The sequence below is a fragment of the Tachypleus tridentatus genome, chromosome 4 (assembly GCF_004210375.1).
Source record: "Tachypleus tridentatus isolate NWPU-2018 chromosome 4, ASM421037v1, whole genome shotgun sequence".
Classification (NCBI taxonomy): Eukaryota; Metazoa; Arthropoda; class Merostomata; order Xiphosura; family Limulidae; genus Tachypleus; species Tachypleus tridentatus.
Window position 1 is genome coordinate 92,611,792 of NC_134828.1, and position 144,179 is coordinate 92,755,970.

Genomic DNA, 144,179 nt, shown 5'->3' on the forward strand with positions numbered 1-144,179 from the left:
ACCAACCGCCTACAAGACTACTCTGAATTAAACAGCGGGACTCAGTGTCAATTTCTTAACATGCCCATACCTGAGACTTTAGAGCGTACTTAGCAGCATATTACAGTCATTATATTTTGGATCGTACTTGCCACTTGGCCACTCTCAGCATATTAGGTCACCTTGTAAATATATAAATGCTTTATCTTAAAAAAAAGAAACACAACAGTTGAATTTCAAAAGAAGTGTTATACATTTAATATATTGCAATGATAAACATATAACTTGGTGCACACGAAGGTTAAAATAGCGATATATTGTTTATAATTGTATCCTTCAGAAGTTTCTCGTAAAGATACTATCCTTACATAAAAGCTCCAAATTCTGAGCTAACAGGTTAGAGGGAAGGCAGCTACCAGACGGCACCCATAACCACCTTTTAATTAAATTATTCTTGTCTGATACAATAGTGGATTTAAAAGACACTTGTTTACTGTTCCTAAAACATTAAAGTCGGAGTGCGTTTATTCTGAAACAGTTCGAGAGCACTGAACACTATGATTCCCATATCACTTTTCCACGCCCGATTTAGTATATTGAATATGTGTTTTTCTAAGGACACTAGATGGCGCTCTTTTGCTGCTGGTGTTAAAAAAGTTTTAGCTAAAATTTAAATGTCAGCATCTTTTTACTAAAACTAGAATCATTTGTTTGATTGGAAGTAGCCACAAAGCTACACAATGGGTTATATGTACTATGCCTCCTGCAGCGAATGAAACCCGGTTTCTCGCGGTGGGAAACCGCAGATATTTCGTTACGCCACTGGAGGCAGAAACGTTTGAATAAAAACAATTCTTCCATCTTATTTAGTTCAGAAAACGTTCCTCATATTCCCGTATTACTGGCCCGGCATGACCAGGTGGTTAAGGCACTCGACTCGTTATCAGAGGGTCGCGACTTGGAATCCCCTTTACACAAAAAATGCTCGGCAGGCACAGATAGCTCTCGTGTAGCATTGCGCGAAATTCAAAACAAACCAAACGAAAACCCGTATTACTATTTTCTTAAACATTGCGACCTATACAAGTACAACAAGGTCAATATTATAAGTTGTTACAAGGTTTGAAAACTTCTTCGGAGATTTAGCAGTAAACGTAACGCTAAATTCGAAGTTTGAAACCTTCTGTGGGCATATTGTAGACAATCCATTGTTTAAGTTTTTGCTTCAAAACAAACAGACAAATATGCTTTGAGAATTGGTGTAAATGAAATGGATTTTTATCACGTTAAATAACTTGTGTCAAGCGTTATTTGTGTAAGGCTCGGCATGGTCAGGTGGTTAAGGCGATCGATTCATAATCTGAGGGGTGAGGACGTTATAATGGGGCGGTCAATCCCACTATTCATTGGTAAAAAAAGTAACACAAGAGTTGGCTTCCTTCTAGTTTTACACTGCTATATTAGGGACGGCTGGCGCAGATAGCTCTCATGTAGTTTTGCGTGAAACTCAAAAAAACAAACAAACAGTTATTTGTGTGAGGTCTTAAGCTTTAATGAAACATCACGATGCACATTGAACTTTGTATGGGTTAGGCATTCGCGATCATACCAGTGTGAACGATTACAAAGTAATTTTTTTTGTACACAAGGTTGCGCGAATCATTTTTAAATATCAGCAGATTCAAGTACATGTACATGTACATAGACTCAAGTACATTGAGTTTTACAGAACTGATATTTTGAATTTTTGTTTCCCAAACTCAGTGCGATACTTATAACCACGTGCCATTCTCAAACACTATAAACTCCACTGCATTCTGAAGACGACTGGTATTGGTATTAAAATGTGATTAAAATAAAATACAAAACAACGATTTTACCTTCTTAGTTCATATTCAGGTTAACACACCTATACCAGCCATCCTGAGGTACATTTTTACTTAAAGTGGGTTTCTCATCAACATGAATAGTGGGATTGACCATCACATATAATGCCCTCACTGCTGAAAGGGAGAGCATGCTCGGTGACAAGGATTCAAAACAGCGACCTTCAAGACACGAGTAGAGCACCTAACCACCAGACCATGCCAGACCTAGTTTTTATATAGAATAATGAAGACGTCTTTTGGAAGTATATTTGGTTTGTCTCGCTTAAAAATATGCTTACACTTATGTGCTTGCCTGAAGAGGTTTAAAACATATAAGTTGCTTTGGGATCTATATTTTACGTCTGCGACAATATCTAACAAATAAACATACGCAAATTGTTCTGACGAGTACTTATGCAATTCATACTCAAGTATCTTTCGTATAAGAAACCTAAGTCTACTGAAATGTCTACAGTTTTTTATTGGTACAATGTCATTCGATTGTTTCACAGTTACTATCCGAATACAATAAATAATGTAAAAAAACAAACAAACTATAATACATCTTAATATGACTCAAAATATAAACTAAAGAAAGAAATAACTTTAGGTCATTAAACTCCGAGAAACAAACCTTCACACGCAATGCTAGTATTAAAAGTTATGAATAATTTATAAATGCGTAAGTACATAAAGATATATGCAGCAAACACGTTTACATGATGCGAGTGTACTACGTTTATTTCCTTCAGCGGTTCTCAGCTGCTTTGGAGGCCCGGCATGGCCAAGCGTGTTAAGGCGTGCGACTCGTAATCTGAAGGTTGCGACTTCGCATTCCCGTCGCGCCAAACATGCTCGCCCTTTCAGCCGTGGGGGCGTTATAATGTGACGGTCAATCCACTATTCGATGGTAAAAGAGAAGCCCAAGAGTTGGCGGTGGGTGGTGATGACTAGCTGCCTTCCCTCTAGTCTTACACTGCTAAATTAGGGACGGCTAGCACAGATAGCCCTCGAGTAGCTTTGTGCGAAATTCAAAAGAACAAACAAACAAACTGCTGCTTTGGTGTTTGGTTTCACAATTTTTTTTTCAGTAAGGAATATACTCATTATCAATGACGGTCAGATCATAGCGACCCCACGGATGAAAGGGGGAGCTTGTTTGGTGTTACGTGGATTCGAACCCGAGATCCCTCGGTTACGAATCGAGCGCCTTAAGCCACCTGGCCACGCCGAGCCCTACTTAAGGTTAGGATTAGATATATACATATTTGAGTGTTTCTTTCACCAGTGAGTAGTTATTAAGAATCAATACAAAGTGGTTATACAAAAAATATAAACCTACAGCAAGGATTTAAACGACAGAATGTCTTGTTTTATGAATTTTGATAGTATGTAAAAATATATATATAGTCGAACTTGGGATCTAAGTCTTATGGTGCTATTTATTATCAGTTACAATAAGTGACTCAGATATCTTTTTTTTTCAAACGTTCTTTATTAGGGTTTTATTAAAAGCTTGATATTAGGAAAAATGACAAGTTTCCAGAAATTCTGTACAACAGCCTTGCACGTAATGAAATACAATAGGTTCCTATAATGCTGGTTTAATCAAACAAGATTAAAGTAAACAGTTGTATCCAGTCAAAAAAAATTACAAAAACATTTTTGCATCGAGGAAAAAATAATGAACATATACATATATATAAAAGTGATTCCGTTTTAAGGAGTGATGTCAGAAACTTTTGATTTAAGCTATTATTCCAAACAGAAAACTGCCTTCACACAGTTCAACCCCTTCATCTGTGAAGGATTTATAACAAATGTTAATACTTAGCATATTTCTTGAGAGGAAAACCAAAGGCGAATACATTTGTCATCTTGTCACTTAGAGCAATAGGATTTAAAAATACTGATGTGAAGAGAATAAGATAGAACTGTCACGTGCAGCTAGGATATTCAATCAGGTTTTTTAGGATCTTTTCACGTGTAAAAATCAAAGAAACATTCAGAGAAATACATGTAAGGAAATCCTGTGTATATTAGTCGCAAGTTTCGAGTATGAAATTCAATAAATGCTCTATTTTTCAAATATTAAGCATTTGTCATTTTCCCTGTTTTATTGAGGGAAACCCCACTAATATTATTGCTTTTACATAATTTAATTTTCTAATTTTATCTCTCTAGCACTTATATAAGGTAAGTTATCCATAGGTGTGACGAAAATATGAATTTGGTTTTGTAATATTATTTTCACACTAAGAACTAGATTTTCTATTTCATATCACAACACAAAACTCGAAGTGTGCGTTGTCAAACTCACCACTTTAACTGGATTTTAGCTACAGTGAAGTGACTTTGTTGTGTAGAAACATGTCACTTACGAGTATTTTCAAAACGTTTCCTAATGTTTCACTTGTACAAATAGTTTAAAATATTTTTCTTATAATTATTGCTACAATCGCAACCACATATCAAATCCCCTTTAATATTAGATTAATATTTAAGTAAGAGTAAATATTCTAAGTTTCTTTCAAAAACTCCGTTAAAATGTAGTCTCGTGCTCAGTAGAATCCAAATGTCATGGGCCTGCCACATTTTATCTCTTAATATCAGATAATTTCTTACGGCACAACATGTCAAATGATCTAAGTTTGGGTCTTGAGCTCTTGCACTAACATATGAAGAAATTTAACCAAGTTGCGTTAGTTCTGATTTACAAGTAATATATTTTTGAGTGTAGAAGAAATAAATAATGGGATTAAAATGAGAACAATAGTACAATCAACTTTGATTTTTTTTTGTTCAGATCAAATCTATGCTATCATATTAACTTACATGAAACCAAGAACGAATCCGCTAATGCGTATAACTGTTTAAATATATTTTCTTACTTACAAACAATATAACAGCACTGTTCATTATTCCTATACCTTTCTCGTTAACAACACTTTCGGCCGTAAATCCAATAAATCTCATGAGGTCCGACCAGTTCAGGGGACTTAGATTATTTACAAATCCATATTTTCAGTATAATGCAACATAATTTCTATCATAAAATACGTTAGAGGTGTTCAAATTACTCGAAATATTGAATAATTACAAGTAGATAGTGTTAAGATTGTTGACCTACACATTTCAATAAAAGTAAGGTGCGTATCTTGAAGCGTAGAGATTGAAACGATCAATTAAACAAGTATTTTGATTGGATGAAACTTGTCAAAAGTAGTTTAGAACAAAATGTTTGAATACCATGATTGGATGAAACTTGTCAAAATTAGTTTAGAACAAAATGTTTGAATACCATGATTGGATGAAACTTGTCAAAATTAGTTTAGAACAAAATGTTTGAATACCATGATTGGTTGAAACAAAATGTTTGTCAAAATTAGTTTAGAACAAAATGTTTGAATACCATGATTGGATGAAACTTGTCAAAATTAGTTTAGAACAAAATGTTTGAATACCATGATTGGATGAAACTTGTCAAAATTAGTTTAGAACAAAATGTTTGAATACCATGATTGGTTGAAACTTGTCGAAATTAGTTTAGAACAAAATGTTTGAATACCATGATTGGTTGAAACTTGTCAAAATTAGTTTAGAACAAAATGTTTGAATACCATGATTGGATGAAACTTGTCGAAATTAGTTTAGAACAAAATGTTTGAATACCATGATTGGATGAAACTTGTCAAAATTAGTTTAGAACAAAATGTTTGAATACTATGATTGGATGAAACTTGTCGAAATTAGTTTAGAACAAAATGTTTGAATACCATGATTGGATGAAACTTGTCGAAATTAGTTTAGAACAAAATGTTTGAATACCATAAATATTTCTGTGTGGTTCAGGTTTGTGCTTTAAAACTGTGTAGCGGCATTAATGAATTATTCAATTCAAATAATCTTAATGCGTATTTAGCGCATTTGATAGGAAACTTTCTAACATACTATAAGCTTATCCAGCAACTACAAGACAAGAACCGGGTTACTTTGTACATTAACAAATACTTGACTATGTCTTTAAACAACTAGGAGTTTTACCCCTCGTTACGTCAAAGTATATTCCTAACATAATCAAGATAAAAAGTCAAGAAATTTATTGTCTTCTCTCGCTAGTTATTAGTATTATGACATATTCAAGAACACTAAACAGGTGAAAACTAGCGAAATTTAAACTACAATGTAAAAATTAGACATATTCAGTTGTATATGTAAATTAGTTGGAAAGGAATAATGACTTCTTTTATGTAAAGCACAACGTGTTCTTCAATTTATGAATGAGATAAAAGAGTCAATCTTTAAGAAAAACTGGTCCTTAAGAGTCAAAGATATTTTTTGATAAACAATGACTCACAACTGCAATTGCAATTCTCGACTCGCTATACTTAAATACAGGCAGGCATTATATAATTAAAAAACTGTGATAATTAAAATACACCATTGGATGTGTACATGTAACAGTTTAGATACATCCAGTTTAATCATATACAGGAAATAAATTAGAGGAAACTTTCAGCTTATAAGTAATTCTTCGCTGTTTCTGTTAACAGTAGAGCCACAGTTAACTATAACAAAAAACGAAATGTGTTGGTTCTCTTTTGTTTTGTTGGAGGCACAAGAGAGTGTTTATAACTGTCTGGAGGCACGCCACGTAAGTAGATGTATACCTTCTTTAAGATTCCTATTCCAATGAAGTCAACTCGTGCTTGAAATTCTTTCAGGACGAGTGCTAGGGTTAGCTCAGATTTGATTTACACAAACAGCAGAGATCTCCTATGTTTCGGTATAATGCTCTTTTTCGGCGTGTAGGAAAAGTTACCGGGCTTTCCTCAATAAGTGATTTATCTGAAAATAAGAGAATCTCTACTGAACTTTCGAGACACTGCTTTCCATGAAATTATTATGACATAAATGTTATTAGTTTTTTTTCAATTTTTTAAAGGACAGAAGTTTGATTAGAAATCATCTTAAGACATAAATGGTAGGGTTAAAAGCTATACCTTACGAGAAAGTACGAAATAGGGTTGGAAACTAAACTTTAAGATTGGTTAGAAATAGCTAGAAGTGAGATATGTCAAAAGTTAGTACTTAGTAGTACTATAAAATATATATAACTTTAAGAAAATAACATGGCTAGAAACTACATGCTAAAAACCAGTATCTAATAACCTCAGGAACAATATGTTAAGTTGGAATAAAAAGTAGGGTTAAGATTATATGTATAATATAGTGAGAAAAAAAGTCATAAGAATAAATAAACTAAACACTTTGTGTTAAAATAGCATAAATGACATGAAAAGAAACACTATTGAGATTAAGTTGATTTTAAATCATATATTAAAACTGAATAAACAATATAGCTTTGAAACATACGCTGGCCTTTAGTACATGCATGGTGCGATTATAAAACAACTTATTTAGTGTGACTAAACAACACGGTTAGAAATATATAAATTAGAGTTAGAAACTGAGTTAATTTCAGAAATGATTTTTTGAGACTGAATCGATAGTAAGAGTATGTTAAAACTCATTAAATAGGAGATGAAAAATTGTAAGCTGTGTCAGTGAAAATAGGAGTGTTATAAAATATATTTTAAGGCTACATAAATGGTATGGTTAGGAAAAGATATAAATTACGACTTAATAGCAGGGCTATAAATTATTATTGTTGTATAAGCAATATACGTAGAAATTGTTTGATAATACTGAGTAAGAAATAGTGTTAGAAGCTAAATAATATGTAATAGTAAAGATGGTGGTCGGATAATGACTTGGAAAGCATACGTTAAAACTGAATAAATATGACAATTGTAAATTATAAGATAACATTTAGTAAATGGTGTTGTTCAAAACTATGTAAATAATAATATTAAAACGTAGAGGGTCAATACGTTATATAAACAGATTTGGAATGTAAAAACTTGCCACAGAAAAGTTGTCGCCTTTAATAATAAAATATAACAATTTTTTTTATCCGATTTAAAATATTCACAAACTCAGATCGTAAAGATGTAATTAGAGATTTGATTTAGAATTTCCAAGAAGGGGATATTATTTGTAAATAATGGCATTAGAAAGACTGCTTAAAGTCGTAACCCAATGTGATAAACAGCGTGTAGTATCTTACAGCAGTAAAGAATCCATGAATGCAAAAGTCAGTGCCAAAAACAATCCATGTGTCCCAGTGAATATAGTATACAACATAATAAAAAAATGATCAGTGCATGTGAACGAGGTCAACAGAGTATAGGCTCACCAAGATAAGTCTTTCAAATCAAATAATACCTCGCATCCTACTGTGGCATACCTCAGGCAACTGGATAATGGAACAGGCGTTTACGTTATCCCATACCTATGGATTTATCTGTAACAAGACTGTTGAAACAGGCGCTGGAAAACTGAAACTTTATTAAACTAAATGGACTCTGCAAAGCAGGACAAGTGTCAAGAAGCATGGTCGTCAGACAAGACGTAAGTTGATGTGGCGACACATACTGTAACGACGTGGTAACGCTCCAAAATCGTTTTAATATAACGTACTTAACTCTCTGTATAAGTGAAGACTAAGTAAGTAGTACGGCTAAAAATTGTCTGTAAATTCTTACTAAACAGAAGAGCTAGAAATAATACTTTAAGACAGAACAAACAGAATGGTTGTGGATAAACATTAGCAACACAAACAGTATGGTTTGTTAACTCTTTATCCATTTTTTGTAGTATTATAATGATATGTTATTATCATGTTCTATGGATTTGCACAAAGTACTTTGTTAAATAGAAATCATGTGTTGAAACTAAGTAAAAAGTGGAGAGATAAATTACGTTAAGACAGAATAAACATTGTGTTGAGATGAACTAAAGAGTGGTAGATGAAACTGCCTGTCAGTTATTGGCGAGTAATGAAATTAGAAGCTCTATCTTGAGTCGAAGTAAATAAAATGTAAAAAAAACAACTAAATATTAAGAGTGAGTTAAAACTATGTAGCTAGAAGTTCTATATTAAGAGTGAGTTAATACTAGGAGGGGTTTAAACTATATTTTAATATTGAATAAATAACTGAGTTAGAAATTATATCTTAAACTAAGTAAATAACACGTTGTAAGTTAAGTCTGAAGATTTAGTAAATTAGAAATTCTAGACATCAAGGTTGAACAAATAGTAGATCTGGAAATTATATGTTAAATATGAATAAATAATAAAGTTAGAAACTATATCTTAAGTCGGAGTAAATAGAATGATTGGGTTATACACGTTAAGACTTCAGGTTAACCTGAAGGTGACCTAGAAAGGTCAAAACGTTGTTCTCTGCTTTGTTAGTAAAAGTGTTAATACCCATACCAGCCGTTCTGAGATACATTTTTATTTCAAGTGTGTTTCTCGTCATCAAGAATGAGTAATTAAACGTATTTACTAAGAACAAGTAGATAGTAGTGTTGCAAACTGTATAGTATGACTGAACAAATAGCTGTTCGTTGAGAAGGAATACATTTAATGTTTATACTTGACGTGTTCTATTTATTAGACTGGCCAGGCGGTTAAGGCACTCGACTCGTAACTCGAAGGTCGAACCCGTCACACCAAACGTGCTCGCCCTTTCATCAGTGGGGGCATTATAAAATTACGGTCAATCCCACTATTCGTTAGTAGAAAAGTAGCCCAAGAGTTGGCGGCGGGTGTTGACGATTAGCTGCCTTCCCTCTAGTCTTACATTGCTAAATTAAGGACGGCTAGTGCAGCTAGCCCTCGTGTAGCTTTGCGCAAAATTCAAAACAAACCAAACCAAAATTTTTAGACACTTCTCAACTGAAGAGAGTAGCCTACCTTATATAATGTTTACATTTTCCGATGCTAAGTATTACTCCTCAGTTTTGGTGATTCTATCATCTATCCATATTTTCTTCTGTTATCGCTTCTTCCACTCCCTTGTTCTTGCTTGCAACTCTGTGTATTCTCCTTGTCAATCTGTTGTCATCTATTGTTTTTATTATTGTCCACCACATTTTTATTTTCGCTACGTTAATGTTTTTAATGTATCTAAACATTTATCATTCTTTCTTTTATCGTGAAACGCCTGGTAATAATATTCCCAGCGCTCATTGTGTCGTTTTATATTTAATCAGTACAAGCTCCTGAACTGACCTATATAACACTGTCTCTACTAATCACATTTTAAAGACATGAAAAATTTAGCTTACCTTCCAGAGTATTTGTAACTCCTGTTATTAAAGCTAAATCGTCTGTTGTTCTTTGTTTTTTAGCATTAAACATAAAGCTACACAATGGGCTATCTGTGCTCTGCCCACCATATGTATCGAAACCCGGTTTTTCGTTGTGTGAGTATGTAGACATAGCGCTGTGCCGCTGAGGGCGCTTGATCATCTGGAAGTATGAAGTATGTCTAAACTTCTTCATTAACTTAAGATATTTTATTCCATTGAAGTAAATTACGTAGCACACATTGTATGGTTCCCATACCCAGTCCGGAAGAGATAGAATGTCTTTGTGTACCTTCACACTCTAATCTTGAGCCACATCATTATCTGTATCTTGCACATGTGTGTACGTATATTGTGGAATATTAATACATCCTTCTGTAATAATAATTACTCTCAGAGCGATTAAATAGGATTTTATCTTCAACAGAGCTCAACAGCTACTTGTCTACAAAACTATTGTACAGGTTTATTTGATGTTAGTTTGATTGACATTCAAAATGTTTATTAATCTAGTCTGCTATCAAGGGCTTGTAACTGTGTAATAGTAGACTTATGGGTTTCATAATGTTTACATCATTCTCTTTTCTTTTATATAAAAATCGAATGCTTTCGTTTCTATGAGTATAATATCTTTTTTTCCGGACAATATTTTTTAAATAAAGCATTAAGAGGGATAATAATTTGTTGTCCACCTATTTTCTAAATATGTCGCTTATAAGTTTACCGCCTCTACACTTGGTGTGAAACCTTCATTTTTGTTCTCAGCTCTTTCCGAGTTATTTTTTATCTTGTCAGATTTTGTTTGCAATTCTTTTCTTTTCCACAAAGTTCTATTTTTTTTGCTTATTCTATCACAGTTTCTTTCAGTTTTTTGTTCCATTTTTCAACATTATGTTCATCCAAATCCTGAGTTTGAAACTCACCTTTAACCCTACTTCAAAGTTTTCGCCATTACTTTCAATTTCTGGATGATCGTGTTTATTTTTTGTTTCTTTGAAATCATCTTTAATCTGTTGTGGTTGTTTCATTTTACTTTGTTTTATTTGCAGCGCCGTTTGGATCATCATTTCTTGACCTTTGGTGATGTCCACTCTTGTGATGACCTCACAGTTTTTAATATTTATCCCTTTGATTGTACAGGTAAAATTCATTTAGTTTTTAATTTTTAGTAAGTATTTTCCTTCGTCGTCTATTTGTTTTTATGTTTCTGAATGGGCTAAAATAAGTCCATTGTGTAAGATGTTCAACCGACTGCTTTTCTCTGTTGTTTCTTGTTCAAATAATAAAATTCCTAGAATTATGTATTCTTCTTCATTCTGTTTTGTGTTTCACCTTTTATATCAACATCTACCAACACAAAACATGATTTCAATCGTTTCCCACTACGCCATGGTATCTTCAAATACATGAAATATTTTCCCCTGTTTTACGTTATTGTTATTTTGTACATTTCCAGAAAAAAAAATTCAGCCGCTTCATCATCGTAACTTTTAGTTCGAACATGCACTTGGGTCACCGTTTGGAACATGCATTTGGACCACCATTTGGAACATGTACTTAGGTCACCGTTTGGAACATGCACTTAGGTCACCGTTTGGAACATGCACTTAGACCACCATTTGGAACATGCACTTAGACCACCATTTGGAACATGCACTTAGACCACCATTTGGAACATGCACTTAAACCACCATTTGGAACATGCACTTAGACCACCATTTGGAACATGCACTTAAACCACCATTTGGAACATGCACTTAGACCACAGTTTTTGTTTACTTTTTCCATTCTATTTTTACTTCAATAATTCCATATGATTAATTTTTTTCAATTATTTTACGTAATATTTAGATTCTATCAACCAACGTATTTCTTACACGTCATCCATCTCGGTCATTGTATAACCACATTCGATGATACTTTCTTCCATCACGTTAGCTTCTGCTAAGTGTGTACCAACTCAGTTGAAGTATTGCAATTCTTTTAACAACAATTCCAGCTGTCCTTTAGTTTTCAATGTTATCAATTATTCTGTAAGTTTCTCTGCAATTGTGGAGCATGTCACGTTGATGTAAAGCAGTACTGAAATCCAGAGAAATGCCGGATAAATATTAACTTGTGAAACTGGTTTGTGCTATTTTGAATTTCTGTTTTAATTTCGATTATAACAGTGAAACTTGTTTGGTCATTGCGTAGGCTAATTGGATTGAGAAGAACAAAGATACTACAGCACTAAGACACCACAGAACGAAAACACTACAGCCCTAAGACACTACAGAACTAAAACACTACAGCACTAAGACACTACAGAACTAAGACACTACAGCATTAAGACACTACAGAACTAAAACACTACAGTATTAAGACACTACAGCACTAAGACACTACAGAACTAAAACACTACAGCTCTAAGACACTACAGCATTAAGACACTACAGAACTAAGACACTACAGCACTAAGACACTACAGAACTAAGACACTACAGCACTAAGACACTACAGAACTAAGACACTACAGCACTAAGACACTACAGCATTAAGACACTACAGAACTAAAACATTACAGCACTAAGCCACTACAGCATTAAGACACTACAGCACTAAGACACAACAGAACTAAGACACTACAACAGACCAAAACACTTTTCACAAGAATATGCAACTAAAATAAAAAACTTCAGGTATTTACACAAGCCAGTGTTAAAATTAGGATTTGAGATCACATTAAAACAGATCTCGTTGAGTGCGCTCTTAAAACATAATTTTTACATATTTTTTGTTATATAATAAAAGATATAACAAATCAAGGACATTTTAATTCAGGCCACTTTTCTACGTCCAACCTCCCTATATATTTATTAGTAGGATTAGTGCATGTGTGTGTTTCCTTATAGCAAAGCTATAATAGATTATCTTCTGTGTCTATTGAGGAAAATCAAACCCTTGATTTTAGCGTTGTAAGTCCAATACCTTAACGTTTCTCCACCGTTGGACGGTAGAATTAAAAGCAATTTATTAAAAGTGAGTAGTTGACAAAGCTGCACGAGCTATCGTTACTGACCGTCCTTACTTTTGAAGCTACAGACTATGAGATATAAAGGGTAGGCAACTACACAATACCATCCATCTCTAACTCCTAGACAAATTTTGTTAGTTTGAACAGTACCATTTGTTTATCGCAATTAAAGTACTCAAGATCGCAAAATTCAAGGCGCGATTTTTTTTATTTTATGGCTTTGAAGAAACGCGAACCACGGAACCCCGACTTCACAGTTTAGCACACTGACCATTGAGTCACATTCGGCCCAACTGGGTACAAAGCAGAAATTAGAAACTATGGTTCAACTGAGAACAAACCAGGAGCTAGAATCTATACACCAAGACTGACAAAATCGCATATTTTACAAATTCAAGCTGTGTGTAAAGTTATGTGCGATTTTTTTTAGTATTATATTAATTGAAGCTTTATGTGAAATTATACAAGATTTTTTAGTCTGTTCGCAGACTTCTTCTTTGGAACTTTGTATGCTCACTCGAAATGACCTGGAGTGGAGAAGGTTCTTGTATATATATGTCCGCGTCTCCTACAGATGGAACTCCAGGTTTCCAAGGCGAGAGGCAAGGAAACACTCAGAACATGTCACAGTTGGGTCCGCGTCTCCTACAGAGGGAACTCCAGGTTTCCAAGGCGAGAGGCAAGGAAACACTCAGAACATGACACAGTTGGGTCCGCGTCTCCTACAGAGGGAACTCCAGGTTTCCAAGGCGAGAGGCAAGGAAACACTCAGAACATGACACAGTTGGGTCCGCGTCTCCTACAGAGGGAACTCTAGGTTTCCAAGGCGAGAGTCAAGGAAACACTCAGAACATGACACAGTTGGGTCCGCGTCTCCTACAGAGGGAACTCCATGTTTCCAAGGCGAGAGGCAAGGAAACACTCAGAACATGACACAGTTGGGATGGAGCTTCCAGGAGTTAATATTATTGTTACAGAACCCGCTCTGGCATCTGATTTTGTGTTCCTCTTCTCCACGAGATTCCAAGCGCGAAATGTTCGAGTCTGTGTTAATTCCCTTCACTCGTGTGCGTGGAACACCCTCTTGTGGTGCCTAACTAACTTATTGACAATAATAGAGGAACATTGTCGGTACATTGAAGTCTCTGCAAACCTTGGAGAGAAGCGCTGGTATTTTATTCTAGTAAAAAGTGTTAAGATATTTAAATAGTAGAATTAAAAAGATTGAGTAAGTAGGAATATTTTAAACTAAATATTAAAGAAATATTAGGGTTAGAAACTGTGTTAAGACATAAGTAAATAGCATGCTAAGAAAATATGAGTTAAGAATGAATGCACTGTAGGGCTAAAATATACGTTAAGATAGAATTACTAATAGGATAAAGAACTATATTTAAAAACTAATTAACTAGTATTTATGATAGTTTCAAATCATGTATTTGTTTTAGTTTCTTACACGGGAAGCATTTTAAATTATAACCTTAATGTTTCAAGTTTAACTACAGATATCGTGTAAAGATATTTCCTGAGGTTAAAATAATAAAGTTAAAAACTTACAGTTAGTTTCCTTTGGCATGTATTCTTGCATTTCTCCTAACAAGTGCAGAATAGTTTCTGTATCCCTAGTTAAAAAAAAATACAATTGATCCATTTTCCTGGCGTCCAGAAACATGCTTATTTTCTGAACAAATCCGTGTTTATTGTCGTACCAATATTACAGTACAGGTTAGCTTCTCCAATCTAGAATATATATACATATATATCTATACATGCATACGTATCGGTCTTCTCAGTGGGTGAAAGATTTCTTTGTAACATATAGTACACAAGTCACCATTATAAATTGTTTCTCCTGTAGGCATGGAATGTCTTGAAATAAGATGGGTTGTTATATTACAAGTTTTTTACTGTAGTTTAAACCATTACTCTCCAAAACTAACATGGTTTACATTATTTTTTCATTCTAGGGTATATAGAATATAAATGCTGCACTAGATAACCAAACTTATCTCATAACATTTAAATATACTTGTTTCAAATTAAAAGTTCAGAAAGTATTTCACATATTTTGATTAAAACTGTTTATTAAGCGTTCTTTTATTCGTGTTGAATTTTATATTATCAATTAATAAAGATCTCTTAGCAACACCCATTACATTAAATCACACACACATAAAATTTGTTGTTCCTATGGGTTTGTTGGACAACAAACATAGAAAATGTTCGTCAATCGAATCACACCTGAATTAAATATAAATAGTATAATTATTGAACAATTCGAAGTTATAAAACAAAAGGGCTCAAAAATGGTTAAATTAATGTTGTTATTGTTCTTAACCGTCCAATATTTCTTCGCACAAATACTCACAGCTCAATATCCTCTGCTAATGATAGGGTTATCCAACGCAACTGAGACATTCCATAGCCTTGGTAATTTAATGGCGTAACATTAAACTCCGTGTACTTTGAGAATATAACCGTTAGATATTAAACATATTATTTAATTCAGAGCTAATTATTTAAATTGCGTGATTTGGTATATTTAGCTATTTTATTCTACGGATTGATTGAAGTGGTTATGTCAGTTTCATATTAAATATACGATGCTTCAGTAACAAAAAGTTTAAATACGATTGTCTAAGCATGTGAATTTGATCAGTGTATACGTTGCTGGATCTGCCTCATAATTGTTTGTGAAATAATGATCCAACTGAAATTAAGTTATATCAAGGTTTCCAATAACAATATTAAACTCTACATAAATATATAATTTGCACGCCAGCTCAGAACTTAATATTAAGTAAACCCAAACGAATATTATTTATCCACACAACTATTTATATACAAGACTTGTCTGACAATAAGTTTATCTATGTAGCCATGACTTGTACTGTTTTCATTAATCAACGACACAAAGTTTTATTCACATGGGCCTGGCAAGGCCAGATGGTTAAGGTACCTCGACTCGTAATCCGAGGGTCGCGGGTTCGAATCCCCGTCACACCAATATGCTCTCCCTTTCAGCCGTGGGAGCGTTATAATGTGACGGTCAATCCCATTATTCGTTGATAAAAGAGTAGCCCAAGAGTTGGCGGTGGGTGGTGATGACTAGCTGCCTTCCCTCTAGCCTTACACTGCTAAATTAGGGACGGCTAGCGCAGATAGCTCTCGAGTAGCTTCACACAAAATTCAAACCAAACCCAAGCTGTATAGATATCCTAACTATTCACAAAAACTAAACACAATAATATTAAATACATGATACCAATGTACCATTTCATCTCAAAAAAAGAATTAACTCGATAAAATAAATATACCTATTTTACCATTGGTATTTTGTTTAAGGCCCAAGGCAATATTTTATGCATTTGACAACAGTGTTTGGTTTGCGTAGAATAACTTATTATTTTAGTAAAAGAAACACATTCTTATCTGAAGATGACATCCATTCCGCCAAAATGTATATTTGCATTCCCTAGTCCTACTAAGTAAAATGTAGCAGAAGATGATTCCTAATCTACCATAATTTGTATTCATTCCCTAGTTCTACTAAATAAAACGTAGCAGAAGATGATTCCTAATCTACCAAAATTTGTATTCATTCCCTAGTCCTACTAAATAAAACGCAGCAAAAGATGATTTCTAATCTACCAAAATTTATATTTGCATTCCCTAGTCCTACTAAATAAAACGTAGCAGAAGATGATTCCTAATCTACCAAAATTTGTATTCATTCCCTTGTTCTACTAAATAAAACGTAGCAGAAGATGATTTCTAATCTACCAAAATTTGTATTCATTCCCTAGTCCTACTAAATAAAACGTAGCAGAAGATGATTCCTAATCTACCAAAATTTGTATTCATTCCCTTATACTACTAAATAAAACGTAGCAGAAGATGATTTCTAATCTACCAAAATTTGTATTCATTCCTTAGTCCTACTAAATAAAACGTAGCAGAAGATGATTCCTAATCTACCAAAATTTGTATTCATTCCCTTATACTACTAAATAAAACGTAGCAGAAGATGATTTCTAATCTACCAAAATTTGTATTCATTCCCTAGTCCTACTAAATAAAACGTAGCAGAAGATGATTCCTAATCTACCAAAATTTGTATTCATTCCTCTTAGTTCTTTTATTGTTACGATAAAGTGCAAAAAAGAAGTGATGATTCATTGATGCTATAAATTCTCTTAACAGCTTGTTTTTAAAACCCAGGCATATACTCTCTAATTTTTCCTTTCTCAAGATAAAACAGATTCAGAGATTTTTATCTGCCCTCTTATGACGACTGTTACATACTAGGTGTCATCTTAGTAGCCCTATTTTGATCCGCCTCCAACAATTTGATATCCTTCCTACAGCAAGAAGCCTAAGACTGAACACAATATTCGAAATGTGATTTAAATAGTGACCTACACAATGGCATTATACCTCTTTAGACTTGTATTCAATACTTCTGTAAATACAACCTAAAATCCTATTTGTTCGCATAGTTACCACAGCAGATGGCTTAAGAGATTGATCAACTATAATATTAAGATCCTTTCCTTTTTAACTGAGTTAAGGTTATTCCCAAAAAATTATACTCATAATTCAAAAAATGATAATCAGCATGTATTACCTTGTATTTATTTAATTAAAGCCATCTGCCATTTATTCATCTAACGTAGAAACTATCTAAATCACTTTATTAAGTAGCAGCATATTCCTCAAAGCTGTTGGTAAATTTGACGTCATCAACAGATTTAAGTAATTTATTGAACATTCCTGCATCTGTGTTATTAGTGCAAAGTAAACAAGAGAAAAGGTTTTACCACTGTGTCCAAAGTGGTATCTTTCTTGAGACATTAATCAGGTTTGACAACAGTCCTTATTTTCTCCCATCCAACCAGTCTTTCTGTCCAATAAGTCAATTGTTACTCCACTCGTACAGAAACCATTTTTAAAACAAGCCTTTCTTGCGGAGTCTTGACGAATGCCTTTTTAAAAATGAAAAGTCTACAATCCTGCCCTCATTTATATAAGCAATAACCACTTCAAATAATGTCAAAGATTATTAAGGAACATTTTCCCCTATTTTGACTGTCAAACAAAATTTTAAACTTTATTAAATGACTAGGCGAAGGATCCTTTATCATACTTTCACAAATACTTTTTCGCTATTGATGTAAAAATAATAGACCTATAATTTCCTAGACAATTTTATTACTTCTCCTGAAAAGACGAGTAATATTATACAACTTCCAACACACTGACAAGGTACCCACTGTTTATAGACTTACAAAAACTATTGGCAAATGTTCACATTATTTAGTTGTTAACCATCTTCAAAACCCTTGAGGTATTAGCTGTTCCACTCTATATGCTTACAAAATATATCATCTATCCACAAACTGAGTGTATAGTGAAATTCACAGCAGACACAAATCGATCTCTTTATATAAATTTAATATTTTTCCTCTTCATTAGTAAAAGAGTATCCCAAGTGTTGACGGTTGGCGGCGTTGACTAGTGGCCTTCATTCTAGACTATCACTGCTAAATAATGGATGACTAACTGCAAATAGCTCACGAGTCGGTTCGCGTGGAAATCAACAATCAAGTAAAGACGAGAAGTACAATAAACTATTGTATTTTTTTAGGAAGATGAGTAGCTAAAGAAGCCAGTTTGAAGGCTTAAAACGCTAAAAACCGGGTTTTGATACCCGTGATACAGCGCAGTTAATATATATATTGTGTAGCTTTGCACTTAAAAACAAATAAACAAAATGCAAAGAGTTCTAACTTTCAACAAACTATCACCTTTCTCTCAAGTATTTCACTGCAAAATTAGGGACGGTTTGCGCATACGGTCCTCGTGTAGCTTTGCGCGAAATTTAAAAACAATCAAGGGAAGCTGCCATATTAATATAATTTAGATGCTAAAGTATGCAGTGTCAGACTGTATATAAAAAATAAATGTTTTATTGAGTAATTGATCTTCAAAACAATTATATGGGGAATGATTACCATATTGTTTGTTTGTTTTTGAATTTCGCAGAAAGCTACTCGAGGGCTATCTGTGCTAGCCGTCCCTAATTTAGTAGTGTAAGACTAGAGGAAAGGCAGCTAGTCATAACCACCCACCGCCAACTCTTGGGCTACTTTTTTACCAACGAATAGTGGGATTGACCGTAACATTATAACGCTCCCACGGCTGAAAGGGCGAGCATGTTTGGAGCGAAGGGGATGCAAACCCGCGACTCTCAGATTACGAGTCGCACGCCTTAGCACGCTCGTCCATGCCGGGCCTAATTACCATCTAATCTGGTTTAATAAAAATGTAAAATTTATATGAAATGCATTAGAAATAAGTATTTATTATATATAAGATAAAACGACTTGTAATTGTGATTATGCGTATAATACGCGCTACACGTTTACTGTGGTCTTCAGGAGAAAATGTGTCGGCATATGAGACGCATACACACAGATATATATGTATTAAAACATTATTTCACAAAACTGTGTGTATACGTCCACTTATAGTTAACAAACAATTCGACCGATTATTCGCATCCCACTCAACAGAGTGGCATATGTGGTCAACATCTGGATTTGACCCCTTATGTTATCCCTATAAACTTCTATATCTTCCACATGCATTGTGTCCGGTTGCAACTGACGAGCTGGTAAATCGATTGTTACCAAATCTGGTATACATTTTTAGAGATCTCAGGCAGTGTTTGGCGTCTTGTATAATGACCATGTTTAATGTAATATTTGATATTTAAATACGAACATCAAAGCCCTGGACAAACTGTCCTTCCCTTCATTAAACAATATACGTTTTGCTTTCTTTCCGCAACGATCGGATAACGTATTTGTCAGAACGCAAATGGTAAAAGTAGCATTACGTGTTTACTTAGCTAATTATCAAAGTTAATTTCTTCTTGACGTACTAGGCATTATTGGTTCTGAATTATATGGATATATTAAATTTAACGCAATTATGAAAACTTCTTCTGGGTTACAGAGATGGACAAGTCATCAGATAATAGAATTGTGAAGGAGGTATACTGAGACTGATATATTTATTTATCATACTAGTCACGAAATGCTATATTAATCATACACTCGATATAATGACTGACGAAATCTCTTTTACCAATTGAAATAAATGATCAATATTCAAGGTACACGGAATCCTGAGATTCAAACAAGAAACACTGAGTGAAAACAATACATAAAGTGTCAATGATGTCAGATGTCTCAGGTAAAAACTGTCACGGTATGGCTTGGTGGTTCGGGTCTACTTAAGTAGACATATGATTCATCCAATGTGATAACGTCCATTTTACTGATGGCCCGGCATGGCCAAGCATGTTAAGACGTGCGAATCGTAATTTGAGGGTCGTTGGTTCGAATCTCCGTCACACCAAACATGCTCGTACTTTCAGCCGCGGGGGCGTTATAATATGACGGTCGATACCGCTATTCGTTGATAAAAGAGTAGCCCAAGAGTTGGCGGTGGGTGGTGATGACTAACTGCCTTTTCTCTGATCATACACTGCTAGATTAGAGAAAATAGCTCTCGTGTAGATTTGCGTGAAAATTCAAAACAAATGGATAAAAGGTATATGTATATCACAATTGCTTAAAGAAAAGAGATACGTTCACCAGATGGCATTCATTGATTTCACTCACATCAGAAACGCTGGATGAATGACATCACTCGAAGACTACTCTTTAGTATTATTCAAAGTATGTACAAGAGATAATATTAATGCCATCTAAATATGCACAAAGATAAAATATACTTCACAGTTTTGTTTTACTTATAGCTTCCGAACACTTACAAATGATGTTGCTAAGTTAATGTTTTACACGTTCACCTTTACTACGTATAGATTTATATATATATATATTTAAATAAATTTAATACTGATGCAGTTAAGTAAATTAAAATAAAACAAAATCAAAAGCAAAGCAAAATCTTTGGCTAATTATGTGAGCTTTTTTATAACTAAAAGCAAGCCGAAATAAAAATAAATAAAAATAAAAATGCTACAGTAATTTAAAGATTTCCAGGTGCCCTACGTTTTGGAGGTGACTTTTGAAGACCCACATCGCGGTGGGGATACACCGCTTATCAGTCTTAACCTCCATTCGCCAGTTTCACATAAAAAACTAAAATAAAGTAAAGGAATAGCAATAGAAATAAAATTATAGGGTGTAACTTGAAGGCCCGGCATGGCCAAGCGTGTTAAGGCGTACGACTCGTAATCGGAGGGTCGCTGGTCGCATCCCCATCGCGCCAAACATGCTCGCCCTCCCAGCCGTGGGGGCGTTATAATGTTACGGTCAATCCCATTATTCGTTGGTAAATGAGTAGCCTAAGAGTAGGCGGTGGGTGGTGATGAGTACCTACCTTCTCTCTAGTCTTACACTGCTAAATTAGGGACGGCTAGCACAGATAGCCCTCGAGTAGCTTTGTGCGAAATTCAAAAACAAACAAACAAACGTGTAATTTGGAATCCTTTCAATTGGTGCAGCGTTTTTATTTTTATTTATTTTTGTTTCGTCTTGTTTTTGGTTATAACAAACTAATATATATATACATATATATCTATATAAATGAGAACATACCTGCTCTAACTATAAATAAATATACGTAGGAAAATTACTTCCTGCAAATTATTTACACCAAGCTGAGGCACCCGTCCTTTGTCTGTATTATTAATTGAAAAGCAAAATGAAAATTGGCTGCTATTATAAATCACACAAAAATCCTGATTTTCACACAATTTACTTCTAACATAACATTATCACAGGATTTATTATTATCTCACCAAATATTTTATATATGCTTTAAGAACTCAACAGGTACATAATTAAAACATGGTATATACTGTGCGATAGCCAGGGTGGCTCTATAGGTACCGGTACTGTGGTGGCGCTAGGGGTGCTTTCTTTTACCATTTTTAACATCATGGTGTCTCAGGTGATTAACTAATTGACGCTCATTAGTTACAGAAGTGCCTTATGGACGAAGGTGAATGGTCATTGGTCAAAATAGGAAGCTGGAATAACTGAAAAAACGGCTATTTATATTAGCTTTACGTTGGAAGTTAAGAGTGTGTGCTATGTATTGGAATATTGGCATTTATTTTGTTTTTATTAAATTTGTTGTTTTATAGAATAATTAATATGTTTTAGATAAGGTGCGCCATCTATTAATGCAATTAAGGATAGTGAAAGATGATTCAATGATAACAATAATGCGGATGGATGGGCTATGAAACAAAATAACATGTCTCTTGTTCTAAACTATTATTCTACAAATTTTAATTTACCTACGAATAGTGTGATTGATCGGGACTTTATGGCAGCCCCATGGCTGAAAGAGTGAGTATGTTTGGTGTGACGGGGATTAGAATCCGTGACACTCGGATTAATAGTCTATTGCCCTAATCACTTGGCAATGCTAGGCTTAATTCACCAAGAAAGGATGAAATAAAGTATTATAAGGTATTATTTGTGCTTTTCTTGCTGAATGAAACAAAGAGAAAAAAATCCTAAACTGTCTATATTTCTGTTTGACATGTAACAAAGTATATTTGTACCAAATCCCAGGAGAATTGATCTAAATACAGCAGAATAAATGTTAAAAAAAAACAATAACATAACACTATGTTTTCCTTAAGCAACTTTATTCCCTATTGTTACTAACAAAGGGCATGCTTGTCATTTTTGTTAATGAGTGAAAACTGTATAAGTGTATCATTGTATTAAATACTATGTAAATTGGCAAAAAAAACAGCTTAAATAACGTTTTTTGTGAGTGCTAACCCCCAGAAAAACAAATTCAACTTTTTTGTATGTCAGTTACTTTGACGCATGCAAAATTATATTTGTGACAATTATCATCTTAACTGATGTAAATATAACAGGAGCCCAAAATAAAGATTTTTTGGGTGTTTTGCTTTACACCCAATAATATATTTAAAAAAGGCAGTAAATAAAAAATAATAATAGTTTTACGTGTTAAGTCAAACTATAAGTCTATCAACATTCAAATCAATGGAATTGGTGGTCGATTAAACATGTTTGGACAAAAAAAGGAGCAACAGAAAAACTGTTTTCTTTGTTAGGGCATAATAACTGTAAATAGGAACGCCATTACGGATTATGTTTTTCAAATACATTCCGAGGCACTTATAACGTTATGATTTCTTTTCATTCACAAGGATACTATAAAGTATAAATTAGTCAGGCCTTGTATTGTATACATGTCATACAGTAATCCCTCTATGTTGAGTTTGAAAATTGTATCCATTTTTATCCATCACGTACAGATTTTTTTTACACAACGTCATATGTACTTTTACATAAGTGAATCATATTTATTTAAATCGAGTCACATTTTGTCCTGCTTTAAATGTTCACAACCAGTTGTTATATATTTCTCTAAACGAATCGCAACGTAAGAGTCTTATCGATTGTTGTAGATTCCGCGAGAAACACACCACTAGTATATAAACGGTTAACATACCATATGACTTGTCATTTCTGGACAGTATTTGTTTTGCGTGTACTTTGACATTTTTTTTTGTTATCAGTATTATTTATTCTTCGCTATGGTAACAAGAGTTTGTGTAAATGACTCAGACATATTATGTTATATTTGCGGTAAATTTGTTGTAAATTTGATCTAAGTAATAGAAGGAAAAATATTATTTTTGAAAACTGCGAATATGAATTTTGGAAAATTCGTTATAAAACCAAACCCTACTTTTACGAAGTTTAAATTAGCAGTCTTATGTTATCCCAGTAGAAAATATTACCGACAATACTGTGATTTCTTATTAATAACCTTTTATTTATTTGTTGTAAAGCGCAAAGATACCCAATACACTGTCTGTGGCCTGCCTACCACAGCCAATCAGGTTTTGTATAAGAGTCCTTCACACTCCCTTCTAAACCAATCCTGAATAACCTTTCATCTTGCCCGATTTTAGATTAAAGATCATAGCCGTGTATACAAAGAGTTTTACACATTCTACGTTAACAATTTGATTATCCAATCATTTTGCTATTAGTCGTCATAGTAACAAATAACTACGTATCTTAATAAACCGAGTTTTCACGTTGCAGTTCCATTGACGTATGGCAATTTGCAAGCGAAGATGGCACTTGAAACTGACCACTTTTGGGAGGGCTACATCATTAAATATTCATATACAAAGCTATTCTATTCCTGCACTGGTGAAGCAAGTGGTGTTGTGATTCCAACAGACAAACAAGCAAAGCTGGATACCGGTCGCTAACAAAGACAATACATGAAATTAACCCGTTTGTCACGTGAGCTAATCCAAATATATAATGGATCGCCTTGTCACCAGAATTAATCCACGAAAAAACAGTGTACCATTGCAGCTAAAGATGAAACTCCCTTTGGTACTGTAATCAAAATAATTCACACTATTTAGGACTAAAAACTAAACAAGGAACTTATTTACAAGCTTTTCTCTTGGAAAATATACAAATGGATTGTTTGTTTGTTTTTTTAGTTTCGCACAAAGCTACTCGAGGGCTATCTGTACTAGCCGTCCCTAATTTAGTAGTGTTAGACTAGAGGGAAGGCAGCTAGTCATCACCACCCACCGCCAACTCTTGGGCTATTCCTTTACCAACGAATAGTGGGATTGACCGGCACATTATAACGCCCCCACGGCTGAAAGGGCAAGCATGTTTGGCGCGACGGGAATGCAAACGCATGACCCTCAGATTACGATTCGCACGTCTTAACATGCTTGGCCATGCCGGGCCATCAGTAAAATGGACGTTATCACATTGGATGAATCATATGTCTACTTAAGTGTCTGCAGAAACCTAGGCAATATCGGAGTCTGATGCGTAAGAATTTTCAGACAATATTAGAAGGTTGCGAGTTATAGCTATACCGGTAAAGTATACAAATTGTAATATACTATCAAGCTAACTGTCTGAATTTCTAAATGATTTCACTCTGAACATTGCAGCATCTCTTTAAGGAGAAAGGACAAACACTAAGCTATTTACACTAAACCATTCACACACAACTCCCACGGGTTTGTGCGCCTTTGAATTACTCAGAAAGACTCTTGAAAGTTGTCAGTTGCGAACGAACAATTCATGTTTTTTAAAAGCTTACAAAAGAAGAAGGTATAATGTTGCATGCAACATATTTCATAAAATCCATCTATTCTAAAATGAGAAGGCCAGTGAAATTAGGAGAGAAATCGTCTTATCTAAGCCTTTCGTAATTTTTGAGGCCAAAATCCAAGATGTATCTTCCCACTTAAGAGCTATTTTAATATTCCAAAGAATACAAAACCAATTAGAAAAGCATTAGCCAAAGAACAGTAAATTCAATCAAACTATCTTCTGTGTTGGATTAAGTTTGATACCGACTTACAAACTGTTATGAATTTTCAAAAATAGAAGAAAAAAACAACAGTAAAAGTGGAAGTTTAAATATGGCAGAGCAAAGTCTCAACTTTTCAAGAAGTGAAGTGGGTGAAGCTTGGTGCATTTAGATAAAACCATAAGCAAATGCTAAGTAGGCGGTTAGATGATAAAACGATAGCTTGCATGATCCTTCCTTTATGATGAAATTATCTTACATTTATATCTGTGATGCGCTCTGAACTTAAAACAAATATGGACTCCAGAATAGGAAAGAAAGAAATGGTTAGGAATTTTATTAAAATAGTTATTTATCATAAATAAATGTCCTTACGGCAGTTTAGTTTATTCGCATAAATATTTCAACACCTTTTGTTATAAAAGGCCCTTTATTTTACACATAAACACTAAAAATAAAACCATTGCGAAGAGATATATGTAATAATAACTAAGTTTAAACTTCTAGGCATCTGCTTTGGAAATGGAATTGTTGTTTTTGTATCTCTTTTTCTATGAAAATATAATTTATTTCGCTAACGATATATAGTTGTATTTAGGAGCACAAATAGTTTGCCTTCTGAATGAAACTATTTTACAAAGTAATGTTTCTCGATAAGAAGGAAAGAAATTATATAGTGAGATATTTGTCCATCCTCAAATCCAGGAATAGATATCAAGAGAGAGCGAGACGTAACGAACATACATGCTTTTAAGCTGAAAGCTTCTAAACTATCATATTAAATACTTAATAAATAATTTTTAAGAGCTTGTACTTCGTACAAAAAAATGTGATTTGCTGCATCTTAGAGAAGATTTCTCTTCTCACAAAAAATGGCTTCTTCTTCAAAATTATTCTACTTTACATAATCAACAAGATATTCAGCCGTCAGTCAGTCGTCTAGATGAACATAACTTTTTTAATGTGGTATCTGTGACATCAGCAGTCATGTTTTTTTAACATGAATTTTAGTGGAATTCAGATACTTTTATAAAATATGGAAAGCAAATTATATGTTCAAAAGATACGTTGTTGTTTTGAATTAAAAACAAAGCTACACAATCGGCTATCTGTGCTCTGCCCACCACGGGTATCGAAACCCAATTTATAGCGTTGTAAGTCCGCAAAAATACCGCTGAGACACTGGGGGGCCAATGGAAATTTAAGAATTTTTGCCCTCAAAAATACTTCCACAGTATTATAATAAAATGTTGTTTTTTTTTTAATTTTGCGCAAAGTTACACGAGGACTATCTGCGCTAGCCGTCTTATATTGAGCAGTGTTAGACTAGAGGGAAGGCAGCTAGTCATCACCACCCAATGTCAAATCTTGGGCTATTCTTTTACCAACGAATAGTGGGATTGACCGTCACATTATAGCGCCCCTACGACTGAAAGGGCCAGCATGTCTGGTGTGACGGAGATTCGAACCCGCGATCTACAGATTGCGCGTCGAGCGCCCTAACAAATGAAAAAGCAAAACACGAATGTGATAATACGAAGAATTTATTAAGCACAGATGAAATCTGATTTGGATTAAAGTTATTTTAAGTAGTTCAGCTGCAACACATATTTCACTTTCTCGTGATATAATTGTATATTCAAATAGTTTACTTCTTATGTATGCATTTCTGTTGCAGTTACAAATATTGCTCGTTTATTTTGTATCTCTAAATTACTAATGATGGAAGTATGATGACTCTGAAACGTTTAATAAGTGTTCCCGATAATAACTTTCGTGTTTTGCTTTAGGGTTAATGTACGTTTTCTGAAAAATAAGTAGATTACTCTTGGCCCGGCATGGCCAAGCGCGTAAGGCGTGCGACTCGTAATCCTAGGGTCGAGGTTCGCGCCAGCGTCGCGCTAAAACATGCTCGCTCTCGCAGCCGTGGGGGCGTTATAATGTTACGGTTAATCCCACTTTTCGTTGGTAAAAGAGTAGCCCAAGAGTTGGCGGTGGGTGGTGATGACTAGCTGCCTTCCCTCTAGCCCTCGAGTAGCTTTGTGCGAAATTCCAAAAAAACAAACAAAACAGATTACTCTTACCATTAATTCTTAGATCACATGAACAGGATTATTTTATCTACCATATTCAATGAGATCTCCTTCGCCGTATTCTGAGAAGAAAAAATAATGTTGAAATAGTAAAGAGTGGGGGATAATAAAAAAAAAAAAGATGGACGTAGTCCTTTACAAGAAACTGGGGACAGACAAAACTTGGCTTGTTCTTTCAAATTTATCGCGAAAAGCTACGCACAGAACTATCTGTGTACAGTCGCTCTTAATTTCGATCTAATAAGCCAAAAAAAGAATCTTATTCAGAAGTATCTACTAGCAGTTCTGGTGTTTGTTGTTTTTGAATTTCGCGCAAAGCTACACTGCGCTAACCGTCTCTAATTTAGCAGTGTAAGACTAGAAGAAAGTCATCACCACCCCCGCCAACTCTTGGACTTCTCTTGTACCAACAAAGAGTGGAATTGACGTCACATTTAACGCCCCATGGCTGAAAGGGTGAGCATGTTTGTTGTGATGGGGATTCGAATGCGGGACACTCAGATTACGAGTCGAACGCCTTAACCCCAATCTGGCCATGCCGGGCCTCAGTTCTGGTGATATTCTAGTGTGTTCAGACAGTGGAATTTAAACAGATCAACAACGGCTACCATTTGGAGCAACGGATCTCAAACAATGAATCTTTAGCATTCTGCACACTAACCACTTCACCATTATTGACCTATTTTATGGTTAGAAGGAGTTTAAACGTATTGAGAAACTCAGACAAAATAGAATGACAGTATTTGAAATATTTATTTAACCCAAAGATATTCAACGCTAACAAATATGAAAATGTAACTGAAAGTTCAAGATACTCCAACACAATACGTTTTTTAGAAAACAAGATGGCGGCGGAAGAAGCCATGATGATTTTTGAAATGCTAAGAACCAGAGAACAAAAGCACCTGAATATTAAAACAACACATTTAAGACTCTACTTACTTTGAAATATAGAATGTGATGCGATAAAACTTTGGGAAGGCTTACCAAACCAATAAGTAAAAATTAAAATCAGTAGGCTCAGGAACATTTCCAATATATCAGGCCATCCCAGAGATAATGTTCAAAAATTTAATACAGAAAGTGTATCATCATGTCTGTCTTTGTAGAAGGCTTTAATAACTAAAATATGTAGTAGTACGTGTATAAATATGTTCAGACAAATAAAGAAACTAATCCAACTACACTTTTTCAGATCATTAATCAAATAAACCCTTATGAAGATGGATGTATCTGAGAAGCAAATTAGGAATATAATGCTTTATGAGTTTAAAAAAGACAATAATACAGAAGAAACTACACGAAACATTCAAGGTGTTTATGGTGCGGAGTCTTTCAATGAAAGATAAAATGTTGAAGGTGGTTTCAAAAGTTCAGATCAGGTGACTTAAGTGATGCTCCACGTTCTGGTCATCCTGTTGAGCTTAATGATGACTTGCTGCTGGGTGCAATTGATGAAGATTGTGTTGTACCAGTTGAAGAACTAACACAGAAGCTTACTTCAACCCATTCAACAGTTCACCGTCATCTGCGACAGCTTGAAGAGATGCCAAATTTGGAAAATGGGTCCCGCATGATTTGACAGAAGCCAACCTTAGAGCGAAAGTGGAAATTTGCACTCCTCTGCACTCTCATGAACGTAGCTCACCGTTTTTGGAGATGAAAAATGGAGATATAAAAATGTTAAGCGCCGCCGACAATGGCTAAGTGCAGGTAAACTGGTTAAAGCCCATCCAAAATGGACCTCCACCCTAGGAAAGTCTTGTTAAGCGTTTGATGGGATATTGTTGGTGTGATTCACTTTGAGTTGCTGCCACTAAATGTAACGATTGTATCATACTTCTATTGCAACAGTCAGAGCCCATGAATGTTGCACTGAAAGAAAAGAGGCATGCTTTGATCAATCATAAAGGTGTTGTGTTACACCAGGATAATGCACGGCCCCATACAGCAAGAATCACATCTGTGATTGAAGAATTAGACTGGGAAAACTTCCACATCTTCCTTATTCTTCAGGCCTTGTCTCATCTGATTATCATTAATTTCGAAGTTTGCAGAAATATCTTGAGGGAAAAGAGTTTAGAACACATGAAGATGTCAAAATTACCCTCTCTACATTTTTTTTCCTCCAAACTCCAAGAATTTTATAGAAGTGACATTCAGAAGCTTGTAAATTGTTGGCAGGAAGTCATTAATAATAACGGATCGTACGTTATTGATTAAATAACATTAAAAGCGTTTTGAATTCCTTTCTCTTTTTCTGAATCTAAAATCGGACATTACTTAAGGGATGACCTGATATATGTTTTAATATTTTTATAGTCTAACTGAAGCTAATGCGAAAGAAATACCAAGATCTTAAAGATATATTTATGGTAAACACATATGAATAGGTTATTAACTTTATGCTGTTAATTTCTATTTTGCAATCCTCAACAAATAAATTTTCAAATCAACTTACTTTCCAGGCCAATTCTACGCGTTTCAAGAATAACATTAGAAATGTTGCACATGTACACAAGTTATCGGGAATTTCACGTTTCGTTACATTTTGGGATTCATGCACTAACCCTAAATGCTAATGGTTTTCAAATGCGTTCCAAGGAGTAAACTCAAAATAAGATTACGACGTATCTAATTATCTTTTTGTTTCAAAACGAAACGTTAATCGTAATTAACCTAAAAAGATAATAAAAGGAATATATAAAACAATTATTTCCTAATATCTTTACATACACAGGTTATGTTCTATGCCAGACGAATTTTGATTCATGTGTGTTAACCTACACTATTAATTACATGTTCATGCGTATTGAGAGAGATCTCACCCTCTTACAGGGTAATATGCGCTTGGTGAAAAGTAATAACTTTATTGAAAAAACATATCAGGATGTTCACTGGTTTAGCATTTTAGCACTATAAATTTACTTGCCCGTTTTAGTTTTGTACAGTCTTTAAATAACAACAATTCCGGATTTTATATGAAATAATATAAATGTATTAATGAAGAGTGTTGAACCAAATACCGTTGTGTTCAGTGTGTGTTAAGAGCGAACATTAAGGGTATTAAAATAATGTGAAACGCCAAAGGATATTCTAAAGTGACATTTTAATGCGAGATTATTATTTCACATTAAAATGTCTAATACTAACCTAGCAATGGACACTATTTCCTCCTGGTGGTAGTCGTGGGGAGGTCGCCAAAGAACCAGTTTATCGAGTACTGCCATGCCTGAGGTACTTGGACGGTTTTCTGAAAGAGAGAATACAAACTGACGTAAATTTAGTTTGAACTTCCTATCTTTGCACAACAAACGTACAACATAATTAATCGTATCGCATATACGGCCCGACATAGCCAAGCGTGTTAAGGCGTGCGACTCGTAAGCTAAGGGTGGCGGGTTCGAATCCCTGTCACACCAAGCATGTTCGCCCTTTCAGTCGTGGGGGCGTTATTAGTGGAGGTCAATCCCACTATTCGTTGATAAAAGAGTAGCCCAAGAGCTGGCGGTGTGTAATGATGGCAAGCTGCCTTCCCTCTAGTCTTACACTGCTAAATTAGGAACGGCTAGCGCAGATAACCCTCGTGTAGCTTTGCGCGAAATTCAAACAAATAACTCTTCACGTTTAGTTATCCAACTGAGTTATTAAAGCCACACTAGATTTTGATGATCTCAATAACACCTTTGTTAAATTAGATCTCAGAAAAATAGCAAAATTTTGGGACAGAGGAAAGAAGGTAGACATATACATGTGTTTGTTTTGTTTTTCTAAATTTCGCACAAAGCTACACGATGGTTATCTGTCCCCAATTTAGCAGTATATAACTAGGGAGAAGGCAGCTAGGCATCACCACTAACCGCCGATTCTTGAGCTACTCTTTTACCAACGAATAGTGGGATTGACCGTACAATTATAACGCTCACCACGGCTGAAAGAGCGCGCATCTTTGGTGCGACGGGACAAGAACCGGCGACCGTCGAATGACGAGTTGAACGCTTTACCCCACCAGGCCATGCCGGGTTTTATACACGTGTAACAAAGCACTAATATTTATTTACTTATTTATATTTAGTTAATACAATATCATACATCATGAGGAATACTTTCAAGCCGAAATAAACGTCCATCATTTAGATGTTATCACTTGTGATACATAATTGTCCTTAAATATTTTCAAAAACCAAATAAAACAAGTTCTAAAAGGAAAACAATGGTCTTTATGAAAACATTCGTTTTACGGTATTATGTACCTTTAAAAATATTACAATCTAGTGAATATAGCTGAAAACTATCTATGTAAAGACGTTGCTTTTCAAACTCATTTAGAACGCGCTTCTGTCAATACATTTAATTTACTGTAACGCCTTTTATCACTTTTCATACATTTAACCTTATTTAAAACGCCCTTCTGTCAATACATTTAATTTACTTTAACGCCTTTTATCACTTTTCATACATTTAACCTCATTTAGAACGCCCTTCTGTCAACACATTTAATTTACTTTAACGCCTTTTATCACTTTTCATACATTTAACCTCATTTATAACGCCCTTCTGTCTTTACTTTAACGCCTTTTATCACTTTTCATATATTTAACGTTATTTAAAATCAAGATGAGACACTCAACTCAAAGTGTCAGTTGAGTTTCCTTTTTCTTCACAGACAATATTGTGAAGCCTGAAACATAGGAATGGATGTCTTTATAAACACTGAAGACATTCTCTATATGTTTGAAAAAAAGTGGAAAGCTTTTTGTTTTGCACTTTTCGGAATTTAATAAAAAGTTTAATATATTTCTTCAGAGAAAATTAACCATTTACTTTTACGTTGAGGACATGTTCTTTCACCGTAGGACTCCAGTGGCTCAGCGGTATGTCTGCAGACTTACAGCGCTAGAAACCGGGTAATATCTGATAAAACAATCGATAAAGAACCACTGGATTGAAATCCCGAAATATATGATATTATTCAGCGCGTCCCCCGCTAGTACAGCGGTAGGTCTGCGGATTTACAACGTTAAAATCAGGGTTTCGATTCCTCTCGGTGGACTCAGAAGATAGCCCTATGTGGTTTTGCTATAAAAACACACACACAAACAAACATTAATTAGTACTTATGTGGAGAAAATTAATGCAAAAACTTTTGTTAAATTATGTTATGGCTTTTACACTTCATAAAACCAGTACTAGAATTTCGGCCCGGCATGGCCAAGCGTGTTAAGGCGTGCGACTCGTAATCTGAGGGTCGCGGGTTTGCATCCCCGTCGCGTCAAACATGCTTGCTCTTTCAACCGTGGGGGCGTTATAATGTTACAGTCAATCCCACTATGCGTTGGTAAAAGAGTAGCCCAAGAGTTGGTGGCGGGTGGTGATGACCACCTTTTCTCTCGTCTGACACTCCTAAATTAGGCACGGCTAGCACAGATAGCCCTCGAGTAGCTTTGTGCGAAATTAAAAACAAACACACAAACAAACAGTACTAGAATTAGCTGTCGACGAAATAGTTAGGCTGATGAAAAACTTCACTCTAGCCCATGTCAATTCTGAGGCAGAAAAAATAAGAAATAAAAGTTGATTACATTTCTTGAAATTTGTTTTTAAATAAATGAAGACTAGAAGTACTCAGCTCAATGGTTATTTTGTTATCACCTCTGTGATACCTTCAAATTATTTGTCACATTTTAGTTTTAGTACCTTGTACAAGGATTAAATATTGTAGATATTGTTTGGTCTTTTGTCGGCAAGCAGGACAACACTTGATAGTAATGTAGTAAACTAACAGATATCAGAAAATAATCCTTGGAATTCATACGTTTTGTACGCAGTTATGGGACCTTTTACAATCCAAAAGACCTACAAGCTGTATTGGTCATTCTAGAATATTCAGTTCCTGAAGGTAAGATAAAATCTATTGGAGCTATAAGCAGAATCAGATTAAGTAGAATTCAAATGATCTATAGGCAGCGCACGATCTTTTAAAACCACATAACACATACTTTTAAATCTATCACTGAGAAGGAGTGTGACATATTGTAGTTGTAAACAACTGAAAACCTTGTTCTCGTATTGATGTGATTGGCAGGAAATAAACTTTTACGGTTATCAAATGACCTGTAAAAAGTGTAAAAAGAATCCACAAGACAATTTAATACTGATTTGTTTTTGTAATCTGTGAGTCGCCGTGGGGCGGGTTCGCTATTTGTTGGTAAAAGAGTATCCCAAGCGTCGCGTGGTGATGACTATGCTCGCCCTAGGGACGGCCAGCCGTGCGGGGCGTTATAATGTGATGGTCAATCCCACTATTCGTTGGTAAAAGAGTATCCTAAGAGTTGGCGGTGGGTGGTGATGACTAGCTGCCTTCCCTCTAGTCTTACACTGCGAAATTAGGGACGGCTAGCACAGATAGCCCTTGAGTAGCTTTGTGCGAAATTCCAAAACAAACAAACAAACAAACAAGAAAGTGATTTATATTTTAACATTTTTCAATGAGTTTGTTTATTATTCTGTTGACACTATTATCACACAGTTCAGTTTCTAAGAGGTTTCGCACGTCTAAGTAGATTTTTAGTAGCTTCATCAATCACTGATTGAATGTTGCGTAATTGAAAAAGGCCATCCTTGAAGTAGACTCATGAATAAAACAGAGAACAAAAACTAAAATCATAGCCGTCATTTGGCACGTTTGACAGCAGACATAGGATACTACACCACTTCCTTTTTGTACTGTTATTAAACAGGAACAAGGGGGTAAGGCAGATAAAATCCGAACTTATGGTTAATAACGACCGAAAGGAAACTTGAATATGGCTTTAAGGCACTGGCATGAGTCCAGAGAACAGTACAGCAGAAGGTTTGTAATAAAACAGTCTCAGCCAGAGGTATTACAGTACATTACGTTCACTTGGATTACACTAACATCAGATACACGTGCTTGCCGTTAGCGACTGAAGCTTCAAAGGTCTTTTCTCGTGACTTGTACATGCAAATTGCTCTATTTATCACATATGTAGACTATTTCTACCTCTGGAAATCCAAGGTCAGTCCAAAGTTACTAAATTATATATTTTTTTTCTTCAACGAGAAAATCTTTCGAAATGTATGCGAAATGAAATCGAAATGATCAGTAAATGTAACTGTATTATATGCAATATATACGGTTGGTTGTACGTGATCACGCAGGTAGTAATAAAGTATCCTTGCTGTAGTGGATCACCAAATCAGTCTTAAATGAAATGTAATTTTCTTCAATAAATAGAGGATTACATGCACTATAAGAAAACTGTAGTGCTTTTAAAAGCTAATACATGTCAAAACCTTCGTTCAGATCACTCATGGTTCAGATCTTCATAATGCGTGGGTGAATACAGTCAAAAGTCGATTACAGATTTCTTCTGTTCCAAAAACACTACATCTTTAAAGAGTGACCTAATAAAATTACGTTATGAGGTTTGATGTCCTTGCTGGATCCCAGTAACCTTGGTAACCACATCTATAACGTTCAAAATGTGAAAATTAATCAAATGTGGTAGTGTAATATGGTTTCACATGTAGTGGTATAATATGATTTCATTCATACTCTACTTGTAATTAGTGGAGTAATAAACGTAAACGTAATTTTGGTAGCATTTATAAGGAAAAAATACATTTACGACAAGAGTTGTTTTGTTGCATGAAGTTCAAAGCAAATCAAACCAAAATATTCTAAACAGAAAGGATACCTTTTTTTTATTCCGATAAAAACAAATTCAAAATTTCTAACGCCGACCTAACTAATTAGTTAAGTAAACATTTAATAATCACCCTCAGTGTATAGCGGTCAGTTTATGGACTTACAACGATAAAATCCGGAGTTTAATTCCAAGAGAAGTTTTTTTTTCTGAAACAATCAATTAATCAAAAATAGACTTGGTATGGCCAGATGGTTAGAGTGCTCGACTAGTAATTTGAAAGTCGCGAGTTCGAATCCCACTCATATCAAACATGCTCGCCCTTTCAGATTTGGAGTTGGCGGTAAGTAGTGATGACTAGCTGCCATCCCTCTAGTCTTGTACTGATAAATTAGAAATGGCTATCACATATAGTCCTCGTGTAGCTTTGGGCGAAATTCAAAAACAAACAAAATTATCTACAATAATAAGTTATTAACAATATGCTTGCGGCTGACTCTCATTTCTACACTTACAAATTATTTCTTAAATCTTTAATAAAATTCGAGACATTAATCACGCACGCATCACAACACATCAACACTCCGTTAAAAAAACAAAGCAAAATAGGATTACTTGTCGCTAGCATACAGGATATAAATTTCTTGGATAATGATCTAAACAATTCCATTAATAAAAAAATGAGGGTTTCGTTAACCCAAACTTTTCTAATTAATAATAAAGCAATTTATACAACAACCAGAATTTTTTAAGACATTACGTTACATAATTCATGAATTATGTGGAACAAAGAACCTCGAAATTCTGATTAACAAATAAAATATTCTTAACTGCTGGTATGGATATTCACACTTTTATCAAAATAAAGCAGAGAAAAACGTTTCGACTTTCTTAGGTCATCGTTAGGTCGAAACTTAGTTCTCTGTTTTATTAGTTAGTTGTCACCGTTAGATTCCATCAAGGAACATAGGGCCGCAATCGCTTGCGGATTCTTCAACAGGTATTTAAGTGAGTAGGTTATTAGCTACCACTATTTAAGACCACTTCCAGTGTGTCAACGCTAGTAAGTTCCTTCACTAACCTTCCTTCTGTAAATAACAAAGTATAACGTGAGAAACAATTACATCTTCCATATCCTTTAAGTCGCAGAATAAATGAGGCGAATAAATTTGACGATTGTTCAGTTTTAGGAACAGTAAATGAGTAGTTAAGAATTCGTGATGACGAGAAACTCACTTGAAGTAAAAATGTATCTCAGGACGCCTGGTATGGGTATTAACACTTAGTAATAAAACAGAGAGGCCCAACATGGCCAAACGTGTTAAGGCGTGCAACTCGTAATTTGAGGGTCGCGGTTTCGCATCCCCGTCGCGCCAAATATGCTCGCTCTTTCAACCGTGGAGGCGTTATAATGTGACGGTCAATCTCACTATTCGTTGGTAAAAAAGTAACACAAGAGTTGGTGGTGGGTGGTGATGACTAGCTGCCTTTCCTCTAGTCTTACACTGCTAAATTAGGGACGGCTAGCACAGATAGCCCTCGAGTAGCTTTGTGCGAAATTCAAAACAACAACAACAAGTATCTGGTTTTATTTACTGGATCTCTTTAGACTCTGAAACTCACCTTCAAGTCATCATCCTTTTAACTTGTTAATATCACCCCATTCTCTTCACCTTCTAATGTTATTGTCTTTCATTTTTCATGTCATCCTCAGAGCAATGTTCATCTATGCCAAGCTTCTGTGTTCAGTTTATTTCAATATCTAACTTTATGTTATCGTTTAAACTCTTTTTTTTCCTTCTTGTTTTCTTCTTAAATTTTAAGTAAATAGTTGTCTAATTAGTCATTGAGTTTTTCTAAACCTCTCCCAGAGGACGCTGGTGTGTCCACATTATTTGATCCTACAATTCCACAGTTCTTGGGTGATGCTTTAAGTTGTTTATCTACAACTTTAACTGATTTAAGTTTCAATAACAAATGAAAAGCTTCCTTTAGAGGTGTATACTAACTTTCTTTTAGCCTAATTCGGATATTTTCAACTACTACGGCATCTATGCATTGGTCGTGGCTAATGAATCTGTCATTTCACGTGAATCATCGAATATACAATAACTGGACTAATCTTTTCACATCTTCAGCAAATCCGGCTACATTATCGTCTTTCCTCTTGCCTACACTCTTAAACATTGATTTAAAAACTTAATTTTGTTAACGCTGCTATTAATGTGCAAAACATTAAGGTTGCCTAATGTGTTTATGTTTCGCCACGAAACTTATCCATGCTGGCTTCTGGATTGGTCGATGTTGTTGCACTGGTCTTCTAAGTTCAATAACATGATAAAGTGCTGGCCGAAGGAGTTGAAGTAATATAGAAGGAACTGCAATCATAAGTGGCAAAACAGCGATGTAGCAAATAGTTCATAAGAAAACATGTGAAACCATATAATGCTTTTCTTCTGTTAGGATAAACAAGTAGATATATATCAAACCCTCTTTTGTAAACATACTTGTTTACTCGCATGCAAACTATTATTATGTTCCAGATTAAACGATAAATGATGTTTTCGGTTTGAACTCTTAAGTAGATGGACAGAAAGGTATGGCTGGTTCGATCCTCAAATCTAACAGTTCGGTTTCTAAATTCGTGTCTTGGCATTGATGTCCCCATGCACACTGCCTTTGATCTATAAATCATGTTATCATTCTTGTAATCATTGTTGGTACAGTCCTTCTGACCTTTGATCTATAAATCATGTTATCATTCTTGTAATCATTTTTGGTACATTCCTTCTGACCTTTGATCTATAAATCATGTTATCATTCTTGTAATCATTGTTGGTACAGTCCTTCTGACCTTTGATCTATAAATCATGTTATCATTTTTGTAATCATTTTCGGTACAGTCTTTCTAACCTTTGATCTATAAATCATGTTATCATTTTTGTAATCATTGTTGGTACAGTCCTTCTGAACTTTAACCCTTATTCTCATAATCCTTCTTCACAATTCCTACATTGTTTATGTCTTTTACAGTTTAAATATGCATATTTTCTGTTCTATGTTTTTTACGTTGAGTTGGATTCAGAAATATTCTTTAAATATTATTTAAATCTAATACCGAGTGTTTTTTTTTGTGAGCTGTTTTGTAATTCCTCTTTTAACTTTATATTTATCTATTTTTGATCTAGTTTCGATGCTCTTTAATTTTTTCTGGTCCACTTTCTTTTTGATATAATTTTAATTTTCATAACTTCTATTCTTAGTATTCGTTCAATATTTTTCTCTTCCTTAGTGTTCTCTTTCCATCGTATTCTCACTTTCAGCTAATTTTCGGTCGATCACACTTTATATTAAGTTCAATTCTGCTTTAGTATTTACTAAATATACCCTAGAAAAACAAAACCACCAATAATACCAATAAGTTTTTCCGACGAATTACGGTAGAAAGGACTTTTAAAGTATCGTTAATGCGAGGTTTCTTGACATAGGGATAAAAAGCGATTGTTTCTTATGCATTGAGCTCTCACTTGTTAATAACTACAGAGTGAAATACAGTTCATGTTCATCATGTTAATATCTGATTTGATATTATAACACAGCTCGAAACTATGATTATTATAAACTAACACGGTTGTATTAAACATGATTTTTTTCTTATTCGGTGGATTATATCACAATTTAAAAATCATGTAAGCAAAAGACGAGTTAAAATTTGACTTAAACTTGACTTATAAAACATTTAAGTGAAATGGTTTTTTGATACATTATTTAAAAATACCAGTTTACATTATTGGACACGTTCTTTTTTAAATTATTTGGTAAAAGGAATAATGCAAAATCCAGTCCACATAGTGACAACGACAGTCTTTTCGTTTTACGATTACAAGATCTATAGCTTCAAAAGTTCATCTTGTTCAAGTCCTTCGTAGCTAATGATAAGTCCAACTTCACAGATGGGGAACGCCCGAGTATAGATGCTTTTTTGTTGTTGTTTTTTTTAATTTCGCGCAAAGCTATACAAGGGCTATCAGCACCAGCCGTTCCTAATTTAGCAGTGTAAGATTAGAGCGAAGGCAGCTAGTCATCATCACTCACCGCCAACTCTTGGGCTACTCTTTAACAAACGAATAGCGGGATTGACCGTAACTTATAACGCCCCTACCGATGAAAGGGCGAGCATGTTCGGTGCAACCTGGATTCGAACTCGCGACCCTCGGATTACGAGTCGAACGCCTTAACACGCTTGGCCATGCCAGGCCATGGTGCTCTTTCTAACTTTGTTGTACGGACTCTGGTTATCGTATCTCTTGAATTACGTTGAAAAACAAAACTCATAATTTACGATATTAAATGAAATAAATGGCTGAATCAATCATCATTCAAAAATTTCAACAACTATTCTCACCTAACTATATTCTTATGCTTTTAAATTATTTGCTGAATTTTTGGAGAAAATTCTAAACAATAAACCACATGTTCATCACGTGACAACAATAACACTATGTAACACAAGTTTTGTTCCTGGACAGTACGTGTTATTTCTTAATTGCTTATGTTGTAAAAGTACAGAAACTGGCCGTTATTCCCTTCAAACTTTGCTTTTGTGACCTGGATAATGAAATTTAGAAATTAACCTATTTTCTATGTAAAAACGGGCGAATTTGCACATTTTCATTTACATAAGGTCTGAATAAAACAACATATGAATCAAGATTTACATGTATTTATACTAAAGTTGTACAAAAATAAACAAAAATGTTTATAAGTGAGTGGTTTTCGAGATTTGAGTCTGTAATGTAAATCACTTTCACGTATCAGACCACAAATATAGTCTCCCATCATGTTTTCATTATACGCTCCCAGGTCACAAAAGCAAAGTTTGAAGAGAAAAATAGGTCTTTTCCACTTACTTTAGGCATAAGCAGTTGGGAAATAACACTTTCTGTCCAGGAACAAGAAAAAGTAAACATTTTGTTACATGGTGTGATCCTTCACACTAATAATTACATCTACACTAAAACACCTTGCCCTCACAGCAAATTGATTCGTTTGTTTGGTTTTTTATTTTCGCACATAGTTACTCGAGAGCTATCTGTAGTCGTCGTTCCTAATTTAGCAATGTAAGAGTAGATGGAAGGCAGTTAGTCATAACCATCCACCGCCAACTCTTAGGCTACTCTTTTAACAATGAATAATGGGATTGACTGAACATAATAACGCCGCCACGGCTGAAAGGCCGAGAATGCTTGGTGTGACAGGAACACAGCTTTGTTTAGACAAATATTGAGTGTTTAATTCACAGAACCTCAGAATATCAGGAAAATAAGTAAGTTTTTATACTAAATGTATTTAACAGTTTAAATAAATTGATAAAGTACATTTTACGATACAAATCTTAAATACATTTATAGTTATGAATTATATTTATTATGTTAAAATTATTTACCATAAAATTCACGCATATCCATTGCGTTAACAGAAATCATCTGGTTACACTTGCGAAGTTCCCGCAGCAATAGTTGTGTACAACAAACTAGGTTTACCAGGTGCTGGCTGTCCACTGGTATTCCTTCTGCTACATCACTGCATATAATAGGATAAAAACTGTTAATAATAAAATAATTCATACTTATATACTATCTGTCAATGTCAAACATTCTTATAAATCAGTTCATTTTTAATTTCTATCTAACTTCACAGGTAAAATAATGTTTACATGTACAGTAACATTTTTCAAACATTACTATTAAATTTTGCTTTGCGTTTAATCGATAATGTAACAAGATTGCACAGCACAAGAAACATTAATTTACAGAAAACGAAAATTTGAACTAATTATAAACTTTCCCTATGAACGTCGAGTTACTTCTAAAGCCACGGTTGTATTGTACCCAGACATTTACAACAGATATAAAAACAAAGTGCTGAATGTCTGGTGAAAGATTATAATTATAATTAGCCGACGATGAATTTAGCCATTCTTTCTGTACAGAATTATCCACACATCTGAGTTTTTAAACAGCGTAGTTTCGAAGGAGGCGGAACAGCTCACATTACACAGAGTTTAGCACAACAACAATCTCCAAACCCACACCTTTATCTTACCATGAAGAATGTCGTTAACCTAAAGCCAGAAATATCTCTTGATACGGTTAAAAAGACTTAAAGAAATAAAAACCAAGAACTAAAAAAGAAGGATTTAAAGATGACTAAAATCAAAAGCAAAAAAAAAGTCGCTAGTCTCTATTTAAAACTTCTAAATTAAATTCTGCTTTCATGAGAAAGATGGCTGAACAAACAGTAATTCAGTTAAGCGGCTTGTTAAATTTGCCAGTGAGTTTCAAGACAAAAATCTGTGCCTGGTGTCTGTCTAAGTGTTTACTTGAAAGTCGTAGACATAAGATGTATTTATAAAAACTTGAAACATCGCTGCAAAACCATTGTTAAGATAAAAGATAATCAAATACATAAAACGTGTTTGTAACACACAATATTTGGTGCTATTACGTTAAATTTAAACATCGGTTCTGAAAGTCTCTAAGGATATTCTGTTCAAATGGTTGTAACTTATTATCTCGAAAAATATGCATTTTTGAATATCGAAGATTCTATTGATGTTACATTCAACTGCATAATTTTGGTCAAGCAGTTAGATACTTACAACGACAGAGAAACCAGAGTAAAATATCGTTCTATATAATTATTCCCAAATCCGATTTACATTTTGAAAATAATTAATCTTCATGACTCCGATTAAATAAGAAATTACTAGTTAAATATTTTATCTTCTCACAGGGTTACAAATATAAAACCTGTGACTTAACAATAATGCGTTTGATGCACAAGAGAACTTCTAGAAAATTCCTTTGAAAATAAGATGGACCAAAATAACTGAGAAATGAATACGGAGATAAGATGGACCAAAATAACTGAGAAATGAATACAGAGATAAGATGGACCAAAATAACTAAGAAATTAATACACAGATAAGATGAACCAAAATAACTAAGAAATTAATACACAGATAAGATGAACCAAAATAACTAAGAAATGAATACAGAGATAAGATGGACCAAAATATCTGAGAAATGAATACGCAGATAAGATGGACCAAAATAACTGAGAAATGAATACACAGATAAGATGGACCAAAATAACTAAGAAATGAATACACAGATAAGATGGAACACAATAACTAAGAAATGAATAGGGAGATAAGATGGACCAAATATCTGAGAAATGAATACGGAGATAAGATGGAGCAAAATATCTGAGAAGTGAATGCACAAATAAGATGGACAAAAATAACTGAGAAATGAATACACAGGTAAGATGGACCAAAATAACTGAGAAATGAATACATAGATAAGATGGACCAAAATAACTAAGAAATGAATACACAGATAGGATGGACCAAAATAAGTAACAAATAAATACATAGATAAGATGGACCAAAACAACTAAGAAATGAATACCTAGATAAGATGGACCAAAATAACTAAGAAATGAATACAGAGATAAGATGGACCAAAATAACTGAGAAATGAATATGGAGATACGATGGATAATCTGAAAACGATTACATTTCAAACAAAATAATCCTTCCCAATAAACTCATGAAAAAGTAAAGAAATATATTTTGAAAATGAAGGATCAATAAACTTTTCGATTTTTGACTCATGCACTTTGTGTATAAAAATTCCTGCCAGTTTCCTATCATACGTTTGTGAATAATTGAAACCTGACGTTAATAAAATTGCATTAAATTTTCTTAGTACATTATTGTAGTGGTCTTTACAGAAATATCAACATGGCATAATTTTTAATAGACACTTAAAGTTCATCTTATCATATCAGTGCTGAGAATATTGTACTTTAGTGTTGGCAATATATACAGAATATTTTTTAGTGCTCATAGAGGAGAAAGTGTTCCCAAAATGGCCAGAGAACTAAGGAACTTTAGTTTTAAGATATTGGTCTGATGCCAAATATACTAGAAGTGTGACCCCTTAAAACGAAACTGGCTTAGTAATAAATTAAGGCATTTCTCACTGCACTGATCTCAGATAGCTGACGTCACTCTGAATAATGACAACGAAGAAACCGTCATGACTTCTTAAATTACTTGAAAATATTCTGGTAAATGACAATGGTTAATTATGGGAAAATCTGTCCACAAATGAAGCTAGTGTATTCTCTTCATAAAACAAAAATATATTGTGTTGACAGTCTTATGTAACAATTATACGTTGTTTGTTGTTATTTCTTATTAAGTACAAATGACTATTTGAGCTCTACACACCATGGGTATCGAAACCCGGTTTTTAATGGTATAAGACTGCACACGTATCGCTGTGCCACTAGGGAACCAGTGTAATATTATTTTAACGACTTGCACTATTATTATTATTATTATTATTATTATTATTATTCATTTACACAAGTGGCTCATCTTCTGACGAAATATATGTTTCAGAAATTTAAAATAACTCTCTATGAGTTTATGTTAACATTTTTCAGTATTCATCACAATGAAAAGTCGCTCTTTCTTAAAGATCTTTTATTGCTGTGCTTCAAGTTGAAATGAACTCTAAAGACTAATATGAGATCTTTATTGGTGTGCTTCAAGTTGAAACGAACTCTAAAGGCTAATGTGAGATCTTTTATTGCTGTGCTTAAAGTTGAAATGAACTCTAAAGACTAATATGAGATCCTTTATTGCTGTGCTTCAAGTTGAAATGAACTCTAAAGACTAATATGAGATCTTTACCGGTGTGCTTCAAGCTGAAATGAACTCTAAAGACTAATATGAGATCTTTATTGCTGTGCTTCAAGTTGAAATGAACTCTAAAGACTAATGTGAGATCTTTTATTGCTGTGCTTAAAGTTGAAATGAACTCTAAAGACTAATATGAGATCCTTTATTGCTGTGCTTCAAGTTGAAATGAACTCTAAAGACTAATATGAGATCTTTATTGGTGTGCTTCAAGTTGAAATGAACTCTAAAGACTAATATGAGATCTTTATTGCTGTGCTTCAAGTTGAAATGAACTCTAAAGACTAATGTGAGATCTTTTATTGCTGTGCTTCAAGTTGAAATGAACTCTAAAGACTAAGATGAGATCTTTTATTGGTGTGCTTCAAGTTAAAATGAACTCTAAAGACTAATATGAGATCTTTACCGGTGTGCTTCAAGTTGAAATGAACTCTAAAGACTAATATGAGATCCTTTATTGCTGTGCTTAAAGTTGAAATGAACTCTGAAAACTAATATGAGATCCTTTATTGCTGTGCTTCAAGTTGAAATGAACTCTAAAGACTAATATGAGATCTTTATTGGTGTGCTTCAAGTTGAAATAAACTCTAAAGACTAATATGAGATCTTTATTGCTGTGCTTCAAGTTGAAATGAACTCTAAAGACTAATGTGAGATCTTTTATTGCTGTGCTTCAAGTTGAAATGAACTCTTAAGACTAATATGAGATCCTTTGTTGCTGTGCTTCAAGTTGAAATGAACTCTAATGACTAATGTGAGATCTTTTATTGGTGTGCTTCAAGTTGAAATGAACTCTAAAGACTAATGTGAGATCCTTTATTACTGTGCTTAAAGTTGAAATGAACTCTAAAGACTAATGTGGGATCTTTTATTGCTGTGCTTCAAGTTGAAATGAACTCTAAAGACTAATATGAGATCTTTATTGCTGTGCTTCAAGTTGAAATGAACTCTAAAGACTAATATGAGATCTTTTATTGCTGTGCTTCAAGTTGAAATGAACTCTAAAGACGAATGTGAGATCCTTTATTACTGTGCTTAAAGTTGAAATGTACTCTAAAAACTAATGTGAGATCCTTTATTACTGTGCTTAAAGTTGAAATGAACTCTAAAGACTAATGTGAGATCTTTTATTGGTGTGCTTCAAGTTAAAATGAACTCTAAAGACTAATGTGAGATCATTTATTGGTGTGCTTCAAGTTGAAATGAACTCTAAAGACTAATGTGGGATCTTTTATTGCTGTGCTTCAATTTGAAATGATCTCTAAAGACTCATGTGATATCCTTTATTGCTGTGCTTCACGTTAAAATGAATTCTAAAGACCAATGTGATATCCTTTATTGCTGTGCTTCAAGTTGAAATGAACTCTAAAGACTAATGTGAGATTCTTTATTGGTGTGCTTCAAGTTGAAATGAACTCTAAAGACTAATGTGAGATCTTTATTGCTGTGCCTCAAGTTGAAATGAACTCTAAAGACTAATATGAGATCCTTTATTGCTGTGCTTCAAGTTAGAATGAACTCTAAAGACTAATGTAAGATCTTTTATTACTGTGCTTCAAGTTGAAATGAACTCTAAAGACTAATGTAAGATCTTTTATTACTGTGCTTCAAGTTGAAATGAACTCTAAAGACTAATGTAATCTTTCGTCCGTAATTATTATTCTTTATATCAAATAACACTCGTCACGGGAATAAAAAGTATTTTGAAATGGAGGCCGATGTGGCTTGTATGAATCGCAAGTGATTTTAATAAAGATAACTGTGTTTTGCATTACAGAAACTCGCTCTCTCATGTTCCTATTAGAATGTAAAGCACAAATAAACACGTGTAACTGCCTCGAAGTCTTGAATAAACGAGTTATTTTCTTTATACATCTAGCATATTGATTTAGTCTGTACTATGACTATACACCAGTTACATGTCACGTTTTCAAAGATATAGCTGAATAAGACAACAGAGTGACATAAATATAATTGTTTATTCATTTAAAAGTATCGAACCGAACACTTAAAAATACGTTAATTCCATGTGGTATGAAATTTATATTGTACAGAATACGAGTACGGTATTCATGTCAGTACGTTAGCTCTGATACAAGATTTTACTATTTGTTATGAACGTTTCAGAAATATATTTCGCTTTCTTTGTCTTTCATACAGAAAGATTTAACTATATTATGACTGATTATTTTCCAGGGACTGTTTTCATAAAATGACAGAGGTTTTAACAAGTCTTTATATGTTTTAAAAAGGGAATGTGACAATATATCATTGAAAGACAAGAAACTGAACTCATGTAATAGAAAGAATGAAACAAGACTTGGTATTGAAATTATAAGTGAATATCCCGATAGGACTATCATGAAGTTCAATTCAGTTTATCTTGGCAGTAGTTCCAGTTTCATGTATCACAAGGTGCTTTGAGCCTTGCGAGGCAACAGAAGGCGCTCAGAAACGGTCGTTTCTCTTCAGCTTCGTTAGCGGATGTAAGGTTAGGTGTTAAAGGCTCATAGGTAGATACGGTATGGTGACAATGCGTAGGTGTTGTGAGGGGTTTCTTTGGAATGGAAAATTATATTAGAATCGTCAAGAAAAACTGTATTGTAGAAGATAGGCAGGCAAGGCTGAGCAAAGAGACGGAGACAGCAGTGTGTCTGTTCATAATATTAAAAATAATGTAAAGACGAAAAATCTATTGCTGATGTAACAAGACGGGGGGGTGCAAGGGGTCTATAAATACAATGGCGAAGAATTTGACAACCCCACAAGGGAGCTTGGGTCCGGCATGGCCAAGCGCGTAAGGCGTGCGACTCGTAATCCGAGGGTCGCGGGTTTACGCCCGCGTCGCGCCAAACATGCTCGCCCTCCCAGCCATGGGGGCATTATTGGTGACGGTCAATCCCACTATTCGTTGGTAAAAAAGTAGCCCAAGAGTTGGCGGTGGGTGGTGATGACTAGCTACCTTCCCTCTAGTCTTACACTGCTAAATTAGGGACGGCTCGGTGCAGTGGGCTAACAACCTACTCACTTAAATACTTGTTGAAGAATCCGCAAGCAATTGCGGCCTTATGTTCCTAGATGGAATCTAATGGTGATAACTAACTAACTAACAAGGGAGTTTGGCTACGCGTGTATAATAACTTGATGCAAAGTTTACGAACTGTAAAGGAGGTTACTGGTTCAGAGTAAGTTGGTAGAGTGTAATTTGGTAGTCGGAGTGCAAATTAGGTAGTTTTGTTTTGGAGGTTCTGTGGTTTTGAATATTGGTTTGTCGTTATGTTGCATGTTGTCATATGAGAACAGAAGTCTAATGTAGATCTAGCTGCGCACACTTTGTTGAGTACACTGATGAGTTTCAGAAAATTCACTCTTTCACTGATTTTGTTGATAATATTATTAAAGTTTTATACATGGCAGATTTAGCATTTGTATCGTTTAATTTTAGTTTCAGGCTACTGCATTTTTTCCCTGAACTTATCAACGTTTTTTTCACGGAGCGCAATCGCTTGAGTTCTTGTAGGTTAATGGAAACAAGTCATTTGCTGCACCACTGTGATACAGAGTCAAGTGCTGTCTGAACTCTAAAGATAGCGGTAATTGGGTTGCATGAAGTATTTCATATAACCATGTCTTCCAGATATTGGAATGTTAGTAGGGAGAGGAGGGTATATCATTAACAAAAGTACTATACAGCGCAGGGTTAAGTAAGGATCTTTAGGGTACTCTAGATATAGATGCTATGTGGAAAAATAGAAGGGAGGAAAAGCAGAGGGTGTGAAAGAACTAAATATATCGACAGCCTCAATAACTATGTCACCAAGAACTCAATGAGCAACATCGAGTTGATAAGGAGGATTGACAACAGAGAAGTCTGGCATGCCATGGTCGTCGATGTCTGCCGCAGGTTTGACACATGAAGAAGAAGAAGATACAGAGAATTGTTTGGAAACTGCTTCCTAATTTTTAACCTTAGCTTTAAGGTTGGTGATAAAACAATATCGTGTAAATCAAATGGGTCGGTAGACCCATGTCATGAAAGGTAACTATAGTTTATTATTGAAGCTTCGGTAAGCCTGACTTAAGTAATCTATTGTCTGCTTGTTTCTCTTTTCCTTAACCATGCTCAAAGGTCTGCAGTTACTAGTGTTACTACCTAATTATTTTTATTAGTTATTACTTTTATGAGAGCTGATTTCCATGTTTAATGGTAATATCTAGATAAGAACAAAGTATATGAATATTGGACGAAGTGACTGACGATTGAAAGTTTGTAAAATATATTATTGATTATAATAATTCTCCATCTTCTCCAACTGGTGCTGTTCATTTGATATTTTGTAAAATTGACTTTAATTTATGTCAGTGATATTCAGCGTATGTATAGGTTAGAGGGTTGGTTGATTTCCACAGGGAACCGTGATGTAAAGATGACAAAGTTGCTATTTACAGAAAGTGATTGACATGGTGAACGTGAGCTGCTTCTAAAAATGAAAGATTCGCTGTTGCAAACGTGTTTTCAAAGTACTGAGTAAATAATTCAGTTTTGGGTACTGACTGTGGTGTTGGTGCACGTTGGTGTGGGGTATGCTGTTGTTGGGTCAAGTATTACTGAGAGATTTGACCTTTCACCAGAACGAAGCAGGGTCAGGGTGAGAATCGTCGTTATGTTTTCAGAGATTATTACAGTTTTAAACCTGTTGTAGTTTAATGAGTTTTTGATACAGTTATTAAAATTATACCTTTAGTGAGCAAATGGCCTCACGTTTAAGACGTATGCAGTGGGTAATTAGTTGGCGGATTTTGAGAGTGACCCTCCATGCATTTAGGTCAAGATTTCATGTTTTACTAGATATTTTTTTTAACTTTCTCAACTATAACGTTGGTAATTGCTTGGATGTAGTTACCTCTGTCGTTTTTACGAGCAGATCTAGGTCTAATTGAGGGTAAGCGTTTGGAAATGTTTTTATTGAGAAGTAACCTGTCAGTGCGAGAATATTTGTATATTGGTGAGTTGTGCTGTGTTATGTTTCCACGATAAGAAAAATGGACAAGGATATCGAATAGTGATCGCTACCGATATTGTGGTGGAGTCAGAACCTGTTAGTGTGTCTGTCTGACTAGAGAGGTTAGAACTGTTGCTAGATCTACGATGCCTCCAGAACCATTATGGTACGTATGTGTCATATTGTTGGTGTTTAGTGTTACAAGTTTGTTGTCATCTAAACAGTGTTACAGTAGTGTACTAGGTGTCGGTTACGCAGCAATTAAGAACTGTGTGCATATTGTTGAAGCCGACAGTGATACTTTTATTGAAGTAATGATTGTTTAAACGTCTGGATGTGTTAATGTTAGATTTGTCATTCGGCGAAACATGCATATTGGAAAAAAGTCATGGGTGGCGCATTGATGGGGTGAATTTAACAATGTATTATTTCGTTATTATCAGGTATTGACAACTGGCGGGATGAAACTAAAGATTTTACGGTACAACATTGCGATATCTCGCCAATCATGTCTATCAGTTCTATGAACTATTTTATATCTCGTAGTACTAAAATTACTTTGCTCTTCAAGCAGAGTTTCGTTAATACTACTGTCATCAGTGTTAGTTGATTGGTTTAACTGAAATAAGTGATTTGTAAAAATATTATCTACAGATTTTTAGGAAACAAAAACAACCTCTTTTTTGGTGACACTTCTTCCGACACTCTACGAAACTTGAAATGTTTATCCAGTGTAGTCATACGCGAAGACAGGTTGCTGTGTTTTAAATACTATTTTCTTACGTACTATAATTGATGACATATATCAATGTTCTAACCCGTAAGTGTGTGGTACAGTTGAAACTTTACCGGTAGTTAACAACGTATAACGTATTATTCTATTTTTCGGTGCGTAGCTATTTCTCTGTTTTTTTTTTTTTAGAATTTCGCCCCAAACCACTCGAGGGCTATCTGTGCTAGTCGTCCCTAATTTAGCAGTGTAAGACTAGAGGGAAGACAGCTAGTCATCACCACCCACCGCCAACTCTTGTGGCTTCTCTTTTACCAACGATTAGTGGGATGTAACGTCACATTATAACGCCCCCACGGCTGAAAGGGCGATCATGTTTGGTGCGACCGGGATTCGAACCCGCGACCCTCAGATTACGAGTCGAACGCCTTAACCCACCTGGCAATGCCGGGCCTACCTCTGCGTAGCTAACCATGAAACACCAGCTCATGTGATTTCTTGAAGTATGTATACATATTTTACACAGTTTGTAAAATGTTGAAGGCTCAGCCAAATTATTTCGACACATAAAATTTAAGCCATCAATGTTTTATCAATTTTAATTGAAAGTTTTCAATTCACAACTTTCAGTCCCAATTATTTGTTCTTCTTCGCGCACCTTGTTTAACAACTATGTTGTCTTTGATTGGATAAGTGTTAAGGCCAAATTTATCTAATGATATCCCAAGTTCCAATTCCAGATAAGAACTAGAATAAAACTGCATCATGTTCACAGCGTTAGTCTAAACATGCTAGATCCTGTTGTGAAATGTATCTTTAACCTACGCATTCAGTTCTCTAAAGAAACTTTTATACATCAACGAAGTCTATTAGGTAAAAGTAAACCTATCAGCCTTACCTCCTTATTTGAGGCATTAACAAATGACTAACTGATGAACAAGAGTCCACACACTTTCGACGCACTTGTTTGATCCTGTCTCTTACTTCGGGACTGTCGTTTGGCTTTCCTACCGAAATGAGAAAGTCTCGAAATAGCGCCGTCTGGTAGTTCAACTCTTCTATAAGCTGTCATGAAAAATTAATGAAAGCAATAATCGAGCATTTTATTACACACAGAATGAAAATAGATCACTGCACAAAAGAAACCTTGGCAAAATCGTGTTTTAAAAATATGCATATTTACGTATCTTCTAAACGAGTTATAATCTCAAACGCTCAGTGAAATTGATTTTATGAAACAGCTTTACTGATTGTTTGAAACTTAAATGTCTGTAATTCGATGAATTTTTTTTGTATGTTGTTTTCTTTGTGCAAAAATTAACAATAGATTTTACCTGTACTCTGTCCGCAGCGAGGATTTGTTTGTTTTGAATTTCGCGCAAAGCTACATGAGGGCTGTCTACGCTAGCTGTCCCTAACTTAGCAGTCGCTGACTGAATAAGCTGGCTGAATTATGAATAGTAATTTCGAACAATATTTCAGTATTGTATACACCCTTGTGCAAATTAATTGAAACAAATGGTCATTTTACAATATTTTCAGCATGGCGGCCGGTGTAGGCTCGCTGGACCCGCTGATTTCCTTTAAGAGTCATTTTTTCACACACACGGCGTCATTAGCTGTGTTTTGCAGTACGGTCGATCTGTTTTTGGAATATATGACGAAATTTTGAGGAATATTACGTCATCCGAAATTGCGTTAGAAGGGCAAGGAGACCAGCCAAAAAACAACTTCTTATCAACTCAATGAAGAAAAAACGGTATCAATGGGGTCCGAAATACAAGATCTGGGCGCAAGAACAATGAAGAAAGGTGTTATTCAGTGATGAGACTCATTTCTTCGTACAGGGTCAAAGAAGTCTGCATGTTCGCAGATCTCCAGGTGAGAAACTTTGAAAATCTCACATCAATCAGCTTGTAAAACATCCCTTGAAGAAGATGTTTTAGGTTTTTTCAGCTACTATTACGTCGGAGGCTTACATATCGTAAAAGGTATGATGCGAGGACGACAGTACATCGAAGTTTTGCAGAGAAGAGTCGTTCCAGAATTGAAAAAGAGATTTCCAGATTGATCTGGCATTTTTCAGCAAGATCTGGCTCTGTGCCACACTTCGAAACCTGATAAGAATTTTATGACTACAACGAGAATAAAGGTGCTGGACTGGCCTGGAAACTCTTCGGACTTAAATCCTATTGAAAAAATCCTTGGGCGATTTGTAAAGAAAGACTTCGAGGAAAAGACTGTACTACAAAAGATAAGCTAATTGAGGCCATAATTAAGGTGTGGTACCGTGATCCAAAAATTAGTAAAGATTGCAGTCAACTTGTGGACTCGATGACAAAGCGGATTAATGATCTTCTGAAAAATAAAGGCAGTCATATCATGAATTAATTTGTGAGTAATTTTTGGATTCTCAGAAATAAAATGCAAAAACATGAAAAAATCGTAATTTTCCGTCTTGTTTCAATTAATTTGCACAAGGGTGTATTGATTGGTTTTAGTTAGGATAACAGCAAGATTTACTTCTTTGTATTGAAGTAAATATCAAATACCATTTCTCTGTATAACTTTTACAATTTTCTCCGGATTTTTTTGTATTAATGTATTACACAAGTAATAAACTGACCACTTAATCATATTCGTGATATCCGCATGTTTTCATCCTTACTTCTGTTACTTTGTATTTTCTAGGGGTTAGTGATTATAAATGTTGTACTTTATCTTTGTATTAGTAATACTCTAATGTATCATGTGACGTTGAGTAGCTTGATCGTTGCAAAGCACATATATACACAAAGGGCTATTTGTAATGCGCCCACCATTGATATCAAAACCCGAGGTTTAGAGTTATATAATTTCTCAGACTTACTGTTGAGTCGCCGGGGGGGGATACCCTTTGGGCTGTTTGCGATTATCTATCGAAGGAAGTCAAACCTCGGACTTTGGTGTTGTAAATTGGTAAAATCACCATTGACCCATAATGAGTGATGGACAGTTTCTGATACTATCTATGGCGTTGAGTACCTTGTACCCAGTTGCATTTTATAACGCTAAATAATTAGACCTTATCTGTTTTTTTGTTTCGTATTACAATTCATTTCATGATGTATTTGTCTATTGAGAGCTAAATGGCTTTTTTTACATGTTTGTCACGTAAGAGATGTTTCGGTATCAAAATATGATTGCACAAATTTTCAGCTCATTAAACAATTGTGTATAGCATTAAAACAAATAAATTCACGAAAAATGTCAAGGATTTCAAATAGATTCTTAGTCCTTCTCTACTGGGCTGTCATATCAACAGTTGAGTAACATATATTATCTAATTATGAGAACTAAATATTTTTACCTCTTTCATTTATTGTACTTTGTGTCTTTTGTTAGAAATTTACTTAACGCTAATGTTTAGCTCTACGCTAACACATAACATTCTTAAAATAAGATTTATAGCCTCACTCCGTTTTTAATCCGAGTTATCGTGGCTTTACATTGACAATGCTAGATGGAATTATTATTTTTTCTTTTCTCTTTTTCCATTTTCCAATGGAATAAGCCCTTCAGCTCGGACAGACTGACTGCACACAACACGTCATATCACCATGCCAACCAAACCGAGTTTAACGCAATTGCATAGCTATTAGCGTGGTGTTAGTTTCTCGTTACTAAATCAGTTACCAACAAAATTATTGACTTCTTAAATTATTTAAATTAAAAAAGAACAACCTTTAAAGACTCGTGCATAAATGTATTAATATCTCGTAGATTTAACAATTTCCCAAGCAAAATTCATCACAGACTACAAACAATATCATTCATCGAACGATTTTTATTGTTAAATAAAACAGCTTCTGCATATACATATATCGTAATATTACTTTGAATATAATTCAATAGGTGGAGGTATGCATGTGTCGACATGTAAGTGTGTTTGAATCCATCACCCACAGTTGGTGGGCTGGATTACTGTAATTTTGGGGTTTGATAATTAGAAACTGGCTACCAATATGTATTACACAGTTGTTTCAAGGGTTGTGCCTGAGAAAGGGACTCGGAACTAAAACAATTTTCCTTCTTTTTTATATACTTTTAATCTTGAATTTGAGAAAACAAGTACGAATCATTTAAATAGATAAATTACGACCTTCCACAAAGCAAGTGACGCAATTATCATCTAATGACGTCATTAAGTATTTAACGAAGTAATGAAGGAAGGGAAACGTTGCCTAGCATTGTCCTTTATATAATTAGTATATATAAAACTACATATAGTTGTGAATGTAAGTGTATATTTTTATGTGTTATATAAAACGTTGTTGCATCAAAACAAAAACACTACACACCAATACCCAGGATTCTAGGATTCTATCAAAGCAAATAAGGCCCGGCATGGCCAAGCGTGTTAAGGCGTGCGACTCGTAATCTGAGGGTCGCGGGTTCGCATCTCCGTCGCGTCAAACATGTTCGCCCTTTCAGCCGTGGGGGCGTTATAATGTGACAGTCAATCCCACTATTCGTAAGTAAAAGAGTAGCCCAAGAGTTGACGGTGGGTGGTGATGACTAGCTGCCTTCCCTCTAGTCTTACACTGCTAAATTAGGTACAGCTTGCGCAGATAGCCCTCGTGTATCTTTGCGCAAAATTCAAAAACAAACTATCTAACAAATGGACAAATAAACATGCTATAAAAATATCGTTTTAATAAAATTAGTATATGTCACAAATATAATATTACCAATTATATATATTATAACAGTGTTATAACGCTGTAAGTGTTATATAACACTTGGACATAGAAGAATATCCTCGAACTTTCTGTTGTTATTTCATGTACTAGGAATTGCCGACATAAATATGAAATTTTTATTGTTGTGTCTTCAACAGACTCTGCAAAGACATTTGAGTCCATAATGACGTAATAGCATGTTTAGAATGTGAATTTGAGGGCTGATGACAGCGCAGACAGCCCTCGAGTAGCTTTGCGCGAAATTGAAAAAAACAAAGCAAATAATTGCTTTTGTTTTAATAAGGTACGAGAAAATATAACGAATATAAAAATAAGATATGTAATGTATGATTATAAAGGTCATATACGTTGAATGTCATTATCAAGTTCTGATATAAGGGTAGCTAATCTACAGCTGTCGGATATAAATACTGAGGTCAACCTTTCATTCGACTCACGGCATGCCAATGAGTTATACCAGTTTTCAGGACTTACCCTGTTTCTCAGTATACCTTATACCAAATATATAATACATTCATTGATTATAAAAAAAAACAAACTGTTCTTCTTCTTTAAATGTTTATAGCTCATATTTATTTGTTGTGTTTTAAGTAGCTTTGCAATATTTTAAAATAGCTAATAGTGCTAATTATAAGTATTCTCTATATCCTGAATAAATATAGGTTCGCTCTGGCTAGTAAAACAGAGCTAAAACACAAGGCATGGAAAGTGCAGTTAACAGATATTAACCGAGGATGGGTAACTGCGAACCATAAGACCCGTTAAACACGATAATGACGTGTGTTCCCTGCAGAAAATAAACGATTTAAAGTTAAATCCATATCGCGTGTTTTGTTTCAATCTGGTATGCGATTATACTGTTTTGTCAAAGTGTGGTATGTGATATTGGCTATTGTGATCGGATAGACGCCTTGTACGACGCATGGTATAACAAGTAGGTGAAGTACCTTTTAAGGTTCATATACGTACGGCCATCCATTCCAATTACAACAACTGATGAGAAAGAGGGTAGCCAGTCAGCAGTACCCACCGAATACGCGGTGACGTTTAACGGAATAATGAGACTGATTTTAATGGTTATAAAGTCCCCTCTGCGGAGGGTGCTCACACTATATCAAAGTTTCGAATATTAGACAATGCAATGTACCGCCTCACAAGGAAGTAAGTTTGTCTGTTTGTTTTTAAATTTTGCGCAAAGCTACACGAGGGATATCTGCGCTAGCCGTCCCTAATTTAGAAGTGTAAGACTAGAGGGAAGGCAACTAGTCATCACTACCCACCGCCAACTCTTGGTTACTCTTTTAGTAACGAATACTGGGATTGAACGTTACATTATAACTCCCCCACGGCTGAAAGAGCGAGCATGTTTGGTGTGACGGGATTCGAACCTATGACCCTTGGATTACGAGTCAATTGCCCTAACCATCTGGCCAAAGAAAGAATAACCGAATTGTTTGAAATGTATGAAGTGAAATCTTTCTTTTGCCGCTAGGTGGTGTACTTTTGTTTTCAAAATTAATTGAAAAAGAAATTATTAGTCGTAATTAAAACTACAATTTGTTGAGCAATAAGTGATGTTACAATATTACATGAAGGCAGTTTTACTACAATCAGTTATTTAACCAGTTAGTACCCCGCTGGTACAGCGGTAAGTCTACGAATTTACAACGCTAAAATCAGGGACTCGATTCTCCTCGAAGGACTCACAAGATAGCTCAATGTGGCTCTGCTATAAGAAAACACAAAGGCTTAAGCAATTAGTAACCATAAATTAGCTTGGGGGGTCTAACATTACCATTTATACCCTCAAAATCATACCTCTCATATTAATTAGGGTACGTCTACTGAGTCAAAAGACTCATTAAGCTCATGGTTTTTTTTTTTGAGGTTATCTAACTATCAATGTAAAATATGTAGTTTTAGGCTCACCTAATCCAATACTAATGGACATCCGAAGCCTAACTAATCCACTACTAACTGATATCTTAAGCCTACCTAATCCAGTACTAACTGATTGCTTAAGTCTACCTAATCCAGTACTGACTGATATCGACTGATATCGAAACGCTCCCAATATTCCAAGTAATATAGGTATCTTACCTTTGGTAACGAATATTACCGATATTAAAAATAAGTAATTAATGTCTTGTCAATATCTTAATAAGCTTCCAAGTATTTTAATTAATGTTATTATCTTATATTTACAAGCTACAGTTTTAACATTTTAATGGAGGCTCGCTAGGTGGAGTTTTAACGTCGTGTGACGACTATGATATATTTAAAAGTGTGAGCACCATTATATACACCCCAACTAGTAGTAAGTTGTTAATAAATCATTAGGCTTATTTTAGTTGATTCGGTCCAGTAGATTCTGTAATTCTGTGTCAATAAAGTACTGTAGAAGTGGATTTATTTTGCATACAAGTATTTAGTGTTATTTATTTGTGAATTTTGGTCTATCATATGGTTATTGTTAGCTATGTAAAAGAGCAGTAAATCTGTAGAAATTTCAAAGAAATAAATAAACTGATTTCCTTTCATTTTGACAGAATGATAAAAAATAACCCATCCAATGAAAAAAAGACAGTTACAACAGTTCTATGCGTGTTAACCAATCGCCACTGTTCCGTCCATGTATGGTATCTCCAACTTACTGCTGTTAACGAATCATCATCCATTACTCCAAAACTTACCTTGATGTAGTACTGATTGTCAACCTTCTACTCTAGCTAATCTAACAAGCTTCTGTTTGTTCATGATTGCACGTTTTGATTCAATAAGCATTTTAATGTTTGTTGTCTGATGATTACGTATTGCAACACTCTGAAGTATGATCAGTTTGTTTGTTTGTTTTTTGGAATTTCGCACAAAGCTACTCGAGGGCTATCTGTGCTAGCCGTCCCTAATTTAGCAGTGTAAGACTAGAGGGAAGGCAGCTAGTCATTACCACCCACCGCCAACTCTTGGGCTACTCTTATACCAACGAAAAGTGGGATTGACCGTCACATTATAACGCCCCACGGCTGGGAGGGCGAGCATGTTTAGCGCGACGCAGGCGCGAACCTGCGACCCTCGGAATACGAGTCGCGCGCCCTACGCGCTTGGCCATGCAGTATGATCAGAAGCAGGGCTTTTGTTGTTTGTAAAATGTTCGGCAAAGATACACAAGATCCTATGATCAGGAGCAGGGTTTTTGTTCTGTGTAAAATGTTCGGCAAAGATACACAAGATCCTATGATCAGGAGCAGGGCTTTTGTTCTTTGTAAAATGTTCGGCAAAGATACACAAGATCCTATGATCAGGAGCAGGGCTTTTGTTCTTTGTAAAATGTTCGGCAAATTTACACGAGATCCTTCTGTATATATATACATTTGTTCATAATTATAATAATATAACAGGCCCGGCATAGCCAGGTGGGTCAAGGCATTCGACTCGTAATCCGAGGGTCGCGGGTTCGAATCCCGGTCGCACCAAACATGTTAGCCCTTTCAGCCGTGGGGAGTTGTTATGTGAGGGTCAATCCAACTATTCGTTGGTAAAAGAGTAGCCCAATAGTTGGCGGTGGAAGGTCATGGCTAGCTGCCTTCCCTCTGGTCTTACACTGCTAAATTAGGGACGGCTATCGCTGATAGCCCTCGTATCAGCGATGCGCGAAATTAAAAAACAAACAAACAATAATAATATTACACAATATTATTATCTAATGCTTTAATATATTTAAAGCCTAGCGTGACCTGGTTGTTAGGGCAACGGATTTGTAGCGGGATCGAAACCTTTGCAAAATATCATCGTCCTTTAAACCTTGTGGACTTAATAATGTGACGGTTAATTCTTCTATTCACTGGTAAATGAGCGTCCCCTAGAGTTTGGCAGAGGGTGTTTTTGACTAGCTGCCTTCCCTCTGATATATCATTTCAGAATTAGAGCAACTTTAACAGAAAAAAATGACAATTTTTTAGGCTATCATTATATATATGCTCATTGTAGGGCTTTATTTTTATTAAGTAATAGCTATACCTCAAAGTAACTTTATAGTGTTAAAGATTTCAGTGTTATGTTTGTGTATCATGTTTTGTAGATCATGTCTTATTTTACAGTCTTCGTGTTAGATTTAAATATGTAAATGTATGAATATGGGATAGGAAAATCGAAACGTGTAATCAAAAAATGTGTTAATATTATAATCACTGCTGTATTATAAAAAGGATGGGCTTTACTTAGAACATGTAAAGATAAGATGGTTAACAACATCAAACTGTGTTTGTTTGTGTCGTTGTTGTTGTTTTTGACACATGTGTCGCAGCGAATGATTCTTTCTCTTTTCGTGTAAGATAAAATGAATTAGTTATTTAATTGCCCCTCCCCCGCTAGTACAGCGGTATGTCTCCGGATTTACAACGCTAAAATCAGGGGTTCGATTCCCCTCGGTGGGCTGAGCAGATAGCCCTATGTGGCTTTGCTATAAGAAAAACACAAACAGTTATTTAATTGTAGAAAAGTATTTCTTCTATAGACGTTATGATTACAAATAAAACCACTATTAACTGTATATATATATATACCAAGATTGCAGTGGAAATAAATATACAGTTGTTTAGTTTGTTCTCTAAACTCAAATTATTAAGCTAAAACAAACAATAATATAGACGAGTTCAGTTTTTTTCGTAATAATATAAAACGTATCAACTATATAGCTACTTCTGACACACCTGTGTAAGTGTATTTATATATATATACACTCTTCAAAAAAAGAAACGCAAAAGGGATATTTTTTTTAGTTTAAAGAGAAATATATGTAATAACGTAACAAGCTCAGAGTATGTGATGTTACACGTGTTAAGGCACTGATTGTCAGACCAAAATGACAATAAAAGTTGTGCACTTTGAAAACGGAGGAAAACATCGGATTTTTCACCAAAACGCATTCGTGTCCAATAAATTTGTTTGAGAGATCTGCATGTTCTGCAAGTGCAACATGTGCAAAATCCCTATAAAAGTGAAGGGTTCTCGGTTTTCATAGCTCAGTGTTAAGCCACCGACACGCAATACAGTTACGCCAAGACTGACTGAAGCACGACGCAACAACGCCATTGGTTGCTTGGAAGCAGGCGAATCTCAATCAGATGTTGCCAGAGCTGTGAATGTCCACCCAAGCACCATCACAAGGCTATGGAATGGTCACCAACAACATGGATCAACTTGTGACCGTCCACGATCTGGCAGACTTCGTGTGACCACGCCCGCACAAGATCGCTACATCCGGTTACGTCACCTTCGGGATAGAACCACCACTACGACGTCTACTGCCTCAACCATACCAGGGCTGCGTAGGATTTCGATCAGACCGTACGCAACCGTCTACGAGATTCTTAGGCCCCATGTGAAATCCATCATGGTGAACGTCAACGACGTTTCTCAACATGACAACGCCCGTCCTCACACAGCCCGATTCACCACTGTCTTCTTGAGACACCACAACATCAACGTTCTTCCCTGGCCCTCCAGATCACCAGATTAAAACCCCATCGAACATCTTTAGGACGAGTTGGACCGACGTCTGCGACGGCAACAACCTCAACCGCAGACTCTACCTCAGCTTGCAGCAGCTTTGTAGGCTGAGTGGACAGCCATTCCACAGGATGTGATTCGTCATCTCATCGCTTCCATGGGCAGGAGATGCCAAGCAATTATTGATGCTCACGGGGTGCATACTCGTTATTGACGTTGAGTGACGTTAAACTTTATCTAGTGAGCGTGGACTTCGCCTTTGCAGACTTTGGATGTTCAGCAGTGAATGTGCAAAGTTTCACACATTGCGCTAGCAATCCCTAACTTTGTAGTATAATACTAGAGGGACGGCAACTAGTTACCACCACCCACCGCCAACTCTTCGGTTACTCTTTTTCCAACGAATAGTGGGATTAACTGTCACATTATAACGCTCCCACAGCTGAAAGGTCGAGCATGTTTGGTGTGAAGGGGATTCAAAACCGCGACCCTCTGATTACGAGTTGAGTGCCTTATCCATCTGGCCGTAAAATTTATTATTTAAAATGTTTTAAGCACGATACAGCTTCTTACAAATAGGCACTGGTACTTACTCTCACGTTAATGTATGTTTAAATGTTTGTTATCTTACCGTCGTCGAGTTAAAAACCAGCAGGTAGCTCATAAACAGCGAATAAAAAATTCGACTACATGACTAAAAAAATATCAAAACATGTCAAAAATCTTCCTATTCACCAGCATTCATTCAGCTTTAAGAGTAGTTTAGTAAAGCTAGTCGTGGTCTTTGGAACAGCGAGTGCAGTTGCGAATCGGAAGGTTCAAGGTTTAAGCCGCGATACTTTGCTGAACACGATTCGCACGTCCAGTATTGGGACGTAATAGCATCGATTGTCGTTATTTCTACTCGGCTAAAGCAAATAACCACGTTGATGACAAGTGCATTAGCTGGAATTTATTTGTGTAATGTTTACGGAACGATATGATGTGTTTCTCGTATGCTTAACCCGAATTGAGACTGCTAACCTGAAAAAACCGTCAGTCAACTGCCAAAAGTAAAAAAGAAACAGTAACGTTGAATTATTCAAAATTTTTTATCCTTGTTTGCTGTCTGCTAATAACTTTGGTTTTAGTTTTGGTTTCACCTACAAAAGGTTCAAGCAGGGAAACTTGTGTATATTTTCCAGCGCCTGACCAATGGAAGTGTGAGTTTCTTGTGTTTCTCCTGTTCTTTCTCCTCTTCTCTATCAAATTCTAAAGGACAATAATTGATGGTTCCCGCCGCTTTGTTCTGTTTGCCGAATGTGTTTTTAGCTGTTTTATTTACCCTGATTTTCTGAGTTCTTTTCTTGGGTCAGCCGGAGTATATAATTTTTTTTCTTCTTCTATGCATACATATCTATACAATTTGTAAACTACTAGGACTCTCATCATCCAAGTTACTGTCAGGTTTTGTTGTATCGTCTGTCTATTGTATCCCTGCTGGTCCGAAGAGTTCTGGAATTTAGCGTAAAGCCTCGTCGACACTAAACGTAATATGCATAGTGTAGTTGAATTATTGTTATAAACGTCTTAGTTTCACTGGGAATTTTTTTATTCATAATCACATTACAGAACAAAGACAAGAAAATAATTCTTTTGAATGCAGCTCTATTTTTTTGGCACTCGACTCGTAATCTGAGGGTCCCAGGTTCGAGTCAATTCCTGTCACATCAAACATGCTTGCCCTTTCAGCCGTAGGGGGCGTTATAATGTGGCGGTCAGTTCCACCATTCGTTGGTAAAAAGAGTAGCCCAAGAGTTGGCGGCGGGTAATGATGATTAGCTGCCTTTCCTCTAGTCTTATACTGCTAAATTAGGGACGGCTAGCGCAGATAGCCCTCGTGTAGCTTTGCGCGAAATTCAAAAAACAAAAACAAACTAATTTTGTTAATTGAAAGAGGGTCTTAAGCATACATGTCATTCAATACTGTGCGCAGTCACCCAAGTGACTGAAAGTTAATTCATATATGTACCAGGTCAACTTCAATGGAGAAGTATAATTAAGGCTGGGCTCTAAATTAATTAATTAATATTCTTGTTTATCCACAATATTCTTTCTTTCTCTTCTGAACAAAGAATGCACAACCCTTTATTAAAAGGTGTTCCGTTACACATGTTCTTTAAGTGTAGTTACGTTCTGGAATGATTTACCTCATCTGATTTGAGATGTTATTTGATTCAAACACTGGTTGGCATGCAGTGGAACCAGCAGAATGATATTTAGGTTATCACAGATACTTGATAAACTGCAAGCAACATGTGACAGCTGTAGTGTTGGAATTGTAGTTTTTCGCTTAAAGAACAACTTTTATTAATCAGTTGAAGTTTAAAAAGAACTTTCAGCAAAACATGTGGATATTTATATTTTAAAACCACAATTTAACGATTGAGCACTTCGGATGAAATAAACGTCAGTCATGACACATTTCGACATCTCTCCATCTTTTCCGATATGTTTAAAATCGTAATTATATTTTTGAGATCTGAAATTAATTGTAAATACCTTTCTGGCTTAAAAAAAAACTTTTATACAGTCGTTCATGGACAAAGTTACTGTAGAGGAAAGTGATTGTAATTGATAATACCATGCACTACATTTGCCACGATCCAATAGATAACACTCAAAATACCACCTCCGTTTTGGCTAAACAGGGTAAAATGCAACAGTTTCTGTTATAAGTAGAATTGTGCTGATTGTGAAATAAGAGTTAGGAGCGAGTGTAATGAGGAATAGTGCTGATTGTGAAATAATATTTAGAAGCGAGTGTAGTGAGGAATATTGCTGATTGTGAAATAATATTTAGAAGCGAGTGTAGTGAGGAATATTGCTGATTGTGAAATAATATTTAGAAGCGAGTGTAGTGAGGAATATTGCTGATTGTGAAATAAGATTTAGAAGCGAGTGTAGCGAGGAATAGTGCTGATTGTGAAATAATATTTAGAAGCGAGTGTAGTGAGGAATATTGCTGATTGTGAAATAATATTTAGAAGCGAGTGTAGTGAGGAATAGTGCTGATTGTGAAATAAGAGTTAGAAGCGAGTGTAGTGAGGAATAGTGCTGATTGTGAAATAATATTTAGAAGCGAGTGTAGTGAGGAATAATGCTGATTGTGAAATAATATTTAGAAGCGAGTGTAGTGAGGAATAGTGCTGATTGTGAAATAAGATTTAGAAGCGAGTGTAGTGAGGAATATTGCTGATTGTGAAATAATATTTAGAAGCGAGTGTAGTGAGGAATATTGCTGATTGTGAAATAAGATTTAGAAGCGAGTGTAGTGAGGAATATTGCTGATTGTGAAATAAGATTTAGAAGCGAGTGTAGTAAGGAATAGTGCTGATTGTGAAATAATATTTAGAAGCGAGTGTGGTGAGGAATATTGCTGATTGTGAAATAATATTTAGAAGCGAGTGTAGTGAGGAATATTGCTGATTGTGAAATAAGATTTAGAAGCAAGTGAAGTGAAGAATATTAAGGGTTTTGAAAATCAAAGTAAATTGATGAAGATTTACAGAAACAAATTAATTAATTGACACAAAATAGTTCATGTCTCCACAAACTCTCTGTAATTTTGAATATGATACTTATTTATAAAATTTATTTTGCCAATAAACTTATAATATTTTTTATTTAGTTGTATAATACTTCACTTTTAACAACTGAGCCATTTTACTGGTAAACTTATTGCAAGTTCCTACTTTACTAAATCCCCTCCTAAGTTGTTCAGTTTTACCAATGGATGATGACGTTTAAAATCTCTGTTTCAAAACCCCTAGTGAGCAGAGCAAAAATAATCCATTGTGTACGTTTGTGTTTAACAACAGCTAATATAAGTTATTAAGTATAAGGGATACGACTTATACGATATATTATGCCACAGAAAACTTACAGGGAATTTCAATTTAACCACAGCGTTATTAATAGTTTTTGAATTAGATGCTTATAGATGTGAGTGGTAGAGATTTTAATTAATTGATTTTAGGGAATATATGTACTTCACAGCCTAGTTTTGCAGAACAACTAACAATATTCTTTAGCTGTTAAAAAAAAAGAAAACAAATTTGTTGATAGAGGATATGGCTAAGATCGAATAAACAGCGACTGTTCGAAGAAAGTACTCGATGCTTGAGAGATAACAAAAACACAAAACAAGAAAACTACCTTACAGAATTCTCTCAACAACACTGTTCGTATAAGCTGTACTTTGCGTGCCTAACAGAACAGAGCCCAACCAATGAAGTTTCAGATCGATTTTACTTTTGATGTCAGTTAAACACCAACAAGTTTCTTCCATAGCGACAAGTGAATAAAAAATTCACAAACTGCGTCACAACAAACATAACGGAATTTTTTTAAAAAAAACATCATGGATAGGATATATAAAAAAAGATTTTGTGATGCCAATGAAAATATATGTAAGTTGAGCCTCCTGAGGAATGTGCTTTTTATAGAGTTGTATACAATATTTATGTTTATGCTAAATTGTTTAGTTTGGCATAAATCTACATGATGACTATCTGCTCTAACCGTCATTAATTTTAAAGTGGAAAACTGGATGAATTATAGTTAGTAAACAACACTCACCACCAACTTTTCGGTTGTTCCTTACCAACGAATAGATGGATTAACCGTCATATTATAATGCCCTCATGGCTAAAACAATGAGTATATTCGGGGAAAGGTTTCGAACTCACGGTCCAGAGACAGTGAGTGAAGTGTGTCATTCATTATACCAATACGTATGTATACCCATCAATAACAACAAAATAACAAAATCAAAATATGGTGAATATATTAACTTCAACTATAAGTCCGATTGTAAGGCCCAGTGCTCAGCGAGCCTGGTTATACCATTGAAGTTTCATGGGTTCAGTCCCACTGCTGCCAACGAAAACTAAAACCGTTTGTGTTCTGCGCGTTAAGAACGTGTTACAACAGTGAATGTCAAATTCGGTGTTAGAAGAGTAGCCCAAGATCTGATGATGGGTGAAGTTGACTGGAATTGATAGTGTTGATAGCCATTGTTTAGCTTCGTGCAAAATCCAACAAACCAAACAAAGAAACGATTTTTTTATACTAAACACTTATTAAATGTAGTGTTGTTGAAGGATGTGCTTGGACTTGTTACGTGTAACTTAATGGCGTACCTTACAAGTATCATAAAGCTTTCATTTGATATAAATAATAGAGAAAAGTTGTTCGAAAACAGCACTGATATATATATATATATATTGATTATAATCAGCTTTAGAAAACGCTGTCTAATCGATGGCAATAATTTGTAGTTAGTAGTAAATTGTAAGAGGATTTTTTATCAATTAATTAGTTTGCATTTTATGCATTAGTAAAACACCTTTTTTTCAAAGGTCACGGCATGGTCAAGTGGTTAGGGCACTCGACTCGTAATTCGAAGGTCGTAGGTTTAAATCCCCGTTATACCAAACATATAGCAATGTTAAAATGTGTTGATCAATCCCATTAGTGTGCTAAAAAAGTAGCCCAAAAGTTGGCGGTGGGTGGTGATGACTAGCTGCCTTCCTTCTAGTCTTACACTGCTAAATTAGGGACAGATAGCCATCATGTAGTTTTGCGCAAAAATTCAAAACAAACAAATCTTTGTTTACTTTTTTTATTAATTAACTTCTATTTGTCAAAGGAGGTTTTAAAATAATGCGTCTCCTACTTTCTTGCTCACATTACGTCCAACGCTCCTACATTAAATATAATTTTTAACCTAAATAAGAATAGTATAATAAACAGTAAATAATGTTCTAACCCAGATTGTAAGATTATTGTGTCTTATCAAAATACGGGTCTACGAGACTCTCAGTATAACTCTTAACGAGTGTTAGAGTATTGAAGATTTTTCCAAAATCACATGAAAGTTCTTATAGCGTAACAGAACAAAGGAGTATTCGTTAGATTTTGAATAATTTTATTAATGAAATAACACTACTTTTTATAATAGCTGATGAAACGACTGCTTGTTTACAATGATTAACGAAACGACATCACTCCTTTATAAAGGTTACGCAGGTCTGGCAGCGCATCGGTGTACCCAAACTTAATGATTGTGTACACAAATAAGTCGTCGTATGTACCTTTATCGACGTTTCTAAACACATGACGCATAATTCATCGTCATTTAATAAGCTAGGTCTTTTAAGAAGAACTTTATCTCTCTAATCAAATATGCTTTTATGTCAGCTGTTAATCAGACATTGCTAAAGGCGTTTTATGACTATATCAGATGGAGTCACTCATTAAACCGTTTGATAAGTGACATTTGTTAGAGTTAGTTACTACACTAGACGTACAGAGCAAGTTTTATTTCCTTCCTAATACACTAAGCTCCAACACACACCTTGCCCCGTGGTATTCCAGAAGTCATTAAAATAACCTTTCAGCTAATGATGTTATATACAGTTCGAAATTTGTTTTATAAAGTGTATATACTGTTTAACGACAATTTTAAGCTTCTAGAAGTGAAACAACAGAAACAGGAAATTAAGACAACCATCATTAGCTTATTCTTTTGACATCCATGAACACTGTTAATCCTTAAAACTAAACTCTAGAGTTTGTGACGAGAAAGATATGCAATCGAAACTGAAAACTACGTCGTTATAACCAGAATTTCATGTGATAGAAGTAAACAGAATATTTGGTGAACAGTAGGCTTTCCGTTATTTCTGTGGAGCAAAATACACTCCATGTTGAAACACATAGCGGATTTGAAAAGCAGTTTAATAAATAATAGGTACAGACGAAACTGTGCTTCCTTATGTTGGATACTTTGAGGGTTAACACAGCCTTGCAATATTACATCAAACAGCGAATACAGAAGTAACTTACTGTAGAAGATACAGTTCAAAAGGACCTTGAACAAGCGATATTTACGACAATTTCCGTGAAGTTCCCTTTTCCATAACGAACGTGATAGCTAGGCTTTTCAATCTGTCGTTTCTCTAGGGAAACAACGACTGCTGTGTGAGTTCCATACAACTCTAACGGTAAACAGCTTTGGGATATACATTAATAGTAGGTGCTTCCCAAAGCAAGTAAAACACTACAGTAAAACAACCCATGATTTATTTCGTTCAAGTGTGTGTATGATCATGAACATTGGCTCAACGTTGCGTTTAATTAGTTCTATTTGTGATTAGTAAGGCTAAATATAAAGCATACATTTATAACAGATATACATAAGCGTTTCTTGATCTCTTCTAACACTAAAAAAATCATGAAACTTATTCAAGCACAATTCTAATACATAGATATACACACTAGTTATCCTGTTTCTTTTTCGCCGGTTTTAAAAAATACAATCTGGGCCCGACATGGCCAAGCGTGTTAAGGCGTGCGACTGGTAATCTGAGGGTCACGGGTTCGCATCCCGGCCGCACCAAACATGCTCGCCCTTTCACCCGTGGGGGCGTTATAATGTGACGGTAAGTCCCACTATTCGTTTGTAAAAGAGTAGCCCAAGAGTTGGCGGTGGGTGGTGATGACTAGCTGCCTTCCTTCTAGTCTTACATTGCTAAATTAGGGACGGCTAGCACAGATAGTCCTCGAGTAGCTTTGTGCGAAATTCCAAAACAAAAAATACAATCTATCAACTAAGTGTAACGGGAATTTTTTTTGTACTTTATTTTACAATAATCATTCAGTTTCGTATATGTAATAACTGATTAATTAATATATTTAAGTTTATTCACGTGATTCGATGAAAGTGGCTGTTAACTATTTAGTTTCCTTTGTTTGAATTTTTAAATTATTGGGTATATGTTTAATATTCAAAGTCCTTAAAATGCTCCCCATAGTTTTATTAGTATATTCTCAGAATCGCTATTTTTTTATCTGAAAGCCACATATTGTGCTGTAATGAATTCACGTAAAAGCGACTTCTCAATGTTAAAAAAAACAATAGCTTCTTCACTACAAATTTCCAGTACACACTGAAAGTCGATGTAGCCCTCGTGAGGCTTTGTGCGAAATTAAAAAACAAATAAGTCGATGCTTTATATATATATGTATCATGTTTTGATTTCGTAACTCAATGATATTACAATAAACAAATGTAGTCTTAATTTTACAATCGAAACTAATTTGCATTCTCGAATGAGCTTCAATCATTTTAATATGTAGAACAACCAGTTTCGACTGTCATGTATATTATGGAAACTGTTTTCTTTTAGCGTGAAGTTATTTGCATTATGTTCACCGCGGGTTTAAATCCTTCGGAAATTGTATCACATACGTGTTTTTCTGCTTAAATACGTGATGCGAGACTTCAGTAGCGTATTCCTAACTAAACACTGATTCGGTTGCTTATTATTTGTTGATTTTATGAAATTCAATATTTTTTAGTAAGTAGATTAGAATAACATTATTGAAAATCACAGATTTATCCATTAGTTAACTTAGTCACGGCCAGGTGATTAAGGCATTCAAATCGTAATACGAAGGTCGCGGTTTGGAATCCCTGTCGCACTAAACATGCTCGCTCTCTCAGCCATGGGGACGTTATAACGTGACGATCATTCCCACTATTCGTTGTTAAAAGAGCAGCCCAAGAGTTAGCTGCAGGTGGTGATGACTAGCTGCCTTCTCTCTAGTCTTACACAGCTGAATTAGGGACGGCTAACGCAGATAGCCCTCGTCTAGCTTTGTGCGAAATTCAAATGAACAAACAAACAAATTCAGCCACACTTTCTGCTCTTAGAAAGTAAAATTTTTCTTTGGTCACTTCTGACCCTTGTTCATAATTATTTTGAAGCATCTCTTCTTCAAAATGTACAAGTCTATACTGTTTCATCGTATATCGTTTTAGTATCTACTAAACGTTGATATCTTGAAGACAATTTATATCCAAACAAGTAATTTTTCAGTTGCTTCAATTATTTTGATACGTTGCTAATAAAATTATTTCTAAAAATATGCCTGACAAAGGGTATAGATGGTATTTTGTTTAATTGTTCACTTCATTGACCACTGTCCCACACTATGGGTTAAATGACCAGATCTAAAACTCTACGATTCATGCATAATAGGTACTTATTTTATGCTATAGACAGGAAGAAAGGTGTTCAATCAGCGCCATCTGGCGCCTGAAGTTAACAGCAGGATGACTGTCACACTTATAACACGATCATGACCGAAAGTACAAAGCATGTTTTTTAGCACCACTTCTCGAACCTGAGACGATTGGATCTCCAGTGTGATAAGCTAAACATTATGTCAATAGGATGATAGTAAAATGCCGAAATGTCTTATACTTCATTAACATCTTTCCTAAAATCTTAAACATGAACTGGAAAAAGTTAGTCTAATACACAAGAGGTTCATAAAATTCGGAGATTTTTATAAATACCCCAAAAACACAACTGATTATGACCATAACGAATTGCCATAAGTTGACAAATGTGGCCACAATATCATGGAATGTTAGACAATAAATAGGTAATTCTGTAAGGCATGTAGCAATTTGCAACACGACTTCAAATATTGATATATAGCTATAAAAACAACCAACAAAACAATCATGCTTCAGATCCAAAGTGATACTCCATATTATATTATAATTTTCTATTAATTTTGTTGGTAATATTTTTTCAGTATAAAAATTCTCGTATTTAACACATTGTTTTACAAAGTTATATCGTGGTGAAAATTGTACATCAGAGCATCAGAGAAAATATTGATCGTACGTTACGCGTCGAGAGACAAAACATTAATTATCACATACTTAGCAAGTTGACTGACTAGCTACTGCTTTTGTTTTCAGTGATTAGATGAGTTATTGTAGAGATATGTTTAAACAAGATGTATGTGGTAACTTCTTTATACAGCACGGATAGCCAGTAACTCCTCCATTCAGCAAGGATAGCCAGTAACTTCTCTATACAACACGGATAACCAGTAACTCCTCCATTCAGCAAGGATAACCAGTAACTCCTCCATTCAGCAAGGATAACCAGTAACTCATCTATTCAGCAAGAATAGCCAGAAACTTCTCTATACAACACGGATAGCCAGTAACTCATCTATTCAGCAAGAATAGCCAGAAACTTCTCTATACAACACGGATAACCAGTAACTCCTCCATTCAGCAAGGATAACCAGTAACTCCTCTATACAACACGGATAACCAGTAACTCCTCTATTATGCAAGGATAGCCAGTAACTCATCTATTCTGCAAGAATAGCCAGAAACTTCTCTACACAACACGGATAGCCAGTAACTTCTCTATTCTGCAAGGATAGCCAGTAACTTCTTTATTTTGCAAGAATAACCAGTAACTCCTCTATTCAATAAGGATAACCAGTAACTCCTCCATTCAGCAAGGATAACCAGTAACTCCTCTATACAACACGGATAACCAGTAACTCCTCTATTATGCAAGGATAGCCAGTAACTCATCTATTCTGCAAGAATAGCCAGAAACTTCTCTACACAACACGGATAGCCAGTAACTTCTCTATTCTGCAAGGATAGCCAGTAACTTCTTTATTTTGCAAGAATAACCAGTAACTCCTCTATTCAATAAGGATAGCCAGTAACTCCTCTATTCTGCAAGGATAGCCAGTAACTTCTCTATATAGCACGGACAGCCAGCAACTTCTGTATAGCACGGATGTTGACGAACCCAAACTACAGTGACCAAAAGTACTGTTCCACTTTTAGTATGCAGTTTGACACGATATGGAGTAAAAATAACTTCTTCTTCCACCGTGTTTTCCAATACAACATTTGAAACACTGCACATTTTACCTGTTTATAAACAACAAAGGAACCAGGGAATGAATCTACTATTACGTTCATATAATTTGAGTTAAAACGTTCATATAATTTGAGTTAAAATGTTAATTAATTATTTATAAAGGAGCATTTGTTGGCAAAATATAATGACAGAAACAACATGTCCATCATATGATAGAATAAAATACTACGTGCATGAAAATGTCTCGTTGTCCACGAAACCCAACCTTATGTTACATACTAAGCACGTGATTATGGACCAAACCAGTTGCATGAAGAGGTTTTAAAGAGAAAGCCAAAAGCCAAAAATTAGTGTACTGCAAAAAATCTGTTATCGCTAATCGAGAGTTTGATAGACAACAGTCAAAACCAGTGACAAAGAACGAACAAGTCACGTAGGACTATGTGAAAGAAAAAAAATAAAGTTATATCTATGATAGAAACATTATCATTGTGGACAAACGCCAAGTTATAAAAGACCAGCCATGTAGAAAATGGCACAAAGCTACACAGTGGGTTATCTGTGGTGTGCTCACCACAGGTATCAAAACCTGGTTTCCAGTGATGTGAGTCAGTAGACATTCCACTGTGCCAGTAAGGGGAAGAGAAGATAAGAAAAATCATAATAATAAGAAGAGTATTGTAACTGTTACTAGGCAACTAGAGAAGGCAGAAATAGCCAGTAAAGCATTGCAAAGATGAGCTTAAAAGAGACATAGACGAGAAAGGAATTGCAGAAGATCTGGCAATGAACAAAGATGATTGGAAGAGGACAGAACGTGTGTGAATGATGGTAAGCTCTACTAAAGGGAAAAGCAGATGATTTATTCGTTTGGATTTTTGAATTTCGCCTAAAGCTATACGAGGGCTATCTGTGCTAGCCGTCCATAATTTCGCAGTGTAAGACAAGAGAGAAGACAGCTAGTCATCACCACCCATCGCCAACTCTTGGGCTACTCATTTACTAATGAATAGTGGGCTAACCGTCACGTCATAACGCTCCCACGGCTGAAAGGGCGAGCATGTTCGGTGTGACGGGGATTCGAACCCGTGACCCTCAGATTACGAGTCGTCTGCCTTAATCACCTGGCCATGCCGGGCCAAAAGCAGAAGAAAAAGTATTTTTTTTAACAAATTACCACGTGTATATATTGTTTGTGTGTTTTCTTATTGAAAAGCCACATCGGGCTATCTGCTGAGCTCACCGAGTGGAATCGAACCCCTGATTTTAGCGTTGTAAATCCGGAGACATATCGCTGTACTAGCGGGGAGCGTATACATTGTTATCGTGTGTATGACCAGCTAGATATGACAGACAAAACTAATATATATGTATAATATATGTAATAGATACGTATAATAATTCTTAATTTTAAAACATTTGAAAACAATTCAAGTGGAAATCATTAACAGTCAGCAGAAGGAAAAAAAAGTTTTAATCAGATTAATACTGCTTAGGTGTGAACCAAAGAATTTCCTCTTTTATTTACCTTTGGGGAATCAGAACCATCTGCTAAGGATGTTGATGTAATTAAATACTAATATTTTTTAAGGTAAAAGTCACAAATGTTATATGTTGGTTATTACAATATTCTAGGAACCCTCTTTCTTCTTATTGCCTGCAACAAAGGTAGAAAACAGAACTCCATTACACCAGAAACTTCATAAAGCGTGTAAATAATATAAAATCGAGTGTTATCAGGCAGTGCTATTTATAGCACGAATTCCGGTGATGACAATAAATTATCACTCCCCAGAGCATAGGTGTGTCTTTCATAGTATTATGATACATATAAAAAACTGTAAGTTATCATAATATTAGTATTGGATGTGTTTTCAAGGGAGTCGGATTGGCGAAACGAGCTGTTTAATTATTTGTAGGAGTTGTTATGTTTCTTGAAAACGTTTTGAGAAATTACTTGCTTTTATCGCTGTATGAAATCAAAAATAAATATAAAGGTATGAAAAACTGAACCTAGTCCAAGCTATTTTAGAAATTGAAAATATGGCAAATGAAGCATTGTTTTTTTACGGTAAGGAAGCCACATTTTTATTGTTTTAAACTCCAGTGAAAAATAGTTCCTGTCTACGTTAAATAACTTCTATATAAAATGTTACATATTTTGGAATGTGAGATACTTAGACTAAGTAATTACTAGCATCTCGAAGGATAGTAGAAATGTACAGTTGAAACTGTCTCTATTTCTGGTTATCAAAAGGAAAAGAAACAAATGTCCACGGTCTAGTTCTTTGCTTCTTTTATTAAACAGGATAAAGGGAATTCTTCCACTCATAATGCCACTATAAGGAATTTGTCATATTTTTAGAATGTAATTATACTATTGTCATTCGCAAATGGACGAAATTCTGTAAAGGCAGATTAATGGGAAATGAAGTTGGATCAATCATTGCTTCTAACATTTATCTTCTTATTTCTTTCATCAGTAATGTTTCAGAGGGTAATTTCTTTATGTAGCTAAATCTTGTTTAAATTTTCCGGCTTGGATAAGACTATCAAGTCGCTATCTAGAAAGTGACGACCACATCTATTTTTGCCTGCGAAAGTTTGAACGGAATGCTTAACACAGTGATGGCTGTTCTGCCAAGTCAAAGTGCTTTGGTTTTTGTGACGGCTGTTCTGCCAAGTTAAAGTGCTTTGGTTCTTGTGATGGCTGTTCTTCCAAATCAAAGTGCTTTGGTTCTTGTGATGGCTGTTCTGCCAAATTAAAGTGCTTTGGTTCTTGTGATGGCTGTTCTTCCAAATCAAAGTGCTTTGGTTCTTGTGATGGCTGTTCTTCCAAATCAAAGTGCTTTGGTTCTTGTAATGGCTCTTCTGCCAAGTCAAAGTGCTTTGGTTCTTGTGATGGCTGTTCTTCCAAATCAAAGTGCTTTAGTTCTTGTAATGGCTCTGCCAAGTTTGTTCTTGTGATCAAAGTGCTTTGGTTCTTGTGATGGCTGTTCTGCCAAGTTAAAGTGCTTTGGTTCTTGTAATGGCTCTTCTGCCAAGTCAAAGTGCTTTGGTTCTTGTGATGGCTGTTCTTCCAAATCAAAGTGCTTTGGTTCTTGTTTGTCTCTTAATTCTATAAAAAAATATTTGCCTATTTCAAAGTTTGATGAAAAACATAACAATTGGGAAGAAAGCGTCCATTGTCGATTTTGGTAAAAATATTTTGTTGACAGCTTATAGCACTTTTTAATACGATATTTCAGGTTCCGTGTTGCAGTTCTATCAGTATTTCCATTCGTTATTTGTAGTCAGTTTGATTATCATGTTTAGAGACTTTTAACAATAGGTTAGGTCTATCTTAAACCAAACACTCCGGAAACTCTTTTATGTACATAAATTGGCTTTCAGTACAGTTCTAGAGCTTAAAATAAACATAATTGTTTATTGGAGATGGATTGTGGGAAACAAAAGGAATGTGGTTGAATGGGATTATTGCGGTTCCAGTTTCTTCTGCCATTTTTCTTATAAAAATAACGTTAATTTCGAGGTTTTGCTAAATTCGTGTCCACCATTTTGTTATTGGCACAATGAAAATTTCAAATTTCACTATAGTGGATTAGATGTTGTTTTTTTGGGGGGCGGACTCGGATGGAAATGTTTTTAACCAAACTTTGCTGATTGGATATAGGAATGATTTTGAAGTCCATTTCTGTGATAACTGTTCTACTGCTCAACCATTTACACTTCCATGGATAACATTGAAGGTTCCATTTCTCGAAATATTTTTTCATTTGATTCTGTATCTTGATAAGTTTGGTTTGTTTTGAATTACACGTAAAGTTACACGAGAGCTATCTGCGCTAGCCTTCCTTAATTTAGCTGTGTAACACTAGAGGGAAGTCAGCTAGTCATCACCATCCACCACCAACTCTTGGGCTACTCTTTTCCGAACGAATAGTGGGATTAACCGTCACATTATATCTTATATCGTCCCCATGGCTGAAAGGGTAACCATATTTGGTGTGTCGGAGATTCGAACCCGTGACTCTCAGGTTACGAGTCGAGCGTTCTAGCCACCTGGCTATGTCGGACCATATATGATTGAACAATTAGTCCTAATAGTTCAATACCTTACACAAAAACGACTGAAATAACATTTCAAAGAATTCGAATTTAGAGCAACACGTCACTTAATTTATGTGCTTTCTTTTTATTTTTTAAACATTTGTGAGTTCTAGAGATAGCTGTGTGCTAACAGCTTCCAAATAAACCAACAGTAGTTAGTAGACGTGTTTCTTCTAAATACTTTGCAACCCAGTGCTTCAGGTCTGAGCTCTTTTAGAAAGTATTGTCACTTTATCAACTTTGACGTCACAATTATACTCTGTGAAGGCAACTTAAATTAAAGAGGGAATCGTAAAGACAGAATATTCCTTACCCTATTCTTGTCCACTATGATAAACCAATATCCTTTATCTTGTTACCCTATTCTTGTCCACTATGATAAACCAATATCCTTTATCTTGTCTTCACACCTTGCTAAATTCATTGTACTCTTACCTGAGTATACAATTACTGGGTGTATGTATTACTTTTAAAGGTGCAAAACTCAGTGAGAAACAATCATAGTGTTTTAACAGGACATATTTAAAAACCTTATGCTGTTCTGTTCTTAAGTACAGTCTTAATCTGATAGCTTCTTGATGCTGTGTATGGAGAACAATGTGAGTTACATATAAAGTGTGAGTTAGGCTAGAGAGAGAGTTATTATATCATTATAGCGAGTTTTTGAAGTAGTAAGCGAAACAGTCAATTAAAGAGCAATCAGTTAGTTCATTGTTGTGAATATTAAGTTTATATTCTGACAAAGAATAACAATACAAAATTAACAAATATATGAAGTTTTATTAGTTTATTTATGAAGTCAGGCCTATTGGTGAACATTGATTGGGTTAAGCATTTGGTTATCGTTAAGAGTATTAGATATTCCATTATATATATATATTATTTTTTTTACCGAATAATACAAACATAACCTAGCCAATTGCAGAAACTGTTACAATTGTATGTTTCTTTACATTTGTGACTTTGTTTTGAAGTTATGAAAAAATTCTTCGAAAATTAATAATTGTTAGCTCAAAGCCAAAGAAGAATTTAAGGAGACAAATAGAAAGGAGGGTAGCAAACACCTATATTAACGTTTTGACGAAAATACATGAGGTTGAACAATATGCAAATGACATTGTATAATTCACTTGTTATCCATTAGTTCAGCCAACGTTTCTCGAAATCCTAGAAACTGAGGTATGCTGTCATTTCTATAGACAATTTATGTAAAAATGTTCTTTACGAAAGTTCTATCTTTCATTAATACACTCTTATGTTATAACAAACGTTACATATTTCTCTAGTTCAGTTGGAGATGATCATCGATTTATGATAAGAATTTCACAGAAACACTGATTTTGGATAACACCGTTATTACCAGCGTGCAATTACAATTTTATCACAAAGACTCATTTAAACCAGTAGTTCAATATTCTGATTGCTCTACTATATAACGGAATTTGATATCTTTTTAAACAGAATTATGATTATTATTCTGTTGTTGTTGTTTTGAATTAAGCACAAAGCTACACAATGGGCTATCTGTGCTCTGCTCACCACGGGTATCGAAACCCGGATTTTAGCGTGTAGGTCCGCAGACATACCGCTGAGCCCCTGGGAGGCAATTATTATTCTAAAGACAGTTTTCTGTATTTCATAAGAACTTGTTTTACAATGAGTGCAGTTTTAAAACTAAAAATGTGTTAAACCCGGTCGTTCAGTATGTGTTAATATTTGACTGCACTACTATATTACCGAATTTCGTTGATTAAGATCACTTGAAACATACACAGAGACTAAGTACGCTGGATTGTGACGCTTTTGAAGTCTATCCAAGTAGATATAGCTCAATGCTTATATCCAGCTATGTTAAACCTGATGGCCGTGCACCTTGTCAGTAGCCCTGCAACGTAACTTCCTTGCATAAAAGACTCCATTGTAAAGCTGTCATACTACTTACTGTATACTTTCCATAAGTCTTATAGTGTACGGAACGACGGTATATCAATGCATTTTTCAACAATTCTAATTTACAGAAAACAGCTCGACATGACCAGGTGGGTTAAGGGGTTCAACTCGTAATCTGAGGGTCGCGGGTTCGAATCCCCATCGAACCAACTATGCTTTCAGCCATGGTAGCGTTATAATATGACTGTCAATCCCGCTATTCGTTGGTAAAAGAGTAGCCTAAGTTAGGGACGACTAGCGCAGATAGCACTCGTGTTGCTTTGCCCGAAATTCAAAATATAAGTAAATAAATAATGTTCATGGAATCTCACTTGTTAGAAGACATCAGACTTTGCTTACTTCGGCTGGATGAAAGTGGTACCCTAGACTGGTACATGTTTCTTTTGTTTTTCAGTATGATTAAGTACAAGGGATGTTCCTCCTCTTAGAAATTGTAAATTCCTTTCCTGAAGATATCTTTGAGATTGAGCATATGAATATTTTGCCTCCGAACGGGCTATTATATAATTTTTCTAGAATATTACCAATTTCCGCCGACTTCGTACTAATTGCGAAACGTCAAACAATATCAAAATGTATTTGTGACACACATCGTTCCAGCATGATTTATATTACGTGACTTGCTGATTTTAATATTCAATTTTTTCACTATAATTTACTTAACCCTATTTATATGATTTTCTATAAATGTTAACAAAATATCAATTCACAGATTTCACTTTTACACCTATAACTTGGAGGATTTCTAGTTTCCCTGAAAGAGGACTGAAGACTGCCTAGGTAGGCCACCTGTTTTACCAAATGCCACCACTATCCAGTAGCGGGGTTATCTGTCAGTCAGTCAGTGTACACTAAAATGAAGTCAGTAAAACATGCTCATGCAATTAATCATGAGAAGAATTATGCAGTCTGTAGGCTACAACACAGTATAACATATGAACCTCAAAAGCCTGAAATAAAAATATATTTCTCGTAATTTTGGTTTTATTTACTCTTGGAACAAAACACTTTCGGAAGTACATTTAGTAGAAATGGAGGAGCATGAAATTGTACGCATACAATTGTGTTGGAAATTGAAAAAAGAAAAACAAACACATTCATATATAAATATATACAAAATAGGAAATCGAGAAACATGGCTATTCTAAAGAAGATACCTTTCAAGTGCCTCATACTGTCAACATCATTCATTGCTCACAGATTTTAACAGTATACTGCTGGAATAAACCAGTGATACACAATATAGCTTAGTGTCTGTATTATAAAGTAATGTTTGCTCTGTATTATACTAGTGTGCTACAAATACACAAAATGATCATTTATCAACCAATTGCACTTTCAACCTCAACAGCACTTAATTGAAAATTAATAACCAGAAGGAGGGAAAGCCCACGTGTAGACTGTCACGCTAACTAGTGGATCACGCCCAGTTTATCAAGTGGATATTTATAGAAGTCAGCTCAAACTGAAAATTAAATTTAAAATCAGACTATATTAAAATACGATCGCCTAACCTGATAAGATAATGCTTAAAAAAGGCACAGAATAATTATTCTTTTCTATTTGTTTTAGAAACGGCCTTTAAAGTGGAGCTTAGTTCACGTAATACAATATATGCCAGCATATGATAATTAGTTGAATAATTCCACGTACTTCAAATATATAAATAAAACTAAATGCGATGAACGATCAAATATTACACTTTATAAAGGCTTAAGGATACGATGTTGTCTAATAACACTAAAAACAACTAAATATAGAATGATAAATTTTTGTGTGTAATTTTTCTGTACATAAATACTCATCTATCGATTAAAAGGAAAACAAATAAAACATAACTTCTTTCCCCCCAAAAAAAAAGAATTACCCATAGGGAATCTCCCAGTAAAGTTACTAATAATCAGCAACTTTCTAATGTAGTTATATTTTAGTGATTAAACAAAGTAACTTCTAATTGAAGGAATCTCCCAGTATAGGTTCTAATAATCAACAACTTTCTAATACAGTTATATTTTAGTGATTAAACAAAGTAACTGAGAACATCCAGTATAAAGATAATTTTGTTGTCTTACTTGTATTCCACCTATTTGTTAAATTATCTATGACTCACTCTCTCCATCTATACCGATGATATATCTACCTATTTGGATAAATCATGTTAGGACAAAAGCGGAGGTCTAAAAAATAGTTTTAAGACTAAAATACAATATCTCGAGGATTTTGGAAGGATGGACCTTTCTTCATTAGAATTCACCCACATTTTTCTATTTTTACCTTTATAAATGTTACACTGTGTTGTGTAAGTTTGATAAACTTTCACAGACATAGAAATCGATGTTCGCAATGATAAATAGTTCCTGTTCTTCATTATTAGATAAATTATACACCTGGTGATAGAAGGAATTATTTATGTACTGGATTAAATAGTAGTAAAACAGTAATTGTTCGTTTTTCAAGGTTATAATTTGTCCTTCTTGTAATTTTAAACTTCTAAAAAATTGAAAATAAAGTAGATCGAACGCATTTTGTGAAATTGTTCTTTCAGAAACAATCTCTTGATTGTTTCATTAACTCATCGGTTGAAGTTAAAACTACTTTCATTATATAGTTTAAGACTATGTCGTCGGATAGATGGACAAAGAGAGAAGCTATGAAAATATTGGAACATATGCAAGTAATTAATGCAAAAGAGTAGTTTAATATAGTTTTGTTAATAATACATTTACTGGATTATTTGAATATTTTTAAACATATAAACACTTTTCTCGTTTCATAAATAATTTTCAACAAAACTACAGGGTGATAACCTGTCTATAATTCCATCTAACTTTTAACTGGTAGACTGCAGGAAAAGCACCTAAACTAACAACACCCACCGCCAAACTTTCGTCTTCATTTGTCGAAAGGAAAAATTAGTAGATACACTCCTAAACTGGGGTTTGTTGAGAAACAGATTCACAATTGAGACACATTAAATATATGGCTAAGGCGTATTCGCATGCGGACTGACTGAGATTAGGTTGACATAGCATAAGGTTTTACACAGCATTCACAGATTTCTCTCTCTCTCTCTCGAATTGTGTATCTCGAATCTTCCAATTCAATCCTATTAAGTGTTTAAGACAATTCTCTCAGTTTCAATACGTGGTTTGATTCCTGTTCAAACACTTAAGCTAACCAGGTTTAAATCAACTAAAGCCGCTACAAATTGTCCACGTTATTACATAAGTGATTGATTCTCAGGCACAATTTCAACTAACTTATCCACATTCACGTTTCCATTTTCATCACGTAGACTCTATCGATTTAAATATTGCCACACTATGTTTTACCATCTTCTCTTTCTTGAATTAGAATTATTCTTGACGATTTAAATTAACTACTTTGATTATATCCTTTTCAATCTCATTATTTATCTTGCTTGTCCTTGTCATTTTTTCGCATTCATTCTCTTGTTTAATGCATGTCCATTACTGTTTTCTCACACTGTTCGTTGTTTTTACCATGAACAGTCTTCTACTGGTTTTGTGTTCATCAGCAGCGTCACTCCGTATCCCACATACGGATTGAGGATTAGCCCTAATTGACAGAGAAAATAAGTAAATCATTCGATCGTTAACTTTATTAGCTTTGTTCTTGTCGTAAAAGGGACTCTCAGCGTCGACTCTAATACCTCTGATTGTATTTGGCAGATAACAGAATGATCGAGTAATTGAGTAAAGTCACTAATTAACTGGATAGCGACTGTAATGTATGACTATCATAAAAAACTGTCTTCAGAGGATTAGGTTATACACAAATAATCTAAGCCTTATTAAGACAGAAGTCTGACTTCGCTGTATAGAGTTAAAAATCGTAACTACAACTCTTTTACTATCAAGTATTACTAGATGGTTGGATGGTTAGGTTAGGTTTTTGGAATTTCGCACAAAGCTATTCGAGGGCTATCTGTGCTAGCCGTCCCTAATTTAGCAGTGTAAGACTAAAGGGAAGGCAGCTAGTCATCACCACCCACCGCCAACTCTTGCGTTACTCTTTTACCAACGAATAGTGGGATTGACCGTCACATTATAACGCACCCACGGCTGGGAGGGCGAGCATGTTTTGACGCGACTCGGGCGCGAACCCGCGACCCTCAGATGGTTGGAAAATATGCTTGTTTTTAAAATTACGATTTTAAAAGTCACTTGTTATTGTTATGCACTGAATGTTTTTTTAGAATACATTCGAATTAACAGTTAGTAATTCGATGTGATGTTCTTTTAGTTTAAACTGCTAGTTCCGCTAATTTACTATCCTAAATAAAAACAGTGCATTTTAAAATATAACATTTTTCTTAAGCTTTTGGCCTAGTATGGCCAGGTGGTTAAGGCACTCGACTCGTAATATGAGGGTAGCAGTTCGAATCCCCGTTTCATCAAACTTGCTCGCTCATTCAGTCGTGGGGACATTATAATGTGACGGTAAGTCCCACTATTCGTTGGTAAAAGAGTAGCCCAAGAGTTGGCGGTGGGTGGTGATTACTAACTGCTTTTCCTCTAGTTTTACACTGCTAAATTAGGGACAGCTAGCGCAGATACCCTAGAGTAGCTTTGCGTGAAGTTCTAAACAAACAAACGGATCGGATGTTGGATGCGCCCTCTTTTAAAGACGTACAGAGCAAGGTTTATGACGTCATGGACATTTGGATCTTGTGTGTGTGTGTGTTTTCTTACAGCAAAGCCACATCGGGCTATCTGCTGACCCCACCAAGATTTCGATCTTGTTTCCTCACTGAGTGGTGCACTCATTTCTACCATTTAAAATTTTAAAATGTTTTTATTTCTATTTGTTTAAATTGGCACTGGAACAGAAATAACGGCATCGACTAAACAAGGAAATATTTATCTACCTTTACGTTCGTCACTAAAGTTGCCCGCCATTTTAGAATGCACAACGTTAAGGTTTTGACTTTTAAAAAAATACTGTTTTCAGAACGAGATGTTTTATCATGAATTATTTTGTAATTGTAGCAAAAACACTGAGGCTAGAACCAGTGATGGTAATTGATATTTACCACCATTAACCCTGTAAATATGTTTTTATGTTACAAACGCTGAGGTTGGAACCAGAGATGGTAATTGATATTTACCACTAGTAACCCTGTAAACATGTTTTTATGTTAAAAACGCTGAGGCTGGAACCAGTGATGGTAATTGATATTTACCACTGTTAACACTGTAAACATGTTTTTATGTTACAAACGCTGAGGTTGGAACCAGTGATGGTAATTGATATTTACCACTATTAACACTGTAAACATGTTTTTATGTTAAAAACGCTGAGGCTGGAAGCAGTGATGGTAATTGATATTTACCACTATTAACACTGTAAACATGTTTTTATGTTAAAAACGCTGAGGCTGGAACCAGTGATGGTAATTGATATTTACCACTAGTAACCCTGTAAACATGATTTTATGTTTACAAGCAGAAAACCAAATAAATAAAACATGTTGTGTTTAATAAATACAATGCGCAATGACCGGCAAACTTAATGCATAAAACATCATTTGGTTTCCTCATAGGTAATATGTTTTGGTTATTAAAAGCAGAACGTGAGTTCTTTCTTTCGATTATTCCTGCTCGTGGATGCCGATGACTGTTGAATTCTGTTTCATTTAAACAAACGGACTCTTTAGCACTTGGGTTATTAGAAAGAAAAATAAAATAATACACAAAATGGAAAGTACCGAATATTTTAATTTATAATAAGCAAAATTAAAATAATAATACGCAATAAAATGTTATTGTAATTTTAATAAGTGTATGATGACGTATAATTCCCAGACATGTTTTATTTTGGGCTTGAGTTGTTTATAAACCAATACAAAGGAACACCTTTATACCTATATTAATATATAATCAAACATCTAAGCACGCCCTCTACATTTCTACACTCAATTACACAACCCCCTTCAAACATGTGGTCAGCTACCGGTCAGTTACTTCTTTTCTTTCTTTGTGAACTTGACGATGACCGAAGAAGGTCAAAACGTTGTTAGCTCCTCTACACAGAGTTTTCTCTATCCATACCAGCCATTTTTACATATATATTTTTCACTACAAGTGGGTTTTCTCGTCACCATGGAATGTTCCCTTTTTTGTGTGTGTTTTTCTTATAGCAAAGCCACATCGAGCTCTCTGCTGTGTCCACCGAGGGGAATCAAACCCATCATTTTAGCGTTGTAAATCCGTAGACTTACCGTTGTACAAGTAGGAATGATAGGATGTATATATTAGCACAAGAGTTAATGGCAGACTTGGAACTCATGCAACAGATGGAATGCACTATGTCAGATCTGGTGCAAAAGTAAATAAAAACAAAACTTAACATTCTACTCAATCACATCTGGAAATTGCCCACTTCCCTGTATTAGCAGTTTGAAAACACCGACGTTGTTAGTGAAAGAGTTTGTTTATTTGTTTTGAATTTAGCGCAAAGCTACACGAGGGCTATTTGCGCTAGCCATCCCTAATTTAGCAGTTTAAGACTAGAGGGAAGACAGCTAGTCATCACCACCCACCGCTAACTCTTGGGCTACTCTTTTACCAATGAATAGTAGGATTGACCGTCACATTATAACGCCCCCACGGCTGAAAGGACGAGCATGTGTGGTGTATCGGTAATTTGAACACACGACTCTCAGATTACGAGTCAAGTGCCTTAACCACATGGCCATGCTAGGCCGGAATGATAGAAAAAAGGAAACTAACAACAGGAAATTACGACATTGGGATTTCCAACAGTTTAAAGACATCTAAACTAACTAGATCTGTCTTTATTACTAATTAAATCCAAAACAATTAATTCACCCTAGACATTCCACTGTGTTGTTCACCATCACATCTTCTCCCTAAGCGGTACGATTTTTTTTTTTTTTTAATTTAGTTTCCTCAATAGTTCAAAAGACATTTTAAGAACTTACAACACTAAACTCTGGTGTTCGATTCCTCGTGGTGGATATAACGCAAATAGCTTAATGTGTTTGTAACTTGGCACTAAAACAAAGATATTAATTGGATAAATCATATCAATTCAGCATGCCTACAATTTCTTAGAAAGCTTTGTTAATTTACCGTTTCTACCCCCCCCTTCCTACCCCAGTGGCACAGCGGAGTGTGTACGGGTAGCTTATTGTGTAGTTTTGTGCTTAGTTACGAAAACCAATTTTTTTTCTCTAATATTTACTATTAAACATACTACTGGGTGAAATATCTTATAGATACTGTAACTAAAATCTGTACATCACATAGACGTTTAATGACATTTTCTTCCGAATAAAAATTATAATTTTCGTGTCAGGCTTTGTACTATTTTATACTTTTCTAGGATGTATAGTTGTAGCACAAAAATAATTTTTATATTAATTGTTTTAGTATTTTCTACTTTTAAAGTGTGTACAGTACTAACACAGATATTAATGTTTCTTTTTACAAAATTACGAGTGTTTGAATCTCCATGTTTACACTACTTCAGATTTGCAATGAAACTAAGACAACTTCAAACGTTTAGATTTATGTATAATTTCGTTGTAGTGAAGTTTGGATATAGGGTTAGTTGTCTGAGATAAAAGATCAGTAACATAGGTGAACAACAAATTGGCTGAATGGGTTGCTGAGGTCCTTAACTTAGGATTGGCTGAATGGGTTGCTGAGGTCCTCAACCTAAGATTGGCTGAATGGGTTGCTGAGGTCCTCAACCTAATATTGGCTGAATGGGTTGCTGAGGTCCTCAACCTAGGATTAGCTGAATGGGTTGCAGAGGTCCTCAACCTAATATTGGCTGAATGGGTTGCTGAGGTCCTCAACCTAGGATTGGCTGAATAGGTTGCTGAGGTCCTCAACCTAATATTGGCTGAGTGGGTTGCTGAGGTCCTCAACCTAGGATTGGCTGAATTGGTTGCTGAGGTCCTCAACCTAGGATTGGCTGTGTTCTAAACTCAAGAATTATTTGTGCGCCCAAAGCGTTGTTTAAATTTTGGGACGAGTGGGATATATTACATTTAAAATATCTACTGTATTGACTGAAAACAAAATGTTTAAAATGTGAAGTAAAGTTTTGATAATTATTATTTTTTATTGAGATTCAAGGGGAACAGTAAAGTGTAAGTAAGTTTTATGTCAATTAAGTTACGATATACGTTCTCGAAAACCTAAAAACGTAAGTAGCTGTTGGATTGAGCTAGTTACTCCTGGCCTCGTGTGTAGTACTAATCTTTTAGTTTGGTTTGTTTTGAATTTCGTGCAAAGATACCCGAGGGTTTTCTGCGCTAGCTGTCCCTAATTTAGCAGTGGAAGACTAGAGGAAAGGCAGATAATCGTCGCTACCTACCTCTAACTCTTGGGTTACTCTTTTTATACTAACAAATCGTGTGACTGACTGTCACATTATAACGCCCCCACGGCTGAAAGAACGCGAATGTTTGATGCTATGAGGATTCGAACCCGCGATCCTCAGATTGCGTTTAATCTTTTGTTTTGTATGGAATTTATTGTGAATTGTGGGTGTATTCAACTGTTTATCATTGAAGAGTTTCTTGAATGTTAAGGGCTGTATTCTGTTGTGTAACGTTCAAAATGGTGAACTAATACATTGAGACGTAAACTTAATAAATTGTTTTTTTTTAATATTCAAAAATATCAGGTTAACTTTGTGTTCACTTAAATCTTGAAATATTACAGAGTTACAACAAATATTGGATTAATTTCCTGTTTATTGTAAGATCTTTAGTCTTGGAATATTCAAGAACGATAACAAATTGTAGTCATTCTTAGATTTGATCTGACAGGTTTGAGTGAAGATAATCATCACCAAGATACATAGCTACCTCTTAGACTTCTCTTCCTTGATCAGAAAATAAAACTTGACCGTTATACTTACATGCACCAAAGGCAACGTACGGAGCGCGTTTTTTGCGGAAATGGGTACCAGGCCATGTGTACTTTTACAATCCAGGAACACAACAACTGGTCTGTTTCTGGCCAAAAATAGCGCTAGAGCTTTTAGAGAGATTACATTTGTAATATGTGGTTGTTTGGCGTCCATAACGTTTATTGAGTCTTCTATTTATTACCTTTTGCAATTCTCTGTTTGTTCTTTAAATATGTGTGTGTGTGTTTTATAGTAAAGCAACATCAGACTATCTGCTGAGTCCACCGAGGGGAATCAAACCCCTGGTTTTAGCGTTGTAAATCCGTAGACTTCCCGCTATTCCAGAGGTAACCTTTGAATATGTGAAGGTCAGTATTACAACAATAGCAGGTTTCATCGTATAGATATTTAGGATATTTATTTTATATATTATTCTGTCTGGATTTCAGTGCTAGATTTTGTCGTTTAATTGCATACATATTGAAATATGAAAAGGGAAAATAAATATTAGTATTTTTTTACATTTGCAACGTACGTGTATATCTATGCAATATGATTTACTTGTATTCAGCTGATGTAAGGTAATACCCACTTTCTCAGCCTGTTATTACTTTTATATAGGTGAATTAAATTAGTTTGTCTTAAATTAAGCACATAGGTACTCAGAGGGCTATTTGTATCGAAACCCGGTTTCTTGTATTGGAAGTCTGCAGACTGTGGGGAGTGATATTAATAACATATATTTTTGTATCTGTCAGTATCTATCAGTCTTCAATAACTTGTTATATAATAATGACTTTTGTATTAATTATTTTTCACTGCTCATTAAATATGCGGAATCAGGCTTCACTTACATTTTGTGGGCTTTTAGAATCTGGGACATTATGAAACTGAAACACCCTGTTTTGTATATTTCTTTGTAATATTATTATTCATCATATAAGCAATTTCCCTAAAATTAATTCATCATTATTTAGTGTGTTTAATAACGTATAACTTAAGTTAAAATAGTTTAGATGTTTTTTATTCATACTACTAATATTCAAAAGTGCATTAGTCCCTAATTTGCACTGGTACTTTAGAATAAAGTTGCCAATCAACAGTGCCTACAGCCAATTCTTGTGCTAAGTTTTGTTACCTGATAGCGGAATATTTTTAATATCTTTATAAAAATCAAAATAATTGAAGTTCTTTAGTTATTAAACTTTGTGGATCTGTATCTTCATAACTACAGGGAAAGTTGAACAAAGTTTAGATACATACAAATAACATATAATAATTGAACAATTGTAGCCTTTGCGCATGTGAGTGCCTGTGAGCGTAGACGCGTTTATAAACTTTAAGCCTCCCGTTGTAAGAGGTAAACTTGAGAGCTTACAACGCTAAGATTCACGGTTCGATAGCTGCAATGGAAATACCCCGGCTAGTCCATATAAAGTGAAAATAATAATTAAAGGTGAATATTTGAGTTTCTGATCGGCTAAGATATTGTTCTACTTCGAAACCTTATCAGTCAGGAATATCTTGCTTCCTATAAACATTACTTGGCAAACTGACTTTCTTTGTCATAAATGCATCCTGTTTCTATTCATTGTTCACTTGGACATCTGTCAATTGTTTGAATCCCCATTTATCTGAGTGTTACTTCGACCTTTTGATATCATTGCGATATCGACTTGACGGACGAAAACCACGCGAGAGTAGCCGATAAAAACTGACCTGTCCAATTAGCTGTCCGCTCTAACCAAACATTTTTCCAAATTGGTGAGCAATCATCTAATCTTCTTAGGTCTAAAGATGCTGACCTCAGGAATTACAAAGGTGTATCAGCCATTCACTTACCCAACATATCTAATACTTTGGTCATAAAACACCCAGTCTCTGTGAGTGGCTTATAAACAGAGAACGCCTTACGTTTTATTACATAACTTACGCCCTGATTAGAGTACAAAAAGAGTGCAATAGACATGTTACGCATACTCCAGTCTAAATTGCATACATACAGAAAAAGGAAAATTAGTTAATTACTAGTTGCAAATAATCTACAGAATTGCTAATACAAAAGTATTTAGTTTTTATTTCAATATTTCTTTTCTGATTTCGATTTTTTTTTTATATTTTGGCTTATAATATATTCACTTGTGTTAGCTCATATTTATATAATGCGTGGTCAAATTCGAATTTTCATGATTAATGGAGCATTAAGGCTATATATAATACGTTAACTGTAAATTTATGCCAAATATATAATATTCTTTGTTTCATACTGTTCTGCAGTAAACAGAGTTCAGAAAGATGTTTTTATTTCTGTTGTGGTAATTTTACTTTTTAGCTAGTAGTATTAAACCTGAGCACGTGGCAAAGTGGTACAATGTGAAATTTTCTGAGATTATTTAGAAAGAAAGTAAGAGGATGGTCGTATGAGTGAGCCTAGTGATTAATCTGAATGTGAGAAATGTTCAAGGTTCAAACCCACGATATCACTATATTTCTAGTAATAAAGTAATTTCACTTATAAGTATGTATTGCTATATAAAACACTGGGAAGTGAAAATTATTATAATGAAAACGATCTGCAGTTTTATTTCGCTCTCTAAACCAAATATCTGTTTATATTACCATCGACAGGAGTATTAACCCCTTGATTTTAGCGTTGTAAATCCGTACACTTACCGTTGTACCAGCGGATGGTGTATTCTACTTTGAACGAAATTGAAAACAGACCAAACCATTGCATTTATTTCCGCTTAGAATATAACAAAAAAACAACAAGAAAAACTAAATAGGTTATTAAACAAGCAGGACTGTTTCTGTGTTTATGGTTAATAGTTTGTTTGATGTTAAAATATATCAAGTGATGAGAGAATTCAACATCATTGTTCTAAGTGTTAAAATAACAGTTTTGTTATAAATGATGTATCAGTTAATATAATAATGTAGAAACTCAAAGAGATTAACAAATGTTTGTTTGTTTATTTCTCAATTGCGCGAAACGCTACACGAGGGCTATCTACTCTAGCCATCCCTAATTCAGCAGTGTAAGACTAGAGGAAAGGCAGCTAGTCATCACCACTCACCGCCACCTCTTGCGCTACTCTTTTACCAAAGAATAGTGGCATTGATCGTCACATTTTAACGCCCCCACGGCTGAAAGGACGAACATGTTTGGTATAAGGTGGATTCGAACCCGCGATTTTCAGATTACGAGATGAGTATAAAAGAAAATACAACATTTTTTTTATTTAAAAAGGCCGTTAAAATGTAAATGTTAAAGTTATATAAGACATTTTTTTTACACGAACCATGAACACTTCTTGTATTCATTGTGAGATTAATTAGGCTTATTTTCATAACATTTGTTCCAAAGAGAAAGTGAACAAATGACATTGGATAGGCCCGGCATGGCCAGGTGGGTTAAGGCATTCGACTCGTAATCTGAGGGTCGCGGGTTTGAATCCCCGTTACACCAAACATGCTTGCCCTTTCAGCCGTGGGTGCGTTATGATGGGAAGCTCAATTCCATTTATTCGTTGGTAAAAGACTAGTTCAAGAGTTAGTGGTAGGTGGTGATGACTAGTTGCCTTCCCTCTAGTCTTACACTGCTAAATTAGGGAAGGCTAGCGCAGATAGCCCTCGTGTAGCTTTGCGCGAAATTCAAAACAAATAAACAAACTCTTTCATTAAAAGCGCCGGTGTTTTCAAACTGCTAATAGAGGGAAGAAATTCAAAAAACAAACAAACAAATAGACTTTGGATATGCTTCAGAAATTAATATATAGTATTTCTTACCATACTATAGTATAATCTAATGGGTTCGAATCTCAAAGAGAGATAGTAGAAACGTTTTGATTCATGTAGAATTTTACTTAGTTACTGTTTGCGCACGACCGTCCCTAATTTGCCTTTGTACTCTAGAGATAAGGTAGCCAGTCAACAGCACCTACCGCCAATTCTTGTGCTAACTTTATGTCACCTAATAGTGAAATATTCTTAATATCCTTATAAAATTCAAAATATATCAAGTTCTTTGGTTGCTTTACAACGATGGCACCAGTTTAAACAAATAATTTACCTACTACGAGTGCGTTCATTAGTATTTTTAACATTACATGCATGTCATTCAAGGCCTAAAACCCAAAAGGTGCTTTTACAGAGAGATATTTAAATTATCTTTGTGTCCAGTGTTATTACTAAATATAAATACATTGCGTTACTGAAGGTTTTAAGGCCTTGTCTTTTAATCAAATAAGATTAATTCTATAAATAACTGCAAATATATGGAAACAATATCGCTTTTCATAGCTGTTTAAAAGGCACGATACCTTTGACTACAACGTCTACAAACAGTACGCGTAGCACTATGTAAAGGAGCGAACAACGTTTCGACCTTCTTCGGTCATCGTCAGGTTCACATACAGTTTTTACATATATATTTTTCTATACAAGTGGGTTTCCTCGTCATCACGGATATCACTTCTTGCTTTGTATACATAAATCTGATCATCTAAGCGTTTCTAGTTTATGGTTTTATGTCCGTCTCTGTGCTACTGTCTGTGGTGTATATATATATATACATATACGTACACAATTTCTTTGACAAGGCCATCTAACACGAATGTTTGCTTGCGTTTCATTTTAATGGATTTTCTGTGTCTTACTAAAACTTTAATTAGTTCACCTTTATATATATATACATATACATATGTTGTTTCTGTAGTACGGTACTAAGGACTTCCACTTGTTACATACAACATTGGCATCAATATTGATGTAGTTTTGTAGAGCTTCGTGAAGTGTCATATTATAATCTCGGCACCAGAGTTGGGGTTGATGTATCATGTTGATATGAGCTTTGTGATGTCTGACCTTAAATGTCCGAAGGAACTGAGGTATGAAACATATGGCGATGGCAGGTTCTTTTGGGGTTAAATAAAAAGAGAGTCTAAAAGCAAACAATGAAAGAGATAGAAGATTGTATCCATCTGTAAATATTGAATAAAATAAAATACCTCCGCATATAAACTGAAGATTTATGTTCCTAATTCTATTTCAATTACAATAAACGAACAACAACATTAGAATATAAATTGACAGAATGCTTTATACAATATGATTTTTCTTAAATACTTGAATTTACAAATGTGCTATCTCAGACTTTGGGTCCACATAGTTAAATATGATTTATAGCAATTTTATTATTTTAAAAAACAAAACCTGTATGTGACAGTTTATGGAATTTACTAGGAAAATTATAGCGTAAGTCCCCATTGAAGAAGTCGCACGTTTAGACTTACAACATTAAAAATCAGAGTTCCTCGAGAGGGATGGAACACACATTAGTTTATTATGTAACTTTGCGCTGAAACAAATGAACACCATTTCTTAAAATTTGTGGATGAATATTATTCAGACCTTGCTTGTGTATGTGTAAACTAAAATTGACTAAAATCATAGCAAATATCTAAATAGATTAATAAAATATTGTTATAAGAAGTAATGTGACAATATCCTCAGCCATAAGTTTGAAATAATTGTCTCACTCAATAAACAAAGCACGAAAAGATCATTGTAAGTGTACACCCTACAATATCTATGTTGTATAAATACCTATAAAATCCTTCCGCTATATTTCCTTTTGGAGTACACATAAAACATGTTTACAGTATTAGCAGAAATATATAGTCACATTTTAAGTTTATATTTGGAAAACTAAATACTTAATTACTGGGCTCGGCATGGCCAGGAGGTAAAGGCACCCGACTCGTTATACGAGGGTCGCGGTTTCGAATCACCATCACACCAAACGTGATCGCCCTTTCAGCCGTGGGGGCGTTATAATGTGACCTGTCGATTCCACTATTCGTTGGTAAAAGAGTAGCCCAAGAGTTGGCGATGGGTGGTGATGACTAGCTGCCTCGCCTCTTGTCTTACACTGCTAAATTAGGGACAGCTAGCGCAGATAGTCTTCGAGTAGCTTTGCGCGAAACTCAAAACAAACTAAACCAAATTTACCTACTAACAAAACACGTTGTGCTTTTTAATAGGATCTGAAAAGAAAATTCATTGAATTGTGTTTGTTTTAGGGCAAAGCCACATTGGGTTGTATGCTATGCGACCACGGGGAATCGACTACCGGATTTTAGCGTTGCGATTCCCTACGTTTTTTGCTGTCACACCGGAGTACAATTCATTGAAACAATATTTATATCTCAAAGACAAACCGTTTCCTGATGAGTCTAATAGAAGAAGTTATATTTAGACGATACCAACTCTATTAGTTGCATTGGAACGTGAAACTGGAGAAGTTGTTGTTGTATTTGAATTTCGAGCAAAGCTACTCGAAGGCTATCTACGCTGGCCGTCCGTAATTTAGCAGTGTAAGACTAGAGGGAAGCCAGCTAGTCATCATCACCCACCGCCAACTCTTGGGCTACTCTTTTACCAACGAAAAGTGGGATTGACTGTAACATTATAACGCCAGGGCTGGGAGGGCGAGCATGTTTAATGCGACTAGGATTCGAACCCGCGACCCTCGGAATACGAGTCGAACGCCTTAACACGCTTGGCCATAATGGGCCAACTGGAGAAGAAACAATTGTTAAATTTACAAGTAGTACAGATTCTAAGGGTTGATTTTTTCATACAAAAAGCAATTAATAAAGGTACACGATACACGGATAAAAAGTGTGTGAGCGAAAGCTGCATTGAAAGATGTCAAGGACAATAAATTTGTTGGGACATAAGCTATCACCTTACTAAATCATCACATTGTCTTTAATAAGCCACCAAACTTTTGAATAAGATCGTAACTTGCTAATCTGCTTGTTTTAACCTAAAAGTGGATACTTTGCGAAGCTTAACATATACCGCTGTTATTGTTTTAGTGTAAGCTTTAGAAAACTATTGTCCCCCGGTAGAGCAGCGGTAAGCCTACTGGATTACAGGGTTAAAATCTAGTGTTCGGTTCTTCACATTGAACACAAAAAATAAACTGTTGAAGCTTTGATCTAAAGAAAAAATGTTTTCAATTTCGCTCAAAGCTACACGAGGGCTATCTGCGCTATCCGTCCCTAATTTAACAGTGTAAGACTAGAGGAAAGGGAGCTAGTTATCACACCCACCGCCAACTCTTGGGCTACTCTTTTACCGACGAATAGTGGAATTGACCGTCACATTATAACGCCCCCACGGCTGAAAGGGCGAGCATGTTTGGTGCGACGGGGATTCGAACCCAGAGCCCTCGGCTTACGATCCGAGAGCCGTAACCACCTGGCCATGCTGGGCCCTAAAGAAAAGAAAACTATAATATTTTTTTCTCCAGTTTGTTAAAATCTGGTAAGAATAATTATCAAGTGTATCCAAGGTCAACTTACAATTCCTTAACATCGGTGTTAGAGATACAATTTAAACAAATTTATGTTCATCAAATTTAAGGTTGATGGAACTGTTACATGTCTTGTTATACATGATGGTTTTGACAATTGTGTTGTGCTGATGTACCTAAGTAATAACCAACGGAGAATGTCTGAAAAGTAATACAATTGTTTTGGGCTTGACAAGTATACAGAAGATATTGGCCTATTTTTCGCAGACGAATTTATATAAGTTCAACGATAGATGTTTTCTTACCCCGTACACGTCGCGCCAAACATGCTTGCCCGTTTAGTCGTGGGAGCGTTATAATGTGACCGTGAATCCCACTATTCGTTGGTAAAAGAGTAGCCCAAGAGTTGGCGGTGGGTGGTGATGCCTAGCTGCCTTCCCTCTAGTCTTACACTGCTAAATTAGGGAAGGCTAGCGCAGATAGCCCTCGAGTAGCTTTGTTCGAAATTAAAAAAACAAACAAACTTACCCCGTATGCTTTGAAACACAGTTAAAGATCACGATAGCCGTTAGTGTAGATTTGTATATACAAACGTAATAAATGGTATTCTCTTCATTTTAAACGTAGGACAAAAATATTCAATACTGATTATGTAATGGTTTTCGATAAATAGTGTCATATTATATTTATTTGAGACATAAATTAACGTATGCACCGACAGCATATACAGAACGCCATCTTAAACCACCTTTGAGAGAACACATTTTCAGAGATTTGCGCTGACCATAACAATGTTATTGTTATTTTTAACAAACTACTAATTCACGCTTACCTTAAACTATTACATTTTGAGTATCAATAATTGTTATTGATAAGAAGTGTAGTAAGACTCATATTATTTTATATTTTACAAACACTTTCTCACATAAAACATATTACAGCGTTAGCGAGACCCATCCTACTTTATTCTAGAATACACATTGCTTTCACGTTGTGGTTAAGCGGCAAGTCGGGAACTTTTTTTTTTTTGCGAGAAATTCAGTTTTCATATTGTTTCCACCATGACCTTTAAAACTCTATTTCTAACTTCCTTAGTCCGCAGAATTACTGCTGTACCAGTAAAATAGAAAAAAGGTAGGCAGAGCACATGTATCTAATGGTATGGCTCTGATCAACAACAAGCAAACCTCTACATAAAGAAAAGAAACGCATATTAATGGCAAGTACTAGTTTGAAACTTACACCTGCCACACAATTGTCTATTAATAAAATTATGTAAATACCTATTTGTACATAGGACAAATAAAATAGCAGTTCATAGCTCTTTCCGTGTAGAAGCGAAAGAGTTTAAGCGTATTTACATAACAGCATGAGGAGGAACCTATTCTAATTGCCAATTAAACATACAAAAGGACAGCATACATCAAAGTACAATTGGACATTGGCCGTGTATAAATTACTAGGCAACATGTTGCACTTTAAATGACTGGATAGCATGATATACTTGTGAAACAGTTTTTGGTTATATGTGAAAAGACTAGACAGCATGATGTACTTGTAAAACATCTTTCTGGTTATGAATCAAATGATTAGACAGCATGATGTACTTGTGAAATATCTCTATGGTTTTGTATCAAATGACTAGACAGCATGATGTACTTGTAAAACATCTTCCTGGTTATGAATCAAATGATTAGACAGCATAATGTACTTGTGAAATATATCTATGGTTTTGTATCAAATGACTAGACAGCATGATGTACTTGTGAAACATCTCTATGGTTTTGTATCAAATGATTAGACAGCATGATGTACTTGTGAAACATCTCTATGGTTTTGTATCAAATGATTAGACAGCATGATGTACTTGTGAATCATCTCTATGGTTTTGTATCAAATGATTAGACAGCATGATGTACTTGTGAAACATCTCTATGGTTTTGTATCAAATGATTAGACAGCATGATGTACTTGTGAAACATCTCTATGGTTTTGTATCAAATGACTAGACAGCATGATGTACTTGTGAAACATCTCTATGGTTTTGTATCAAATGATTAGACAGCATGATGTACTTGTGAAACATCTCTATGGTTTTGTATCAAATGATTAGACAGCATGATGTACTTGTGAAACATCTCTATGGTTTTGTATCAAATGATTAAACAGCATGATGTACTTGTGAAACATCTCTATGGTTATGAATCAAATGATTAGACAGCATGATGTACTTGTGAAACATCTCTATGGTTTTGTATCAAATGATTAAACAGCATGATGTACTTGTGAAACATCTCTATGGTTATGAATCAAATGATTAGACAGCATGATGTACTTGTGAAACATCTCTATGGTTTTGTATCAAATGATTAGACAGCATGATGTACTTGTGAAACATCTCTATGGTTTTGTATCAAATGATTAGACAGCATGATGTACTTGTGAAACATCTCTATGGTTTTGTATCAAATGACTAGACAGCATGATGTAGCTGTGAAATAGTTGCGTGTGGGCATAGGTTAAAAATTCTAGAAACACCCCTGTTTGTGCTCCTATCACCAATAAGAAACAGATAAATCAAAGAGAAACATATTTGGCATTAGCTGTCGATAACTTTGACTGAGTATTAACAAATATAATCGATACAACTGAATGTGTGAACAGTTACTTACTGTTAAAAAGTAACTTGTTAGTTCATAGAAAATTTTAATTAGTCATAAAGCTGCACAGTGGTTTACCTGGGTTCTGCCAACCTCAAGTATCTAAACCCCGTTTCTAGCGTTATAAGTTCGCAGTCATACCGCTGTACCAATAGGGAATGTTCTGAGTCGCTTTCAAAAACAAATTTAAACATGTAAAAATATAATAACAGCTAATGAATAAAATATGTCAGGTTTGAATAGAGGGTCACTTTTACATAGATTTAACGGTCTCGATTATGATTTTACGATGTTTAGATCTTGTGATAAAAGAATACTACCAAGAGATCAAATAATGTAATTAACGCTGAAACAGAGTAAAAACAATATTGTAGTCGCACACTGATGCCAAACCTTTGTAAGTAGATGACACAGTAACTCAATGGTAAGGTTATAGGCTTATAAATTGTAATCGGGTTTCAAAACCTGTGATGGGAAAAAAACAACAACAAATATTCCATTGTGTAGCTTTGCGATGAAGTACAACCAAACGAAATATTATAATAATATATAACAACGTTTATTGACTGGTTTATTCTCAATACGATTAATAATAAATATCAATATATGAGATGCGAATTAAATAGTCATTAAAATGGAATAATAGAGGAAAATATTTTGTTAAACACTTGCACAAACAATTTTTAGGTTGTAACTGTACCGTTTTTGTTTTTTTAAGTTTACGTAATAAATGTGAAAACCATTTGAAAGAGGAACGTACTTTGGTCAATATAACTAAAACACTAAACGTGCTCCAACAGGGTTTTTTTTTTTTTTTCTAGCTAAGCGCAACGGTTAAGCAGACATACTGCGGTACCAATGGGGGGGCGCTACAATAGGACTATCCGTCTGAGAGATAACTAAGCAAGCAGATGCGGTGTTTTACATATATAAAAAATGGAAATATGCCATTAAAAATGTACGAGCTATCAATCTAAGCAGTTGAAAGTTCTGTGGTAATAAATGGATGCAGTTTATTACGAAATAAAGTTTCACGTATTTTACAGATATTCATTTCGAAGTAGTTTTTCGAAAATGCTATTTTTATCTTCTACAAACAAGACCATGTCTTTTAATCTTTAACATGCTTATAACTTTTAAATACAGAATTTGACGTCACGTTAACGTCTACACTTTGATATAGCACGAAATGAGAAAGAAATTAGATGACATTCGATGGTAATATCTACCGAGTGTGTGTTTTCTTATAGCAAAGCCACGTCGGGCTATCTGCTGACCCCACCGAGGGGAATCGAACCCCTGATTTTGCGTTGTAAATCCGAAGACATACCGCTCTACTAGCGGGGGTAATATTTACCGAAGTTAACTCTTTAGGAACTTTTAGTGTATATAAAACAATGTAGTTAGTGTTAGAAAATGCATACTTGTAAAACAAAAATAATGTCGGTTAACAGAGAAACCCTGAGAGAACCCCCCCCCTCTAAAAACGATTATTAATAGAACAGTGTGAAAATAAATTTTATATGTTGTATGAACTTAAGCCTAACGGGTATTACACAGCTGGACTTCGGTATTCAAATAGTGCAGGTAATGTTAAATTAGTAATTTTTCTCGGAATCAACTAAGCTTGATCTCAGTTACTGCTAATTATTCTAAAGCTGACCGAATAAAGAAAATTGTCACAACTTTGGGAATTTCTACTGTCTTTCATTACTTGCATATTTCATGTCGTTTGAAATATTCTAAAGTACTGTCGCTACCTGTGTGTAAGTTACAATTAACCGTACACTAAGAAAAGTTACTGGTTTCATATTGATTTCAATCTAAACCCACTTGTTGTATTAGATGTAAAGAAGCCTGGATTTGGTTGAGAACCGTTTCTCTTGTCTCATAAATAAGTCGTGAAAGCCTTAATTTCATTGAGAACCGTTTCTCTCGTCTCTTGAATAAGACGTAAAAAAGCTTTGATTTGGTTGTAAACAGTTTCTCTCGTCTCATGAATAAGACGTAAATAAGCCTTTATATAGTTGAGAACCGTTTCCCTTATCTCATGAATAAGACGTAAAAGCCTTGATTTCATAGAGAACCGTTTATCTCGTCTCTTGAATAAGACGTTAAGAAGCTTTGATTTCGTTTAGAACCGTTTCTCTCCTTTACACGAAATCGTCATCAAAGAGCCTTGATTTGGTTGGCAACCGTTTCTCTCGCGTACATGAATAAGACGTAAATAAACTTTGATTTGGTTTAGAATCGTTTCACTTGCCTCATGAAAGCTGTTTATTTAATACTTATTGTACAGTTAACACTTGCAAGCGTTGACTTTGATTTCAAAGCACATTAACTAAACTTTAAAAGTGGGTGTTAAATGTCAAAACTACAGTCAGTGTTTCCTTTGATATTCCTAGATGATATACTAATAATCTTTGGCTTGATGTGAACTGTGTTACACCACTAGAAGTACACTTATTCCGTCACTTACAATATTATAGTGGAAGTGAAAATCCAGCTTCTAACAAGAAGGACTGGGTTGTGAACAACTACTATGTACTTCACATCATGTGACCGTTAGCAGTTCAAAGGAAGAAAGACTCTAAGATACTTTTCATGAAAGAATGAAAGCTGAATCTTATTTATAGTTTTCATATTGAATTGTCAATCTAGAAAAAAATCACTTAGTTTTTTAAGTATTCAATGCACCTGGACGTCCAGGGCCCGGCATAACCATGTGGTTAGGGCTTTCTGAGGTCCGCATTCCCATCACACCAAACATGCTCACCCTTTCAGCAGTGGAGGCGATATACTGTCACGATCAATCCTACTATTCGTTAGTAAAAAGAGTAGCCCAAGAGCTGGCGGTGGGTGGTGAAGACTAGCTGCCTTCCCTCTAGACATTCACCGCTAAATTAAAGACGGCTAGCGCAGAAAGCCCTCGTGTAGCTTTGCACGAAACTCAAAAGAAACAAACCTGGAATTTCAAGTCGCAGATAACAGTATAAAACAATGCGCTAGTTCTTATTATATTAAAGTATCTATATAAACAGATTTACGATAAAATAATAAATCTGGACTTCTCAGCTTTTATTTACTAATAAAACCAATAAACAGTTTACTCAGATAATAGGTGTTAGTATAAAATAATAAAGATAGAAAACCTATAATATTTTCTCAAACTCTTATAAAAATACTATCCAATAAGTCTACGATTCTATAGTAAAGAACTTGGAGAAATCACATAGATACAAATCAAAGATGGAGTTTTCTCATTTTCAAATTGTCCAAAATGATATATACACTAGAGATTCTTTTTTAATTAAATACCAAATACACACAGTAAGAATTAATTTTATTCTTTTTCGATGACTAAAAATAGTTTTTGCGAACTCATATTTTCATAGTCACTCGAAATTACTATGTTTATTATTTTCTCTATTTACGTATTTGCTATTTGAAACACTTATTTATTTTCCCATGTCAAGACTAGTACTATGAAAAATAATTCTATAAATATCACTACTTTTTTAAGTGGATATGAAAACGTTGGAGTGAAGTTCCTCAGTCGGAGGTGTCATATATATATATGGTAAGTGGTATATCTCGCTAGGTAAACGAGATGTATCCGAATTAAATAAATAATAAGAAAGAGAAGATAATATTACCACAATAAATAAAAGAAAGAAATATTTGTACTTAACGTCAGTGTTTAATAGAGCTCTGCTATAAGGCTTCGAATCGTGGTCAACTTGTTTGTTTTTGTTGTTGGTAAAAGTTAAGGATATGGTACTTAGAGATGCTTAAAACTGCTTTACTAGCAAGAGCTGTTGGCATAACTTCCTAATTCAGCTGATACAGCGTTCACCTTAAGTATGTGAGAGTTTCTGGGTTTGAAACAGTTCCGAGAAAATAACAGGAAAAAACTAAATTAGCACAATAAAATATGGTAGCTTGAGTTGTTAAAAGCAGCCTTATAAACTGGCACTAGTGGTTGAGTTTGGGATTTATAAGGTAAACTGGTTAACATATGAGACAGTTTGTTTGTTTTTGTTATTTTTAATTTCGCACAAAGCTACTGGAGGGCTATCTGTGCTAGCCGTCCCTAATTTAGCAGTGTAAGACTAGAGGGAAGGCAGCTAGTCATCACCACCCACCGCCAACTCTTGGGCTACTCTTTTACCAAAGAAAAGTGGGATTGACCGTCACATTATAACGCCCCCACGGCTGGGAGGGCGAGCATGTTTGGCGCGATTCGGGCGCGAACCCGCGAGCCTCAGATTACAAAGCGCACGCCTTAACGCGCTAGGCCATGCCAGGCCCAGGTCAATAAAGGACTAAGATATAAATTAATTCTAGTCGAAGGTATCTTGCAACTATATCTGTTTATTTGTGTCAAAAGTTTGTGTGTTGGCTTATTTCACAGCAAAGCCACTATTTTTACTTTGTAAACCCATAAACTTACCACTGGCCCAAAGGGGATATAGAGCCACAGATTTACATTTGAAACTTACCAAAAGAAAGACAATAATTTATACTTTATTGGTGAGCTGCACCAGCTTAACGTTTGCCCCAGTACAAACACACACACATATATATGCATGTACTCGTATATGAATCAACAACAAGAAGTGTAATTTAACGGAGTAAACATGACCAATCTTTACCTCTCATCTCCAATCAGAGATATATGCGAAATCATAAAGAACTCCAATATATCATAAGTCTCTTCAATACATGTCGTTTGTTTAATTTGTCTAGTAATTCTGAGTCATATTTCTTTTGAAAAGTCTCGAAAAATAATAACTACGTTAAAACGTGTTTGATCTAATTACATAAGCCTTCTGGTTTTTTAAACAACGATCTCGTCACATTAAATGTGCTCGTCCTTTCAGCCGTGGGGGCGTTATTAAGTACGGTTAATCCCACTACATTTTAATAAAAGAGTAGCCCAAGAGGTGGCGGTGGGTGATAGTGAGTAGATGCCTTCCCTCTAGTCTTACACTCCTAAATTAGAGACAGTCAGCGTAGATAACTTTCGTGTAGCTTTGCACGAAATTCAAAACAAACAGACAATCTTAGACATCGATTTTGTCTAAGTTTTCTAGTTTTTTGTTGTAGAAGAAAATTCTGTATCAAGTACAGAGAACAGTGAAGAGGAGTGGCATACATTGATTGTTACGTCTTAGTCTTCAAGAAAGGTCAAATGAACCTAAGTATCAGTTCCTAAGTTACCACGTTGAATGTTTTGTTGTTGTTCCAGATGATTTGAAAATTAACCTGTAAAGTAATAACACGTACCAGAATTTTTCTTCACGAAATTTGGAATAATTTTTAAATCTGTTATCACAACTTCCACTAATGGATATATGGAAGGGACATAAACACTATTCAAACAGATTCGAACTTATGTTCTAATGAGTGAGAAAACAGAATATATTATACCGGAAATCTATTACTGGTCAAACTAAAGGGTCCACGTAACCTTCTACAGCTGTTATAATCTATTCTAGAGTAAATTACAGCCTGTCTTCTATTTCTGGTAGCATGATATAAATTAATATTCTAAATTATATCGAACATTTTATAATTCAGAAGGTAATTTATTATAGATAGGCTTAAGAGTAATGATTTGCATCTGACATTAAAATATGACTCATTACAATAAATGAGGCATAATCAGAATTTAAATGAACGTCATTAGAGTCTGTGTTTAATATATTAGAAAAAAAGGAGAACTTGTCACCAAACCATGCATCATACAATCAGTCGCATCTAAAGATATGTGTATGTTTATCATTACAGTTTTGCTTCAATGAGTCGATAAGGACAAGTCAGTGGTTTATTATCAGAATCAGAATTATACTAATGAAAATGAGTAATAAATTAAGGCAAAGTACCTAACGTGTCAGTGTAATTTCTTCGAAACGGGGTGATCTGTTTTAACCACACGCAACATCATACAGTAGTGTGTTTTCTGTTACTAAATAAGTAGACACTAAGATGGCATCTCATTAGGGACGCTTAACGTTGCAATCTGTGCTGTCGTGAATTATGCAATATGTAGGCTATAATACAACATGACATATCACCTTCAAAAGCACTATGTGAAATATATTTGACACATTTACACTTGGTTTTATTTGCTCTTGGAACATAACACTTTCGAGAAACTTGCGTAAGTACATTTAATATACATTGATATCACTATGTAACAAAATTTTTTACTTTTTCTTGTTCCTGGACAGAAAGTGTTATTTCCCAATTGCTTATGCCTAAAGTAAATGGAAAAGACCTATTTATCTCTTCAAACTTTGCTTTTGTGACCTGGGAGCGAATAACGAAAATATGATGAGAGTATTTGGGGGCTGATACGTGAAAGTGATTTACATTACGGTCGCAAATCTCGAAAAACTACTCACTTATAAACATTTTTGTATAGCTTTAGTACAAATACACGTAAATCTTGATTCATAAGTTGTTTTATTCAGACCTTATGCCCGTTTTTACATAGAAAATAGGTTAATTTTTAAATTTCATTATCCAGGTCACAAAAGCAAAGTTTGAAGGGAATAATGGCCATTTTCTGTACTTTTACAACATAAGCAATTGAGAAATAACACACATACTATTCAGGAACAAAATTTGTGTTACATGGTGTTATTAGACGAGATACAACTGTGCTGATGAGGCGTGTAAATAAAAACGTTGAAACAAAACAGGAAGTTGTATGAGAACGTGTGACGTTAAATGTGAATTACTAAACTTTAAATTTAATTTCATAATATAATGTATGTGAAAATAGGGGGCGTGTCCATTTTTTATTTACTTGGTAATATAGTCAGTGTTATGTAACAGCCACGAGAAAACGTACTTATTAGGAAAAGGTTACCGCCCCTTACTTGTTATTATATTGTACAATAAGGGGTCGATCCAGAGATATTTATTTTCAATTAATCTGAGGATGAATAGCACATTTATTACATGGAAATACAGAAAGAAAACTGATATACTTTGTGAAATACCATATGCTCAATGATTTTGAAAATTACAACTAGTTTTCCTTTTTATCACAAGAATAATCCAGTATTCAGTTACCTGGTAATAATCAGTTATGTAAAATTATCATTATAATCCATTTTCAATAATCTAGGATTCAAAACCAATATTTGGTAACTGTACTCATAACCTGAATTCAGAAACCTGAGAAGACGTAGTCCCTGTTCACTTACAGCATAATAGTTTGGATTCAGATTATATGAAGGAATATAGTGTATATTCTAGAATCGTAATAATAATGTACATTCAGAACTCTCAGATACCATCCATATACTATTACTGTCTTCCTAACTAGAAGCAGATGAATTTATGAGAAGTAATCCATGTTTTGTAGCTGGCAGTGTAATCCGAGAACAAACACATAATACGTCATATCTATCGTAAGAATCTCTTCTTAGTAATTAGCTTTGTGTAGGAAAATCAATCTTCGATATCCGCCATCATTTATATCTACGAATTAAATGAAAATGTTACGGTTCTCATTAGGATATTTATTGAAAGATCGTGTTGTCGTAAGATAAACTAAGTAACTTGAGTAAATATAAATAGCAAGCTAGCTTTTAACACCTGTCCACATGGCCATTTTGTATTAATTACTGATCACAAATTATTATCTGTCTATAATCATAATATATCGTTAATTTAACTGGACAGGTATATAAGTTGTATTCTGTCACACGAACCAATGATGTAAAATCAAACTTACTAATTATGTTACCGAACAGAAGCTTTTCTAATATGTTCTCATACTAATACGTCCAAAGTACCATCATAGATTATATTCAATAATTATATAGCTTATTCACTATTCTGTTATTGCTATTAGAATCTGTATTTATAACCTGAAGATAAACTGTCACTATACTATGACTGTTACCAGAATTGATCTGTTGTTGATTTAGAAACACGATAGGTACAATAAAGATCAATACTTAATACTTTTATGAGATATGAAATATGTTCCACAACAAGTAACAAGTTAGGAAAAGACAGGACCATGTTTTATAATGGTCACTAATTAACAATTAAAGAAAAACTAATTATGTTTTGAGAAACTATATTCAATAATATGAGTAAATAAAGCCAATGTTTATGTGCAGAAGAAACAAAGACAATGTACATTAGTGTCATCTGAATGTTTCCTTAATATAGTACGAAAATGCAATATTTTTCAACTCTTATATTATAGTGTTTTGTAGTTAACCGTGTAATAAGACATTGGTTAAACTATACCAACATTTAATATCCAATACTAGGATACGTACTCATCCGTGAAGACATGGCTAGTTTTAACAGAATCTACACACCGTCATTGGTTAACACCAAAATTTAATATGTGATATTAGGATATATATATATATATATGCACACCTCTAAAACTTCGAGATTTAACTAGTTTGACCTAATAGCTAAAGCTAGCATTAAATTTTTTTTTAAAGTTTGTAAAATCGTAGAGAGTTACACAAGTGTGACAAGAATAATATCAAAGTTATAAAAGTAAACATTAATATTTTGAAGTTATTATGAGAAACTTTTCTTTGAATACTAAAGACTCATTTCAATGGTCAGTTAACAGTCATAAAAATCTTTAGTCGGTATCTGGTAAAACAGTAATAATGTGTAAAATATTTCACTATAATTTGTCCATAATATGTTATAACCTTTGAACTGTCTTCAGTTCTCAGTACTCTGATTCGTATCTAAATGTTGTGAACAAAGTCTGGACTTAAAATGCTGATAAAATAAACGACCTTGTTCAATGATTGGTGTTAGGATCTGCGATAAAGAACTGTGGAACTGCTACTGATCGTCAGAAACCGTTGTCTGAAACGTTTCTTATTAAAGAATTCCTTTAATGTTGTGAGTCTACTCTTAAAAGTTAAAAAAGTACATTTCTCAATAAAATCTGCTCATAGACTGTGAGATTGCTGTCAGTAGACCTTAATGTATTATCATAATCACCTTACCCGGTTACACTCGGTTAGCTGCCATTGACTTCCTTTGTTACTGTCGAGGCTGTCGTGTATGGAGCCAACGGAAAGTCGCCGAGACAATACTCCACGTAGGCCGCTACTACGCCGGCTGCTTGCCCTGACGGTTACGCGGTTGTGGGCCAGTTTTCCTGTAACTTCAGGACCACTCATCCACGTTTTACAGGCAGGTTACATGCGTGGGATTGCAAAACTGGGACGTATTGGGATTGACGAGTACCTCGGTGGTCAGTATACGCTAGTTAATACTAGGCTTCTATGTCACGTGGAAAACATGTGCTGGTTTGATAGTCCTTATTGAATGTTTCAAAGTTTCGATAGTCAAATAAACGACTGTGTTCGACTAGGTGGCAGAAAACGATTGTTTACCAGACAGAGAAAGAATGATCGTGTGTTTTCTCTGAAATGAAAAACGAAAATGAAGTATAGTATTGTTGAACGTGAGAGATTCAAAAATATTGTGTTTGTTTTAGCTGTTTTATAGCCTACGTTGAATAAGTCACTTCATTCTGTGTGGGGCAGTAATACCTACGCACTTAACAATGGTTAGAAACTGAAGACCTACTAAAAAGTATCCACTTGAAGTAACAAGGGAAAATAACAGAGTTGTGTGTAAGGAAATAAAGGGAAAATTAGAAGTTTTAAACAAGCAAAACGTATGTACCTAAATATTAATAGACTAACATATTCATAAACGTTTGAGCGTACGACTTAGCACAAATAATATAAAACACATCAGCATTCACACTGTCACAAAGTCGATCATATCAGTGTGTAATTACTGTAGCATGAACGTCAACCATGAACATAGTAACCGATAGGCTACTGTTGTATCTGGTTTGAGAGAAATGATCATTAATCGAAATTTCTACTCGAAAAATGGAACAGACAATATAACTGTAGCGTGACACGTCTATTGATCTAGATTCCTATCCTGTACATATATCAATCGGACCACATCAAACAGAACATCATAATAATTTCAAATGCCAATTTTGCATAGATGGCATCACTGTAAAACAAAATGGTTTTAAATTATTGTCGCAAGGTTTTCATGGGAAGATCTTTATATTTGTCTTACAAAAATATTCCATTTTTGATATCGAATATTGCTGTTTCATATCATTAGCGCTTCCATAAGTTAGATCTACGTGCAATCTGTTATTCACATTTTTCATTTATTTATTATGTTCTTATTAATTACGTTGGAAGTCTCATCCAAATGCTGACCATAATAACTGTCTTTAACAGTTTCTGTATTTGATAGTTGTATTTGTTTGTTTGTTTTGAATTTCTCGCAAAGCTACACGAGGGATACCAGCGCTAGCCGTCCCTAATTTAGCAGTGTAAGACTACAGGAAAGGCAGCTAGTCATCGCCACCCACCGCCATCTCTTGGGCTACTCTTTTACTAACGAATAGTGGGATTGACCGTCATATTATAACGCCCCCCGGCTGAAAGGGCGAGCATGATTGGTGTGACGGGGATTCGAACCCGCGACCCTCAGATTACGAGTCGAATACCTTAACCACCTGGCCATGCTAGACCGATAGTTGTGTTAACAGTCGGTTTATCACAGTCAACCCGTTTTCTTACACACGCGGATGTAATTGAACGTAACGACTGATTAGAATATCAAATTACATCTTTTTTTTTATCTAATTTGGTTTCCGTGAACTGATTTGCATCCAGCGATAAGAGTTATTAGTTGTTGAAGCGCTATTTCGTACTCTTCGATAACACATTTTTCAATAACAACTTTGATGCATTTCATATGATCCAATACATTAAATGTTTTGCTTGCCCCATCGTATCTTAATATCAGTACTTTTATACATCGATATATCACTAAGAAATACTGACAAAAATTACAGTAATAAAAGTTGAAAATCTACTCTTCATAAACAGGTAAAGGAACAAGATTACGTTAAAAGAAATACTTGAAATAAGATTTCTTTTATAGGAATTGCAAGGTAAAGTTAGCCTTCAGAGAGTTAAGAAACAACAACTTAAGGATGAACATTGATCTTTGATCGTTAAGAACAGATAAATGCTATAAGTTAGACTAAAAAGATTTTATAACCATGGTCTCTTATATCCGAAGAATCCTTCATCTTGAGTTTCTTACGCACCGTCGATTTAACTTCATTGACACAAGTTAAGTACCAGTAATGTTTTACATTTATCCTCCTCACCCAAGAAATATCCTCACAAAATCCTCAAGAAAGTAATAACGGCTTAAATAAAAAAAAAAAAAAACATCATTAAAATCTATTCAACTTTGCGTTAGTGTGAGTTGCCTACTAGAAGTATATTGATTACTGACGAATATGTCCAGGAATTGTAATAATAGTACTTGGAAATCTCACGTTATGGATCCGGTGATCATCGGAAGTTTTACATCGTTGTTACATTCACTCGTTGAAATTCTATAAAACATGAAACATGTTTTAAGATGCTCTGCATTGTAATTCGTCAAGACTTCGCAATTTCCTAATACTATTTCTCAAATATTACACCCCCAACGGTACAGTGGTAAGTAAGTGCACTTTTAATGTAAACAAAGGGTTTCGATATCCGCTCTGGACGTAACAGAGATATCTCTTCAGCTACAAAGAAACATGATGTTATATATATATATATATTTCACACTAACGCAGCGTTTGTTATCATAAAATTTTAACAATGCTATACTCAGTGATACCATTGTCATCTTATTTATAGGATATGCTAAATAATCCAATGAAACTTACCAGTAAAATAATATTATTCGTTACTGGAAACTATGCCAACTGAAAGCGACATCAGTAACTATTCTGTTATTGTAACTAACCTCTAAGGTTTCGTAGTACAACATTCTCGGTTGTATATTTATATAGGGTGTCAGGGTATGATTTTATTACAATTGATGAATACAATAAAGATAACTGGTACATAATTCACTTTAACCTACACTAGAGTTTCGAGTGTTCCAATTGGACGCATTAGAGATTTATGAATCAGAGATCTGAAGCAAGTGGCGTCACATTAACAAAGTGAGAAGCCTTACTGGTTGTTCACCTAGAATCTTAAGCTAAGTAACACGTTACAGGAATAAAAACCAAGCGTATGTTAGACTCTTATCCATATGGTTAAAACTGTAGGTTATGTGAAATTACCCATTTGAAACTATTTGCTATCATAGATTTTATTATATAAAAGTTTATACAGCATCTGCTAGTTATTTGCTATTTTTAAGACTACCACAAGTCACTTGTGAAAAAAATCGTCTCTCATTAAATCCGCGAAGTTATTGAATTAATAATTACTTTACCTCAACCAACATCTTAGTAGGATTACACTAGAAGTATTCTTGAGTAAAGCGACGACAACCATTATCAGTAGTGTCCATGTTGTATCCTGAACAACACGTGATGTTTACATTCTCAACAACCAGCAACAGTTCTCTCCGAGCATTGCTACTGAAATAGTGTCGTCGCTTGTCGCGTTGAAAACCCACCTAAACTTAGCTCACCATCAGGCTCGCGCGAGAAACGTTCACGGTAAGAAAGTGTGCGCCGTGCTGAGTGGACGCAGGGTTTCGTTACCATGGTGATAGCTGACAACGCGCACCGTCTGCTTGCTACGCCCATCATTATACATATAGCAATCGATGTAAAGATGTAGGACGCAGTGTATGGGACCTATAAGCATTAAATATAGGAAGAGAACAATGCATTAGGAATAAAACACACAGACAAAAACTAATTAAACTAGATCAATATTGAAATCATGAATAATTATACGAGAATAATTTCCTCAAGGGGAAGCGAAACATTGCAAGTAAAGATAAAAATCGACTCATGTCTTTACATTTTCCTTCTTTTCAACTGCAGCGAATTACAGAAACGAGACTGCTTCCTTAATTAGTTGCATGAAAAACTTTCACCGTTTCTGCTCAGGTTACTTTCAATTAATAATACCGGCTGCGTGGGAACAATATGTATTTGGACACTTGCTCAGGGTCAACCATATTTTGGTGTACAAAAAATTAATTCTGTAATGACATCTCAGATTCGCATTACTCATTATTCCTTGAGTTAAATATTAGCATTATAAATTCCGTTTCATTCAATGGATATTCACTTACACTAATTAAGGTTACTTTTGTATTTGATATTGGAGTCCATTTGTTCACTGTTTTTTGTTTTTTTTTATGTACGAACCTTGCTCTTACCAAAGTGGCCGTTATGAATGGATCCATTACAATTTAATCTGGAAATATGTGGCTTTGAAAAAAACTAAACACACAAACTAGGATTCTGAAAAGTGTCCAGAACAAACTAAGAAAGTGAAATATAATCAATTTTACAAATAACTGATGAAATAACCCATACAGATTTATAACCCACACAGATTTATAACCCATACAGATTTATAACCCACACAGATTTATAACCCACACAGAATTATAACCCAACTTGAAAACTACATTTTCACCAGGCATTAATCTAGTAGATTAGGTCTGAAAGTTTTTGTCCTTAAATGGGATTTGAGACTTCTTTGATAGAAATTAGTACCGAAATTTCAAACTCTATCTTGTACCTAAAGTCAAACGTTTGCTCTCAGCGCTCAACCACAACAAACTGGGAGATGCAGTAAGCGGGCGTGTTTTTCGCTATTTTGTGTAAATCAGTTTTAGATGGTAACACTCGATACATAAACTGGAGTCAGAAGTTCGTTTGGTTTCTTATTTAAACTGAAGTACCTTACTTGGTTTTCTTCTATTCAAAAACTAACTATGGCATTTCTAAATATTAAAGCTTTTAGACATGGAGTGTGTGAATTTTCTTATTGCAAAGCCACTTCGGGCCATCCGCTCAGCCCACCGAGGGGAATCGAATACCTAATTTTAGCGTTGTAAATCCGTAGACATACCGCTGTATTAGCGGGTGGCGATATGGAGTCAAAATATGAATTTGTCGTTTGACGACCTAATGTCAACAATACGTTTCAAACCTTAAGATTATCTGTTTACATTTTTGTGGTTGTATTTTTACGTTCAGCTACCCACCTTGTTTGTTTATTTTTAGGTTCCTCATTTCCCGTTTTTAAATTAATAAGTCTTATTAATCTTGTTTCCTTAGTTTTATGTCCATCACTGATAGAAATCTGTATAATAGTATTATCTTCTTGTTTGAAACAGTATTTTGATCAAATACATAGCTGGTTTGTGATGTTTTCTCGATAAACAATAGAAAGAATGTAAAACCGTGTATATATATATACATTCAATGATAATATATGATAATGCTTCATGGTATAACAGCAAACGTTTTCAATATATCTTATAGTTTTAAGGTTTATTTTTTCACAGTTTTGACACAGCTGACCAGTGCCCTTCCACACACTTTACAGAGATGAAAACGTGTCAAGTAGCAATTATGAATTAATTATGTTAATCTTTCTTTCCATCCTAAGTTTCTGATGGAGTTTTGCTCGTGACATTTTTACAATCTTAAACTCTGGTGGCCGTCACTGCTAAGTCCTTTTTATGAAACTAATTATTTTCTAAATAACATAAATAGCTACTCAATTTGTGCTTCACTTACTCATAGAATCTGAGTAAACCACCTAAATTATTCGTGTCCTAAGCAAATCCATAAATGCATGAAGTTATGCAAGGATCGTACAAGATAAAATTTGTTAATACAAAACAAAAATTGTTATAAAAATCGCTGAGGACAAAATAAAAGGTCAGACATCAGGTCTGACAAAAGGTCAGTGTAAATAATTTTGAATAATACGGCAACTTAAAAACAAAAACAAAAAAGTTTATTTGTTTGTTGCTAAACATAAAACTATATAATTCACTAGCTAGGGCCCGGTATGGACAGGTGGGTTAAGGCGTGCAACTCGTAATCCCCGTCGCGCCAAACATGCTCGCCCTTTCAGCTGTGGGGACGTTATAATGTGACGGTCAATCCCACTATTCGTCGGTAAAAGAGTAGCCCAAGAGTTGGCGGTGGGTGGTGATGACTAGCTGGCTTTCCGCTAGTCTTACACTGCTAAATTAGGGACGGCTAGCGCAGATAGCCCTCGAGTAGCTTTGCGCGAAATTAATAAACAAAAAAAATACTAGCTGTACTCTAACAACTATGTGACCATTTGAAAACCTGATTGACGGCTCAACAGTCCTCCTCTGGCACAGCAGTAAGTCTACAGATTCACAATGTCAGAGGTTCGCTTCCCTGCGGTGGACTTAACAGATAGCCCGATGTGGCTATGCTATAAGAAAACACATACACACACATACGACTCAAAATTATGAACTTTCTCGATATATTTCGCAGTTTGGCGCTTAAAATGACTTAGAATGAATGTAACATCCTCTCTTAAAATTGTTTATTTGATTTAGAATAAATATGGTGTTTTTTTCAGCATTGTTTAATTGATTTAGAATGAATGTAACGTCCGCTCTTAGAAATGTTTATTTGATTTAGAATAAATATTGTGTTCCTTTTGAGCATTGCTTAACTGATTTAGAATGAATATGGTGTTATTTTTCATCAATATTTATTTATTTAGAATAAATATGGGTTTCATTTTCAGAATTGTTTATTTGATGTACAATGAATATGGTGTTCTTTTTCAGCATTGTTTAACTGATTTAGAATGAATGTAACGTCCTCTCTTAGAATTGTTTATTTGATGTACAATGAATATGGTGTTATTTTTCAGCATTGTTTATTGATTTAGAATTAATTTGGGTTTCTTCTTTTAGGATTACTTAATTGATTTAGGGTGAATATGGAGTGTTTTTTTTATCAGAAATGTTTCTTTGAGTTAAAATGAATATAGTATTCTTTTCCAGTAACGTTTCACTACTTTAAGATGAATGTCAAATAATTTTCAGGATTATTTATTTCATTTATAATAACAGTAATTTCTAGAAAGGTTTCACTGACTTAGAATTAACATAGTATACCTTTTTAAGAATGTTTCGTGATTTGATGTTAATATGATGTCTTTATTCTTCAGAAATTTTTCCCTAATTTATAACACGTGAAAATCTCTGTTAGAAATTTTATTAATTTTAGGAAGAATGTGATATTACTTTTTACGAATGTTTCCTGATTTAATATTAATATGATGTCTTTATTATTTAGACATTTTTCCATAATGTTGTAGCAAGTTATATTCTTTATTAGAAATTTCTGCTTGTGTAAGGATGATTGTAATATTCTTCTCTCTATTTGTTCTTGATTTAAAATGAAATATCTCCTCCAGCCGATCCTTAAGATATAGTAACATTTCTTTAGTCAGCTTGCTTCTGACCACGAAACATTTTTGGCTCTATTCTGTTCACACTTCACTTGTTCTATATTTATTTGAGAACAATATAGTATGGAATACATAACATTTTTCTATCCAGTATTTAACAAATGCTTTTCACAGACGGAAATTTTAACACACTTGTAGAGCAGTGTGGTGTTCAAGGAAAACATACGTAGAAACTTTTCTTGTGTTGACTATCGGACTAAGTCAGATATTACACCTGGAGGCTGCAGTCTTGGTAAATGGAAAAATACAGGGTGTTCGGAAAGTCATTGTGCAGTTTTGTAATCATATGTCTATTCAGTCTATTTCAAGCCAGCAACTGATAACGGTGTTTAGAAACAAAATTCGAAGGATCCAAGCCTGTATTAATGCCAACGGGGGTCACTTTCAACATTGTTTATAATTGTCATTCATATTTACCTCCTGTATTCTATATTGAAACATGTATGTTAATAAATATATAGGTTCACAGTGAGTTTCCGAACAACCTGTATGTCCTGTCTAAGATATTGTTAAAAGGAACCGAAGTGGTTAAGAATTGCTTTATCGATCTGTCTGTCTGTCTACATACTTATATAGCTGGCAGATTGTCATAATTATGAACGACCAAATACGGCCAGTCTGTTCATTTGCACGTAAAATAAGCATACTTCAATGTCTCCATGTTACTCCAGTTTTCTTTCAACGAAGTTCCATTCAAATACCGCAGGGGAGTGTGTGTGTGTGTTTTCTTATAACAAAGCCACATCGGACTATCTGCTGAGTCCACCGAGGAGAATCGAATTCCTGATTTTAGCGTTGTAGATCCGTAGCGGTAAACTCCATGTAGCTCTCCTGGATGGATATTTTTAAGCCTTTTAACAACTCTTTCAAATCCCTTACTATATTCAGTTAAATAATATTCCTAATTTAGTTCGTTAATTAATTGGGTGAATGTTTTGAATTTCTATTAAAAATATACACACACAAGTATATATAAGAAATGCCCTTCTATCGACTACTTTGTAAACGTATTAAATCAACGGATATTCACATGTGAATACATTAATGAGTAAAATCGCTTATTGCAATTTCCTTTATTCCACGCCCGTTCCTGTTTTTGTTATCTACTTCTTGTAGAAGTTTATTGGTAATTTTAACCCCCTGGTAACAACCTCTCAGTTCTAATAGTTGCCGTGTTAATGGTAATAGAATCACCCAAAATTCAATGATAGCTCTTAGATGCATTCTGGGTGACTTGATCATATAACAAGGCTTCTGGCTTTGTTTGAACCATACCGCCTACGTGAAACGTGCGCAAAAATAAATAAATAGATTAATAAGTATAGAAAAAAAGTTGTAAGAATTAGTTTTTTTTCTGTCTTTAATTTGCTTTCGTAACACGCTACCAATTTTGTACTTACTTATAAGTAATTGGAAAATTTGAAACATCTGTTGATCGCGTGAACCTCTGCTTCTAGGAACATGTAATGTTCCCAAATAGGTTTGGTTTGTATTTCGCGCAAAGCTACACAAGGGTTATCTGTTCTAGCCGTCCCTAATTTAGCAGTGTAAGACTAGAGAGAAAGCAGCTAGTTTTGTTTGTTTTGTTTTTGAATTTCGCGCAAAGCTACTCGAGGGCTATCTGTGCTAACCGTCCGTAATTTAGCAGTGTAAGACTAGAGGGAAGACTTGGGCTACTCTCTTACCAACGCATAGTGGGATGGACCGTAAAATTATAACACCCCCACAGCTGAAGAGGCGAGCATGTTTGGCGCGACGGGGATGCGAACCCGCGACCCTCGGATTAGGAGTTTCAGCGGTAAGTTTACGAAGTTACTATGCGAAACTCTGAGGTTCCATAAAGATATAAAAAATGGCACATTGTGTAGCTTTGCAATTCTAGTTTATTATTAATAAACATTAAACATGTCACTGAAATCCTTCAGTTTCTTTATTTATTGTAAGAGGAAAGACAACATTTCAGGCTCTCTAGTGGCACAATAATATATCTGTATACGTACAACGTTAGAAGCCAGGTTGAGTAACCCGTGGTGGGCAGAGTTGTGCTGAACTTCAAACAAACAAAATATTGACACTCGTTTTATCAGCCACAAGGGACAGATATATATAGACTTTACGGTACAATAAGCAATCGTTCGTGTTCTTAGTAGCAGTCTAAAATAATAACAAATCTCTGGTACTACCGTTAAAACACATTTCTTCACTTTAAAGTCCATACAATGAAAATATAGTACCTATTTTTAGCGCTAAAAGCCCTCAAACTAACCGTTAAGTCACCAGGGCTAGCATCGTTAATTCTGGTCGACAACATTTGTTTGGGTATTTCAAACAGGTTGTTTACCACAACGCTCATTTGTTCAGATTTAGCGCATTAGTCGTACCTAAGTTTGAAGTGATAGACTAAAGGTTAGGCAGTTAGCTAGGAAGCACTACTCAGGTATGCTTTTACCAAAGATTAATAGAATTTACTGACACATTATAATGCCTCCCTGAATAAAAGTTAGAGAAGATTCGACGACAGGTTTCGATACCGCCACACAAAAATAGTGAGCCGAAAGTCCTATCCATCAGGCCATCGCAGGCTGTACAGAATAAAAAAATCGCTTAGGTTTATTAAATATGTTATTCTAAAACGTAAGGACTTGACAGCTCTTTACTTGTTATGTAATTATTATTATATCTTACTTGTAAAATAACTGTTGTCTGAAATGACTTATAAAACTGGTGAAATGTTTTGTTACACGTTGGCGTTTTCTCTACTATATATTTAACTTTCTTTCAGTAACACTGTACTGCTTCACACGTTTCTTGACGTGTTTTGTTACAGGTTGCCCTTTTCTCTACTATTTATTTAACTTTCTTTCAGTAACACTGTACTGCTTCACACGTTTCTTGACGTGTTTTGTTACACGTTGCCCTTTTCTCTACTAATATTTAACTTTCTTTCAGTAACACTGTACTGCTTCACACGTTACTTGACGTGTTTTGTTACACGTTGCCCTTTTCTCTACTATATATTTAACTTTCTTTCAGTAACACTGTACTGCTTCACACGTTACTTGACGTGTTTTGTTACACGTTGCCCTTTTCTCTACTAATATTTAACTTTCTTTCAGTAACACTGCACTGCTTCACACGTTTCTTGACGTGTTTTGTTACACGTTGCCCTTTTCTCTTCTATATATTTAACTTTCTTTCAGTAACACTGTACTGCTTCACACGTTTCTTGACGTGTTTTGTTACACGTTGCCCTTTTCTCTACTATATATTTAACTTTCTTTCAGTAACACTGTACTGCTTTAGACGTTACTTGACGTGTTTTGTCAGACCAAAATGACAATAAAAGTTGTGCACTTTGAAAACAGAGGAAAACATCGGATTTTTCGCCAAAACGCATTCGTGTCCAATAAATTTGTTTGAGAGATCTGCATGTTCTGCAAATGCAACATGTGCAAAATCCCTATAAAAGTGAAGGGTTCTCGGTTTCCATAGCTCAGTGTTAAGCCACCGACACGCAATACAGTTACGCCAAGACTGACTGAAGCACAACGCAACAACGCCATTGGTCACTTGGAAGCAGGCGAATCTCGATCAGATGTTGCCAGAGCTGTGAATGTCCACCCTAGCACCATCACAAGGCTATGGAATCGTCACCAACAACATGGATCAACTCGTGACCGTCCACGATCTGGCAGACCTCGTGTGACCACGCCCGCTCAAGATCGCAACATCCGGTTACGTCACCTTCGGGATAGGACCACCACTGCGACGTCTACTGCTTTAACCATACCAGGGCTGCGTAGGATTTCCGATCAGACCGTACGCAACCGTCTACGAGATGCAGGAATCCGACCTCGACGTCCAGTCAGAGGCGTCATCCTCACCCAGCAACATCGTCAAGCACGGCTGCAGTGGACTCGGGAACATCGGGTATGGCCTCATCGACGATGGAGGCATGTTTGGTTTAGCGATGAATCACGTTTTATGCTTCGTAGACAGGATGGAAGGACCCGTGTTTACCGTCGCCGAGGTGAACGTTTTGCAGCAAACTGTGTGCAGGATGTTGACAGATGTGGTGGTGGCAGCATCATGATATGGGCTGACATCTTCTACAATGCCAGAACAGACCTTTTGCACATTCGAGGAAATTTTACGGCTCAGCGATACGTCGACGAGATTCTTAGGCTCCATGTGCAACCCATCATGGTGAACGTCAACGACGTTTTTCAACATGACAACGCCCGTCCTCACACAACCCGACTCACCACTGTCTTCTTGAGACACTACAACATCAACGTTCTTCCCTGGCCCTCCAGATCACCAGATTTAAACCCCATCGAACAACTTTGGGACGAGTTGGACCGACGTCTGCGACGGCGACAACCTCAACCGCAGACTCTACCTCAGCTTGCAGCAGCTTTGCAGGCTGAGTGGACAGCCATTCCACAGGATGGGATTCGTCATCTCATCGCTTCCATGGGCAGGAGATATCAAGCAGTTATTGATGCTCACGGGGGGCATACTAGTTATTGACGTTGAGTGACGTTAAACTTCACCTAGTGAGCGTGGACTTCGCCTTTGCAGACTTTGGATGTTCAGCAGTGAATGTGCAAAGTTTCACACATGTCATACAAAACTACCCGGAATAAACTTGTTAACAATTTGTCTCATATTTTGCCTTTTGCGTTTCTTTTTTTGAAGAGTATATTTAACTTTCTTTCAGTAACACTGTACTGCTTTACACGTCTCTTGAAGTCTGTTGTGAGTGGACTCAACAATAATAAACATATCAATGGTGCTTAACTGTGGAAGAAAGCCCATCAAACTTTTCTTTACAGTTTCTTTAATCGGTAAATCCTAAAGTTCAAATAAAATTAATTACTGTACTTTATGCAACTCGCTTATCTAGGGGAACAGTCTGTAACTATATTTTTTTCGGTGTTAATAGGTCATATGGACTTTATTTTAATACACAATGCAAAAATGTTTTTACGTGTTCCATTAATACTAAAGGTTAAATTTATGCAGTTGGTTCTCATTATAGTCATACAACTGGATAACTTTAGGCTTAGTAAGTTTTCGAAAAAAATGAGCTGACGATCTTGAAGTGAACATTTTCTGATTTCTATAAACTTGAAACTCAGATTACGAGTCGAGTGCCTTAACCCACCTGGCCATGTCGGGGCCCTCGAGGTTTTAAACTTAACTGATACATGTAGTTTCTTCATGGTTTTGTTTTCAGTAAATACTGCAAGTTTCTTACGAGGCTAAACCTTATATTGATGTCGAATAATATATTTTCACACATAGAAAAATTAATATAAATGTATGAAAGAATAGAGAAAAGCAGTTTTCAGTTCAACAAGTCGGAGTACAAATTACAAATTTGGAATTTCTATTATCTTCAATTTGAAGATGGGTCCTTCTATTTCTAGATGTGTATGTATATTCTCAGCAACGTTAATGTATGTTAGTCCGCCAGGTTTTTTGTTTTAGCTTTTATATTTCACGTGCCCTCCTCTAGTACAGCGGTAAGTCTACGGATTTACAACTCTAAAATGAGGGGTTCGATTCCCGTTGGTTGGCTCAGCAGATAGCCTGATGTGGCTTTGCTATAAGAAAACACACATATATTTCACGCAAAGCTACACGAAAGCTATCTGCGCTTGCCGTTTCTAATTTTGTAGTGTAAGACTAGAGGGAAGGCAGCTAGTCATCACCATCCACCACCAACTCTTAGGCTATTATTTTAGCAAAGAATAGTGGAATTGACTGCCACATTATAACGCTCCCACGGCTGATAGGGCGAATATGTTTAGTGCGAGGGGAATTCGAATCTGTGACCCTAAGATTACGAGTCGAGAGTCCTAACCACCTGGCCATGCCGGGCCCTGTTAACTTATTCCTTCCATATTCTAAGCCTGTAGTATATTACTTCTATTTCACCTATTAGACAAGTCTTTGACTATGAATCTGTCTCATCAGAGTCACCTACGAAATCTGCCAAATTATCCATTGATACGTTTTGAAACATTCATTTAACCATAGTAGCGTTTGCTGTTTTTGTTTCTTAGTTTCTTTTTTTGAAATATATATACAGACTCAAATAATTACTTTTACACTTATTACTCTACAAGTATAGATATACACTTTTAGTTTACTTTATGATGTATTTATGAATGATTTAATAAAAAATGCTCCCTTTTTGGAAAAAAAATATGTATTAAAGATACTAGTTTCATATTTTTAAGTACTTTGTATCATCAACTTTCTAATAATTAGATTATGACACAGTCTTTTCAAATATCCACTGTTTGTGCTCTATCAACACCAAAACAAAAGTTATAATTAAGCAAATATGTACCTAGATAGAACTATTAATATTAAAAGTACATTCTATTCAGCAGTATTGTGCCATATAAACAAACCACATGAAACGTGACTTGTGTTGTGAACACTTTGCAACTATATACCTGAGGAGATTCCGCTTCGGCTTTTCAAGTTTTCAATCGAAATTTTGCATTAGATTATGTACGATATGAAGACTTTAAAACAATATATGAAAGGTTTTCACGTAATCAGTAAAAGAAGGCTCACAAGTACCTGGTGAACTTAAAAAGATGTGTTTTTCAGAATAAGATAAAACACATGAGTCATCAGGTTACAGAAATTATGTTTCTTCCGTACGCCATACATAGTTTTATTTACTTCTGTAGTGTTATCCAACTCAAGTCCTCAAAGTCAAGAAATCATCTGCATTGATGAAAGTGTGTTTGTGTTTTCTTTTGGCAAAGCCACAAAGGCTATCTGCTCAGCCCACCGAGGGGAATCGAACCCCTGATTTTCCGTTGTAATTGATAAAAGACGAGATATACTTGAAAGTAAGACGAGTTTATGTCACTAGACGTTGTTCAAAATAGCTTAACTTGTTTCAGCAAGCTGAATAAATAACAAAACTTGCGGTGGAAGATTATATTACACACAGCATAATTTGTAGCTTTGAATACTGTCACACAGCATATTATTAACAGTAGCAATGTTTTGGTAACATGTAAAACGTATTGTGTTATTTACTCACCACTATCATCAATTACTTTATTAGATATAACTTCCACCCCTCTTTTCAGGTTGTTCAACATACCCATGTTATCGGAATTGATCTATATCGATTTATGAAAAACGAATTACTCGGTTAAAACACTCACTTTTTTTAGTATTCACCCACTTGAAGAGCACAAACGACATCCTTATTGTTAGATATACACGACTCTTCTAATTTACGTAAATTCAAATCTTTCTAGAAGGGATAGTTTATCATAGGCTGGTTTACGTAACTGTGCATGAAAAATACGACATACAGTTCAGATTCGGTGAGTCTGCACTTGGTGCATTATTACATATTGTTACTTGATGCTTTAAGTTTAAGTATTCTTGTATCTTATATATATATAACGTGTGGAATATTCGAGGCTCTTTTCGTATGTATATATATATATATATATAAATATATAATAATTTCCAAAAAAAATTGTTCCACAGAGAAGTGAGACGAGTAAGACAAAGTTAAGGGTGTATAGTCGCAAACATTTAAACTGCGTTTGCCATAAATAGAATTGTTTGTTTGTTTGTTTGTTTTGGAATTTCGCACAAAGCTACCCGAGGGCTATCTGCGCTAGCCGTCCCTAATTTAGCAGTGTAAGACTAGAGGGAAGGCAGCTAGTCATCACCACCCACCGCCAACTCTTGGGCTACTCTTTTACCAACGAATAGTGGGATTGACCGTCACATTATACACCCCCACGGCTGGGAGGGCGAGCATGTTTAGCGCGACGCGGGCGCGAACCCGCGACCCTCGGATTACGAGTCGCACGCCTTACGCGCTAGGCCATGCCGGGCCACCCATAAATAGAATATAGAAGCTTTTTAAAGTGAATTTATCGCAGATTGTATTATAATAACGTAGTACAAAAGAATAATTCGTCTTATCAATAATGTTCTAAAATAACTGAAATAACTATGTGGACTATAACGAAAAGAAACAATTATTTAAAGCTTCGAATACAAATGTGGTATTTAAGAAATATGTTTTATACACGTTTTACTTCTTTAAATATATTATTTCAAAGAAGTGGAGTATGTGCCGTTTGTTTATTGTTGAAATGCATCGCCAATATATCAGACACACCTATTGTAAAAATCTCACCCATCCACACATACAAAAAACCTGAATATAATATTAGTCTAAAACTCCATAACACAAAATGTTCACGTAAATTTTAGCTCCTTAACATGCTATACCACTTGTTACTGTTAGATTTACATACAATACCACTTGTTACTGTTAGATTCACATACAATACCACCTGCTACTGTTAGATTCACATACAATACCACTTGTTACTGTTAGTTTCACATACTATACCACTTGTTACTGTTAGATTCACATACAATACCACTTGTTACTGTTATTTTCACATACAATACCACTTGTTACTGTTAGATTCACATACAATACCATTTGTTACTGTTAGATTCACATACAATACCACTTGTTACTGTTATTTTCACATAATACCACTTGTAGCTGTTAGATTCACATACAATACCACTTGTTACTGTTAGTTTCACATACAATACCACTTGTTACTGTTAGATTCACATACAATACCACTGGCTGCTGTTAGCTCTTGTTGCGAAATGTTACGGATGAAAAGAGACTTTTATCAAAATGTGTTTTGTGTTTGCTTGGTAATAAAATACAAATAAGGTTACAGACATAAATAAGTTATTCCTGAAATAGATAGTGTAAGAAAGTATCTGTTATTTTTATAAATTTGAGCAAATAAATTTCAGAAGCATTGGGTAAACTATATTTAAGGCCAAGATGGGAGTCATCTAATTTCCCAGAAGTAGGACTGATTGTTACATAATTTCACTACTCAAAAGGCAAGCATGTTTGGTGAGGGAATTCGAATCTACGGTCCTCATGTTGCAAATTTAGAGTCCTAACCACCAGCCTATGCCTGATTAATTGGAAATGTCAGTACGAAGAAATATATTAAGAACTGCTAGAGGCGGTAGGGAGAACAAGGAACTGTAATATTTTCTTCACATTACAGTTTGAGAAACGTAAACTGACTGTACTATGTTAAAAAAACATCAGTGTCGAATCATAGTAATTCAACCAGTCGATTGGGTGAGTGTGACGTTTCTTACGTTCTTAGATTTTTAACTACTTTGGTGGCTTTACTCGTGGTTAAATCATTAGGTGTTTAGATCTTAGAACCTTTTGTTTTGCTAATAAGGAAATTATTACATATTGTATCAGAAGTGAAAGTTACCATGAGGATTACATTCTAAATATAAGGGTATTTCAGTGATTCTAAGCTAGTTTATTCAAAGAGCTTTCTCTTAACGTACATTTTTTTCTTCCAAATTTACTAAAACAATGAAGAAGATAAAAGAGAGACTGAGGACATTGTGCTTATTTTTGATATTGTTGCACCTCAGATTAGTAACACATAATAGAAAATAATGTCCTATTCGGAAGCTATTATTCAAATTATAGAATGATTCGAAGCAATGTGGATGTTTTACCTCGTGCTCAGCTCTGATATCGAGTGCTAGAAGATCACTGAACGTCAAGCTTGACCTAGTGAAAAGTTGGTCAATGACCAACAGTGTACTTTTGTTTTTGATCTGGACATATAGCAAATAACATTTGCTATATTTGAACCTTTAAGCCTTATTTAAATAATAATAACGAATCTCAAAATGGTACAAAACAATAAAGAAATGAATTTGATTTTTATTTATTAACATCATTTCTCACTATGTTAGTTTTTTTTTTAATGTTGTGTTGAATTAAGCAAAAAACTACTCAATGGGTGCTCTGCTCACCACGGGTATCAAAACCCGGTTCTTAGCGTTGTAAGGCCGCAGACATACCGCTGAACTACTAGAGTGCTTCACATAATAATAAACATAGAATAATACATTAAAATATATTTGAATAACCACAGTAGCCGTATTAAAATAGGCTACACGGCAAACCTTGACTGAACCTCTGCAGAACACACTGAGACAAAGAGCAATGAAAGTCGAACGTGACAAACTTTTGTAAAACGTGTTTTCCAAAGTTTGTTAGATAAGCTTGGTTTTAAACTAAATCAAATTTTCAATTACACAAAGAAACAGTGTGAATATACCATTTTTCAACATGCGAGAAGCGAAATAGTTCTTCAAAAAGGTTCAAACAAAGAAATTTTTAACAAAAGGGCACGTTTTTCATCAACGGATCTACGAGAACCGAATGACTAATTCTGCATACAAAACGTAATTTATTCAAACGAGCAATACACGTTTACTTACTTATTTCGCGCAATTCATTCGCATACAAACATTTGGTCCGGCATGGCCAGGTGGGTTAAGGCGTGCGACTCGTAATCTGATGGTCGCGGGTTCGCATCCCTGTCGCACCAAACATGCTCGCCCTTTCAGCCGTGGGGGCGTTATAATGTGACGATTAATCCCGTAATTCGTTGGGAAAAGAGTAGCCTAAGTTAGGGATTTCTAGCGCAGATAGCACCGTGTTGCTTTGCGCGAAAATCAAAATATAAGTAAATAAATAATGTTCATGTTAGAAGACGCTATTCTGAAGTTATTATTCATGTTAATTATTCCCTGACTTTAACTCTTTAAAAAGCATAGGATAATTGACAAGTTTGGAATACGTGTAGGTAGATCATCGAATATAACTGAGAGATGCGTATTAACAAACGAACCCTTCAACCTTTATAATTTTGAATATTTTATTTCTATAGTATGTTTCACATACAGAATGACAACATTCTGAACATACGTTTTAGTTCAAAAGGCTCATAGTGGCACAGCGGAATGTCTCCGACCTTACAACGCTAGAAAGATGTTTTCGATACCCATGGTGGGCTGGGTAAAATAGCCCATCATGTACCTCTGTGCTTATTTTCAAACAAAAAATCTTTTCTCAAAATGTATTTTTTTCCCATTTTCACCTCCCATTAAAATTATTCTTTTATTGTGATTTTAATAGATATATAAATTACTCGATCTAATGAAATAGTTGCATTCGCTTATCTAACTCTTTTCATGCTTTACCAAGTGTCTGAACCTAGCATGGCCAAGTTGTTAAAGGCACTCAACTCGTATTCTGAGGGTCGCGGGTTCGAATCCCCGTCACACCAAACATGCTTGTCCTTTCAGCCGTGGGGGTGTTATAATGTGACGGTCAATCCCATTATTCGTTGTTAAAAGAGTAGACCAAGAGTGGGCGGTGGGTGGTGATGACTAGCTGCCTTCCCTCTAGTCTTACACTGCTAAATTAGGGACGGCTAGCGCATATAGCCCTCGAGTAGTTTTGCGCGAAATTCAAAAACAAAAACAAAGCAGACATAGAAACATTTAAAAGAACACAGAAATATTTATATACTGTGACCTTGTGTAAAATAAAATGATATAGAGATTATCTGAATACGTCGTGTTTCCAACAGTCTATAATTAAGAATCAACAAAGTTATTAAAATTGAACCTTAAATTAACTCAGTTTTAAGAAATAAAATCCAGGCTATCATTTTATGTACGAACCCTAAATAAATTTTCATAAAAATAATCTTCGAACTCACTCGATTTTTTTTATTTATTTGGAAAAATTTAAATTACATAATTGCTTCACTTCTTAAGGTCTATTACACCTAGCCCAAGAAAAAAAACTTCGCGTAGTGTAAAAAAACAAACCCATAAACTTATCCAAGATAAATAATGATGTATGGATTTTTCTGGATTTTAAAATTTCTGTTTTACAATTAATCTAAAAGCTCAGGCTGTAAACTTATCATATCTCATGTTGTTTTTAACCGTTAATGTAGTTTTAAGATACTGTTCTGTTTATTTATATACAACATGTTATATTAAACAATGATTATTTGCTTTTCAGTTTACTCTAAGTTCCTTTGGATAAGGTCGTTTAAATATTAAGCATAATTTCTCTATCAAAAATAAAACACACGTTTCATTTGATGTGTTAAAACGATACTGGTAAATAGAAAGAAAAAAAAGACATGAAAGATAGTCAGAATGTATCAGAAATAGTGGATGAAAGATAGTCAGAATGTATCAGAAATAGTGGAAACACACCAAGTAATACTGAATATTCTCATAAATAATATCTATTCCAAAGCCGTTGAGAATCAATGCAGAGATGTGAAAACGTGACCAGATTGCAAAGGTATTGTGTTAGTCATAACAATTGGAGATTAGGGTTAGGTATACTACCGTAAGTAGGTCATGGCCAATTGATTACAGTATTACAGTCAGGTCTGTATATGCTAATGGTTAATTATTAAACGAAATAGTGTCGCTAGCTTCCTCCTTTTTTAGATTAACTTAATGCTTAAAACGCGAAAGAACGTGACCATGTTTAATATTAATGTTTCTATAGTTATTTAGGTCCACAAACTTTCCTTATCACCTTTGTGTGCATATACTTGTGCTAATAACACAATTAATTTTCAGAAGCACTTGCGCAGTGGGGTTTCTGATGGGTCTTCAAGAAGTATTCTTTTCAAGATAATTTTCGGGAAGTGTTTTTTTTGGGGGGGGCACTGTACTTCTGTTTGTTTGTTTAAAATTACGTCAAACCTAAAAAAAGTGAACATTTTTGATGTGACGGAAATTCGAATCCATGACCTTCAGATTACTAGTCGAGCGTCCTAACCACTTGGAGCTATTAAACTTCTATAAAGAAGACGAAACAGAGAAACTTAAGAGGGATCTTACTGTGGTGTATGGATAAGGAACTCTCTGTACATTTTGTGACTGAGCCTCAAAGGAATCTAGTTAATATAAAGCACCGTAAGAATATAAGCACGAAATGTTATTTGTAGAAGCACATTTGAATTCATTGTCACACCAAATGAATGCAGTAACATTCTTCTGTTTTCGAGTTGGGTGTAAATATATCATTCATTGGAATAGATTTCAGTCAATGATTTATTTACAGAAGAATGTGTATTGATTTCAATTAACGATACATTTACAGTAGAATATGTAACCGATTCCATTCAATAATACCTTTGACCTACGTCTGAACAAGACATACCATCATCTACAACACTGAAATCAACATCATTTATCAGTTCTAGCTCATATTCTTAAACAGAAGAGCTGCAGTGATATTACAATCTATTTTATCTGTAGCTTACTGTCCTATATTGAACAACGAAGTGTTTATATTTGTCACAGAGGAAACATTTCTTCTAATAGTGTGACACCAAAAATCTTACTGGTTTGCTTAAAGAAAGAAAGAGATGTCGATAAATTAACCACCTCTAGTGTTTTGGCCCCGCATATTTGGCTAAAGGTGATGTTTACTGAATATTGTATTAATGAGGTTTCCTGTTACTTGATAGAATAAAATGTTTAACGTAAAATTTCGTGTCGTTAAATGAAACAGAAGATTTTTTACATCACGTAAAGGATCTCCATAAAAACCCTTTTGCAGGTTGAAAGTTATGTTTTGCAGCTTAACCAGAAATGGACGCCCGTTAAAAATAATGATTTCATAAAGTGTGTTTTTTTTTTTCCAAGGAACTTAGTGAAACATATTCTACTGGGAGTAATTATTAAAACATTCGTATTCAGCTGGTGCCATTAGGCACGTCGAGTGAATTAGTGACACATAAAAAAGTATTCATTGTAAAAATGAGTTTATTTCACTCTGCATCCAAATAAAAGACGTATATCTTTAACGAGTTAGAACCCTAGCCACATAGAAGAATACGACGTGCGTGGGATTAGTGAAAATATTGTGATGGTAGTTACAACCACTGGTGAAATTGTACCATTAATATCACTGTTTATAGGGACAACATTTATTGATTTTTCTATATAAAGTGTGTGTTTAAATTAATAAACTGGGTTATAAGTTCACCTCCATCATGCCTAATCCTTCGTTGATAAGAGAGAAGTGCCTAATGGAGTGGCTTGCATGTTCTCGGAACCTTGGATCAACTCGAGAATGTAGGATTCTTTTTTTTTCTATGGGATAAGTTGCATCCCATCAAGTGATTCCGCAAACACACACACACTAAAGATATCTTGGAAGCAACAGTTTTATACTGGTGGTCGATTGTACAATATTAGCACTTTCGTTTTAAGGATTCAAGTTTATTTTCTGTCTTTGCTGAAAACTACATCCAGTACAAAAGTTTGTTTGTTAGTTTGTTTTGAATTTCGCGTAAAGCTAAACGAGGGTTATCTGCGTTAGCCGTCCATAATTTAGCAGTGTAAGATTCGAGAGAACGCAGCTAGTCACCACCACCAACTGCCAACTCTTGGGCTACTGTTATACCAACGAATAGTGAAGTTGATCGTCACATTATAACGCCCCCATGGCTGAAAGGGCAGGCATGTTTGGTGTGACGGTAATTCGAACCCTCGACGTTATGAGTCGAGTGCCTTAACTACCTGACCATGTCGGACAGAAGTGAAACGTCATTACGAACTACACCAAATATGGCCAAGCGCGTAAGGCGTGCGAGGGTCGCGGGTTCGTGCCCGCGTCGCGCTAAACATGCTCGCCCTCCCAGCCGTGGGGGCGTATAATGTGACGGTCAATCCCACTATTCGTTGGTAAAAAAGTAGCCCAAGAGTTGGCGGTGGGTGGTGATGACTAGCTGCCTTCCCTCTAGTCTTACACTGCTAAATTAGGGACGGCTAGCACAGATAGCCCTCGAGTAGCTTTGTGCGAAATTCCAAAACAAACAAAAAACAAACTACACCAAATGTTCATCAACACATCTAATTTTAGTTAATTAACTGGAATGGATGTGACTGATAAATATTATTTGTAATAATGAACTTGACATATCTTAAATATTACCAACTAGCACAAACGTCTGTCAAAAATGATAGGAAATCACTGGAAACCAAAACTATTCCCTAAAAGAACTGGTAATAAACAACAAAATAAATAACAAAATAAATAACAAAATAAATATATAAAATAAATAACAAAATAAATAACAAAATAAATATATAAAATAAATAACAAAATAAATAACAAAATAAATATATAAAATAAATAACAAAATAAATAACAAAATAAATAACAAATAAATAACAAAATAAATAACAAAATAAATATATAAAATAAATAACAAAATAAATAACAAAATAAATATATAAAATAAATAACAAAATAAATAACAAAATAAATATATAAAATAAATAACAAAATAAATAACAAAATAAATAACAAAATAAATAACAAAATAAATAACAAAATAAATATATAAAATAAATATATAAAATAAATAACAAAATAAATAACAAAATAAATAACAAAATAAATAACAAAATAAATAACAAAATAAATATATAAAATAAATAACAAAATAAATAACAAAATAAACAACAAAATAAACAACAAAATAAATAACAAAATAAACAACAAAATAAATAACAAAATAAATAACAAAATAAATAACAAAATAAATAACAAAATAAATATATAAAATAAATAACAAAATAAATAACAAAATAAATAACAAAATAAATAACAAAATAAATAACAAAATAAATAACAAAATAAATAAAATAAATAACAAAATAAATAACAAAATAAATAACAAAATAAATAACAAAATTTCCCTTACCAGAAACCTTCTACCTATTACTTCTGAATTTACCACATATAACTGAACAAACACGATACATATTAACACATAAGATGACCATAACACACATGTTTGTCTTCTGAGGAACTGTTGTCCTCTTCCTCACAGATAATTGTTATCTTCAGTTAGTTTTAACAAAGGATTTTTAAGAATAATTTCCAAGCCTAGATGTACGCCATTTTTAGTTATTTTTGACAGTTCTCACTGGTTTCCCATTCGGATCCTACTAGCATGACGTCATAATGATACGGTGTCACACACCTCATGCCACTTTTGATCTGGTCCTGCGAAAAAAAAAAAAAACACGAAATTTAGGAAATATTTACGTATGTATTAGCTATTAAATTCAACTAAAATGAGACCGGCTAATCAAGAAAATAGATACATTATTATGCGATAAAAAGTAGAAATGAAGAAGTGTAAGTCATGAAATACGGAGGAATCGTGCGTGACTAACTGACCGACACATGACTTTTATAGATGATGAATCGAATTAAGAACAAGATGTTTTTCTGTGTGGTGTATAACTATACCGAAAGCCAGGAGTTCCGTTAGTCTTGTTAAAGACACGTTTATGTATTTGAGTATTTTAAACAGTTTGTTTGTTTTTGAATTTCGCACAAAGCTATTCGAGGGCTATCTGCGCTACCCGTCCCTAATTTAGCAGTGTAAGACTAGAAGGAAGGCAGCTAGTCATCACCATCCACCGCCAACTCTTAGGCTACTCGTTTACCAACGAATAGTGGGATTGACCGTAACTTTATAATGCTCCCAAGGTTGAAAGGACGAGCATGTTTGGTATGACGGGGATTCAAACCTCCGACCGTCGGATTACGAGTCGATAGCCTCAACCACCTGGCCATACCAAACCGGAAAATAGTGAGATTGATTTCATTATCAAATTTCTGGTTAAAACAAGTAAAATAACTAAATAGTAATTCACTAATAAAGTAACTTACTATACATACCAGTTTAACTGAATGTACGTTATGTCATAAAGCTAACATTTGTAATGTATTGATTTTTCAGGGAGCGCTATCGATTTTATCGATATTTTCATCTTGCTAAATATAACTCGTCGAAGAAAAACTTTTGAAAGATAAAAACAAAGAAAAAGCGAAGTGATCTTATCAACGATTTATATTAGTTTTAAACATCTAAAGTTAGGCTTAAGAAACATTTTTGTAAAAAACAAAATTAGCATTATATCCCACGTTTTTATATTATATTTGTTTTAACAAAAGATATATTGTAATCTAATAACAGGAACTCAATGTCATAATACTTAGGGTTTGCACCAATTAGTGGAGAAATTTTAAAATGAAACAACAATTATAATCAGTGGAATATGCTGTTTTAGTGCATGTAATCGAATACGTTTAGTGTTAGCGAGATGAATATTACACAAATAGGTAAAATCTACAAATTATATTCATAGTTTAATTTTGTGTTATGGCTTTATTCCACACAAGAACACGATAAAAGAAACATGTGAGTAAGTCTGCTAATCTCAATATTATGTTGTAACATTTCGCAAGCGTGAAAAAAATAGTGTAGAGATGCCGAATTATTTGAAAAAATGTCTATTATTAATATTATCAGTAGTTTTTACCTGTGTTGAATGTCTACACTATTATTCCTAAATACTGTCGCATACGTTAATCATATGATTATTGAAAATTGGATAATATTTTACCTTTCTACAATTACGTATAGTAAATTTTTATTTAGAGAGGTATGTTTTTGACATAAATGTATGAAATCCGTGTAATTGTAGTTAGATCGTAAACTTGCCCTAATCCTCTACTTAAGGGAAACGTTACATACTACAAAGTGTGTTCCATAAGCTTATTTTCATTTGGCCAAGTGTCTGTGCCATTTCCTCCTCAAGTGAGATCATTGACACAACAAGAAGTAATGCAAATATTTGTGTAAGTCAATACGAGTTTAGGGTTAAATTCTCTTGAACATATTTAATTGGAATGACCAATATAACCCGAGAATTGTTCAGTGCTGCACGAGGTTCGGCCTCCAGTCTACAGTGTGGGATTTTCATTGATATGAATCTCGTCTTTATCCAGAGCAGACATTTCGTTCTAAACATGCTTCTCCCTAGCAGCTATAAAGATGACACTTATACTGTGTAATTCGTGTGAAAATAAGGTGTTCTGTTTTTATTCAGTAAGTAACGTCTGATTGTATTTCTGAAGCTTATTTTATAAATTATTCTATGTACCACAATTTCTGAACATTTATAATATTTTATATATATCGTTGTACCAGAATACCATAGGGATTCTAGTTTTAATATTTCTTAGAATAGCAGAATTTCAAACTAGTTTTGGATACATCTGGTGAGAAAATATAACGTAATCAATTTTTTTTATTTCCATCGCTGAAATAATGTCTTGATTTTATTTGATAAAAAAAATTGTTGTTGTTATTTTCTAGTTAGCAGTAAAATCATATCCGCTTTTGCATTTGGGCAAACGTCAGCTAAATGCTGTTTCCTCCTACAAAGACAAACAATAAAAGTTTGTTCACAAAGATTGAGCTCACTATATCAAAATATTTTGGACCCCCATTGCGTTGTATTATTCCAAGTTATCACGTTCGGTCGTGCTCTGTTTGATGGCTGTAGGACTTTTTAATAATCTTACAGTTTAATTTCAATTGTAAAAGGCTCGATCGTATAGGTGTCATGTCTAAAACATATTCTTCTCTCTGCAGCCTTTCCACAAACCATCCAGTATGTGAGGACGACGGTTTTATGGATGTATCAATAGTTTGATCATACAGAAACCTATAGGGTTTATATTCAACGACTTGACTGGCTAATCTTACTGTAGAACAACATGAAAACGCATTTCATTTTCCAGTTGCTCGAACAATGCTTTGGTTGAACAACTAAGTCGTAGAAGCAACTTATTTATTGGCAACTTGTTTTTCTTTCACAGACGTAGAGCATGTGGAGGGATTTTACCAGATATACTTGTGTTCTCGAAGTCTCACCTTTTAAACAACGCCATACGTAACTTATTACAATTATATGTTTCTTTCTGAATTTCCAGTGAAATTGGTAGATACATATTACTCTGTTTTCTAATATCATTAACTACAAAGAATATCCATGTCTTGAAAAATCTACATCTCTAAAATCAACACAACTTTCTGATCTGATTGTAAGAGCATTATATGCTGGAAAAGTCAATTAATTTTAGGTGCTTTCCAAAAGCAATTCATTTCTACACCATCGCACAACCTGAAATCGGTAAACAATGTTAGAATGTAATTCCTCTGCGACTTGGTTCTAAGTTCAAAATAATTTAACGTCACTTACTCGAGTATCAGTACTTGAATTTATGTGAGAAACGTGAAGGAATTATAAAAATAATCAATGAAAACATTATGTGGGACATCATTCAGCTCTCCGTGATATACAGACGAGCTGAGATTGGAAAGATTAATCAGCTTTTTTCTTCTATTTTTCTAGTCGTTACATACTTTCATTTAAATTTTCAGTTACATTCATTTCCTTCTTGCTAATTATATTTTTCAGTAATGTTTTAATAACCAACAGAAGTCATCATTAAACCCATTCATTTTATTCAGTTTTTAGCGTATCTTTGGGATAAAATAAACACTACGAGAAAGTGCTTTACTGTACCTGAATTTAACGTATAGGTCAAAGGCAAAGGATCAGAGGTTATTGACTGCTACAAAAAAATTATGTGTTTTAATGTAAAGGTCTGCTTTAGTTAATTAAAATCTTTTACTGACCATCATACAATGTGTCATATCTGGTTTTCAGTAAAGACCTGTTTTAGAAGCTCAACTCGTACATGACAGAAATGACATAAGGGCTTTTGTTTAGAGTTCAGGTCATTTCTTGATATTAGCTCTGACACATGATTTCCACAGAATGAAGTAGTGCCATAGAAAGTCGCTTTCTCTAAACATCTATAACGAAGCTTCAAAGTTAAAGTATAATATTTTGAGAGTACGTTTTATTATCCATTACTTTGTTATTTGATTAACAACTGAAAACATGTACGTACCTTCAATGTAAAAGTACAATTCTTTGTTTAAAAGACTATTTTATTTGTCACATTTATTTAAAAATAATTACGCATACAATCATTATTAAATCACTACATCAAAATTTATGAGAATATTACCTTTGTTAGATTACCTTTTCCAAGACATGGGAACTTAAAATTTTAGCTTAAAATTCCTTAACGTTTGTTAAAATGTTTATGAACTACTTACGCATGAATTGAAATGTTTCGGGCTGTTTTCACTTTATAAGATTTGTTTTTTTGGAATTTCGCACAAAGCAACTCGAGGGCTATCTGTGCTAGCCGTCCCTAATTTAGCAGTGTAAGACTAGAGGGAAGGCAGCTAGTCATCACCACCCACCGCCAACTCTTGGGTTACTCTTTTACCAACGAATAGTGGGATTGACTGTCACATTATAACGCCCCCACGGCTGGGAGGGCGAGCATGTTTTGGCGCGACTCGGGCGCGAACCCGCGACCCTCAGATTACGAAGCGCACGCCTTAACGCGCTAGGCCATGCCAAGCCCACTTTATAAGAGCACGGTGTTTTTAATGCCTACAAACCCAACTCATAACAATTGATACGTTTTTTCAATGGGTGGGTTAATACCTTATTTTCATGTAAAAAGAAGATAATAAAAAACTTATTTTATTTTCATTTAATAGTCTCTCAATAATCTGCGTAACATGAAAATCACGCGAGTTCTCAACTGCACTGGCAAAAAGACTGATAAACATCGGTGTCTAGTTTGGCTTGTTTTGAATTTTGCGCAAAGCTACACGAGGGCTATCTGCGCTACCCGGCCCTAAATTAGCAATGTAAGACTAGAGTATAGCGCATTTGTGGCAGTACTGAAAGTAAGAAGGTCTCAGAGCAGCACTAAAATAAAGTATTATTATAAAAGCACTGAAAGTAGACAGTTATTGTATAGTAATATTGTGAGTGGAGAGGTCTTGTGAATGTATTGTAAGTAAACAGTTGTGTGCACAGTTCTGTAAGTAGACAGTTATTGTATAGCAATATTGAGAGTGGAGAGGTCTTGTGAATGTATTGTAAGTAAACAGTTGTGTGCACAGTTCTGTAAGTAGACAGTTATTGTATAGCAATATTGTGAGTGGAGAAGTCTTGTGAATGTATTGTAAGTAAACAGTTGTGTGCACAGTTCTGTAAGTAGACAGTTATTGTATAGCAATATTGTGAGTGGAGAAGTCTTGTGAATGTATTGTAAGTAAACAGTTGTGTGCACAGTTCTGTAAGCAGACAGTTATTGTATAGCAACATTGTGAGTGGAGAGGTCTTTGAATGTATTGTCAGGCAAACAGTTGTGTGCACAGTTCTGTAAGTAGACAGTTATTGTATAGCAATATTGTGAGTGGAGAGGTCTTGTGAATGTATTGTAAGTAAACAGTTGTGTGCACAGTTCTGTAAGCAGACAGTTATTGTATAGCAATATTGTGAGTGGAGAGGTCTTGTGAATGTATTGTAAGTAAACAGTTGTGTGCACAGTTCTGTAAGTAGACAGTTATTGTATAGCAATATTGTGAGTGGAGAGGTCTTGTGAATGTATTGTAAGTAAACAGTTGTGTGCACAGTTCTGTAAGTAGACAGTTATTGTATAGCAATATTGTGAGTGGAGAGGTCTTGTGAATGTATTGTAAGGCAAACAGTTGTGTGCACAGTTCTGTAAGTAGACAGTTATTGTATAGCAATATTGTGAGTGGAGAGGTCTTGTGAATGTATTGTAAGTAAACAGTTGTGTGCACAGTTCTGTAAGCAGACAGTTATTGTATAGCAATATTGTGAGTGGAGAGGTCTTGTGAATGTATTGTAAGTAAACAGTGTGTGCACAGTTCTGTAAGTAGACAGTTATTGTATAGCAATATTGTGAATGGAGAGGTCTTGTGAATGTATTGTAAGTAAACAGTTGTGTGCACAGTTCTGTAAGTAGACAGTTATTGTATAGCAACATTGTGAGTGGAGAGGTCTTGTGAACGTATTGTAAGCAAACAGTTGTGCACAGTTCTGTAAGCAGACAGTTATTGTATAGCAATATTGTGAGTGGAGAGGTCTTGTGAATGTATTGTAAGTAAACAGTTGTGTGCACAGTTCTGTAAGCAGACAGTTATTGTATAGCAATATTGTGAGTGGAGAAGTCTTGTGAATGTATTGTAAGTAAACAGTTGTGTGCACAGTTCTGTAAGTAGACAGTTATTGTATAGCAATATTGTGAGTGGAGAAGTCTTGTGAATGTATTGTAAGTAAACAGTTGTGTGCACAGTTCTGTAAGTAGACAGTTATTGTATAGCAATATTGTGAGTGGAGAGGTCTTTGAATGTATTGTAAGTAAACAGTTGTGTGCACAGTTCTGTAAGTAGACAGTTATTGTATAGCAATATTGTGAGTGGAGAGGTCTTGTGAATGTATTGTAAGTAAACAGTTGTGTGCACAGTTCTGTAAGTAGACAGTTATTGTATAGCAATATTGTGAGTGGAGAGGTCTTGTGAATGTATTGTAAGTAAACAGTTGTGTGCACAGTTCTGTAAGTAGACAGTTATTGTATAGCAATATTGTGAGTGGAGAGGTCTTGTGAATGTATTGTAAGTAAACAGTTGTGTGCACAGTTCTGTAAGTAGACAGTTATTGTATAGCAATATTGTGAGTGGAGAGGTCTTGTGAATGTATTGTAAGTAAACAGTTGTGTGCACAGTTCTGTAAGTAGACAGTTATTGTATAGCAATATTGTGAGTGGAAAAGTCTTGTGAATGTATTGTAAGTAAACAGTTGTGTGCACAGTTCTGTAAGCAGACAGTTATTGTATAGCAATATTGTGAGTGGAGAGGTCTTGTGAATGTATTGTAAGTAAACAGTTGTGTGCACAGTTCTGTAAGTAGACAGTTATTGTATAGCAATATTGTGAGTGGAAAAGTCTTGTGAATGTATTGTAAGTAAACAGTTGTGTGCACAGTTCTGTAAGTAGACAGTTATTGTATAGCAATATTGTGAGTGGAGAGGTCTTGTGAATGTATTCAAGTAAACAGTTGTGTGCACAGTTCTGTAAGTAGACAGTTATTGTATAGCAACATTGTGAGTGGAAAAGTCTTGTGAATGTATTGTAAGTAAACAGTTGTGTGCACAGTTCTGTAAGTAGACAGTTATTGTATAGCAATATTGTGAGTGGAGAGGTCTTGTGAATGTATTGTAAGTAAACAGTTGTGTGCACAGTTCTGTAAGTAGACAGTTATTGTATAGCAATATTGTGAGTGGAGAAGTCTTGTGAATGTATTGTAAGTAAACAGTTGTGTGCACAGTTCTGTAAGTAGACAGTTATTGTATAGCAATATTGTGAGTGGAGAGGTCTTGTGAATGTATTGTAAGTAAACAGTTGTGTGCACAGTTCTGTAAGTAGACAGTTATTGTATAGCAATATTGTGAGTGGAGAGGTCTTGTGAATGTATTGTAAGTAAACAGTTGTGTGCACAGTTCTGTAAGTAGACAGTTATTGTATAGCAATATTGTGAGTGGAGAGGTCTTGTGAATGTATTGTAAGTAAACAGTTGTGTGCACAGTTCTGTAAGTAGACAGTTATTGTATAGCAATATTGTGAGTGGAGAAGTCTTGTGAATGTATTGTAAGTAAACAGTTGTGTGCACAGTTCTGTAAGTAGACAGTTATTGTATAGTAATATTGTGAGTGGAGAGGTCTTGTGAATGTATTGTAAGTGAACAGTTGTGTGCACAGTTCTGTAAGTAGACAGTTATTGTATAGCAATATTGTGAGTGGAGAGGTCTTGTGAATGTATTGTAAGTAAACAGTTGTGTGCACAGTTCTGTAAGTAGACAGTTATTGTATAGTAATATTGTGAGTGGAGAGGTCTTGTGAATGTATTGTAAGTAAACAGTTGTGTGCACAGTTCTGTAAGTAGACAGTTATTGTATAGTAATATTGTGAGTGGAGAGGTCTTGTGAATGTATTGTAAGTAAACAGTTGTGTGCACAGTTCTGTAAACAGACAGTTGTTGTAATAGTTTTGTAAATATAAACTTTTCATGGCTGTTCTGTATTTGCAAAGATTCTGTGGGAGCAATCTAAGTAGAGAAATATTCTAATATTGCTTCAAGTAGTGATTTATTGAGGTAGAGAGATCTTGTTTCTGTCATGTGGTTAATGTTGTACATATGTTACTGTAAACCGAACAGAGTTGTGGCAAAGATGTAAATTGAAATATAAAGTTTTAGTAGTGTTTATAGAACTGTGACGGTGTTATACTTAAATATGTAAAACAATAATGCAAATTGAAATATAATGTTGCAGTACTGCTACAGAACTGTGACGGTGTTATACTTAAATATGTAAAACAATAATGCAAATTGAAATATAATGTTGCAGTACTGCTACAGAACTGTGACGGTGTTATACTTAAATATGTAAAACAATAATGCAAATTGAAATTTAATGTTGCAGTACTGCTACAGAACTGTGACGGTGTTATACTTAAATATGTTAAACAATAATGCAAATTGAAATATAATGTTGCAGTACTGCTACAGAACTGTGACGGTGTAATACTTAAATATGTAAAACAATAATGCAAATTGAAATATAATGTTGCAGTACTGCTACAGAACTGTGACGGTGTAATACTTAAATATGTAAAACAATAATGCAAATTGAAATATAATGTTGCAGTACTGCTACAGAACTGTGACGGTGTTATACTTAAATATGTAAAACAATAATGCAAATTGAAATATAATATTGTAATACTGCTACAGAACTGTGTTAGTGTTATAAGTAAGGAGTTCTGGATTCCGTATTGCAAATAATAAAGTACTGTGACTGTCTTTGTCTGAGAAATTTTCGCCTTGTGGAAAACAAGTGTTACAAAAAAGTGAATGTTATTTATAATGTAGAATAGATAATATTACAGATACATATGTTATATGACACTTTACATTATTATCCACAAGAGAAAAATCAATAATTTAATCACTGCAAACATTTTCAACTCTTGTTTTCTGGCTTTGTTTTGTGTTTATCATACAGTTGAACTATATTGTATATTTCAATTAGAAAAGAATTACTTCTAATATTTTCCACTACATTTGTTTGAACTTAAACTAAATTCTCAGTCTGTAGTACTTGTTGGGAATTGTAAGACCAGAGTAGTAAAGAGAAGTTTTGAATGGAAAACTTTTATTGGAATTGTTGTTGAAGTTTTTAAAACAAAATTTGCAGATGGCTTGAGCAGTTAATGAAAGAAACGTTATTACAAGTGACACGTGTATAACGTTTCGACAAGCTTTCGCTTTCATCGCTCCATTGATTCAGAAATGTATGTGTTCATTATGGAACATGACCGGAGATTGCTTAACAGCTAAATAAAGGATTATCGTATCTCAAGACGTTCTTGTAAAGTAAGACGTTCTGTTTAATTAACTGAATTAATTTCCTTTATCTTGCGCTTTTTCATATTGAGTTTTTCTGTTTAAAATTGCGGTATTTTGAATACATATGATTTATTTTTGAGTTGTAATGGTGATAAACGTGGAAAGAATTGTTTCTCGTCGATTCATTTCGATAACCTTCTCACTTAACATTGCTATATCTATTGGTTATATCTTACTAAGTAGAAGTTATTTTACTTTTGATTTGCATTTTTAAATACTAGTTCATAAATTAGGATCCTCAGGAACAAACGGTTGTTGTTAGTTTAAGATAATTCCTGGTTCGGAAAATAATTACTGTACTTTGAAGATAAAAAAGAAATTTAATATGTTTTGAAATTCGTGCAAAGCTACACGAGGGTTATCTACACTAGGCGTCCCTAATTAGCAGTGAAAAACTAGAGGGAAGCCAGCTAGCCATCATCCCCGCCGCCAACTCTTGGGCTACTCTTACCAACGAATAGTGGGATTAACAGTCACAATATAACGCCCCCACAGCTGAAAGAGCGAACATGTTTAGCGCGACGGGGATGCGAACACGTGACCTTCAGACTACGAGTCGCACGCCTTAACACGCTTGGCCATGCCGGGCCTATTTTGAAAGGAAAATATAATTACGTGGAAGCAATATACACCCTTACACTAAATCGAAAATAAAACAATGTTAGGGAAACTTGTTAATCTTTTAAATTCGACTAAATACTTCCAACTAGAGATCTAATGTTGTAGAATTTTTCCTTTGTTCGATTCAGGAAGAACCAGTATCTCGTGTCACATGGTAGTGGGTCGTGCACCCAAAAATTTAGTAAACACGAGCCTCCCAAACCATGCATCGAGAGTCTTTTTACACGACGTGTTAGTGTACAAAAGTGGTCCCCTGTAACTCGCTCATTATAAAAGTAGCGCTTTATATATTACAGATTGTAAACTTTATCAGTTAGCACACCAAAATCAAACGTTTGTTTGTTTGTTTTTTGAAATTTCGCACAAAGCTACTCGAGGGCTATCTGTGCTAGCCGTCCCTAATTTAGCAGTGTAAGACTAAAAAGAAGGCAGCTAGTCATCACCACCCACCACCAACTCTTGGGCTACTCTTTTACCAACGAATAGGGGGATTGACTGTCATATTATACGCCCCCACGGCTGGGAGGGCGAGCATGTTTAGCGCGACGCGGGCGCGAACCCGCGACCCTCGGATTACAAGTTGAACGCCTTAACCCACCTGGCCGTGCCGGGCCTAGTGTTTGTGTCGTGAAACAACATGTTTGAAGCTTACATAGCTGGTTTTATCTAAAAGAAAATCTAAGCTTTATATTTCCTTTTATACTTTATAGGAATAAATAATACAATAGCTTTTGATTTTGTGTAAACTTTCGTAGAAATCTAACCTTTCTTTTAAAGTGCATGGTATATACAAAATCATGTTAGCCAGTTCGTAGAGTTTAGACTGGCTTCCTGTGTAAACGTTAGAGTTTTACTCATTATTGGCGGCCATTTCTTTTTGTCCAAGCTAATAGGTTTGTTTGTAAGATTCGCAAGTTTATATTCCGTACACATAAGCCCATATATTTGTGCGTACTGTAGCTCTTGCAGCTATATAACCAAAGGACTTGCTTATATTCCAAGCTGATAGATCCCTCTATTGTCCATGCTGTGAACTAAAAATAATGTGTAGTGAATACTATGATAAACAATACAAAATCCTAATTTTCATACAAGGTATTTATAATATATTACTACAGTATTCATTATTACCTATCAAACGTTTTGTATAACATTTAATACTTAAAACATTGCATAGACTGCGATATCGTTAGGGGGACTTTGAAGTAAGAGGTAGCTGCCATACTAGTGGGGTAAGTGTGCTTTCTGTCACATACTTGCAATGTCCAGTTCTTTGTGTCCTTCTACAGTGTTTCATGTGATTAATTACTTGAGGGGCATTGGCCGCAGAAGATCTTATGGACCGAAGTTCAAAGGTCACAGATAAAAAGTAGGAAGTGGATATAACTCCAGAAACGGGTCTTCATATCAACCTTATTGTGCTCGTTGCAATAAAACTTCAATTGAGTGTATGCGTTATAACAATAGAAGCGGATATGTTTTCATTGTATTCTTCCACAGAGAGTGCTAGTGCACTCGCTGAGATATATATGCATTTTCATGCTCTTCCCAAAACTAAGTGTAGTGTTATAGAAAACGTAATAGTTTCTTCTTTATAATGATGTGGCACCGTTTACAAATGTAGTTAAAATTGACTAACGTCAAAGACAATAAGTGTCCAATAACATCAGTAATAGTGGTAGCGAGTCTGCAAACTACCATTAACATGTCACTTATTCCAAACTATCAACCCAAAAGGTTTGGTTAAAATTGGTCCAGTGACCTAGCAATAGTTAGATAACGAACAAAAAGACAGACAACAGATTTTTATCCATATAGAAGGTTTCCGATTGGCTGATATTTGTTAATACTGACATATATATAAATATATATATAACCGTAACTAATACCTGTGATATCTTGGACAGAACTGAAAAATATGGCAAGAAAATAATTCCAAACTAATTACAGAGTTTATCGTTTTCTTGTCATGAAGTAATTTTAAACTATTGTCTAATAATAGTGATTGCTTGGCTGCATTTTGAAATCAATTCTTTTAGATTCTGTTGCTATAATAAATTGCTCTTTATTTAGAATTAGTGTACAGTGAACATACAGTTTGTCTAATTTCCAAGATTCATTCTGTAAAAACGGAGAGTAAACCTATGTATGTATGTATGCAGAGCCCCGACATGGCCAAGTGGTAAATACACTCGACTCGTCATTTGAGGATCGCGGACCGATTCCCCTTCATTCCAAACATGCTCGCCCTTTCAGCTGTGGGAGCATTAAAATGTGACTGTCAATCTCATTATTCGTTGGTAAAAGAGTAGCTCAAGAGTTGACGATGGGTGGTAATGACAATCTGTATTCCCTCTAGTCTTGCACTGCTAAATTAGGAGCGCAGATAGTTTTGCGCAAAATTAAAACCAAACCTAATACTTTAGTACAGTGTGCAATTTAACCATGAAACATTAAGCTTGACATTTATTTATGAGCAAAGAATTGTTCATAAATAGTATATTAATGTAATTTGAAGTTAAAAAGTTTCAATATTTGTGATATTTAAGTCTGCGATGAGAAGCGAGTTTTATATAAGAAAATCACATAACTCTGATTTGTAACTGGTGATTTTTATACATTTGTTGAAATGTAATTGAAAGACAATTCATGTTATGTTAACGATTTCGAAATCCATGTGAGGAAATATAAATTTTTGAAATACTCGATGTATAAATAATGTTTTTTGTGATTTTTAATGTGAAGTGAACTAGTTTTTGGTATTGTAGTTATTTTCCTAGGTAACTAATAATGTGAAAAACAAGTACATACATCAGTTATTCGACAAACCCAAGGTTAGTCTTACTTTTAACTGTTATGTATTGTTCACAACCTGGCAATCACCTAAGAATACAACAGAGTCAAAGTTTGACTAAAGTGCACTGATAAAATAGAACTTTGAATTTTTATTCTTATTTAATGAATTTCAATAATATAGAATGGTAACTTCGAAGTTTTATGCCTTTTATTTGTATTGTATATTTCAAGTTGAATAATCTAACAGAAAATGGTAAGTTTGCTATTTTAAGTACTAGTAGACTAATTGTTTAAAGAATAATATGTTACCATCCCTCAAATAGTAGCAACTTATTATTGTTTCTAACCATTGATGACGTGTTTGAGACCGAAAATAATTTCCTATTTCTTCACTCATAGTGTAACGTTTTAGATCATATGGATCTATGATTTAGTTTCAATGTTTTGCGAATGAATGTTTAATATAAAACCTTTTGATAAACATTAAGTCATTAATATACTACTTTTAGCTATACTGAAGTTAATTACTAGAGAAATGGTATAATTTGGTTTGGTTTATTTTGAATTTCGCGCAAAGCTACTCGAGGAATATCTGCGCTAGCCGTCCCTAAGTTAACAGTGTAAGACTAGAGGGAAGGCAGCTTGTCATCACCACCCACCGCCAACCCTTGGGCTACTCTTTTTACCAACGAATAGTGGGATTGACCGTAACATTATAACGCCCCCACGGCTGAAAGGGCGAGCATGTTTGGTGCGATAGATCCCGCGACCCTCAGACTACGGGTCAAGTGCCTTAACCACCTGGACATGAAGGGATGAAATGGTATAAAGGTCAAAGAGTATATTTTTATTTAGTTTATTGTAAAAACAAAGCAACAGGTCAATTAAACTACCACAGACAGTCGATAAAATAATGGTAAGTAAATCTAGGTACATGACTCGTGTATTTTTAGGGTTAAGGAAGACAATTGTAAAGTTTGTAACATAATATATGGGAATTTAGTTTTATTAAAGATGGGGTTGGCAACATGGTGATTGGTGTTTCCCTAGATATTTAGCATCATCTATGTTATTATGATATTTGTTGTCAGTGTAAACAGACCTGATGTAAATGTTTATTGAAAACAAAACCTTTGTTCTGTCTTTGGTTTGAAAGTTTCATAAAATAATTTAATGACAACCTAACTGTTGAAGAATATTAAATGAGCTGCTGGTTTGTTTGCACAAGTCAACGAGACAAATACAGTAACACTGATTTTAGTTGTCACCATAACACTTTCACAAATCAACGAGACAAATATAGTAACACTGCTTTTAGTTGTTACCATAACACTTTCACAAATGAACGAGACAAATACAGTAACACTGATTTTAGTTGTTACCATAACACTTTCACAAATCAACGAGACAAATACAATAACACTGATTTTAGTTGTTACCATAACACTTTCACAAATCAACGAGACAAATACAATAACACTGATTTTAGTTGTTACCATAACACTTTCACAAATCAACGAGACAAATACAATAACACTGATTTTAGTTGTTACCATAACACTTTCACAAATCAACGAGACAAATACAATAACACTGATTTTAGTTGTTACCATAACACTTTCACAAGTCAACGATACCAATACAGTAACACTGATTTTAGTTGTTTCCATAACACTTTCACAAATCAACGAGACAAATACAGCAACACTGATTTTAGTTGTCATCATAACACTTTCACAAATCAACGAGACAAATACAGTAACACTGATTTTAGTTGTTACCATAACACTTTCACAAATCAACGAGACAAATACAGTAACACTGATTTTAGTTGTTACCATAACACTTTCACAAATCAACGAGACAAATATAGTAACACTGATTTTAGTTGTTACCGTAACACTTTCACAGATCAAAGAGACAAATACAGTAACACTGATTTTAGTTGTTACCGTAACACTTTCACAAATCAAAGAGACAAATACAATAACACTCATTTTAGTTGTTACCATAACACTGTTTTGTACTTGATAACTGTTTTATCTAAATCTGCGAAGGTTATAACTTGAGGTAATTAAATTGAACTATTGAAAAACTGTTCGTTATCATTCATAAAATTGTTTTGCATACTTGTTAAGTTTATATACATGCAACTATATTGTACTATGACAAAACATACGTTGTGTATAATATAATCATGGAATGTAGTTTCCTAACGTAAGATATCTCAGTAAAGTGAAACAATAATAGAACTCTAGTTAAAAGTTGATTATGTTCATTTATGTATTTAGAAAAATACCAAGTTTAAACCTACATACAAAAATTAAAATTATAACTATTGTGTTTAATCATATTGCTCAAGTAGAAAAGGTTTAAGGTACTACGTCGAAGTATGGATTTTGCTAGACCTCCACTTATATGGGTTGCGTGGATATTTGCCTATTTGTGTTTAAAAAAAATAATAGACAGGTGATTCCAAGTTGTGTGGATTAGATACTTTCCTATTCTTTCCAACAGGAACTATGACTCTGCCAGGATCTCAGCCTTGAAGATGCTGAGCTCCCTTCGTCATCCGGGGCTTTGGCTCTGCATGGGAGCTTTCCGCAGTTCCCCAGTTCAAAATTTGTACACAGAGCCTCATGAACCTATTATGCACCTCCATCGTTTGCATCTGTTTGCTTCAAAATTTCGATCCTTATCAGTAGGCCATGCTTTTTGAGAACAGACAATCTGTCATTGTTCCTTTTGGCCTTCGTATCCACATGCAGTTGGATGAATTGGATATGTCCTTGGATGACATTGACGTATCCACTGATTAACCCATTCCACCATGGCTTATTACAATCCCCAAAAGTGACCTTTCTTTGAGTCATCTGAAAAAAGTGGATATTCTTGATTGGAAGTTCCGTCTTTTTATTTGCTGAATATCTTTCGAACCATCCTTCCATTGCCATTTATACGGATGTTTCTCAATCAGGTGATTCTGTGGGCTCTGCCATGGTTTGTTGTGGTTCGATGGTTTTGCGCAAAATCCCCTCTACAGTTTCTGTGTTCACTGCCGAACTGTACGCAATTTCTCTTGCCCTGGATCACATAGAATCTAAACTGTACTCAAATTGCACTATTTTTATTGACTCACTTATTTCTATACTGGCCCTATATCACTTCATGTTGGTTCTCAGCCTGTTCTCGTCGATATTTCAAAACCAGCTGGCCCATTTCTCTTTAAAATCTACTTTTATCCCGTTAGTTTGGATACCAAGCCACATTGGTATTCGCAAGAACGAGCTCGCTGACACTGCAGCTAAGTCTGTCTGCTCTGGTGCTATCACTGCGGTGCCACACATGGACTATGCCTCTGTATTCAAGGCTCGGCTCCTTAGCCAGTTGGCAGTCGACTTGGAATGGCTAACGTGAAAACAAGCTTTTCCAGATGAAACCCTCTATTGGATTTTGGCCGTCTTGTT

The 144,179-nt window shown here is 34.8% G+C and overlaps 1 protein-coding gene across 2 annotated transcripts; it reads right to left on the reverse strand.

Annotated features, from left to right (window-relative positions):
- Positions 1-5,229: 5,229 nt before the first annotated feature.
- On the reverse strand, positions 5,230-108,257 carry LOC143249697 (regulator of G-protein signaling 7-binding protein A-like). 2 transcript variants are annotated; one of them, XM_076500006.1, is made up of 7 exons: positions 108,067-108,257; positions 104,730-105,153; positions 50,647-50,813; positions 40,686-40,822; positions 30,723-30,822; positions 14,641-14,705; positions 5,230-6,695 (listed from the first exon to the last, which is right to left on the reverse strand). In XM_076500006.1, exons 2-7 carry the CDS (start codon positions 104,904-104,906, stop codon positions 6,586-6,588), a joined length of 756 nt encoding a protein of 251 aa, XP_076356121.1. In that variant the 5' UTR covers positions 104,907-105,153; positions 108,067-108,257; the 3' UTR covers positions 5,230-6,585. The 2 variants fall into 2 exon arrangements, with proteins under 2 accessions (XP_076356121.1, XP_076356122.1); XM_076500007.1 differs by lacking the exon at positions 104,730-105,153.
- Positions 108,258-144,179: the final 35,922 nt, after the last annotated feature.

Excerpts from the sequence above, each read along its gene's own strand:
- LOC143249697 (XM_076500006.1), bottom strand. The coding sequence starts at position 104,906 with ATGAGTGGTCCTGAAGTTACAGGAAAACTGGCCCACAACCGCGTAACC. Across the intron at positions 40,823-50,646 it reads TTAATGCCTCAAATAAGGAG|TGATGTAGCAGAAGGAATAC; the intron begins GTAAGGCTGATA and ends TATTATATGCAG. Across the intron at positions 6,696-14,640 it reads CATGCCAAAGGAAACTAACT|ATAAATCACTTATTGAGGAA; the intron begins GTAAGTTTTTAA and ends TCTTATTTTCAG.